Genomic DNA, 108,285 nt, shown 5'->3' with positions numbered 1-108,285 from the left:
TTGATAACTAGAGGAACACATTTAATACCAGGTATTTTTATCATTTAGGTAATCATTAATCTTATAATAAGCTTTTTTACATAAAGTAAGTTTCACATGAGCTTTGACAAATTCAAAATATTATTTGGTATTTTATTGTAAAAACGTATACATAACCCCATAAAAATTAATTTAATTTATTTAATCTTGAATTTTGAATAGCAATTTTATTTGAGCTTTAAATTAATAATCTGACAAATTCAAAATATTATCTGGTATTTTATTGTAAAAAGGTATACATAACCCCAAAAAAATGAATTTAATTTACAATCTAAAATTTTGAATAGCAATTTTATTTTTCTGATGTCCTGACAGAAAACCTGCTCCCCTTATGTTTTTGAGGTTTTTAACCGTTCTTTTTGGCACTTCAAATAATATTTAGTGGATCGCAAAAAAAAATGAAACACAACAAATTATTATGTAGTAATATTCATTAAAATTTATTAAAAACTGTAAAATAATAACGAAACGAACGCTACGTTTGTTCGTTATCTGTGGTTTGATTCTTTATCTTAAATGGCAAGGGTTATTGGTGTTACTCAGCCACAATGATGTTTGAGATAAAAAAAAATGTTTTAAAGTAAAACAATTTCATGCATTAAGGTAAATTGGTTCGATGGTATTTTTTCCGTTTTATTAGTTTTTTTTTAATTTAAAATCGAGCCATGGTTCAGTACGATCTACTATGGATCGGCGTGGGTGTATGAAACGATTGACGCATGTGGAGGAAGCAAGAGAAGTGTGTCAGGATCGAAGCAAATGGAATTGGGCCGTGTACTCGGTTCCAGATAAATTATGAAATTATGTTTACTAAATAAAGACAGATCTAAAACTAACGAAAAACATTTTCTTTTTTGTATTTAAACTTAATTATGATTTTTTTGTTACATGGAACAGATTAAAAAGGTTAACGTCGTGGCTTATAGGGAAGTCAAGGAATTAGCCTTTGATAGACTGGAATGTAAAATGCTACACCGACAAGAGCGTGGCTCTTAAATTGATGATGATGAATTTAAATCAAGAAAAACGTAATTTTAATAAGACATTTCATCACCTTTTTCAATGACGTCACAGTGTGCTTTTACAAACAAATTCCATAGTAATTTCGTGTTTTGACGTTTAGTAAAAGTAACTGATTTGACTAGTTGGAAACTAGCCTATTTCACAGTCTCTGCTTACCCCGGTAGGGAATAGGCGTGAGTTTATGTATGTATTGTATTATTCAAAGAATTCATATTAGTATAAGTACACCATTGCTAGATGGAATAAAAAAAAACATTTAGATGTAAATAATTCCGGACACATTGCAGAAATCGTCGACATTACTTATTGTAGACTACTTGGCCGGACAAATGGGGAAAGCTAAGGGGTTGTCTTAGAGGTTTATGTTTTGAGAGAATCGGCCTTGAGAGGGTCGATCGCGGAGGGAAAACGTCGACCACGCCGGCGGGGTCGGTATCGCGAACCTGAAGAGTTGTCACGAGCTGATTGGCCGCCTCTATAGCTAGAGAAATCGAGTAAAATTCGGTAATTTGTTGTTCCGTCATAAAAAAATGTATTTGCAATTACAATTTTAGAGTTACGTCTACCTCAGCCCCCTTGGACATAGTTTAACTCTTCAATCGTATGGCGTCAGACGTATGGTCACGAGCATTATATGTATACACTTTGGTACCATGTCACATTAACTTTTTTGACAAATTGAACTGTAAGTCTCACTAAATGTCAAATATGTTAGAGCGACAGAGTCTTAAAGTGGGTACATTATATTGCTCATGACTGTACACACAGATATGATATTTGAGCCACTTAGTCTATCTTTTATATTTCGGTTAATAAGCCTAGCTACCCAAGGGAAACACCAAAAAGACTTTATTCATTTAAAAACCCAAGTGAAAGCAAAAAGTTTTTAATTGTTTGTTTTTTAAATGAATAAAGTATTTTTGGTGTGTTTCCCAGTGGCTCAAACAGAGAGATTGAAAACTGAAGACAAGGCACTGGCCTTAATTAGATATTGAAAACTGAAGACAAGGCCTATTTTGATCGTGATTTCTGTATATTTAATTACTAGGCTGCATGGTCCTGAGATCTTTGCCTGCCTTATATAAGGCGAATTTAAACAACAAACAATCATCGCACGTGTACGATAACGTCAATGGCCCCGATTCCTGCAGACACCTCCTAATTTTACTTTAAGTTATACCCGTCATTTTCTTATCCGCCGAAAAGGAAAGAGACGAATGATTGACAGCCCTTAATTATAGAAAGAATTAGTAAATTAATGAATGACCCGGGCGAATCAAAAAGGTATCTCGCTGATATGCATACTGTTTGAAATGTGCTGTCAACTTAACTCTGTCGGGTTATTAGCCAATGTAATGTTTTTATAGGGTTGTTTTCGATTTGTGCTTAAAATTTACGTGTGTTCCATTTTCATGCTTGTCGATTACCCGTCCCTTTCCTTTTCGGCGGATAAGAAAATGACAGGTATAACTTCAAATAAAATTAGATGGTGTCTACAGGAGTTAGCATCATTGTCTGGTGTCTGTGTTGTTTGTGAGAGAAGTGTCCAAGGTGCCTACGTGATTACTCTATCCGCCCCAGAAAGAGAAACAGCGTGAAGCCCAAGTTGATTGACATGGTCTAACGGACTGTTCTCACCAGCTTCGAAATGTAACGAGCGAGTCATTTTACAATCACTCTCCGGGTCAATGACCTACTGCGAGCAGAAATACCATTCTTTAACTTAACTCTGTGGTATACAACTTTGGTAGTAAGCTAGATAGATAGATATCCGGAGGTCCCCGGTTCGAATCCCGGTGGGGCAAATTACAAAAATCACTTTGTGATCCCCAGTTTGGTTAGGACATTGCAGGCTGATCGCCTGATGGTCCAGAAGTAAGATGATCCGTGCTTCGGAAGGCACGTAGACCGTTGGTCCCGGTTACTACTTACTGATGTACGGTCACGAGCATTAATATGTATACACTTTGGTACCATGTCACATTAACTTTTTTGACAAATTGAACTGTAAGTCTCACTAAATGACAATATGTTAGTGCGACAGAGTCCTAAAGTGGGTACATTATATTGCTCATGACTGTAAGTACGTAGTCGTTACTTTGAGTCACGTCAGGGGCCTTTGGCGGCTCAATAATAATCCTGACACCAGAGTGGATGAGGTTGGTCATCCACCTCTGAACCCATACGATAAGAAGAAGACCCTAGCATTATACCGTTTTTCACAGGGTCCGCTTACCTAACCTGAAGATTGGACAGGTCCGGTTTTTTTACAGAAGCGACCGCCTGTCTGACCTTCCATATTGCGAAGGGAAACCAGCTCAATACTAAACGCATTTCTCGGGAATGTGGGTAACATAACATACATAAACAGCCTATATACGCCCCACTGCTGGGCACAGGCCTCCCCTCAATCAACCGGAGGGGGTATGGAGCATATTCCACTACGCTGCTCCACTGCGGGTTGGTGGAGGTGTTTTTACACCGATAATTTCTGGCCGTCGCGAGATTGATATTTCCAATCCCGCAGAATCTCGAGTCGGGATTGCGTTCCCTATTCGGGACTATGGAGTCCCGGACTTTTGGAAGGCGTGGGGCCGAAGCCAAAGTAGAGGCCCGGGACTTAGATTAGAGGCCTGTGCCTAGCAGTGGGACGTATATAGGCTGTTATGTAAAGCATGGTATAAGAAAACTAGAGGCCTGTTTAATAAAACTTACAATTGTAAATTACAATGACAATTTAATGTACATTGCCGACTGTGTGATCACGAATATTTTGCAGTTTCATATTAGCTACGTAAAGAACATCAAATTGTCGTTGTAATTTACAATTGTAAGTTTTATTAAACAGGCCCCAGGTCTGCTCAAAAGTGACAGCTAACATTTCAAGGTTACCCCAGCTGACGTCATCCGAACCTGCGTTGCCATTCGTAAAATATAAATTACCCACGTCCAATGTTTTTAATTTACTTTACAAGGTAATTTTGTACTTCTAGTAAAAGATTTACGTACAGTTGTAATGTTTTTTATATATGTGAGAAGTCATAATCATCATCACCAGCCAGCCCATAAACGTCTCCACTGCTGGGGCACGGGCCTTCCTATGGATGGTTAGGGAGATCGGGCCGTGAACCACCACGCGGGCCCAGTGCGGATTGGTAGTTATTAACGACTGCTAACGCAGCCGAGACCAACGGCTTAACGTGCCTTCCGAAGCACGGAGGAGCTCGAGATGAAAACTTTTTTGTGGCCACCCATCCTATGACCGGCCTTTGCGAAAGTTGCTTAACTTCAACAATCGCAGACCGAGCGCGTTCACCGCTGCGCCACCGAGCTTCTCATGTGACAAGTAATAGTAATTAAATACATTAGTCAGTAATTCTATTAATTTTCAATGATAAAATTTGCGTCCTTGGAATGTTGGAGATACCAATTGAATGGTAACACTTACGTCATCAATGGGCTAGCAATGGCGGCTTGTCATAGGATTGAGCATACCTGGTCTTCTTAAACCATGATATAAAGTATAAATTCAATGGCCCCGATTCCTGCAGACACCGCCTAATTTTATTTTAGTTATATCCGTCATTTTCGTATCCGTCGAAAAGGAAAGGGACGGATGATACACAGCTCTTAATTTTAGGAAGAATGAGTAAATTAATGTGTCGGGTTATTGACTGACGTAAAATTTTTAGACGGTTGGTTTAGATTTGTGCTTAAAATTGACGTGTGTTCCATAAATTTTATGCTTGTCGATTACCCGTCCCCTTTCCTTTTCGGCGGATAAGAAAAGGACAGATATAACTTAAAATAAAATTAGATGGTATTTACAGGAATTAGCACCATTGTATCTGTAACGTACTGCATTATCTGTACAATACGTTATTGTGATAAGCATTCGTCTGGTTGGAAGCGACCTTTACACTGTTATTATTTGACTGCAGTGGGGAACTAGATAGTACTAGTTAGTACGTAGTACGTATTTTTAAAACGTAATAATGTCACCCTTGCTGTGTTCATTAGGTAAGCAAAACTGTTTAAAGAAATGTGCCCAAATCTTAATCTGGAGCCTACTTCACCACGCTGCTCCACTGCGGATTGGTGGAGATGTTTTTTCCTAACCAAACTAGGGATCACGAAGTGATTTTTGTGATGTGTCCCCACCGGGATCGAACCCGGATTCTTGGGATCGTGAGCCCAACGCTCAACCACTGGACCACAGAGGTTTCAAGTCATCTTATAATTATACCGCACAGGCCTCCCCTCAATCAACCGGAGGGGTATGGAGCATACTCCACCACGCTGCTCCACTGCGGGTTGGTGGAGGTGTTTTTTGCGGCTAATAGCCGGGACCAACGGCTTAACGTGCCTTCCGAAGCACGGAATCATCTTACTTTCGCGGACAATCAGGTGATTCAAGCCTGAAAAGTCCTTACCAAACAAAGGACAGTCTCACAAAGTGATTTCGACAATGTCCCCATCGGGAATCGAACCCGGACCTCCAGATCGTGAGCCTAACGCTCTAACCACGAGACCACGAAGGCTGTTATAATAATTAAACCCATTCGTAAATATTGACAATTCGATATTCTTTCATGTTTATGTTATTAATTTCATTTGTAACATAACATAAGCTCACGCCTGCATTCCCAATTGGGGTAGTCAGTCACATCCATCACATTAATATTCAATTCAATATTCTTTATTTGCATACTATGATGGTGTGCAAGTTTGTAAGTTACATATGAGTTTCACATCATAGACCCTTTAGGGCACAACGAAATAGAAGTATAAAAGAGAGAAGGAAGCTTTTCAAATCGTAACATCAGTATCATTAGTAGAGACATGTGCGATTTTGTATAGTTAGTTCACGTTCAAGCCACTCGCCGTAGCGGGAATCTCCGTTCGGGGAGTCGTTGTCAACGTCATAATTTCTCCAGCCTGGAGCTGAAAATCAGCGTTTTGTTCGTAAGAGCAAAAACTTGCGCTGAGCTATGACCGATTTGCGCTGCTACAGCACACATACATACCTGGCGAGCTTCGTCACTGTTGATTGGTTGTCTGTATCTATTTTTTTTCTTTTTGTATGCATGTGTGTCTGTAGACCAAATAAATGTTTTTATCTATGATCTAATTCAACGAGTGCAAGTTTGTATACTTAGTCTATTTCGTCTTTCATACATACATAAAATGAACGTTTATTTTATCATTAATCCGATTACAGCCTCCGTGGTCCAGTGGTTGAGCGTTGTGCTCACGATCTAGAGGTCCCGGGTTCGATTCCCGGTGGGGACATATCACAAAAATCACTTTGTGATCCCTAATTTGGTTAGGACATTACAGGGTGATCACCTGATTGTCTGAAAGTAGAATGATCCGGAAGGCTCGTTAAACTGTTGGTCCCGGTTACTACTTACTGATGTAAGTGAGTAGTCGTTACACGAGTCATGTCAGGGGCTTTTGGCGACTCAATTGTAACCCTGACACCAGAGTTGATGGGGTTGGGGTTGTTATTCCTGTCTGTTAGACGATATAGTGACTAAGATTGAGAAGGGAATGTTAAGTTGGTTTGGACCGAGCTGATGAAGGATAATAGGATTACGAAAGCGGTATATAAAGCGAAGATTGATGGTAGGGCTGGCAGAGGAAGACCTAGAAGGATGTTTTTTTTTTCCTTTGATGGGTTTGCTCTTGGACCCACACTTGCCCGAAGGCATTGACGAGGCCTAAGATGGAGCTCAGGTGCCTGTTCACTCTGGCCTTGAAATTGACCAAATTGGAGATGTCCTTAGAAAAGGTTTAGTACGATTTACTCTGAAGCGGCGTGCGTATATAAAACGATTGATGAATGTGCTTACCCCGGTGGGAAATAGGCGTGAGTTTATGTATGTATGTTAGTCATTTTCTTATCCGCCGAAAAGTAAAGGTAATTTTAAAATGAATAAATAGCCCGGGCGATTCAAATAGGTATCTCGCTGGTTTGCAAACCGTTTGACGCGTGCTGTCAATTTAATTCTGTCGGGTTATTGGCCAATGTAACATTTTAGGAAGGCTATGCTCCCGCGGCACCTCTCTATAATAAGAACCACTTGATTGTCCGAAAACGTAAGATGGTTTTGGGCTTCGGAAGGCACGTTAAGCTGTTAGTCCCGGGCTACTAGCACGAACACCTCTACTGGGTTAGTGAAGCAGAGTGGTGGAGTTTGCGTATCCTCTGCAGTTAGTTGATTGAGGGAAGGCCTGTGCCCAGCAGTGGGACGTAGGTTATAGGCTATTTACCTATGTTATGTCATGTAATATCATCGAATAAACATTTGACATTTGCCTAGATAAAAAAAAAAAAAACATTCTAAGAACTGGTACTCATCTAATATTCATCAAATACCTACCTACCTACTAAACACTAAGATAAAAATCTCGAAGTAGGTAACAGGCATGGCTGTATGATTTAAACCTTGTGCTTGTCCGTTTCACATTAAAAATAAAACAATAACAATAAAATCTCGTCATGTTCTCTCTGTAATTTCGTATTCACAATAATTTTAGCTCTAATAATACCAATCAAACTCATACCTAGTACGATTGTAAGAAATAATTGTTTCATCGCTCGGTACGCAGGTAGGTAGGTACCTATGCGAGTGTAAAACGAGTTTTGAGGTTACCTAAACTTTATTTCAAGTTTTTTTTTACATCGGCAAGCGGAATTTAGCGATCGTGTTCTGTTTATTTTACTCTGCCGGCTCTATAGACTTATTTGAAGTCGAATTATTTGGTAATTGTAACATAATATCTTTTTATTGAAGCCTTCACTTATTGACTTTTAAGTTTTTCTTAAGTATCTTTAAGATTGAGACAGGCAATCTGCGCGTGTTTTGTTTGAAATTCATTGATCGTCCTCGTATAGGAATTTCGTTGTCACACGTAGGTACGTAAATATAGAAGAAAATTAACAAAGTAAACTGTTGTTTATATGACAATAACATGTCGCTTCGAAGGACCATTGTATTAGGCAGCGCGACTTGTTTGGAAAACACAAAGATTTACGCTCAAAAACGAAACAAATTACGGTTTTTCAAGTCAAAACATTGTGGTCCGGTACCAGGCGATCATAACCTATAAGGTATCGATTCGTGAAAGGTTCGCGCCGCAAAAAAGGGGTTAAAAGACCTGCTCGGGACAAAAAAGCTGAGTGCACGAGGGATGGACCTCCGTACCTCCGTGTAGATCAGGCGCCCCGCGCTAAAATATCCACTCGCGGAGGCCTATGCATCTCCATGCAACGAAAACTTGATAGCGCACTGCACTTACGATGTTTTGTGACTTTTTCTTCCTCATATGAACATTGCACGCCGTTTATCCATTTAACTATTATTAAAATTACACTACACTGACACAATCCTCACTCACGCTCACCGACATCGGGAGTTCAGTTTTTTTTTCGGTAGCGTCTCACGGCGTCGCCGGCCGGTACGGCTGTTTTAAATAATCCGCTAGTATTGGGCAAGATTTTATATGCCGACACTGATGTTTTCTCACATTATTTCACTGATTGTTTTGGGATATTGTTGGAATCATGATTTTCGCGTTGGATGGATCATCGTACGATCGCAGGTACGCGCGGCGGGTCGCGCTCGATCCGACTGTCGGACGCTAGGGGAGCGCGGGGCGCGGGCGCGGCGGCGGAGTGCTGTTTTACCGACGCGCTGACGCCATGATTGTTCTGTTTTACCCAAGCGCGGACAGGTGGCGTTTATGTAGGCGCGTTCAGCTGCTAACAGCGCTGCGGATATCTTGGTTACGCTTTTTACAGCGTAGCTATCTAGCTATTGCTTTGCTTTCCTTTCTTTGTACCTAGTAAAAGACTAATGAAACTGTCTTAGAGGAAGTATACCTACTTTAAGGACACTATAAATCAAAAATAAAACCGCTGCTAATTTCTGATACTAAGTACCTAGTTATTTTGTTTCACAAGTAATACAAAATAATCAATAACATACTTATTTATGTAGGTTATATAAATTTTTAAGCATTTATCAAACGAACAAAGTATTTTTGATCAGAACAAAAAGTATCAAAATAACAAACCAAACGCTATCTATCGGATAAAGTTTGAATGCAGTTGTAGATAAATTTTGGTTACTTATTTTACAGTAGCGACATCTAGTTTCAAATATGTGTATCATAATATGATAGAAAGTATCATGCATGATCCATCCACATACACTGCATCGTCAAGAAAACGCCAAAATCAAACAAGACTGGTTCACCTTTGCCGCAAACTAACTTCATCGGGTTAGATTGCGGCCAATTATTTTGTATTTTGAGGGGCTGAGAGGCGCCATTTTGAGGTCTCACACCACCTATATATTTTGCTAGGGCCTTCTGTTGATGAGGTTGGCAGACCTCACAACCCACACGACAGAAGAGATAGTTCATCGCATATAGTGCGAAAGAGACGAAAGATATGTCCTTTTTGCACTAACGGTATATATACATCTTAGTAGTTGGTACGAAAGAGACAAGAAATGTTAATATTACATCACGCTGCGCAAAATTAGGTTAATTATTATGAAAATAAAACTACGACTAATATTTCAATTGTCATTTTATTAACAAGAAATTGGCCATGATTCCTGCAGATCCGTCCCTTTCCTTTTTGGCGGATAAGAAAGTGACAGGTATAACTTAAAATAAAGTCTGTACTGGAATATAACTATTGTTTATGTACATTGTATTAAGTTAATTATTATAAATAAATGCTCAACAGTTGTTTGATATATAACTACATAGATAAAAACATACACAAATAGCCTATACAGCGACGAAACCTGAGGGGGATGCTTCAAACCTTGATTCTGAGCTAATATCAAGTGAAATTTCCGTCGCAAAGATCATTAAAATGTTACTTTTTTAAAAAATTTAAATTCCATACTTTTGCGCCGGAAACCCACACTCCCGAGGAATGCTTTTCGGAGGTATGTGACCTACCTACCTACCTGACCTACCTGTATTGGGCTGGTTTTCCCTTCGCGGGTTAGAAAGTTAGACAGACAGTCGCTTCTGTAAAAAAGCGGACCTGTCAAAACTTCAGGCTAGGTAAGCGGATCCTGTGAAAACGGGATAACGCTTGATTTAGTTATTAACGACTTTCGTGGTTCAGTGGTTGAGTGTTGGGCTCACGATCTTTAGATCCCAGGTTCGAATCCTTGTGGGCATAATCATAAATTTGGATAGGACATTCGATCACCCGATTGTCCGAAATAAGATGATCCGTGCTTCATAAGAAGCCGTTGGTCCTGGTTACTAGTTCAGGTTAGGTAAGCGGACCCTGTGAAAACATGATAACGCTATAGAGATGTTTAAATTTATTGACACTAAATACACAACCTAGAAATAGGGAATTTAACGCTAGCAACATTAGAATTATTAAGGCAACCCACCACTTAGAAGGACAATACTTGAGCGTTTTCAAAATTAAGTGTACCACGTCTGAATTTTAGCTATAATTAAAAATATGACATTGTTGGAGATATTTTGATTTAGATATTATTAAGATACGCGATAGTTTATGAAATTATGTGAAGTTGTTAACAGATTAATCTTTTTTACGAAAAATTATTAAATTATAGGGCGACGGGCGAAAAAAATGTCAGTTTTGCGACTATCTTAAAAAATAATTGGTCTGTAACTATAAGAAAGATGTAAATATGATTTTAGTTGTGTTATGAAGATTACCAAAGATATTTTATGAAAAAAATATATACATAGTCATAAAATCTATAAAACACGAAATATGCTAGTTTTTCGTTCGGTTTTGTCACAGCTGATACCAAGGCAACCATTATATTTACGATTTAATTTCGAATATTAGTTTAATAAACAAAGTAATTATTGTGATACCGAATATTAAAATCATTTTAATAAATAATAGAAATTATTAGCAACTCTCCATATTGAAAATTAGAAAAATCTAAGAATTTCTTTGTCGCAAAATGAGGGACTATCGCAAAACTGACATACGAATTTTTCTAAGGGTGGGCTCACACAGGAGAAAACCGAACCCAAAAATGTAAGTGAATAAAATAAAAGATATACTTACACAAATTTTAAGTTTTTAGCCAAATAATTATCAATTCTTAATGGGAACAGTCTTTTTGAAAATCAAGATTACTTAGTTTAACAAATAACAAACTTGTCTTCTTTTTTCAGCTTCTTCTTCATTCATTTCAGATATTTTTTTCTTCTTCGATTTTATTCTTTGTAAATTTTTTAACCTTTGGGCGTTTAATTTCTCGGGATTTTCTTTTTTAATTTTTTCTCTATATCTCCGAGACCGTTCTGCACTAGTTAGTGGCATTGTTAAGCCTAAAAAATTTAAACCTTTTCAGTATGTAGTCTCAGCTTTATAGTGTCGGTTTTGCGACTTTACTAGTCAGCCTGTAGGTCACAGGGAAAAATGTCGCTAAACTGACGTGACGCTCTGTTCCCATTTTGTATTCAAACCGATATTTAAAAGGAAAAAAAATACCTAGTCTTGTCACCAAATGTAAATAATTTTGCATTATAATATAGTTCATCTTCTGAATAAATTAATAAAATAAAACTCACCTGAATCTGATTTTATATCGTCTCAAACCCGACAGATAAAATTTTGACGGCCGTGGAATACCAGAAAACACGTCTCGCGTCACGAAATATATTTTGTCACTAGTCTTTTTTTAAATGGCGACCAGTAAATTAAGGATAATTTTGCCATTTTAAAACGAAAATAGCTACCGTAAATAATTTCAATAGGCAGTTTTAGTCGTGACAAACCCGACATGTCCGGTCGGTACACTTTTTAAGACTTTTGAAAAAATTGAACTATATTTAAATAAGCACAAGATTTAAATTATAAACTACTGGAAATGAGAGAACCTTTAGAAAACTTCAACCAATACCAAACATCAAATGATACCCTAGTACAAAAAGTTTTAAGAATCTCTTCAAACATTTATCAGTTTGAGTGGGGGACACGGCAAAATCTAGTACTTAGTGATAAAAATTTACATTTTATTTAAATAATTCCTCATAACCATGAAGATTTTGTTAGAATTTAATTAGTTTAGAATATATTTAATGTATCTCAATAATTAAAATAATTAGCTAGAAGTAAATTTTACTAGTTATTAGACTTCAAACACAAGGGACAACGTGAAAATGGGAGGTACACTTATTTTTGAAAATGCTCACTTGGTCCTTGAGAAGGACATTTTTATCAATGGATTTTTTTTTGGAATTTTCTGGCCTGGTTACATAGACCTTCGGGCCATTTTTTTCAATGAACTATTAGATAATGTCGGATTTTATAATAAAAAAAATGAGAGGCTTAAAAGGCTACGCGTAAAACCCTTTAAAAAATACATTAAAATAAACCGAATGATGGACTTTCCAGGCTTTGTTCACCAAAGAATATACATACATACATACATACATAAACTCACGCCTATTTCCCACCGGGGTAAGCAGAGACTATAGAATTCCATTTGCTTCGATCCTGACACACTTCTCTTGCTTCCTCCACATTCATCAATCGCTTCATACACGCACGCCGGTTCAGAGTAGATCGTATTGAACCTTTTCTAAGGACATCTCCAATTTGGTCATCGTAAGTCCTTCTCGGTCTTCCTCTGCCAGCCCTTCCATCAACTTTCGCTTTATATACCGCTTTTGCAATTCTATTATCCTTCATCCGCTCTACGTGTCCAAACCAACCAAAGAATATAGATGGCGTTAAATAATAATAAATTAAATTAAAACCCTCTAATGGCGAGCACTCTAACACTATATTACATTATCATACAGGGTGTTAGTGACATCGTAACGAATACTGAGGGGGATGATTCTGACCATGATTCCGAGTTGACATCAAGTGGTTTTTTTCAATTCATGATTTTTTCAAATCTAATTTTGCGACGGAAAATTCCACTTGATGTCAACTCAGAATCATGGTGTGAATCATCCGTCAAAATTTTCGTTATAATGTCACTAACACCCTGTTCATTAAGTTTTCTACTAAATATATAGACCACAGCCCATATGTGAAAAGTAAAATCTACAAAATAATTGTAATATTTACATATATTTGAACAATTGAGCTTTGTTGCGTGTAAGTATTAGTCCGCGTTTCAACATTTTGCGCAACATTTTAGCGCGGAATTTTTGTTTAACAACGCTGTCTGTCTGCGCATCTAATACACGTCTGTCGTCGACAACATGTCGCTATACTATAGATCTAGTGTTTTTGCGCGTTACATCTCCACTCAACAACAATGAAAAATGGATGAAAAAATTAAAAGTATTTGAATATTTCTCTATGTGTAGGAATAACTTTTTTCATGAACATAATAATGTTTCAGATTTTTCAGTTACGTCGAATCGTCATACAAAAATAAAATGTTTTTTCCCGTCATTAGGCCTGTTACTACGTCTGTAACTCTGTATGAAAGATGTCCATAGGCTGTCACTTAAAAAAAGGCTCATTGACAACTGACAGTGACATATTATAAACATAACTTTAGTGGCTTTTTGGTGGGAAGGGGAACGGGACAGTTGCTTGCTTTATTGAATATTTTTTAGAGGCGAAGGTGTGCTGCCGCCAAAGGATGTTTTCGGGGTACCGAACTGAGCATGGTACCCCGCTAGCCACAAGTTGGTAGTGTGACTAGGGATCGACGATCCAACGGTGTTATGTTGGAAGTTGTATATATGCGTCTGGCTGTGTAAACTTCGATATCGCGTTTCACGACTGCTTGAAGTCTGCATTATTGAATGTGGCGCCATCTGGAACTAGGTGGCCAACTAGTTGGGTCCGCTACAATTTAAATTCAAATTCAGAAATATCTATTACTATAGACCTAATGGCGGGAAAAAAACGTTTTAATTTTTTATAACAATTTGACGCAACCGATAAATCTGAAACATTTTTATGAAAAGGGTTATTCCTACTCATAGAAAAATATTCAAGTACTTTTTAATTTTTTCATCCATTCCCCATTGATGCTCAACTAACGATGTTCGCTAAACAAACAACAAGCCGCGCAACATGTTGCGCTCGAGCTGGCAACGTCGCGCTCGAGCTGGCAACGTCGCGCTCGAGCTGGCAACGTCGCGCTCTAGCTGGCAACGTCGCGCTCGAGCTGGCAACGTCGCGCTCGAGCTGGCAACGTCGCGCTCTAGCTGGCAACGTCGCGCTCGAGCTGGCAACGTCGCGCTTGAGCTGGCAACGTCGCGCTTGAGCTGGCAACGTCGCGCGCTGTTGTGCAACGTTGCCGTAAATGTTGCGAATTGTTGCCAAGTGGATACGAGGCTCCACATTATTTCTACACTTAAGGTAAATTTCGTTACTTTAATTGCTGATAAACTGTCTGTTAACCTTATCTAGATAAGTATCAGATAATTACTCATAAAAACTAGCACTACCATTTAAGATCTGGGGGGGTTAAAATAGCCACGTCGAAGCAATTCATCTTAGAATATTGCTATTTGACATTTGTGTGCATTGCGCAGTTACTTTTATATGCGCAAATGTCAAATTGCAATATCGCTTTCTTAGATGAATTGCTTCGATGTGGCCATTTTAACTTCCCAGCAATGTGCCGTACTTGGGAACGTACTCAAAGTGAGAATGTTCCTTTTTTAAAAACTCTTTTATTTTAGGACACTGAGTAAACAAGATGAGCGGATGTGGTCAAAAAGGACCTATGCATGTGCAATGTCTCCCACAACGTGTTAGTAACAATTCTATAGTAAACATTACATGACAATCTCATCGAATTTAAAGTTAATAGGAGATACAATACAATTTAGTTTGCCATCGACACGATAAGAAGAAGAAGGAGATCACAATTCTTAGAGACCGCGTGATATCAATAATAGAATTCAAGATAAGACCAGAGTACAAGAAAGAACAATTTGAAAATGAAGAGCAGTCAAGTAGCCTTACTATTAAAGAGTTTTTACAACTTTGAGAACATTCCCACTTTGGGAACATTCCCACTTTGGGACCACTCCCACTTTGGGAACACTACCACTTTGGGAACACCCACTTTGGGAACACTCCCACTTTGGGAACCCTCCCACTTTGGGAACACTCCCACTTTGGGAACACTCCCACTTTGGGAACACTCCCACTTTGGGAACACTCCCACTTTGGGAACACTCCCACTTTGGGAACACTCCCACTGTGGGAACATTCCCGGGGACGGCACGCCACTGGAAGTACCAGGCGAGCATAGCTCTATAGGAGTTCAGTACTCCTCAGCCATTATCAGCGTGACGAGCGCTGTCCACCCCGTGAAGGGCCGGCAGCCGGAACCTTTCCCGTCCTCGCCAGAGTACTGTTCCCAGAAGTACCCCGTGCGCTTGTACTCGTTGAGAATATTATCTGAAAAAAAAAAAAAAACATGAACGAATGAACAAACACACAGACAAACAGGTACACAAGGAAAAGTGATCTCTTCCAGACAACCTTCGGTAGAGGAGATATACAGGGTGTTAATGACACCGTAACGAATACTTAGGGGGATGAATCTGAGTTGATATCAAGCGGAATTTTCCATCGCAAAATTCATGTATTTTTTTATTATTATCAATTCTCTACTTTTGTTTGGTCCTGATGGGGCTTCCTTTGGCCTCAAAGGCTTAAAAGTCGTCACAGCTTCCTTAAAGAGGTGGCTCCATTGGATTCTGAACCTAGCCAAGCCCGCTTAAATCTTTGGCGGCGGAAGTGTTCTCCCACCCCTTTTATCGCGCCATCGGAAAGTCTCCCGCCTGGACAGCGAAGCAACCTAGCGTGGCCCACATGGAAGTCTTTAAACAGGCTCCGGACACAGGTTGGCCGCTGCAAGGATAATCTCTGCAGGTGGGGATACCTGGTTGATGGTTGCGATGATTGCGAGTGTGGAGTATCACCACAAACTATGGCTCACCTTTTGTGCTGTCCTAAGTGCCCTAACACCTGCACTATTAAAGACCTTTACGAAGCCACTGACAATGCCGTAAGCGTGGCCAATTATTGGTCAGCAAAAATTTAGTTTCGATCGCCATCGACTCGCAAAGAAGAAGAAGAATTATCTACTTTTACGATGGAAATTTCCACTTGATATTTACTCAGAATGATGAACTGAATTATCCCCCTCTTATTATTACATTTTTCTTTATTAAAATTCACAAATAAGCTACAAAAAAAAAAAAACGTTTTTATTAAATACTAGACTATTAGACAATTCTAATTGCCCCAATACCCAATGGTAGGCAGTTTCCTAGGTCAAAGAAATTACGAAATTCTGATTACTAAATAAAACCAGGTCTAAAGGTGACAAAAAGCGTTCTCTTTTTTCTATTTAATACGCGTTTTTTTTTGCGTTTTTTAATCTTTTTTGTATGACTTTTAATACAGAAAAAAGTAATAAGTGCGAAATTTTGTCACGTTTTTCTATGACGTCACAGTGTGCTTTTTGTAATTTCGTGTTTTAACCTTTAGTAAAAAGTAACTGATTTGAATAGTTGGAAACTACTCTATTGGATATAGTTCTAAGCTTATGTAGTTAAATAAGGTACCAGGAGGACATAAGTTAGCAAGATACTCACTGACAACATTTTCTCTCAGTCTATCGTGCAGCTGTCCCGCTCTGACAGCGTGCGGCCCCTCCTGGCCGGCGTAGTGTCTCAGTGCGGATAGAGCGAGATAGTTGATGTTTATCCAGACCTGCCCGCGCCAGTATGGCGGGTCGTCTTTCGTGTTCCGCTTCATGTAAAGTGGCGACGACTTTGATAGGGACCTGGAAATTATACCACCATCTCCCTACATAAACAGCCTATATACGTCCCACTGCTGGGCACAGGCCTCCCCTCAATCAACCGGAGGGGGTATGCTGCATACTCCACCACGCTGCTCCACTGTGGGTTGGTGGAGGTGTTTTTTTTTACGGATAATAGCCGGGACCAACGGCTTAAAGTGCCCTCCGAAGCACGGAATCATCTCCCTAGCATTATCCCGTTTTTCACAGGGTCCGCTTACCTAACCTGAAGACCTCCTACAATACATTGTACAATTAGATATATGACTGTTGTTGACCCAAATAAAAGAAAAGAAAAGAAAAGAAAAAAGAAAAAAGAAAAGAAAAGAAAAGAAAAGAAAAGAAAAGAAAAGAAAAGAAAAGAAAAGAAAAGAAAAGAAAAGAAAAGAAAAGAAAAGAAAAGAAAAGAAATAAAATATATGAATTACATACATACGTACATAAAGTCACTTGCTCATAACTGTACTTGTATTTGTAGGTAGGCTTACGGGTTTGAGTCCTTACCTAAGTCCATACGGTGACCAGAGGAGGTCGGGTTTGTCCAGCGTGGCTAATATCTTGCCGAGCTTCTCGCTACTGGGCTTGAGGACCTTCAGCAGTACCGGGAAGAGGGACACGTAGCCTGAAAACAACATGTTAAAGCGACTGAGATTTTAGTCGTGGTTGTTTTTACGGCGACCGACGAGACATTCTCGAGGCATAGCCTCTTTAATTTGGGGAAAAAGCGGGGATACACGGCGGGCGAAGGTCTTAAATGGAGGAAGGAGGACTTAAATGTCAACTTAAAATACCAAAATGCTCATCTGAGGCCGAGTCAAGTGGAGGAAGGGTCGAGTGGAGGAAGGGTCGAATGGAGGAAGAGTCGAGTGGAGGACGAGTCGAGTGGAGGACGAGTCGAGTGGAGGAAGAGTCGAGTGGAGGAATAGTCGAGTGGAGGAAGGGTCGAGTGGAGGAAGGGTCGAGTGGAGGAAGGGTCGAGTGGAGGAAGGGTCGAGTGGAGGAAGGGTCGAGTGGAGGAAGAGTCGAGTGGAGGAAGGGTCGAGTGGAGGAAGGGTCGAGTGGAGGAAGAGTCGAGTGGAGTAAGGGTAGAGTGGAGGAAGGGTCGAGTGGAGGACGAGTCGAATGGAAGAAGGGTCGAGTGGAGGAAGGGTCGAGTGGAGGAAGGGTCGAGTGGAGGAAGGGTCGAGTGGAGGAAGGGTCGAGTGGAGGAAGGGTCGAGTGGAGGAAGGGTCGAGTGGAGGAAGAGTCTAGTGGAGGAAGAGTCTAGTGGAGGAAGAGTCTAGTGGAGGAAGAGTCGAGTGGAGGAAGAGTCGAGTGGAGGAATAGTCGATCGGAGGAAGCGCCGAGTGAACATCTTAGAATAACGGGTGTAACTTACCAAAAGCAGAGGTGACGAGCCTCGGCTCTGGGGGCATGCTGACACTGCGCACCACCTTGGCTGGTTCATTTGGGTTCTTCGGCGGCTGCCTCACCAGCCTTACCGCGTCTGTATGTAGTCCTGCCAGAAGAAAGAAAGAGTTCTTGTTATAGAGAGATGCCGGAGCACATTAACAACCTCCGTGGTCCAGTGGTTAGAGCGTTAGGCTCACGATCTGGAGGTCCGGGTTCGATTCCCGATGGGGATATTGTCGAAATCACTTTGTGAGACTGTCCTTTGTTTGGTAAGGACTTTTCAGGCTTGAATCACCTGATTGTCCGAAAAAGTAAGATGGTTCCGTGCTTCGGAGGGCACGTTAAGCCGTTGGTCCCGGCTATTAGCCGTAAAAACACCTCCACCAACCCGCATTGGAGTATGCTCCATACCCCCTCCGGTTGATTGAGGGGAGGCCTGAGCCCAGCAGTGGGACGTATATAGGCTGTTTATGACAGTCCTTTCGGACAGTCGGGTGATGAGTCTGTAATGTCCTAACTAAATTTATGATTATGCCTACAAGGATTCGAACCTGGGACCTAAAGATCGTGAGCCCAACGCTCAACCACTGGACCACGAAAGTCTTTAATAACTAAATCAAGCGTTATCCTGTTTTCACAGGGTCCGTTTACCCAACCTGAAGATTTGACAGGTCCGGGTTTTTTACAGAAGCGACAGCCTGTCTGACCTTCCAACCCGAAGAGAAAACCAGCCCAATACAGGTTAGGTCACATAACTCCGAAGGCATTTCTCAGGAATGTGGGATCCATCACGATGTTTTCCTTCACCGCTGAGCACGTGATAATCATATATGATTCGAACATGAATTGCATTTCGAAGCACGGATCATCTAACTTTCGGACAATCAGGTGATCAGCCTATGCCCTAACCAAAGTAGGGATCACAAAGTGATTATGTCCCCACAAGATTCGAACCTGGGACCTTCGGATCGTGAGCCTAACACTCAACTAATAATAATAAGCCGGTTGGTGTCACACCACATTTAGATTACACATACATACATACATAAACTCACGCCCGTAATCCCAAATGGGGTGGGCAGAGCCACAAGTAATCAAAGACAACTTGCAGCCACTGTTGATACGAAGTCCTAAGATGGATATGATGAACCTTATGGTGATAAGGGATCAGCCTATCGCCCATAACATTAGTCCATCATGTTAGAGGACGCAATCCCTCTGTCGGTTTTTACGACATGCCCGGGAAGACAAGCAGCTGAACGTGTTCTATGTTTTTTATTTGCTCCCAGAACAGCATAGAAGCAAACATTTAGATTAAACTGTCTTAAGGGGCCTCTACGTGTTGGCTTCGACCCCACGCACGCCTTCCAAAAGTCCGGGACTCCATTGGCCCGAGATATGGAAACGACATACAAATAATAATAATAATAAAAAAGTTACCTAGTGGTTAGTTAGTTAGTTAAGTCAGTTAGTTAAGTTAGTTAGTTGAGTTAGTTAGTTGAGTTAGTTAGTTGAGTTAGTTAGTTGAGTTAGTTAGTTGAGTTAGTTAGTTGAGTTAGTTAGTTGAGTTAGTTAGTTGAGTTAGTTAGTTGAGTTAGTTAGTTGAGTTAGTTAGTTGAGTTAGTTAGTTGAGTTAGTTGAGTTAGTTAGTTGAGTTAGTTAGTTGAGTTAGTTAGTTGAGTTAGTTAGTTGAGTTAGTTAGTTGAGTTAGTTAGTTGAGTTAGTTAGTTGAGTTAGTTAGTTGAGTTAGTTAGTTGAGTTAGTTAGTTAGTTAAGTTAGTTAGTTAAGTTAGTAAGTTAAGTTAGTTAGTTAAGTTAGTTAGTTAGTTAAGTTAGTTAGTTAAGTTAGTTAGTTAAGTTAGTTAGTTAAGTTAGTTAGTTAAGTTAGTTAGTTAAGTTAGTTAGTTAAGTTAGTTAGTTAAGTTAGTTAGTTAAGTTAGTTAGTTAAGTTAGTTAGTTAAGTTAGTTAGTTAAGTTAGTTAGTTAAGTTAGTTAGTTAAGTTAGTTAGTTAAGTTAGTTAGTTAGTTAAGTTAGTTAGTTAAGTTAGTTAGTTAAGTTAGTTAGTTAAGTTAGTTAGTTAAGTTAGTTAGTTAAGTTAGTTAGTTAAGTTAGTTAGTTAAGTTAGTTAGTTAAGTTAGTTAGTTAAGTTAGTTAGTTAAGTTAGTTAGTTAAGTTAGTTAGTTAAGTTAGTTAGTTAAGTTAGTTAGTTAAGTTAGTTAGTTAGTTAACTACTGGACCAAGGAGGCTAGTAACTAATGTTCTCACCATAATCAGCATAAGTTTCTGTGGTGGGTGACCAGTGCAGCTCGTTGAGTAAGTCTTCGTCTGCCAACTGGTCGCGTAGCACTTCAAACCTGATACAAAAATATGACATGACTTCATCATCTCAGAGTCATCATCATCATCATCGGCCCATTAACGTCCCCACTGCTGGGGCACGGGCCTTCCCTATGGATGGATAGGGAGATCGGGCCTTAAACCATCACGCGGGCCCAGTGCGGATTGATGGCTATTAACGACTGCTAATGCAGCCGGGACCAACGGCTTAACGTGCCTTCCGAAGCACGGAGGAGCTCGAGATGAAAACTTTTTTTTTGTGGTCACCCATCCTATGACCGGCCTTTGCGAAAGTTGCTCAACTTCAACAATCGCAGACCGAGCGCGTTAACCGCAGCGACACCGAGCTCCTCAGTATCTATATAACCTAACCTATAATGTTATCGGACTTATCCCGTTAACAAACGGTTTACGTTTTTTAGTATGTAGTTAACTGTTTAGACTCATATATGTGGAAATTTTTTGTTGGCATGTAGCTTCTTAGAGTTGTGTATATTTTGTGTAATTTTGCTGTAAATTTCCCTAAAAATAAATAAATAAATAAATAAATAACCTATTTCTTCATCGGTCATCGACCCTCACTTACTTGATGGGGTCCCGCTGTAGGACATCAGCTATTGTCGCCATGGCGTCGGCCGCCGCGTACATCCAGCACCTGAGGTCGACGTGCCGCTCTATGTACGAGGGGTGCGACGCTCTGACAAAAAAAAATAGAATAGAATAGTTTCTCTCAAGTTTCAAGTTTATTTATTTCTGAACAATTTTTACATTGTGTCGAAAATTATACAAAAAAAAATTAATAATAACAATATATCCGTACTTAATAAAATAATATGAACGAGAACAGTATAAAATAATAATAATAAAAACAATCAAATAAAGTTAATAAAGTGATATTAACAGCACTGATTAAAAACTACAAGAAAATACGAAAAGTAAGCGACTAAAAGTGCCTATAATTTAAAAGTTATAACAAGAAGACGTAAATCGCATGCATCGTTTATTTATCATTCAAATATTCATCAATGGTATAATAGCGCCACAATAATAATGGTATAATAGGTATGGTATCTCTCTCTCTATTTAAGAGCTGCGCTCTTGTCGGTGGAGAGACCTTCACCTCCCGATACGACAGTACCTGCACCATCTCTTTTATTTGTTTCATAAATGTTATCCTAGGTCTACCCCTTCCTCTCTTCCCTTCAATTTTTCCTTCTATAATGAAAGAGAATAGAAGGAGAATAGTTTATTTGCCAGAAAACAGTACAATAAGACGTTGTTACAATTTTAGGACCAGTGTTTTCAGCTTACACGTAAGTATGCAAAAATCAAATTGTCGTTGGTAAAAGAAAATTGGCCCCGATTCCTGCGGACACCTCCTATTTTTACTTTAAGTTGTACCCGTCATTTTCTTATCCGCCGAAAAGGAAATGGACGGATGATTGACAGCTCTTAATTTTAGGAAGAATGAGAGTAAATGAATGAATAACCCGGACGAATCAAAAAGGTATCTCGCTGGTGTGCAAACCGTTTGACGTGTGCTGTCAACATAATTCTGTCGGGTTATTGGCCAATGTAAAAGTTTTAGACGGTTGTTTAGATTTGAGCTTAAAATTGACGTGTGTTCCATAAATTTTATGCTTGTCGATTACCCGTCCCTTTCCTTTTCGGCGGATAAGAAAATGACAGATATAACTTAAAATAAAATTAGATGGTGTTTACAGGAATTAGCGTCAATACCTGGGATAGTCATCGAGTCCAGAACTCAAGCTCTTAGGGTTCAGCTGCACGCCGTCGTCCTCGCGGCCCCGCCAGCGGTACGATGTGGGCTCCTCTCCCTTCTGCGACGACTGGAACCACTGGTACCAGGCCTGGAGGAACGGACAGGAATTAAAGATGGAAATCGTCGAGCACAGGCTATCGGGGTACTTAAGTGTTTGTTGTCGCGAGCTGATTGGCCGCCTCTATGGCTGGAGACAACCTCAATGTCTGTACTGGATTCCAACTAACACGAAGCCGCGTTTCCCATAAACAGCCTATATACGTCCCACTGCTGGGCACAGGCCTCCCCTCAATCAACCGGAGGGGGTATGGAGCATACTCCACCACGCTGCTCAACCGCGGGTTGGTGGAGGTGTTTTTACGGCTAATAGCCGGGACCAACGGCTTAACGTGCTTCCAAAGCACGGAATCATCTTACTTTTTCGGACAATCAAGTGATTCAAGCCTGAAAAGTCCTTACCGAACAAAGGACAGTCTCACAAAGTGATTTCGATAATGTCCTCATCGGGAATCGAACTCGGACCTCCAGATCGTGAGCCGGAATCATGTTACTTTTTGGACAATCAGGTGATCAGCCTGTAATGTCATAACCAAACTAGGGATTACAAAGTGATTTTTGTGACCGGGTTTCGAACCCGGGACCTCCGGATCGTGAGCACAACGCTCAACCACTGGACCACGGAGGCCGTACGTCCTAAGTACCAGGAGCACATAACCGACCTGGAGCCTGGTGAACATCCTGTCGAGGGTGGCGCGGTGCGGCGAGTACGGCTCGAACAGCTGCGGCCGCGCGCGCACCAGCCGCGCCAGCTGCACCAGCAGCATCGGCGGGTTGGCGGCCGCGTTGCTCTGCACCACGAACTCCTTGGGCACCCTCGCCAGCGCCTCCGCCCCTGGTAATTGCCAGAACAGTTGACAAACCTGCCATATTCACTTTAACCAGAAATGAGGTTCATCAAGTCCATCTTTGACCACCCCGTGACGACCAACCCGTCAGTGATCCCACCAGTCAGTGATTCCACCCGTCAGTGAACCCACACGTCAGTGAACCCACACGTCAGTGACCCCATCCGACAGTGAACCCACCCGACAGTGACCCCGCCAGTCAGTGATCCCATTCGTCAGTGACCCACTCACCGAGAATCTGCTCGCGCGGGATCCAACCCTCGACGTTGATGAGGTCCAGCCAGTGCGCCGCGATGTCCAGCTGGATGTGCGCGCTCCACCGCCCTATCAGCAGCCCGTGGAAGCCCTCGTCCCATAAGAAGCCGCGGGGGAAGAATGATCTGGAATTAAAGGGCGAATTGGCTTGGCAATTGATGTGTGGAGGACACAACTCGTTGACCACCAGCTAGTTCAGCCTAGCCAAACAAAGGACAGATTTTCAACGGTGTCCCCATCGGGAATCGAACCCGGACCTGCCCAATGCTCTGACTACTAGACCGTGGAGACTATTGTACCCGGACAACATAAGGGGTGAAGGAGACCTTCTGGGCGTTGCCTGATAGTCACCGGAATGTACCAGGGTTTCAGACATCAATAAGAGACTCTTAGAAGAGTTTCTTGTTTCTCCAAAGACTAATTAATAAAGGAACCAAGTACCAGGACATCATAAATGTTAAGGAGCTTACCTTCTAAGCATTGCTTGATAGACACCGGAAGGTACCAGAGTTTTGAGACGTCAATAGGAGACTCTTGGAAGCTTTTCTTGTTTCTCCAAAGACTAATTAATAAAGGAACCAAGTACCAGGTCATCATAAGTGTTAAGGAGGTTGTTGTTACCTTCTAGGTATTGGCACTCGCCTATCACGCCTGATAGCCATCGGAAGGTGCCAGGGATTCAGACATCTAAAAAGAAACTTTTAGAAGACTTTCTTGATTCTCCAAATAATACGGGAATCAAGTACCAGGACATCATAAATGTTAAGGAGCTTACCTTCTAAGCATTGCTTGATAGACACCGGAAGGTACCAGAGTTTTGAGACGTCAATAGGAGACTCATAGAAAAGTTTCTTGTTTCTCCAAAGATCAACTAATACCGGAAACAAGTACCAGGACATCATAAGTTTACCTTCTAGGCATTGGCACTCGCCTATCACGCCTGATAGCCATCGGAAGGTACCAGGGATTCAGACATCTAAAAAGAGACTTTTAGAAGACTTTCTTGATTCTCCAAATAATACGGGAATCAAGTACCAGGACATCATAAATGTTAAGGAGCCTACCTTCTAAGCATTGCTTGATAGACACCGGAAGGTACCGGAGGTTCAGACATTATTATATATATTATATATAGTTATATAGTTATATTATATATAGCTACAAACCCACTGACTGACTGACTGACTGACATAGTTGTTCTCCCAGAAGGAGTGTCGGGGGGTGAAAATGATGTATGGGGGGTGTGATCGGGACCTCCCGGTGAGTATGGGAAAACTTCCAGATCTTGGAAAACTGCTCCGCATCAGGGAGACACCCAACGGCCTGGCGCAACTATCGCACCTGGAACGATTCTTTTTTCACAAAACCTATTTATTTCTTGGTCAAGTCCTATCGCCGGTGAAAAAAAAACAAAATGGCGGAAAATCAAGATGGCCGCCATACAAAATTTGGTTTTTCCAGAAAATGTCTCGGGGGTAAAAATTGTTTATGGGGGTGTGATCTGGACCTCCCAGAGAGTATGGGAAAACTTCTAGATTTTGGAAAACTGCTCCGCATCAGGGAGACACCCTACGGCCTGGCAAACCTATCGCACCTGGAACTTTTTAGTTTTCACGATACCTATTTAAATCTTGGTCAAATTTAATTGCTTGTGAAAAAAAATCAAAATGGCGGAAATTCAAGATGGCCGCCATACAAATTTTTCGTTTTTCCTAAAAATGCCTCGGGGGTAAAAATGATGTATAGTATTGTGATCGGATCGTCATGTTGAGTATTTCAATACTGCTCGATCTTGAAAAACTGCTCCGCATCAGGGAGACACCCTACGGTCTGGCAAAACTATAAAACCTGGAGCAATAATTTTTTCACAAAACCTATTTAAATCTTGGTCAAATTTTATCGCCGGTGAAATAAAACCAAAATGGTGGAAAAACAAGATGGCCGCCATACAAAATTTTCGTTTTTCCCGAAAATGCCTCGGAGGTAAAAATGATGTATGAGGAATGTGATCGAAACATCGTGTTGAGTATGGATATACTTTTCGATCTTCGAAAGCTGCTCCGCATCAGGGAGACACCCTACAGCCTGGCGAAACTATCGCACCTGGAACTTTTCTGTTTTCACGATACCTATTTAAATCTTGGTCAAATCCAATCCCCGGTGAAATAAAACCAAAATGGCGGAAAAACAAGATGGCCGCCATACAAAATTTTCGTTTTTCCCGAAAATGCCTCGGGGGTAAAAATGATGTATGAGGAATGTGATCGAAACATCGTGTTGAGTATGGATATACTTTTCGATCTTCGAAAGCTGCTCCGCATCAGGGAGACACCCTACAGCCTGGCGAAACTATCGCACATGGAACTTTTTTGTTTTCACGAAGCCTATTAAAGTCTTGGTCAAATTTTATCGCCAGTGAAAAAAAAACAAAATGGCCGAAAAAACAAGATGGCCGCCGTACAAATTTTTGTTTTTCCAGAAATGTCTCAGAGGTAAAAATGATGTATTGGGGTGTGATCGGAACGTCATCTTGGAAAACTGCTCCGCATCAGGGGTCACCCTACGGCCTGGCAAAACTATAGCACCTAGAACTTTTTTGATTTCACGAGACCTATTTAAGTCTTGGTCAAATTCTATCGCGGTAAAAAAATGGCGGGAAAACAAGACACGCGAGCAGCTTGCTGCGAGCGAACCACGCGACACTGACTGACTCACTGACTCACTGACAGGGTTGTTCTCCCAGAAGGAGCGTCGGGGGGTAAAACTGATGTATGGGGGGTGTGATCAAGATCTTCCGGTGAGTATGGGAAAACTTCCAGATCTTGGAAAACTGCTCCGCATCAGGCAGACACCCTACGGCCTGGCGCAACTATCGCACCTGGAACGATTCTTTTTTCACGAAACCTATTTTATTACTGGTCAAATTCAATCACCGGTGAAAAAAAAACAAAATGGCGGAAAAACAAGATGGCCGCCATACAAAATTTTATTTTTTTAGAAAATGTCTCGGGGATAAAAACTGTGTATGAGGTTGTAATTGGAACGTCTTGTTGAGTATGGAAATACTTCTTGATCTTCAGAAACTGCTCCGCATCAGGGAGACACCCTACGGCCTGACAAAACTATCGCACCTGGAACGATTATTTTTTCACAGAACCTATTTAAATCTTGGTCAAATTTAATAGCCGTTGAAAAAAAACAAAATGGTGGAAAATCAAGATGGCCGCCATACAAATTTTTCGTTTTTCCTGAAAATGCCTCGGGGGTAAAAATGATGTATAGGGATGTGATCGGATCTTCATGTTGAGTATTTCAATAATGCTCGATCTTGAAAAACTGCTCCGCATCAGGGAGACACCCTACGGCCTGGCAAAACTATCGCACCTAGAACAATACTGTTTTCACAAAACCTATTTAAAACTTGGTCAAATTCTATCGTGAGTGAAATAAAATCAAAATGGCGGAAAAACAAGATGGCCGCCATACAAACTTTTGTTTTTTCATAAAATGTCTCGGTGGTAAAAATAATGTATGGGGATGTAATCGGAACGTCTTGTTAAGTATAGATATACTTCTCGATCTTGGAAAGCTGCTCCGCATCAGGGCGGCACCCTATGGCCTGGCATAGCTATGGTACCTAAACCAATTTTTCTTTCACAAAATCTATTTAAATCTTGGTCAAATTCCATCAACGGTGAAAAAATATTAAAATGGCGGAAAAACAAGATGGCCGCCATACAAAAAAACGTTTTTCTAGAAAATGTCTCGAGGAAAATAACTGTGTATAGGGTTATAATCGGAACGTCTTGTGGAGTATGGAAATACTTCTCGATCTTTAAAAGCTGCTCCGCATCAGGGCGGCACCCTACGGCCTGGCGAAACTATCGCATCTGAACCTTTTTTGTTTCCACAAAAACTATTTAAATCTTCGTCAAATTTTATCGCCGGTGAAAAAAAAAACAAAATGGCGGAAAAACAAGATGGCCGCCATACAAAATTTTGTTTTTCTAGAAAATTCCACGAGGTCAAAAATATGTATAGGGGTGTGATCGGAATGTCATCTTGGAAAACTGCTCCGCATCAGGGAGACACCCTACGGCCTGGCAAAACTATAGCACCTAGAACTTTTTTGGTTTCACGAGACCTATTTAAGTCTTGGTCAAATTCTATCGCGGTAAAACAATGGTGGAAAAACAAGATGGCCGCCATACATAGCTTCGAACTAATACAGGACACGCGAGCCGCTTGCTGCGAGCGAACCACGCGAAATCTAGTTATATTATATATAGCTACAAACCCACTGACTGACTCACTGACTGACTGACTCACTGACAGGGTTGTTCTCCCAGAAGGAGCGTCGGGGGGTAAAAATGGTGTATGGGGGGTGTGATCAAGATCTTCCGGTGAGTATGGGAAAACTTCCAGATCTTGGAAAACTGCTCCGCATCAGGGAGACACCCTACGGCCTGGCGCAACTATCGCACCTGGAATGATTCTTTTTTCACACAACCTATTTGAATCTTGGTCAAATTTTATTGCCGGTGAAAAAAAATCAAAATGGCGGAAAAACAAGATGGCCGCCATACAAAATTTTGTTTTTCTAGAAAATGTCTCGGAGGCAAAAACAATGTATTGGGGTGTAATCGGAATGTCATGTTGAGTATGTAAATACTTCCTGATTTTCAGAAACTGCTCCGCATCAGGGAGACACCCTACGGCCTGGCAAAACTATAAAACCTGGAGCAATTTTTCTTTCGCGAAACATATTTAAATCTTGGTCAAATCCAATCGCGGGTGATAAAAAATCAAAATGGCGGTAAAACAAGATGGCCGCCATACAAATTTTTCAATTTTCCTGAAAATGTCTCGTTGGTAAAAACTGTGTATGGGGTTGTAATCGAAACGTCTTGTTGAGTATGAAAATACTTTCCGATCTTTAAAATCTGCTCCGCATCAGGGAGACACCCTACAGCCTGGCAAAACTATCACACCTGGAACTTTTTTGTTTTCACGAGGCCTATTAAAGTCTTGGTCAAATTTTATCGCCAGTGAAAAAAAAACAAAATGGCCGAAAAACAAGATGGCCGCCATAGAAATTTTTGTTTTTCCAGAAAATGTCTCGGGTGTAAAAATGATGTATAGGGGTGTGATCGGAACGTCATTTTTGAAAACTGCTCCGCGTCAGGGAGACACCCTATGGCCTGGCAAAACTATAGCACCTAAAACTTTTTGGATTTCACGAGACCTATTCGAGTCTTGGTCAAATTCAATCGCCGGCAAAAAACAAGATGGCCGCCATACAAAATTTTGTTTTTCTAGAAAATGTCTCGGAGGCAAAAACAATGTATTGGGGTATAATCGGAATATCATGTTGAGTATGTAAATACTTCTTGATCTTCAGAAACTGCTCCGCATCAGGGAGACACCCTACGGCCTGGAAAAACTATAGCACCTAGAACTTTATTGATTTCACGAGACCTATTCAAGTCTTGGTCAAATTCTATCGCGGTAAAAAAATGGCGGGAAATCAAGACACGCGAGCAGCTTGCTGCGAGCGAACCACGCGACATCTAGTTATATTATATATAGCTACAAACCCATGTACTGACTGACTCACTGACATAATTGTTCTCCCAGAAGGAGCGTCGGGGGGTAAAAATAATGTATGAGAAAAGTGATCGGGACCTCCCGGTGAGTATGGGAAAACTTCCAGATCCTGGAAAACTGCTCCGCATCAGGGAGACACCCTACAGTCTGGCGCAACTATTATACCTGGATCAAATTTTTTTTCGCAAAACCTATTTAAATCTTGGTCAAATTCTATTGTCGGTGAAAAAAAATCAAAATGGCGGAAAAACAAGATGGCCGCCATACAAAATTTTATTTTTCCAGAAAATGTTTCGGGGGTAAAAACGATGCATGGGGACGTAATCGGAATGTCATGTTGAGTATGGAAATACTTCTCGATCTTCAAAAACTGCTCCGCATCAGGGAGACATCCTACGGCCTGGCAAAACTATCGCACCTGGATCGATTCTTTTTTCACAAAACCTATTTAATTCTTAGTCAAATCCTATGGCCGGTGAAAAAAAATCAAAATGGCGGAAAAACAAGATGGCCGCCATACAAAATTTTGTTTTTTCAGAAAATGCATCGGGAGTAAAAACTGTGTATGGAGATGTAATCGGAACGTCTTTTGGAGTATGAAAACACTTCTCTATCTTTTAAATCTGCTCCGCATCAGAGAGACACCCTACGGCCTGGCAAAACTATCGCACCTGGAACTTTTCTGTTTTCACGAAACCTATTTAAATCTTGGTCAAATCCAATCCCCGGTGAAAAAAAACCAAAATGGCGGAAAAACAAGATGGCCGCCATACAAATTTTTCGTTTTTCCAGAAAATGCCTCGGGGGTAAAAAGTGTGTATGGGGTTGTAATCGGAACGTATTGTTGAGTATGAGAAAACTTCCAGATCTTTGAAATCTGCTCCGCATCAGGGAGACACCCTACGGCCTGGCAAAACTATCGCACCAGAAACTTTTTTGTTTTCACGAAGCCTATTAAAGTCTTGGTCAAATTCAGTCACCGGTGAAAAAAAATCAAAATGGCTTAAAATCAAGATGGCCGCCATACAAAATTTTGTTTTTCCAGAAAATGTCTCAGAGGTAAAATTGATGTATAGGGGTGTGATCGGAACGTCATCTTGGAAAACTGCTCCGCATCAGGGAGACACCCTACGGCCTGGCAAAACTATAGCACCTAGAACTTTTTTGATTTCACGAAAACAAGATGGCCGCCATACAAAGCTTCGAACTAATACAGGACACGCGAGCAGCTTGCTGCGAGCGAACCACGCGAAATCTAGTTATATTATATATAGCTACAAACCCATGTACTGACTCACTGACTCACTGACAGGGTTGTTCTCCCAGAAGGAGCGTCGGGGGGTAAAAATGATGTATGGGGGGTGTGATCGGGACCTCCCGGTGAGTATGGGAAAACTTCCAGATCTTGGAAAACTGCTCCGCATCAGGGAGACACCCTACAGTCTGGCGCAACTATTATAGCTGGATCAAATTTTTTTTCGCAAAACCTATTTAAATCTTGGTCAAATTCTATTGTGGGTGAAAAAAAATCAAAATGGCGGAAAAACAAGATGGCCGCCATACAAAAATTTGTTTTTTCAGAAAATGTCTCGGAGGTAAAAACTGTGTATGGGGTTGTAATCGGAACGTCTTGTTGAGTATAAAAATACTTCTCAATCTTGAAAAACTGCTCCGCATCAGGGAGACACCCTACGGCCTGGCTAACCTATCGCACCTGGAACAATAATTTTTTCGCACAACGTATTTAAATCTTAGTCAAATCCAATCGCCGGTGAAAAAAAACCAAAATGGCGGAAAAACAAGATGGCCGCCATACAAAATTTTGTTTTTCCAGAAAATGTCTTAGAGGTAAAAACAATGTATGGGGGTCTAATCGGAATGTCATGTTGAGTATGGAAATACTTCTCGATCTTCGAAAGCTGCTCCGCATCAGGGAGACACCCTACAGCCTGGCGAAACTATCGCACCTGGAACTTTTTTGTTTTCACGAAGCCTATTAAAGTCTTGGTCAAATTTTATCGCCAGTGAAAAAAAAAAACAAAATGGCCGAAAAACAAGATGGCCGCCATACAAATTTTTGTTTTTCCAGAAAATGTCTCAGAGGTAAAAATGATGTATTGGGGTGTGATTGGAACATCATCTTGGAAAACTGCTCCGCATCAGGGGTCACCCTACGGCCTGGCAAAACTATAGCACCTAGAACTTGTTTGATTTCACGAAGACCTATTCAAGTCTTGGTCAAATTCTATCGCGGTAAAAAAATGGCGGGAAAACAAGACACGCGAGCAGCTTGCTGCGAGCGAACCACGCGACATCTAGTTATACTATATATAGCTGCAAACCCATGTACTGACTCACTGACTGACTCACTGACAGGGTTGTTCTCCCAGAAGGAGCGTCGGGGGGTAAAAATAATGTATGAGAAAAGTGTTCTAGATCTCCCGGTGAGTATGGGAAAACTTCCAGATCTTGGAAAACTGCTCCGCATCAGGGAGACACCCTACCGTCTGGCAAAACTATCGCACCTGGAACGATTTTTTTTTCACGAAACCTATTTAATTCCTGGTTAAATTTTACTGCCGGTGAAAAAAAATCAAAATGGCGGAAAAACAAGATGGCCGCCATACAAAATTTTGTTTTTTCTAAAAATGCATCTAGGGTTAAAACTGTGTATGGGAATGTAATCCGAATGTCTTGTCGAGTAAGGAAAATGTTCTCAATCTTCGAAACCTGCTCCGCATCAGGGAGACAACCTACGGCCTGGCAAAACTATCGCACCTGGAACTTTTTGGTTTTCACGAAACCTATTTAAATCTTGGTCAAATTTAATCACCGTTGAAAAAAAATCAAAATGGCGGAAAAACAAGATGTCCGCCATACAAAATTTTCGTTTTTCCCGAAAATGCCTCGAAGGTAAAAATTATGTACAGGGATGTGATCGGAACGTCATGTAGAGTACGGGTATACTTCCAGGTTTTCGAGAACTAACTGCTCCGCATCAGGGAGACACCCTACGGCCTGGCAAAACTATAAAACCTGGAGGAATATTTTTTTCACAAAACCTATTTAAATCTTGGTCAAATTTTATCGCAGGTAAAAAAAACAAAATGGCGGAAAATTAAGATGGCCGCCATACAAAATTTTCGGATTTCTCGAAAATGCCTCGGGGGTAAATATGATGTATGAGGGATGTGGTCAAAATGTCATGTTGAGTATGGAAATACCTCCCGACCTTCAAAAACTGCTCCGCATCAGGGAGACACCCTACGGCCTGGCAAAACTATAAAACCTGGAGCAATAAATTTTTCACGAAACCTATTTAAATCTTGGTCAAATCCAATCGCCGGTGAAAAAAAATCAAAATGGCGGAAAAACAAGATGGCTGCCATACAAATTTTTCGTTTTTCATGAAAATGCCTCGGGGGTAAAAATGATGTATAGGAATGTGATCGGAACGTCATGTCGAGTATGAAAATATGTCTGGGTTTTCGATAGCTGCTCCGCATCAGGGAGACACCCTACGGCCTGGCGAAACTATCGCACCTGGTACGATTCTTTTTCCACTTAACCTACTTAAATCTTAGTCAAATTCAATCGCCGGTGAAAAAAAACCAAAATGGCGGAAAAACAAGATGGCCGCCATACAAAATTTTGTTTTTTCAGAAAAATGTCTTAGAGGTAAAAACAATGTATGGGGGTGTAATCGGAATGTCATGTTGAGTATGGAAGTACTTCTCGATCTTTGAAATCTGCTCCGCATCAGGGAGACACCCTACGGCCTGGCAAAACTATCGCACCTGGAACATTTTTGTTTTCACGAAACCTATTTAAATCTTGGTCATATTTAATAACCGGTGAAAAAAAATCAAAATGGCCGAAAAACAAGATGGCCGCCATACAAATTTTTCGTTTTTCCTGAAAATGACTCGGGAGTAAAAATGATGTACAGTGGTATGATCGGAACGTCGTGTCAAGTATGAAAATACTGCTCGATCTTTGAAAACTGCTCCGCATCAGGGAGACACCCTGCGGCCTGGCGAAACTATCGCACCTGGAACTTTTTGGTTTTCACGAAACCTATTTAAATCTTGGTCAAATTTAATCACCGTTGAAAAAAAAACAAAATGGCGGAAAAACAAGATGTCCGCCATACAAAATTTTCGTTTTTCCCGAAAATGCCTCGAAGGTAAAAATTATGTACAGGGATGTGATCGGAACGTCATGTAGAGTACGGGTATACTTCCAGGTTTTCGAGAACTAACTGCTCCGCATCAGGGAGACACCCTACGGCCTGGCAAAACTATAAAACCTGGAGGAATATTTTTTTCACAAAACCTATTTAAATCTTGGTCAAATTTTATCGCAGGTAAAAAAAACAAAATGGCGGAAAATTAAGATGGCCGCCATACAAAATTTTCGGATTTCTCGAAAATGCCTCGGGGGTAAATATGATGTATGAGGGATGTGGTCAAAATGTCATGTTGAGTATGGAAATACCTCCCGACCTTCAAAAACTGCTCCGCATCAGGGAGACACCCTACGGCCTGGCAAAACTATAAAACCTGGAGCAATAAATTTTTCACGAAACCTATTTAAATCTTGGTCAAATCCAATCGCCGGTGAAAAAAAATCAAAATGGCGGAAAAACAAGATGGCTGCCATACAAATTTTTCGTTTTTCATGAAAATGCCTCGGGGGTAAAAATGATGTATAGGAATGTGATCGGAACGTCATGTCGAGTATGAAAATATGTCTGGGTTTTCGATAGCTGCTCCGCATCAGGGAGACACCCTACGGCCTGGCGAAACTATCGCACCTGGTACGATTCTTTTTCCACTTAACCTACTTAAATCTTAGTCAAATTCAATCGCCGGTGAAAAAAAACCAAAATGGCGGAAAAACAAGATGGCCGCCATACAAAATTTTGTTTTTTCAGAAAAATGTCTTAGAGGTAAAAACAATGTATGGGGGTGTAATCGGAATGTCATGTTGAGTATGGAAGTACTTCTCGATCTTTGAAATCTGCTCCGCATCAGGGAGACACCCTACGGCCTGGCAAAACTATCGCACCTGGAACATTTTTGTTTTCACGAAACCTATTTAAATCTTGGTCATATTTAATAACCGGTGAAAAAAAATCAAAATGGCCGAAAAACAAGATGGCCGCCATACAAATTTTTCGTTTTTCCTGAAAATGACTCGGGAGTAAAAATGATGTACAGTGGTATGATCGGAACGTCGTGTCAAGTATGAAAATACTGCTCGATCTTTGAAAACTGCTCCGCATCAGGGAGACACCCTGCGGCCTGGCGAAACTATCGCACCTGGAACTTTTTGGTTTTCACGAAACCTATTTAAATCTTGGTCAAATTTAATCACCGTTGAAAAAAAATCAAAATGGCGGAAAAACAAGATGTCCGCCATACAAAATTTTCGTTTTTCCCGAAAATGCCTCGAAGGTAAAAATTATGTACAGGGATGTGATCGGAACGTCATGTAGAGTACGGGTATACTTCCAGGTTTTCGAGAACTAACTGCTCCGCATCAGGGAGACACCCTGCGGCCTGGCGAAACTATCGCACCTGGAACTTTTTGGTTTTCACGAAACCTATTTAAATCTTGGTCAAATTTAATCACCGTTGAAAAAAAATCAAAATGGCGGAAAATCAAGATGGCCGCCATACAAATTTTTCGTTTTTCCTGAAAATGCCTCGGGGGTAAAAATGATGTATAGGAATGTGATCGGATCGTCATGTTGAGTATTTCAATACTGCTCGATCTTGAAAACTGCTCCGCATCAGGGAGACACCCTACGGCCTGGCAAAACTATAAAACCTGGAGGAATATTTTTTTCACAAAACCTATTTAAATCTTGGTCAAATTTTATCGCAGGTAAAAAAAACAAAATGGCGGAAAATTAAGATGGCCGCCATACAAAATTTTCGGATTTCTCGAAAATGCCTCGGGGGTAAATATGATGTATGAGGGATGTGGTCAAAATGTCATGTTGAGTATGGAAATACCTCCCGACCTTCAAAAACTGCTCCGCATCAGGGAGACACCCTACGGCCTGGCAAAACTATAAAACCTGGAGCAATAAATTTTTCACGAAACCTATTTAAATCTTGGTCAAATCCAATCGCCGTTAAAAAAAAACAAAATGGCGGAAAAACAAGATGGCCGCCATACAAATATTTGTTTTATCCGAAAATGCTTCAGGAGTAAAATGATGTCTGAGGGTTTTGATCGGAACGTCATCTTGGAAAACTGCTCCGCATCAGGGAGTCCCCCTACGGCCTGGCAAAACTATAGCACCTAGAACTTTTTTGGTTTCACGAGACCTATTTAAGTATTGGTCAAATTCTATCGCGGTAAAAAAATGCCGGGAAAACAAGACACGCGAGCAGCTTGCTGCGAGCGAACCACGCGACATCTAGTCTATCTATAAGACTCTTAGAAGTCTTTCTCGTTTCTCTAAAGACTAACTAATAAAGGAACCAAGTACCAGGACATCATAAATGTTAAGGGGCTTACCTTCTAAGCATTGCCTGCACCGGAAGGTACCAGAGTATCAGACGTCAATAAGAGACTGACTTTCTTGTTTCTCTAAAGACTAACTAATAAAGGAACCAAGTACCAGCACATCATAAGTGTTTAGGAGGTTTATTGGGCTGAAAAAGTCTGAATGCCATCGAAACGATAAGAAGAAGAAGGTTACCTTCTAGGCATTGACACTCGCCTATCACGCCTGATAGCCATCGGAAGGTACCAGGGATTCAGAGACTTTTAGAAGATTTTATTTTTCGCCAATTAATAAAGGAACCAAGTACCAGGACGTCATAAGTGTTAAGGTGCTCACCTGCTAGGCACGGCCGTGTAGAGAGGCGCGCGCCAGTAAGGCACTGGTTCCCTGGTGTACTGCGACCGCACCCTGCCCGCCCCGTAGAAGTAGCCGATGCCGCCTATCATGTTTGACATGGCCGCCTTCGCTATCGCCACGTCGTCTTGTGAGTAGCTGGTTAAACATAACATAAACATAAGCTCAGGAATCAGAATCAGGAATCCGGAATCAGAATCGGGAATCAGGAATCAGAATCGGGAATCAGGAATCAGAATCAGAATCAGGAATCAGAATCAGGAATCTACAACACCCCACGCCTCACCTGGTCAGGTTTAAAAAGGCTTTCTGACGTGACTTATTGTAGATTTGCCGCAGATGGCATTAACTACTTGGCCGGTATATTGCTATTTGAAATTTGTTTGAACTGCGCACTTACTTTTATATGCGCAAATGTCAAATTGCTTTCTTAGATGAATTGCTTCGATGTGGCCATTTTAAGCCGTCAGTCTTAATAAACTTTATTATTATTATTTGTATGTCGTTTCCATATCTCGGGCCAATGGAGTCCCGGACTTTTGGAAGGCGTGCGTGGGGTCGAAGCCAACTTATTATTATTAAATTTATCAGCAATCACCGTAGCTCACATGTGGTTTTCAGGTTTTCTCTCGTCACTAACCTACAAGAGTAAGAAAGGGACAGCGCACTTACCCCTTCGCTGCCAGCCCGAATTTATCTTCAAACTCCTGGTCGAAAGACCTCTTCTTCGCTTCCAACACCATGGTATACTCATCCCCTTTCACTGGCGGAGTAGGCAGGTCTTCCGTCGTGTATACAACGTCCAGAACGAATGGGGGTTCCACGAACAGCTGTATCGAGACGAAGTTAACTTCTTTGTCCTGGGGGAAATGGAAAATAACATGTAACCCAACAAACATTGAATCTGAGGTACCAGGATATCAGAAACTGCCAAGCCAATTGAAAATGAAAATTCTACTGAAAACGGTGAGAACATAGCCAAATTCAAATTCAAAAATATCTTTATTCAATAGGTAACATAGTTACACTTTGAATCGTCAATTTTACATAACGAACGTCTCATCCGCCTAAAACTACTGCAGCTTCTCACAACCTGTATAGCCGGATAAAGTATATCATATGTCCTGTCTTGTCATTGGCTAATAAATTTGTACATGCAATATAAGCAAACACCTATTGTAAATGCTGTTGGATATCTGAATAAATAAATAATAAAAAAAAAATACAAATTACAGACTGATCACTTGATTGTCCGAAAGTAAGATGATCCGTGCTTTGGAAGGCACGTTAAGCCGTTGGTCCCGGTTATTGCTTACTGATGTAATGTACTGATGTACGTAGTCGTTACATGAGTCATGTCATGGGCCTTTGGTGGCTCAATAACAACCCTGAGGGTTGATGAGGTTGGTAATTCACCTCACAACCCACAGGATAGAAGATTTTTTTATTTTCTTTTTATCAGTCTATTTGTTTATAGGACGTCAATATGCTATGTTACCTTTTCATTCAACTCGTCATCAGGCGCCAGTACAGGCAGACGACCATACTTGGGATGTCGCTCCGCCTTAAGCAGTGATATGAACTTCTCCTTAAGTAGGTGGAGGCCCGGCGCGTGCGCCTCCGAGAACGATCGGTGGATTATCTTGCCTGGAAACATGACGGAACCGAACATAATATTCAATATCTCCTATACTTACAGATTGCCTGGAAGAGATTGCTACTTAGCAATAAGGCCGCCTATTGTACTCATAATCTTTTCTTGTAATAACTTTATTACACAAACAGAAAAAAACAAAATACAAAACAAAAGAGAAATAAAATGAGTACAATACGGTGTTCCGAATCGAATACTGAGGGGGATGATTCAGCGAGTTAATATCAAGTGGAATTTATTTTATTTTTGGGTTTTGTTTATTTGTTTTAGTTTTAATTTTATTTTTGTTTTGTTTGATATTTTTGTTCTGTAAGTAACTGTTTTGTTTATACTGGATTTTTCCGTCACAAAATTAAAGGTAGTTTTTTATTTCTTTCTAATTCTGATTTCTGATTCCTGATTCTGATTTCTAATTCCTGATTCTGATTTCTAATTCCTGATTCTGATTTCTGATCCTGATTTACGAATAATACCAACCTGTAAGCGGCACAAGATTCAATCTGAAGTTGAGCAGCTGCGGCGTGTGTCCGAGTAGCGCTCCGCCCTCGGCCCACAGCCGAGACTGCGGCGCCGCCGGCCCCAGGGACTCGTCCAGAGCCCCGTACCACACTAGCATTAACGGCTTTTTGATGTCACCCTAGGAAAACGAAACATCAATACATACATGTAGGAAAGTGGGAATACTATGGAAGGATAATGAATGAGAATTTGATTGTTTATGGTATGAAAGGAGGATGGTTAATGAATTGGACGTAAGGCAGTTTTAAAAAGTAAGAAGGGGAGTCGATGGTGCAATGTAGGTCGGGTTAGAGGATTTTGTTAAAATATAAGGAGTAAAGATATTTAAAATATCCCGTGTTATTTAAGAATAAGAAGACTAATGATGGACTAATGTTATGGGCGATAGGCTGATCCCTATCACCATAAGGTTTATCATATCCAGCTTACGACATCGTATCGACTGTGGCTGCAAGTTGTCTTTGATAACTTGTGGCTCTGCCCACCCCATTAGGGATTACGGGCGTGAGTTTATGTATGTATGTAAGAATAAGAATAAACAGTTATTTCTATATCCCACATACATAAACTCACGCCTATTCCCCACCGGGGTAAGCAGAGACTATGGAATTCCATTTTGCTTCGATCCTGACACACTTCTCTTGCTTCCTCCACATTCATCAATCGTTTCATACACGCACGCCGGTTCAGAGTAGATCGTACTCCTTTTCTAAGGACATCTCCAATTTGGTCAACGTACAACCAAAGAGCAAAAGTGCAGACACTGACCCCAGCGAATTATTTGTAAACAGTGGTGAAATTATGAACCATTAGTTTTAAGTTTACGCGGTTATTATCATAATTAAAGCACATAATAACGGGTTCTTACCGCGTTTAAATGGGGATATGAGACTCCCGATATTTCGACTTCCATCATCAGTCATCCCGTGATCATGGCACTTGCAACAGTGTCGAAATATCGGGAGTCTCATATCCCCATTTAAACGCGGTAAGAACCCGTTATTATGTGCTTTAATTAGAACCATTAGTTGTCATAATATTATATTTTTTGGCCCATTACAGAAACGACATGTAACCAGGACACGAATTGGGGAATTAGGCTGTCTGGAGTAATCCAGCCGATTCAGGTATCACTCAAAATAGGCGCTCAGACGTCGAGTTGCGGACCCGCGAATACCAATACCAAATTCAAAAATATCTATATTCAGTAGGTAACATAGTTACACTTTGAATCGTCAATTTTTACATAACGAACGTCTCATCCGCCTAAAACTACTGCAGCGTCTCACAACCTGTATAGCCGGGGAAAAGAAGCTGCAAGATAAACCTCGACACAGGGCCCTAGACGTTCTTTAAAAAAAATAAAAATAAACATAAAATATTGTTATACAATCGAGTAATTTAGCTGCCTAATATCAGTTCACAGACAGTTAATCCCATGCATTCATATCTGCTAAATAATCACTAACTTTATTAACTACTGTATTCAAACAGTTGAAAGGCAAATTCTGAATGTCAATGGGAATCTTATTGTAAAAACGTATACATTGCCCCTTAAAAGATTTAGTGATCTTATGTAATCGACTGACCAAACCAAGACACGAAACTTTGCAAGAAACTGATTGGACTTTTGCACCTCACCGTACCTTAGCAGTGACATTGACTCTGACAGTCCAATGGCCTCCGTGGTCGCCTCCGGGGGTCTTCACAAAAGAGGTCACGATCGTATGAGGAGGGTCCTCTATCTTCTGCTCCCCGAATGTGACGCCATCATGCCGCAGCCACCCGTATGAGGGTAGGTTGTCGTTCTGATCACACCAGTGTCTGCAAGAGGATTTTCTTTTGAAGACCCTGAGTGGTCAGAGGAAGGGGTACACCTAGGAGAACATTTATGAAACAAATAAAAGAGAAGGTGCAGGTCGTGTCGTATCAGGAGGTGAAGGTTTTGGCGGGAAGAAGAGAGGAATGGCGATTACTCCACCGACAAGAGCGCAGCTCTTAAATATATATAGAGATCATGCCAGCCTCATAGGTGCATATATACCTATCCCTTAGGCAAAGGATTGGTCAACCAGATAATATAATAATACTACCAAATTAAGGTACACACCTGACTCCGTTGTTGGTGGTGAAGTCATACCACATGAGGCCGAACACGGGCGACCGTGGCTCCCGGCTCTTCATGCCCATGTAGACCCCGGGACGGTACGATCCCCAGTACCTGTCCGGGACCATCAGCCCTGATTCCTGGACTACCTAGAAATGCGGAGGATGAATTGTTTATTGTTAATGTATAAAAAATAAAGTAGATTATGTATAGATAGATATTATCTCAGGACATCCACCACCACCTTATGATTATTTCGACAAACATCTGATATTTTTAACGATACTCCTCAATGCTACAAAAGTGAAGTGCTAAATCACTTTGATTGTCGTTATAAGCGTTAAACAGTACTTACATTTATATTTTGTTAAAATTGTTCTAATTATTGTATTAGTTGTTTAGTGTTAATATAGTTTGTTTGTTTTCATTTACGGTGAATGCTGTGTACGCATGTAATTGGCAAGCATATATACCAAGTGTTTCTATTTATAATGCTGTCTGTAAAAGTTTCATATGGCCATAAGGAGTAAAGGAGAGGGCGCAGAATGCGTCTCACTCGCACTTAAGCGTAAGGCGGCGTACGGTAAGAGTATGGTTACGTGCATTAATATAACACTTTGGTACCATGTCACATTAACTTTTTTGACAAATTCAAGTCTAAGTCTCACTAAATGTCAAATATGTTAATGCGACAGAGTCCTAAAGTGGGTACATTATATTGCTCATGACTGTACAGCGGGCTTATCACCGTAAGCATGTGATTAATACCAGATAATATTTTAAATTTGTCACAAAATAAATTTAAAGTTCATGTGAAGCTTACTATATGTAAAAAAGCTTATTATAAGATTAATGACTACCTAAATGATAAAAATGTCTGGTATTGAATGTGTTCCTCTAGTTATTAAATAACTTTACAAGTTATTTGTGTGTACCCTCATTTTTTTTAAAAGATGTTGCTGTTGCAGTTTCTTGTCACTTCTTCTCCTCAGCCATAACACCTTGCGAAATGATGTAAATTCAAAAATGTTACATTGACTTTCAACAAGTTTATCCACGATAATTATGTTGAATAAATGATTCTGATTTCTTTCTCGCCATGACAGAGATCTGTCTCTTTCTGTGCAGTACTGTGAGAGAGTGACGGGCGACGTATGTCGAGGCGGGAAAGAGTCGCGCGCTTACGGTGCTACACCCGCAGATATAACTTAAAATTTTCACATGAATCTACATTCTGCATCAAAATGAATACAAGGTAGATAAAAAAAATTTAAAAATTAAGTACCTACTTCCGAAACACAATCACGAAACGGTTTTGTTAAAATCACGAATAATATAAAGGAAAGTTTAGTACTTACCGGCATTAAGTATAATAGTTATGATAGTCGAATTCACTTTCATTTTACCAGTTACACAGAAACTACAAAGATATATCATGTAATCGTGGGTCAATTTGTAATTCTAATTTGACCAAACTTTTTACGTGTTTTTTTATTCGTATCCTAGCCGCATATTGCGATAATTTTAATACAAATCAAAAACATTGAAAATATTTGACTTACCTTTTCATCGTCAAATGGGGTGTTAACTCGAGTTTCCAGGTACCCTAGGGTCCCGACATAGATGGCTACTAACAAGCAGATAACTCCTACAGCAGTCTTCCATCCAGAAAAGAACTTAAAAGACTTTTTTTTATCTGAAGCCTCACTGCTTGCCGAACTGCTACTTGTCTCATTATTATTCCCATGTTTATCGTGGATTGCCGCATGTTTCTTCAGCCTAGCCATGTTAGAAATATTCGTCAGATATTAAGCTAGCGATATTATTTGATAATTGACGCGATTTACTTTACTATCAGCGATTTTTATTATATTTTCCATAAGAGCCGCTTCGATTTATGAACGTCAATACGTGGGCGATATTGACAATTGTTTGAACGTTAGATTTTCGTTCAAAAAACTTTTTGGCTTGGTTCCAAAGGCTTTTATGTACCTAGGAATTTATACAATAATTAAGATAATCCAAAACGAGTTTTGAATCTAAAAGTTAACCTTTAGGAACTTGTGTTTATTCTTATTTCCTTTTTTATATCGCAATAGATTGAAAATCTATCCTAATTTTTAATAGAATTACCAGAATTACTATAAATTCCGGCCAAAAACGAAACAATTCGTTCATTAACTTTTATTTCTAAACGTTACCCTAAACTGTCAAATTATCATTCTTAAAATTAAATTCCGAACGAAAGAAAAACATAACCTATAAACTACATTCGTTTCGTAAGTTTTCGTAAATATTATTTAGAATTCGGACAAAATGTCCAATAGCAACTTATTTCTCAAGTCTGGATTCGTCCGGGCGCCACTACAGAACGGAATTGGCCGTTATGTTTGTCAGTTACAGAGGCTTACACTGAAGTTTTGTAAAAGCCATGGAGCTAGCAGAGGCATTAGGTGAGTTGAGTTCGTATTAAATATCGGTTTATGTTAAACGACGGCTGAGTAGATAGATATTAAACGTTAGTAAACGTTACGTATGAGACTGCACCACTTTAATTTTTTTCATACTTGATATGGTTCCTTTTTTAAAGTTTTTTTTTAATTTAAAAGAAACTTTTTGAATTAGATCGCATGTTTACCACTAACATTTGTATCTGTTTTGTTGCTCCACATCTAATGTGTTTTTAGTTTTTACGTATTTTTTTATTTAGACTGCTTCTATGCTGCTCTGGGAGCCAATAAAAAAACATAGAACGTTCAGCTGCTCGTCTTCCCGGGCATGTTGTAAAACCGACAGAGGGATTGTGTCCTCTAACATGTTAGACTAATGTTATGGGTGATAGGCTGATCACTTGTCACCATAACCATTATATCCATCTTAGGACTTCATATCAACAGTGGCTGCAAGTTGCCTTTGATTACTTGTGGATCACCCCATTAGGGATTACGGGCATGATTTCATGTATGTATGTACATTGTACGTGATTTATTTCAGAGATTTCGTAGAACAAGACCTGGTGGACTTCGCCAAGCAGAATCCTGGAGTGGTGGTGTACTTGAAGCCGCGGAGACATCGTGGACCTGTCGCAGTCGCTGAATATTGTGAGATTTTTTCTTTCCTTCCTTCCTTCCTTGTGTTTTCGGACATTGCAAGTAGACATTTTATCCTTGAAAGTGTTAATAAATTCTATTTTTAATTTATACAAAATTTACTATTTCAGTGAACGGTGACAGAGTATGGATGAGTCTTCAAAACAAGACACACTCGGAAATCACGAAATGGATCGAAGTTCTGCGCACCCAGCAAGGGGACGTCTCTGGTACACGATTAAGAAAATACCAGTATACGGACTATCCGTCTGTCCAAGGGCCGTGGACTCCGTTCACCTTCAAAGAACCTGAGTTGAACACGGCTTCGTTACCAGATCCTAAGTTTGGTGCGAACAACAGGCTTCCAATGACCGCTACTGAGAAATTGAGATTGATGTTTGAGCAGCAAAAGCTGACTGAAAGCGACCTTAAGACAGCGGAATAGTGTTTAGTTAACAGTGTTTAGTAGTTGTTACATGAGTCTTGTCAGGGGCCTTTGGCGGCTCAATAGTAACTCTGACACCAGGGTTGATGATGCTAGTACTCCTCCTCACAACCCACACGATAGAAGAGAAGAAGTATTTAATTGTAAAATTGTTACAGTAAATTATAGTTAAGTAGTTAAAAGTTGTTTTATTTAAATCAAAGGAATGTGTACGCGAAAGCACCTAGGCTTGATCATTCAAGGTGTTCAAAGCATCATTAGAAAATTAAAAAAAAAACCAATTGCATTATTTGTTATGCATTGGCTTGCCTTAAAGAGAATATAATCAATACTGAGGGGTATGATTCAGACCATGATTCCGAGTTGATATCAAGTGGATTTTCCTGTCGGGAAATTCATGAAATTTTTTGTGTCTTTAAATTATTCTCCATTCTATACTTTTGCGACGGAAAATTCTATTTGATATCAACTCAGAATCATGGCCTGAATCATCCCTCAAAGTTTTCGTTACTATGTCACTTACATTACACCCTGTATAGACATCTCGCTGTTATGCAACCTGTTACACGTGTGTTGTCAACTTAACTCTGTCGGGTTATTGGCCAGTATATAAATTTGGGAGGGCTTTTAAAATTCCTGCCTAAAATTGACGTGTGTTCCATAAATTTTATGCCTGTCGATTACCTGTCCCTTTCCTTTTCGGCGGATAAGAAAATGACAGGTATAACTTAAAATTAAATGGTGTGTACTGGAATCAGAACCACTTTGTAACTGAAAATTAAATATCGACCTCTCACGTGCAATGATATTTTTCGATAAACACATTAGGATTTATGTATATAGACTCAATATGGCAAGAAAAAAAAACAATTGAAAAGCCTCCCAGCGGGCTTAGCACCGTAAGCACGCGACTCTTTCTCGCCGCGACAGAGATCGTCTGTCTCTTTCTGTGCAGTACTGTGAGAGAGTGACGGGTGACGTATGTCGAGGCAAGAAAGAGTCGCGCGCTTACGGTGCTAAGCCTGCAGCAGTTTTTCTCAATTTCCCTAGCGCCTTACACATGGGACATGCACGAATGAGTTTCAAATTTATTATGCCTCATAGGTGGTTCATACACAGTGACCGTGTTAATGTGACATGGTTATAAAATAAAACCACAATGCATCACAAATAGGTTCTTTTTATGTACCAACATTAATAAAATCTTCATTCCTTTTACCAGTTTGGCTGTTTCTATCCAAATTCAATGGACATCGCTTAAGATGAGCTCGGTGGTACTGCTTACAATTGAATTCTTTCCCACAATATTTACAAGTTTCCTTCTTAATGCTGTGACATTTTTTAATGTGCACCTGAACTTGCTCTTGAGACTTTAACTGCTTCGAACACGTGGGGCAGCTGAATTTTTTATCATTCCGATGCTTCCTACGCTTATGTGATTGTAAATACGACTTGCTTTTCACTGTGCAGCCACAGATATCACACTGTACCGGCTCGCCGTGGCAATTCTGAATGTGATGAGTAAGGTTATCACTGTTTTTGAAAGTTTTAGGACAATGCGGGCACATAACTTTGCCGTTTTCTGGTTTGTTACGTTCAAAGCTGCGCAGGACCCCTTCGTGTTGGTACATCATGTGTCTTTTCAAATACCTCGCGCATTTGAATTCCATCTTGCAGGGTTCGCAAGCGTATGACCCTGGGCCGTGTACCTGTCTCATGTGAGCATGCCAATGTTTGTATTTAAAAGTCTTGTTACAAATTTTACATGTGTGCATTTGTTTCTTCTTCGGTTTGTTGTGCAAGATGATTAAGCCTCCGCTGTCGCTGGAGTCGTCTGGAACATCGGCTTGTGTTTGCTTGCATTTATAGCATTTATTGTCATTGTTTGTGCTTTCAATCATGAAAGCAAACATTTCTTTGCAGCCTGCACATTTGTACTTCTTTCCTATAACTTGTTTCCTGTCTTCATCAACTTGTGTGCTTGATTCTACATCATTATCTGTATATAAATTAATCATTGTAGGAGATTTCTCAAAAATGTATTGTCTCTTTGTATCTTTTACATTGGAACCGTGTATAGCGCGGATATGTTCCAAAAGGTTTTCGTCATTATCAAAAGTAATAGAACAATCTTTGCATTGATATGCCAATTCAATATTTTGACATTCAACTATTTTTCCTTCTCTATTTGGGAGTTCGTGAACTACTATCACTTCATCTTTAGAATCGGAGTCTAATAAATATTGGCATGAATTACCATCTTCTTTGGAAATTGTATTTTCTATAACGTCATTACCGTTACCATCAGCCTGGTTTCTTTCATTAGTATTTTTTTTTTTGGCATTAAGTCCAGAGTTGATGCCGTTTGAACTTTGTTCATTTGGCATATTTGTGGTACCAACTGTAGAGATATCAACTCCTGAACAGGGTTTACATACATCTAATTGTTTTTCTTCTATATCTTTTCCTTCTTGTTCACAGTGAGTTTCTTCTCCAGTTTTAATGCACCAATCTTCTTCATTGTCTTCACTTTCAATTTTAACGTCCACATTGAAGTCCGGGTGGTAATTATTGTTAATGTTGTATTCAATATCATTAATATCAATTTCTTGTTTTATGACAAAATTGAGTTCCGGTTCGATATCCATTTTTGGTTTATTATGAATTTCTGCTTGAATAATGGTTGTGTTGAGCTGAAGAAAAATGGCGAATAGATGTTAGTATAGTATAAAAAGTCGGCGACCTTTAAGTCGTAACGCCGACAGTCCCTTTAAAATCTAAACTTGTTTTACTATTGTATCTGGAAACCTCGGCGTTACAAGGTTAAAGGGTCTAACCATATTTGTCAACACCTCATCACACTTTTATCCTATTCTGTTACATAGAACCGGCATTTGCTAGAGCGAGAAAGACTGTCCGCACACATAAATACAGTCATGAGTAATATCATGTACCCACTTTAGAACCCTGTCGCACTATCATATTTTTTTTCGGTTTTGGTTGTCAAAAAAGCTAATGTGATATGGTATCACGTCTTTATATATCTTATATGTCACCAGGTCGCAGACAGCCTATCTCTGTAGAGATTTAGATAAAATTGCAGTGGCCACCTACGGCCCAACCTGTCGCCCAAGGGGGGAGGGACATGACTCCCATGAAGAGACATAAACTCACGCCTATTTACCACCAGGGTTAGCAGGATAATAAAAAGATGATGTCACAAAAACAGGCTTCATATCAAACTGTCCATGAGTAGAAGAGTACCTTGTCACCATATGATTTGTTTTATTCATCTTAATTTTTTAAACTAAATGCAGTTACCTACCTGCACCTCACGGGGCACTGCAGACTCAATAAGCACCTACACAGAATGGAGCTGACCGAGTCTCCTTTAAGCAGATTCTGCTTAAGGGAGGATGAGACTCCACTACATCTGCTGTGCAACTGTGAGGCTCTCATACATAGTAGAAGTCGTACACTTGGGGGCCACATAATGGCCCCCAGGAAGTCATGGAGCTTTCTCCGGTCGGTCTAGAGGAGGATTTTTAAATGTAGGGATTTAGGTCACAATAGATCTGACAAGGTTGCAGTGATCTCGCGGGCTGTATTCAGTTCGGCCCTCACAACTTTCAAATAATACCTACCTACAAATCTTGTGGTTCTGCCCACGCCGATAGGGATGCGGGCATGATTATGTACGGTATTATTTAAAATCTGCCATTTGTATTACAGTATACGCTTACGACATCGTATCAACAGTGGCTGCAAGTTGTCTTTGATTACTTGTGGCTCTGCCCACCCCATTAGGGATTACGGGCGTGAGTTTGTGTAGGTGTGTGTATTACAGTATGTAGAGAACTACCTCAAGTCTTACCAGTCATAACAGATCTAACTATACGAATACCGCGGGGGATGGATGATTCAGACCATGATTCAGAGTTGATATCAAGTGGAATTCACAAATCTGTCGCAAAATTCAAGATGTTTTTGTGTTTTTGTAATTATTTTCAATTAATATTCAATTCTATACTTTTGCAGTGGAAAATTCCACTTGATATTAACTCAGAATAATGAGCTGAATCATCCCCCTCAGTATTCATTACGATGTTACTTCCACCCCATATAAGTCTGTATGGGTAGCCATACAAGTATGTATGGGTGTTAGTGACACCGTAACAAATACTGAAGCCACTGAGGGGGATGATTCAGGCCATGATTCTGAGTTGATATCAAGTGGAATTTCCTGTCGGAAAATTCATGAAATTTTTAAAATTATTATCAGTTCCATACTTTTGCGACAGAAAATTCCACTTGATATCAACTGATTAATTGAAAAAAATCATGAATTTGCGAGGGAAAATATCACTTGATATCAACTCAAAATCATGGTCTGAATCATCCCCCTCAGTCACCTCAGTTTTTTTTTTACGATGTCACTAACACCCTTTATAAACTAATAATAAGAAAATAGCAAATAATAAGAATAGCAAAATCTTGTCGTTTTATCGTGGAGATCGCTAAGCGAATATAAATCTAATACTTAATTACTTTTATCACTTTTTAATTATTTATGTTATATACTTACCTTTTTGCTAAAGTAAAGGTTTATTATTAAATATTCAAAACACCGGCGGAAATGTAGGTACGATGAACAAATTATGTCCGAATAGTTCAAAATGTACAAAACTAAAATTTATGGAGACTAAAAAATGAAAATGAATAAGTAATGTACATAGTTTCCGTTACACGTTTCTGGCCAAATTACACCAATATTTCAACCAAATATTGATTTTTAATTTTTTAAATGCCAGAGGCGCAAAACAAAAAAAACCTTTTGATTTGACGTCTCCGTCTTATTAGTTTCAAAACTGATTTAGTTTACATCATAGAAAGAGAAAAAAAAAATTGTCGTATTTGTTGTTTTATGTATTGGCGAATATATGTCTCAATAAAAACGCAACGGTAAGTGCGTTTTGTTTTTGCACAAATACAAAAAATCAGGCACGTCATTCGTAATGGGGTGGACAGAGCCATAGTATTATACGATTATAGGGTTTTATTCATATTTTCTTACTTTCTTTCTATTGTTATGTAAGTATAGACACTTTCTTTCAGCCTACGCGTACACCGCTTCTTTATTCTCGATTTTGAATCTTTCATTGATGTCTCGTAATTTTCAAAATAAGGGTTATGTGTTCAAATAAAAACAGGATAATTCCTTATAATTTATTTATAAAAAAGTAATATTTACAGAGCGAACGAGTAGATACAACTTCATCTTAAATAAGTAATGAGTATTTTTTTTATTATTTTGAGATTTTTTTATATTTCGAAATAATAAGATAAACTTATAAATTCGAAAGATTGCATAGGTACCTAACATTTTGTAATATTAATAAATATTGCAATCGTTGGTGTCGATTCGGACCGACCGAACTTAATAGTTTTAAAACTACGTACGTAGGAGTGATTAGCCGTTCCCGAAAAATTCCCAAAGTGGGATTGTTCTCGTTGTATAAAAACTCTTTAATAGAAACTCTTTTTTTTTTCTTTTTTTTTTCTTTTTTTTAGAGGACACTGGCAGCTTTTCTCTTTCAAATTATTGTTTCTTTTACTCTGATCTTATCTGCCTAAAAGTTAGGTAATATATCTTTAGGGGGTTAAGAAGGCCACATCGACGCAATTATTATTATTATTATTGTATGTCTTTTTCATATCTCGGGCCTATGGAGGCCCGGACTTTTGGAAGCACAGGCAGCACTAAAAAAAGCATTATTGCAATTTGACATTTGCGCATATAAAAGTAAGTTCTTTTTTTTTGACGTGACTTATTGTAGATTTGCCACTGATGGCATTAACTACTTGGCCGGACAAATGGGGAGTGCTGAAGGCTCTCACCCGGTACAACGTTTAAGACAACAGGCCTGAGGGTGCTCAGTTGGGCGCGAACCTCGGTTCAGGGCGTCGTCTGAGAGGAAAAATATTTGAAAGAATTAATCGACCCTAGTGGGTCGATAGCGAAAAGTAAGTGCGCCGTGCACACAATATATGACAAATAGCAATATTGCTTTTTTTAGATGAATTGCTTCGATGTGGCCTTTTTAACGGCAGTTGAATGCCGGGAATATTCTCGGCAATTTTACAATTAGACAGTTCTTATTTTTTATACACAGCGTAAATGACGGACGTTAATAGTTTTAATACTGGTTTGGACGCTATAAATTTCGTTTGGACGTTTCGTAAAAAGTATCTCAATTGATTAAGTTTTAAAATAGCCTAGCCTACGTAGGTTTTGTTAGCTAAAATATTCGTAACCCAGTGGCTGTGCTTGTGAATGAAACCCGAAACCACGTCTGGGTGGTTTACAGTTTACAGGCTATGTATGTATGAACACCGGAATAGGCCAGAATCGACATCAATGTGGTGCTAATTCCTGCAGGCGCCATCTAATTTTATTTTAAGTTATACCTGTCATTTTCTTATCCGCTGAAAAAGAAAGGGACGTGTAATCGACAGGCATAAAAACGGAACACACGTCAATTTTAAGGAGAAATCCAAAACAACCGTCTAAAAATTTTACATCGACCAATAACCTGACAGAGTTAAGTAGTCAGCACGTCAAACGGATTGCATACCAGCGAGATGCCTATTTTATTCGCTCGGGTTATTCATTCGTTTTAAAATTAACTTGTTGTCAATCATCCGTCCCTTTCCTTTTCGGCGGATAAGAATATGACGGGTATAACTTAAAATAAAATTAGGAGGTGTCTGCAGGAATCGAGGCTAATAAGTGCTTATTTTCTAATCTAATTTTACTTCGAAGGTCTCGAGTACGGCAAGAGTATATCTACGACATAGTAACTTTCAAATGTAATTATTTCGTTTACAAAAAAAAAAAAACAACCTCGAAATGGCACAGACAACGAATAAATACTTGATTCGCCACGTTTACACATCATTTTTCATTGCGAATAAAAATGAAAAACCCGTTTCTATTATGAATTAAATACATTTATAATTAAAACTAAATTGCAGTAAGGCAGCCATTAGCTACCAGTCCCTTTATTTTCACCTACCAAATTAGATCTAAGAAGAGTCGCCTAAAACCCCCTCAAATATTCGAATGTGACGCCCATATTCTAAAATGTTAACTCCAACCTTCCTAGCCCTCATCCTCAGTCCATGAGCATGGGGTTCTTTAAGCGAAGCACCTGTTCGGCCAGTATGGCAGTTGCAACTGATTCGAAACTGACTCATTGCGTTGCGTTTTCAGTTGCTACTGCAATTAGGGCTTCTCTATGTTTACCATCAGGCATAGTTGAGCCAACATACTTGGCCAATATAAAAAAAGAGGCAAAATCAAGGTCTTTCTCGAACTCAGCTCAAAATCGGTATTCTCAAACAGCGCCTCAACCTTAACACGAGTTTACTCCAGTAACTCATGACGTCATTAATTTCGTATTATTATGTTGGCAGTATGACATGCTCGACTCCAGTGAGTAAAGTCCTCAAGTCGAGGGCGTAAATGTCAAATTAAAATACCAAAATGGCCGAGTCGAGTGAATGAATGAGTGAATGAAGTTTCGAGTTTCTTAGAATACGGGGGTTAATCCCCCCCATAGCGATACTTAAAATACTCTTTTCACTTCGTTGCAGTCACGTCAAAATGAATGTCAAAGAGTACAAAGTATTCCAAATTGGATACAAAATAGAGATAGCGCTTTTGTAGCAAGGCAAAATCTGCACCTATTGAGGGTTTTTAAAGAGGTATTATTAGAAAACTATTTTAAATAGTTATCAGGCGCATTGGATTCGCCTGTAAGTAAGTCTGTTTTGTTGTTGAATAAATAATACCAAAAATAACAAGACCTCATTTTTTTTTATTTTTTTTATGCTTGCGTTTGGCCACAATATAATATCATCTAATGGTAAGTGACGAAGTGGTCTAGGGTGGATCACGCTTACCTGGCAAATGCCTATTCGCTGTAGTCAATGCAAAAATTTTAATCCTATCCGATTTAAGACTTTATACATTTAATTTTCTCCTTTAAATTCATTGTGCATATGGGGTCCCCTTATAAAAAACAGACAAAGTTTTAAATTCGCTTATCTTTACTTGTATCCTTCCGTAACTCTTTCCAAATCTACTTTTATTCAAAAAGTTTTGTTGCAATCTACTTTCTATTACCTACACGACGTAAATAAATACTGGCCAGAAACTTTTTTTGTACTCATGTTTTTTAAAACTGCTTTTTCTTTTTTTATTTATTTAAGTTAAGATAATATCCGTCCTAACCTAACTTTTAAAATTTTTCTTTTCATCGTGCAAATTATCCCTGGATTTACTGATCTCTTCTAACTGCTTCACTCTGACAGGCACTGGGACTGCTGGTAGATCGACACTTTTCGATCTTTGGCGGCCATATTGGGGTTCTATTTTCAGCGCAGACGGGGGCGGGTATTCAGCCACTATCGGGCGTTTACGGGCGGGCACAGAAGAACGGTGTCCTGTTACATAAAAAAAAATGATAAAAATGATGTTTGAATTTGATAATGAAACAATCTTTTTACAATCAATTTGAACTACTCGCTACAGACCGCCGGAAAAACGGGATATAGTATGAAAAAAAAAAGTAAAATCGAACGCCCATTTTGTTCCCCTTTCCCGGCTCTAATGCCGGCAAGCATAAAATTAAAAAAACAAGATTGCTTCATTAAATTACAGTAGAGCCTAGTTAGAAATAACAAAAGCTGAAGAAATCAATTTAAGTCTCAATTCATAGCATAGATTTAAGCTAACACAATAATTTACAGCGAGAATTCACAATTTTGTATCTGTTTTAGGTTGTAGATTATTTTAGAATGTAATTTTGTATTTACATTATCATATTTAGGTACCTATTAGATTCATGTACTCGTTAATTAATTTCGCATTTATAAATATTAATAAAACACAACAAAATAGAAAAAAAAAAAAACTACTTATCTGAGTACCTACTTTTAGTATGTCTTATCAATTAGTTTTCTAATAATAAAAAAAAAACTCAGAGAAATTATAGACGGGACCAAGTGCACGCGAAAGTACATAAACCATGGTTCATGTTGTGTGACGGTTTTGTTTTGAGATGCGTTTAAGAGTCGTTGATGTTTTAAATGTATATGTGTGTCGTACATATACATTTAAAACATCAACGTAACAGCCTCCGTGGTCTAGTGGTTAGAGCGTTAGGCTCACGATCTGGAGGTCCGGGTTCGATTCCCGATGGGGACATTGTCGAAATCACTTTGTGAGACTGTCCTTTGTTTGGTAAGGACTTTTCAGGCTTGAATCACCTGATTGTCCGAAAAAGTAAGATGATTCCGTGCTTCGGAGGGCACGTTAAGCCGTTGGTCCCGGCTATTAGCCGTAAAAACACCTCCACCAACCCGCAGTGGAGCAGCGTGGTGGAGTATGCTCTATACCCCCCTCCGGTTGATTGAGGGGAGGCCTGTGCCCAGCAGTGGGACGTTATAGGCTGTTTATGTATGTATGTATGTGTGTCGTAGATTTTACCTAAATAAACTTTTTTATTATTTTTTATTTTTTTGTTGATTTTCTCTTACGAGTGTGCGGCAGTGAGTAGATATGTGCTGTATGTGTATATTACATGTCCCACTTAAAGTGAATATGGAATAATACTACGTATAGAGAGAGGAGCTCGGTGGCGCCGCGATAAACGCGCTTGGTCTGCGATTGTTGAAGTTAAGCAACTTTCGCAAAGGCCGGTCATAGGATGGGTGACCACAAAAAAAAACGTTTTCATCTCGAGCTCCTCCGTGCTTCGGAAGGCACGTTAAGCCGTTGGTCCCGGCTGCATTAGCAGTCGTTAATAACCATCAATCCGCACTGGGCCCGCGTGATGGTTTAAGGCCCGATCTCCCTATCCATTCATAGGGAAGGCCTGTGCCCCAGCAGTGGGGACGTTAATGGGCTGATGATGATGACTACGTATAGAACGGCAACTCTCCGCTCCAGACCAGCGTCTGAGCTAGGTTTACCTCACCCCCCGTCGGACATAGTTTAGTCTTCAATCGTATGGTGTCAGACGTCATACACACAGATGCGCGTGTACGACAACGTCAATGTGTGGTGTCTGTGTAAAACGAGGTTGTTTGTATGAAGTGTCTGGGGTGTGCTCAAAGGTAACCCATCTATAACTTCTTCGAGTAAAAAAGAAATTGGTTATGGTATGACAGTTAAGTTTTCCCTTTGCCTTACCCTTCGGGGAAAACCAAAACAAAAAAAAAGTTTTAGTACAAGAAAGAGATGGCTCTAGTTTTGAAACTGACATACAAAAGTTCGGACCGTCAGAAATAGTCCGAACCGACACTAATGTGGCGGCAAAAATTTCAACACAAAATTACACTATTCAAACACAAACCAAAGCCAACGTCACATTTTAAAACATCAAAGGAAACAAACAAATCTAACAAGCTGGATAGTGTGGTTTCTTAATATTTATTATCACGTTTCCTCTGGCCAGATAGCAAGATTGAAAAATTATTTCATGACAAAGCTCATAAAAAGCACCACTGAAATTGTCAAGTTTTATTATTTTTATTTTTGGGTACTATGCAGTTTAAAGTAAACAATATGGGACTGAAAATACTTATAAAAAAAAACACAAAAGTTTTTCACTTTAAATTCCACTTGATATTAACTCAGAATCATTGTCTGAATCATCCCCTCAGTATTCATTTCGATGTCACTAACACCTGAGGGGTTAAATAGGCCACATCGAAGCAATTCATCTAATAAATCAATATTGCAAATTTGACATTTGCGCGTACAAGTAAGTGCGCAATGCAAACAAATGTCAAATAGCAATATTGCTGTTTTCGATGAATTGCTTTGATGTGGACTGTTTAACTCCATCATCAGTAGTTAATGCCATCTGCGGCAAATCTACAATAAGTCACGTCAAAACAAAAAAAGGTTTTTTTATCCCAGTACTTATATGAATTGAGTACTTAGAATAGAATAGAATAGAAATTGTTTATTATAAAAGGACGCCACACACAAAGACAAGACAATAACATCACTTAAAATTTTTCACAAAACAATTACAAAAAGCATGTGATGTTCATTAGAATGATCATAAGGTGGTGGTGGACGTCCTGAGATAAAAGGGCCTCACTCAGCACAAGTCGCGGCGTGAACCACGACGCTGGTATTATGTGGATCTTACGACTTCATGTTGTGTCGTGGCGTGGGCACGGAGCTTTTTAGTGACTTGCTATCCGGCCAGGCCAAACCCTTACTGTACGGGGTACAAACCGTAGTCAGTCACAAGTGCAAGCGATGTATAATGTGCAGCTTACCATATGTACAGATGTAATCCTCACATACCCTTGCGTTCGTCAGCCGATAGCGCGGTCTCGCAGCCGTCGGCACGCGTGCGGGCCCCTAGCTTTGGCGAGCTGGGATTGTTAAATGAATTATTGTAACACAACTGTGTAAAAGTTCGTGGGGCACGCCAATAGATGGCGTTAGTAGTCTATTAGAACGCGGTATCGATATTGTTGTTAGATTCTAATAAGAAGATTACACACATAATATGTTGTGTCGTAGTCATCGCTCGGTCCGTTCTGTTCATACATCTGTTATCCATTGTAGTTATGTATACTTATTATTATTTATACAAGGAACAAAAGCTGTGGTAGCCCAGTTGGTACAACGCTTGCCTTTTGAGGTCGCAGGTTCAAATCCAGCACCAACCAATTATTCTCGAATTTGTTTTCTAATTCATGTTTGGATCATAAATTATTATCACGTGCTCAGCGATAAAGGAAAACATCGTGAGAAAACCTTAATTCTCGAGAAATGCATTTTCGGAGGTATGTGACCTAACCTGTATTGGGGTGGTTTTCCCTTCGCGGGTTGCAAGGTCAGACAGGCAGTCGCTTGTGTAAAAAACCGGACCTGTCAAATCTTCAGGTTAGGTAAGCGGACCCTGTGAAAAACGGGATAATGCTAGGGAGATGATGATTTATACGGGCCACTAAGAGCGATGGCGTTAAGCGCTGAATGAGGGTAGTTTTATTTTATTAAATGTACGTATTAATTTGGTCCATGAACGTCCTTCTAGGTCTTCTGTCAGCCCTGCCCACAACCTTCGGCTTATATATACCGCTTTCGTAATCGTATCCTTCATCCGCTCTACGTGTCCAAAGTCACCCTGTCTGGCTGGAGTACGCACAGGACCGCGATAATTTGAAAGAGGAAGGTCCTTTGCCCAGCAGTGGGATCTTGTGGGCTAGAGTAGATTCAGTAACCCTCTCACCTCTCCTCAACCAGCAGCTTAGTAAGTCGAGCGACCTCAGCCCGCAGCTGGTGGATCTCCTTCTCCTTGGCTCGCGAGTCCTGCTCCGCGGCGCGCTCGCGGGCTGATAGGCGCGCGCGCATGTCGTCGAAACTGTCGGTTAAACGGTTGCGTCATAAATTTAATATGGACTTCACGTGATCACAATAAAAATAATTATCGATTACATAATTGATGGAGTGAATATTTTTTTTTGTTATTTAAATTGAATGAACTTCGTTAAATTTCGGTTACTTACAGTTTTCTCAAACAAGCGCACTTTCTTGTCAAATGCTCGACTTGGTCCTTCGATGCTCGTTCCGCTTGCCTGAGCTTCGTGGCGTCTTCTGATCTCTTCTCTCGTAACTCCTTCTCTCTCGCTAGAGCCTCTCTGTTGTTAATAGGATAGGGGAACAAAAAGTTTTGTTATTCGTGTCATGTGGCTGTTCGAGCGAGTGTACCTTTGTCTTGTACTTGTAATTTAAAAGGTTTGACTATGACAGTGACAGTGAAATTATGGCGGGAATAGTTTTTTTTTAAATAAAGAAAATAGATAAAACCTTTTTCAAAACTCGATTAAATATATTTTTTTGAAACTGTTCGTACAAAATCGTTATAAAACATTTACATAACTTAGTTTCTAAAATGTAGCGAATAATTTGAGCTAAATTCAGAAAAGCAAAGCGAATATTGAATAAGTGACAGATACTTACAAAAAGTGTGAATAATTTGATAATATACAAAAGTATGAAAATATAAAATGAATGTAAATAATATAATGAATAGAAATTCTACTCTAATGACTAGAAACACTTACAAATTGTGCGATTGATTCTTCAAATATTCATTGTCGGATGTTTAGTTGATAATTGTCAGTCCAATTTGGCAGTATTTTGGTAACAAAATAATACACATTTTAAAACGTAAGTAGAATTGGGCTCACGAGATTTTTTGTTCTTCATAGTGACACCCTTGTGAAAAATAAAGATTGGCGCGTAGAGTAAAGAGATTTCTTTTTGTGTTTTATTTTTTTACGTTAACACCCGTATTCTAAGACGTTCAACCGACAGTTCTTCCATTCGACTCGGCCTCAGCTGAGCATTTACGCCCTCGACTTGAGGACTTTACTCACTGGAGTCGAGCATCATTCTACCTTCTTCCCTCCCTCGCCCTATTAACATGGCTAATTTATTAACCCACCTTCACTTCTCTATAATATTTATTATTTTTAAGTATACTTATTGAAATGTACAAAATTAGATTATAATTATTTACATGTGTACAGTCATGAGCAATATAATGTACCCACTATAGGACTCTGTCGCACTAACATATTTGACATTTAGTGAGACTTACAGTACAATTTGTCAAAAAAGTTAATGTGACATGGTACCAAAGTGGATACATATTAATGCTCGTGAACGGTCACGAGCATTACGGCCGTACGTCCTATGCTTTTAGTATTTAAATAATGGAAGTATGTTTATAATAACGAAAACTAACAATTTTCTTTTTTTTAGACTTTGATTCTACAACAACACCGATAATTTGATTCACTTCGGATCCACGTGTATTCTCCAACCTCGACACTGCCAGAATTGTCAAAAATGACAGAAGCCATACTTCAAAAATTGAATTGGAGTCGAGCATGTCATTCTGCCAACATAATAATACGAAATTAATGACGTCATAAGTTACTGGAGTAAACTCGAGTTAAGGTTGAGGCACCGTCTAAGAATACCGATTTTGAGCTGAGTTCCAGGTCTTCCTTGAGGTTGCCTCAACCGAGGACGGAGACGAGAAAGGTTCGAGATAACATCTTAGAATACGGGTATCAGTGTATGAATTCAAAAGGACAATTGATTTTTCGACGTCAGATAGCCTAAAAAAGCATTCCGTACAAAATTAGATAAGTAGGTACTGTAGGCAAATGATTTTTTGTTTTGCATTGTGAGAGTTACTAGGGTCGAGCCGAACGTTCACGAACGTTGTCGAGCTCTCCCGAGTAGTGCTGCAAAGGACTTTAGGCTTTTAGCCCTAAATTTCAGCCTACCGAGTCCTTTTTGGGACTAGACCAGTAAAATAGGGCTTTAAAAGCTTCGTCATTTTAAAAAACTTTTAGCCATTTTTAAAGTAGTAGGCTTTAAAAAAGCCTATAGCCTTTTTAATGTAGTAGGCTTTTAAAAAGCCTATAGCTTTTTTTAAAGTAGTAGGCTTTTTGGGACTGGAGTCTTTATTATCATTTTTTAGTAAAAGCCTTTTTACCGATTTCAAAAAAGGGAGTTATCAATTCGATACGTATGTATATAATATTATTGGAGCTACATAAAATTCACACATGATATTGGCCTTAAAAATCGGTTGTTTTCGCCACGTTTTACAAATATTGAGGGACTGTCTGAAATTGTGTATCACTGGTAGTAGTCCCTTAGTAAAAAATATTAAATAAAAAGTGAAGCACGATGCGCGGGGTGGGGAAGACGGCACAGAAGGAAACCGCGTTTCTAGGGCGTGAAGGCTAGGCGTATTACTATAATTATTAGACTATTTCCATACTAATTGATAGTAAGAAGTTATTTTCAATATTCATAGTTAGTTAGCTAGTTGTGCATCTAACAATAAATCAATTTTTCACAGTGTTTGTGTAGGTATATATGTTTTTAAAGTTTGTTGTACCCACCCACACTTTTACTTTTTTTTACTTGAGAAAGGGACTGTATGTATAGCCTAAATAACCTTAAGGTCTAAGAGCTTCATAGGCTTTTTGAGCGTCTTATTTTATTAAATTAGTCTTAAACAAGGTTAGGCCTTTTTAAGGCCTTTAGGCTTATAACCAATAGGCTTGAATAGGCTTAACCCTAGCCTAGCCGCAAGTACTAAATGGCTTTATAGGTTTTTAGCCTACTAAGCTTTTTATTTAACAGTCTAGTCTTAAAATAAGGGCTAAAAGCCTAAAGTTCTTTGCAGCACTACTCCCGAGGGGTAGGCGGGGCGCGGTGATCGCCGCCCGCGCTCGCGAGCCGCGAGCGCGCGGCGCGCTCGACAGTTGTCCGCGAGACGTTAGAACTAGCACACGCGCGCACGTTTGTAGAGAGAGACTCGACTCGACCCTCGTAAACTCTGAATTACCTAACATTTCTGTGCTTTCTGCTGTTCATACGTCTGAATTCATCTTAAATAAGACAATATTTGTGTTTTACTGTTGTGTGTGTAATTGTGTAACGTTTTGTACCTTAATAACCTTATTAGACTATATTATTATTGAACAGTGATATTTTATTTCGTGAACACTAATGAACCCCGCACCTTACTAATTACATGGTCCTTCGAGCCGGATCGTTCACGAATAATTACTATGGAAAAGAAAATAGGCTGTTTGACAAGAAGCCAGGCGCGAATGGAGACAGAAAGGGCTAGTGAGTTGACATCGACGTCATCGGCCACTATGCGCGCGGTGCCTCGCCATAGTGGAGGAGTTCCTGCGTCGTCGAGCTCACGACAATCCAGCCGCGAAGCCGCGCGCCTGCGAGCGGAGTACGAGGCAGAAAAGGAGATAGTACAAATTAACACACAACTCATTAAGAAAAAGTTAGCAGCGGATATCGCAGAAATAGAAGAAGAAAGAGAGTGGGGCAAGTCACAGTTCGGTAATGGCCATGGGAGAGTGGAAGAGTGGCTGAATTCAGAAGAGAACGCACTCCACCCTTATGATAACTTGTTAGAGCCCGAAGCGCGGGCGGCGCCGCCGTACGCCGCCGACGCGCGCCCCGCCAACCCCCCGCGCCCCGCGAAGTACATCACGCAAGGCAGCGGTGGCGGCGCGGCGGCCGCGCGCGAGCCGAGCCGTTTTGCCGCGCGCCCTGCACCCGCACCCGCACACCCCTCTTCACCCGTCGCAGTTATTAACAACGATATATTACAACTTGCCGAAGCTATTACGAGTATGGCGAGACAGAGGCCGAAACAGTATGACTTACCTTTGTTCGATGGGAACCCCGTAGACTGGATAGCCTATAGAAGGGCTTACGATTTTACCGCATCTGCCTATAACACACATGAGAATATAGTTCGATTACAAACCTCGTTACGCGGTGCGGCGAAATACGCTGTGGAAGACCTGCTACGGACGGGATCGCAACCGGAGGTGGTTATTGACGCTCTGGAAGAGGAGTTCGGTCATCCGAACTTACTGCTTGAGACAGCCTTGAATAAAATTAGAAAACTACCTAAAGTATCGGAGAGTGGTATTGAGCTACGGCATTTAACTTCGGTAGTACGAAATTGTGTATTTGTACTAACCAATATTAAGGCAGAAGGCTACATAAACAATCCACAGTTGACAAATGAGATATTAAGCAAGTTAACTCCAGTACAGAGATCGCAGTACGGTGAATATGCTATGAAAATCAATAGACGTGACGGAGTGGACTTACGTATTTCGCCGAACTTGAACGTGGTGCTCGATTTCCTAAGTCATCTGTCGAGAGCGTCAGCATATTACTTACCTGTGTGTACTAGTAGGGTGAATACCGAATCTACTTACCGCAACCGGAGTAATGTCGCAGCTGGACCTGGGAACGCCGCTGCCGGCGCCGGCACTGCACACAACGACAAGTATCGTGATCGTCGTTCGTCAACACACCGCGTGTGCGCCAGCGTGGAACTACCACCGGCGGACATTAATGCGTCGGGCGTGAGTTCTGACGTCGTGATGATATGTGCGTGTGAAAAAGAACATTTGATAACGGAATGTGAAGTATTCGCGACGTTGACGGTGGATGAACGGTGGGACTTTGCACGAAACAATAAACTGTGCTTTAAGTGTTTAATTAAACGACACTCTCGTTATCACTGTAACGCGAAACGATGTAACAAGTGTCGGTCGTCACATCACATACTCTTACACTCGTTCACTGCGGGTCATGACCGTCATGACAACGACCGGCGTGAGCGTGACGGAGGTGCGCGCCGGCGGCCTGGCGTGAGCGACGCTGCTGCGGGGCCCGCGCACGGCGGCGCTTCTTCCGGGGCGAGCAGAGCGGAGTCCGCGCACGGCGGTACTACTTCCGGAGTGAGCAGAGCAGAGACGGTAACGATGACGAGCCTCAAGGGTGAGCGTAATACACATACGTTATTAAAAGTTATGCCAGTTACTGTTTCGGTGAATAATAGTGATGTGAAGTGTTACGCGCTGTTAGACGATGGCGCCACAGTGTCCTTGATAGACAGTAGCATTTATCCTACTTCGAGTGAATCATCATTTCCTTTAAAAATAATTACTGCTAGTGGAGAAATTGTTACTGACGAGACATCTTGTAGGGTAACTGCACTGATAAAGGGCCCGAACGGAATGTCACATCCTATTAATTTACGTACTATGAAAAATATTAACTTACCGCCTCAGAATGTGCCTGCTAGAGTTTTTACGAATAACGCACATTTGCGTGGTTTAGAATTTGGTGACCTTGACTGTATGAAGCCGTTGTTACTTGTTGGACAGGACAATTGGGAGTTGATAGTAAATCAGGAGATTCGGCGAGGTAAATCCGGTCAACCGGTCGCGTCCCTGACAAAGTTGGGATGGGTTATACATGGGCCGCTGGGCGTCAATACCATGTCCGAAAAGGAGTCCGTTTATTTCGTTTCAGGAAACACAGACAATCTTTATGATCTTGTGAAGGAACAATTCGAGCTTGAATCTATAGGTATAGCTGAAGTGTCACGGAAGAATATAGAAACGGAACGCGCATGTAAAATCCTGGATGATACCAGCCGCCGCATCGAGGGTGGTTGGGAGGTGGGACTACTGTGGGCGCGAGACGAGGTATATTTACCCGATAATTATGACTATGCCCGGAAACGATTGGCTGGGATAGAAAGAAAAATGGGTAGAGACCCTTCTTATGCGGAAGCTTACAGAACACAAATCCAGCGTCTGCTAGATGAAGGGTACGCGAAACCAGTTGATGGCCCGATGGGTGTGAACCCGGTATGGTGGCTGCCCCATTTTGGCGTTGCCAATATTAATAAGCCTGGCAAATTAAGATTGGTATATGATGCGGCAGCCACATACCAAGGTACTTGCCTGAACGACAACCTGTTATCAGGCCCAGATATGTTAAATTCGTTATTAGGAATTTTATTCAAATTTAGATGCGGCCCTGTGGCCTTCACAGCGGACATTGCCGACATGTTTCTGAGAATAAAAATACGTCGGGAGGATCAGGGCGCGCAACTTTTCTTGTGGACAGGGGGTGAAGAGAAGCAGCGCGACCCTGACACGTACGTCATGAATTCAATGATTTTCGGAGCCAAATCGTCACCTACTACAGCTATATATATCCTAAACAAAAATGCTGATGAATTTCAGGATGAGTACCCAGAGGCCGTGAGAGCTGTCCACGAACGTCACTACATGGACGACTACTTAGATAGCGTCGACACTGTTGACAAGGCACGACAGTTAATCCAGGAAGTTTCCATGATTCACGCAGCTGGTGGTTTTACGATTAGGGGTTGGATAACCAATTCACCTGAGCTGCGACGGGAATTGCCTGAGGTTGTACCTGGCAAGGTCAGTTTGGATAAGTCTCCTAACAACAGTGAACGCACGTTAGGCATGATTTGGATACCAGAAACTGATCAGTTGGCGTTTGATCTGTCCTTTAAAAAGCTGTCACCGGAAATCGTTGAGGGTCGAGCAGTGCCGACTAAAAGGGAATTTTTGAGGTTTATTATGAGTATTTTCGATCCTCTAGGTTTGTTATGTCCGTTTACTATTCAATCGAAGATACTATTACAGAAGGTATGGAGGTCCGGCATAGGATGGGATGAAGGGTTGAAAGAAGATCAGTATAAAGATTGGCAAAGATGGCTTGAAAGTATTGGCGAGTTAGTGAGTATGCGTGTGCCTCGGTGGTATGGTTTCAATTCCACACGCGTAAAACTACACGTATTTGGTGATGCGAGTGAGGTCGCATATGCTGCAGTAGCGTATTTGATCGTTCGTGGCGGTTTGGAAGGGACAGTGGTCACAATGGTGGCAGGCAAGGCCAGAGTCGCCCCATTGAAAATTGTTTCCATCCCTCGATTGGAACTCCAGGCAGCGGTGCTTGCATGTAGATTGGCTTTTACAGTACAGAAGGAGCATGGCTTGTCGATAATTAGTAGATATCTGTGGACGGACTCGAAAACTGTTTTAAAATGGATAAATTCAGATCCTCGTGATTTTCAGAAATTTGTATCACATCGGCTGGCAGAAATTGACTCGAAGTCTGATGTAAGTGAGTGGCGATGGGTGCCGTCTGCTGATAATCCCGCGGATGTGGCTACTAAGGATAATCGACCCTGTGATTATAATTTGTGGTATTCGGGCCCAGATTTTTTGTTGTTGCCTCCAGAGAATTGGCCGGTAGAGAACTCAGAAGCAGAAGTCGATACTGACCTGGAACGTGTGCAGAAGGTCCACGCAGTTCAGCAGTATGATCCCGTGGTTGATGTGAGCAGATTTTCGTCTTGGACGAGGGCTGTGCGAGTCGTGGCTAGAGTGGTCGCCTTTATAGGATTGTGTCGTAGAAAACAAACTCTACTTTTGACTGCTCAAAACGTGCGTGAGGCTGAACTGATTTTATATCGACAGGCGCAACGAGAATCCTTTAGTGAGGAGTTAGGTCTGCTACGTTCAGGAACTGCCTTATCGGCTAAGAGCACAATACGTACTTTGGATCCATTTCTATTTGAGGATGATGGTATGATCAGGGTGAGAGGACGTTTGAGCTCAGCCTTTAGCTTGTCGTTCGATGAGAAGCATCCCATCATACTAGATGGTCGGAACCCGATTACTCGATTGCTAATAGACGATTATCATAAACGTTTACATCACGCGAATCATGAGACTGTGTTGAACTTGGTCAGGGAAAAATTTTGGGTTACACAGCTCAGACGAACGGTGAAAACGGTCATTGCTAGATGTCAAGTGTGTCGTATACGGCGTGCAGAACCAGTCGCCCCCAAGATGGCTGATTTACCAGCTGCTAGGCTCGAAGATACCAGAAGAGCGTTTGTACATTGTGGTATTGACTATTTTGGTCCTATGGAGATAGCGATTGGTAGGCGTCGTGAGAAAAGATGGGGAGTCATTTTCACGTGCATGGTAACTCGTGCCGTACATTTAGAGTTGGCCTCGTCGTTGTCAGCCGACTCCGCCATTATGGCTATTCGTCGCTTTATAGCCCGAAGAGGACAACCGGCTGTAATGTTTAGCGACAGAGGGACAAATTTTGTTGGAGCGGATGCCGAACTGAGGGCGGTACTACGGACATTGGATACTGATAAGCTGAGTGAATTTGTGGTAACTAAGGGCATTGAATGGCGCATGAATCCCCCCGCCTCTCCCCACATGGGTGGTTGTTGGGAACGGCTGATAAGGACGATTAAAACGGCTATGAAAGTGACTTTAAAAGAACGTGTCCTTCGTGAGGAGACCCTTGCTACTTTTCTGACGGAGGTTGAAATGACGATCAACAGCAGACCGTTGACGTATGTGGGAACTGATGCCGAAGGTCCAGTAGCGTTGACTCCTAATCACCTACTGTTGGGAAACGCGTCAGGTGCTTCCACTCTGGGATATTTTGACGCGTCTGATTTGTTAGGTAGAAAAGCGTGGAGAAAGGCTCAAGCTCTCGCAGACATGTTCTGGTCACGGTGGTTAAAAGAATATGTGCCCACCTTGCAGCGTAGACAGAAATGGGTTCAAACTTCCCCTCCTGTAAAGGTTGGTGATGTTGTATTAATTTTAGATGAGGCTCAACCTCGCAACGCTTGGCCCAAAGGAATTATCAGTGCGGTTCACCCAGGCCCTGATGGACATGTTAGGGTTGTCACTGTTAAAACTAGTAAAGGTGTAATGAAAAGGCCTGTAGTTAAGTTAGCTGTTTTGCCTACTGACAAAAGTGTTTAAGAAACAAGGGGGTGAGAATGTAGGCAAATGATTTTTTGTTTTGCATTGTGAGAGTTACTAGGGTCGAGCCGAACGTTCACGAACGTTGTCGAGCTCTCCCGAGGGGTAGGCGGGGCGCGGTGATCGCCGCCCGCGCTCGCGAGCCGCGAGCGCGCGGCGCGCTCGACAGTTGTCCGCGAGACGTTAGAACTAGCACACGCGCGCACGTTTGTAGAGAGAGACTCGACTCGACCCTCGTAAACTCTGAATTACCTAACATTTCTGTGCTTTCTGCTGTTCATACGTCTGAATTCATCTTAAATAAGACAATATTTGTGTTTTACTGTTGTGTGTGTAATTGTGTAACGTTTTGTACCTTAATAACCTTATTAGACTATATTATTATTGAACAGTGATATTTTATTTCGTGAACACTAATGAACCCCGCACCTTACTAATTACAGGTACCTTCAGAAGACTGCTTCATACACTTATTTTACCCGCGTTTTTTTGTTGAAAATTCTAATTTACTCTTTAGGCGCGCCTAGCTTCAATAGTTTGGGCTCAGTACAAGTACTTTTCTACTTTTAGTTTTTTAAAGACCAAATAAATTGAATGGCTAAGTACCTCGTGAGCCCAAATCTTAACAAATTCATTTTGTCGCTTTTGCCCTCTTATCCTTGAGTATCTGCAGATAGAAGACGAGTGCGAGTGAGAGGAGGAACGTGGCTAGAGCGAGACGGAGCGAGCCCGTCAGCAAGTATACCGCGGCCGCCGCCACCACCGCACCCAGCTTGCTGCAACTGTGTGAAACACTCCTGTTGAGTTATGTTACCCTGGTACTCTGGTTTCATACTAACTTAGCACGGTATGATAAACCAATACTGTTAAATATAACAGCATCGATCGGCTTTTTTCGACTGGTTAATCGCTATGCTAATGAACGTCACATCTTTAAGATTTAAGATGTTAACTCGAAAGTTCCTTTACACGTATTTTTACTTGACATTTTCGCCCTCGACTTGAGGACTAGTCTCACTGGAGTCGAGCATATCATACTGCCAACATAATAATACGAAATTAATAACGTCATGCTTCCACTCAGCCTCACTGGAGTATACTCGCGAGGTTTTCCTTAAGGTCGCCTTAACCAAGGACGGAGTCGAGGAAGCTTCGAGATAACATCTTACAATTAGGGTAACTCTTACCGAGCGTCGAAGCTATTGTAAGTACTTTAAACTTTATCTATATTCAAATGTAATCACTAATCGTACTGAACTCTCTGTTTAAAATACTACCTAGGAGGTGTCTACAGGAATCGGGGCCTGTATTCCATTATTCCCGACCACATCATTCAGCACTCAATATCCATGCCTAAACCATAGTCAAATATTTTTTTATTTCTTTTTGGTCGTTGCACGTTCTGTATAATACATACCTACATTTTCTTGTCAGTTCGTCTTAAAGTTTAAGCCTAAAAAACATAACCCCTCCTTTTTGGTTCACCGCAGTCGGGTAAATGGGTAACGATTTATTGCAACATTATTTAATCCATCACAAATTAAGGTAAGGTGTTTACTTGGACAAAATAAGCGAAGGTTATTATAATACTTAATTTATTACAAAAATATTATAAATACTGCCTTTTGGACTAAACAATTTTGACGATACAAATATGTATGAGAATGATTTTTCTTGTAAGTGACAAATGAATGTATGATGTAAGTTATTTGACAGTTAAATCCGTGACGCATTCGTTGATTTTCAAATTAATGCTTCTGCTATAGGCTAGTCTCCAACTAGTCAAATCAGTTACTTTTTATTAAACGTTAATGAAAAAACGTGATAAAATGTTAGACTTATTATTACGTTTTTCTTGATTAAAATCCATAAATAACTAAAATGGAAAAAGAAAATGTTTTTCGTTAGTCTTAGATCTGTCTTTATTTAGAAATCAGAATTTCATAATTTATCTTGAACCTAGTCGACCCAATTGTTTTAACTGTCAAATTTTCAACCGCCCGGAACCTTTTCTGAATATTTTTCAACGAATACGTCACAAATATGAAAGAAAAGGAGAAGAATATTAAAAAAAAGAAACAAATGGTAAATTTCGACATGCGTGGTAGCCAAATTTATCCAAAAGACAATATTGTCAAGTTGAAATATTAACTGTTATTAAAAAAAAAACGTGAAGTTTAAAAGGGAATTATTTAAAGGATCAAATTTTGCTACCAATGTCCAATTTTATTTGGAATTTGTTATAACATGCAACAATTATGTGTGAAGAAGCGTTTTCTTGAGGCTAAAGGTTAAATACACCCATATTCTAAGATGTTCACTTGACTCTTCCACTCGACTCGGCCTCAGCTGAGCATTTTGGTATTTTAAGTTGACATTTACGCCCTCGACTCGAGGACTTTACTCACTGGAGTCGAGCATGTCATACTGCCAACATAATAATACGAAAGTAATGACGTTATGCCTTTACTTAACTCGAGTTAAGGTTGAGGCGCCGTCTACGGCGTCTAAGGTTGGTTACTCTCATACTACCTCTGGGTTGGCTGGAAGAGATCTCTCTTAGAGATAAGTCCACCCTTGTAAACGTCCATTTCTTGTTTGTAATGTAACTAGTTGTTAAGTGCAATAAAGTATATTACTTAATTAAGTATACCGATTTTGAGTTGAGTTCGATATCTTCGTTCGCCTCAACTGAGGATGGAGTCGAGGAAGGTTCAAGTTAATATTTTCGAATATATTTTAGGATGTCCCCCCCCTCCTACCGTGTACGGAAAAAACCCTTCAATATATCTCTCCAGGTTACGGCTCAAATACCCGCACAACACACACAGTCCACACTCCAAACGATGCTTCACTAACCTGAGTTCCTGCTCTGTGACAGCGAGGGTGCGACCACAGGCGGCCGCCTTCACAGCCAGATGGTCGAAGTCCACCGTGCTGGACTTCAACTGGGCTTTCAGGTCTAAAAGGGTTGGTGAATTCACAAAGACTATTAATATAACATTACGGAATTGTTTTAAGTTTACGCGGTTATTGTCATAATTAAAGCACATAATAACGGGTTCTTACCGCGTTTAAATGGGGATATGAGACTCCCGATATTTCGACACTGTTGCAAGTGCCATGATCACGGGATGACTGTCATCCCGTGTCATCCCGCGGTAAGAACCCGTTATTATGTGCTTTAATTAACATACGGAAAACTCACAAAGAAGATCTGTCTATAAATTCTGAGTCAGATTTAAAGTTTTTTTTTTAGTAAGTACTCTTCTCTCTTTAGAGTCACTGTGGTCCTGAGGTACTTACACTGATTTCTGAAACGGGGGTCGTCGGTTCGGACTCCGGTACCGGACTTGCACCTTTTTTTTTGACGTGACTTATTGTAGATTTGCCGCAGATGGCATTAACTACTTGGCCGGACAAATGGGGAGCGCTGAAGGCTCTCACCCGGTACAACGTTTAAGACAACAGGCCTGAGGGTGCGTCGTCTGAGAGGAAAAATATTTGAAAGAATTAATCGACCCCAGTGGGTCGATAGCGATAAGCGCTGAATGAGGGAAATCGTCGACCACGCCGGCGGGGTCGGTATCGGGGGCCTGAAGTGTTTGGTGTCGCGAGCTGATTGGCTGCCTCTATGGCTAGAGTAATCGGGTCGTCGGGATTGTATATTACGTCCTTCGGACGCCGATACTTTTCAGTACCGCCCCTAAGCGGAATGTATTCGGAAGCCGCAACTACCAGGGGATTTGGGTGGTGCGGAGGACTTGCACCAATGAGTTATAGTAATATTAGTTTATCTTTAGTGCAGTTTTCACTAACACAGTTGGCCCGACCATTATATCCTCTCTCCTATCACGTTGGTCTAACAGAATGCTCGGTGAGGCGTGGGTACTTAGTTCATCTTGCGTTGGATGCACCTCTGACTACCCCAATTGGGATACAGTCGTGAGCTTTTGTTGTTCAAAAACAAGGCTGAGAAGAACAAGCGGCATCAGAGCGTCTAGAAAATGACATACCTTCAATTTCCTCTAATAATTCCTTTTCCCTCTTGACTCGTTCCTCCTCGCCCTCCTGTCGGCACTCCGCCTTCATCCTCTGCAAACAGGTCTCCTTGTCCGACATGAACCTCTCCCATTGCTCGTCTGAAAAAAACATACATAAATGAAATAAAGAAAGAAATAAAGCAAGTAAAAAAGAAGAATGGAAAGAAGGAAAGCATGAAACAAAGATTTATTGAACATCCTACGTAAAACCACACTCCGAACACTTCATACAAACAACCTCGTTTTACACAGACACTACACATTGACGATATTGTAGATCACCGATACTGACCCCGGCGGCATGGTCGACGATTTCCCTCCATCGGCGCTTATCGCTATCGCCCCCTAGGGTAGAATAATTCATTGCATTCAAATATTTTTTCTCTCAGACGACGCCCTGAGCCGAGGTTCGCGACCAACTGGGCACCCTAAGGCCTGTTGTCTAAAACGTTGTACCGGGTGAGAGCCTTCAGCGCTCCCCATTTGTCCGGCCAAGTAGTTAATGCCATCTGTGGCAAATCTAATATAAGTCACGTTAAAAAAAAATGTAGACGCACATCTGTGTGTGTGACCTCTGACGCCATACGATTCAAGACTAAACTATGTCCGAGGGGGGATGAGGAAACTAGAGATGGAATTGTCTTGGAGAAAATGTGACCAAAGAGGTTACCCCGTGGCACGTGGATCGAACAGTGGTGACTCGGCGATACTTGGGCAGCAGGAATCTTCATGAAAAACAACGTGGTTCACATTGCCAATAATCTTTATTGTACATAAACAAAGATTAAGCAATATCATTCAAAGTTCAATAAGTAAAATATGAATAAACTATTAAATACGAAAACCGAATATGACAACGTGGCATGTAGTTGACGGACCAGACGGAAGGGACTAGAAACAATATTTTTACTTTTTAAAAAAAAGTTGAAACGTCATATTGACATATACGTCATACGTTCAAAAACTATTGTTATTAACAAAATATTATATTTATAACAACTAGACACTGGTGGGGAGCGGACAGTTGCCGTTATATATGTATAGTCATCATCTCCGTAGCATTATCCTCATTTTCCGTTGACCTAACCTGAAGTTTTGACAGGTCCGGTTTTTTACAAAACCGACTGCCTGTCTGACCTTCCAACCGGCGAAGGAAAAACCAGCCCAGTACAGGTTAGGTCACATAGCGTTCTATATGTAGTATTATTCTTGTTATGTTAGAAAGTAAGAGGTGTGAGCTCTCACCCATCTCCTGTCGGTGCTGTTCCTTCAGTTTATTGACCTGCTCGACCCTCTCAGCCATCAGCTTTTGTCGCGTGCCCTCCAGGGTCCTCCGAGCGTCCTCCGCCGCGGTCGCCGCTTGCTCCTCTACCGCTCGTATCTTCTCCTCCCATTCTTGGTTCAGGCGCTCTGGGGACAGAAAATGTAGTTTTAAATTCAAATTCAAAAAATCTTCACACGACGGATTCTAACATGTTAACTCGAACCTTCCTTGATCCTGTCCTCAGTTGAGGTGAAGATCTTCCTCGAACTCAGCTCAAAATAGGTATTTTTAAACGGCGCCTCAACCTTAACTCGAGTCTCGAGTGTACTCCAGTAAGGCATCACGTCATTATTTTCGTATTATTATGTTGGTAGTATGATATGCTCGACTCCAGTGAGTAAAGTTCTCAAGTCGAGGAAAATGTCAACTTAGATAGATAGATGTAGCCTTTATTATGAACTTAATCGAAACAGTATATACAGGGTGTTAGTGACATCGTAACGAATACTCAGGGAGATGACTCAGACCATGATTCTGAGTTAATATCAAGTGAAAATTTCCGTCGCAAATTTTATTTTATTTTTTAGTTTTTTTTAAATTATTTTTATATCTATACTTTTATACGACGGAAAATTCCACTTGATATTAACTCAGAATAATGAGCTGAATCGTCCCTCAAAGTTTTCGTTACGACATCACTAACACCCTGTATAACCAAAATATAAAAACTTAATATTTAAAAATATTATTTGTGTTCCTCGTCCTTTGGCAAAGGCCTTTTTTTTAGTTAGTTTGTGTGTAGTTGTTGCAGATGTTGATTTTATTGGATGCTTATTAGTAGTTACTTTTTCGTATTTATAGTTGTTGTTGTGGTTGAGTTTACCTAGACCTCTAGATACCCTCAAACGTCAACTTAAAATACCAAATTGCTCATCAGAGGCAGAGTCCAGTGGAGGAAGAGTCGAGTGGAGGAAGATTCGAGCGGAAGAAGAGTCGAGTGGAGGAAGAATCGAGGGGAGGAAGAGTTGAATAGAGGATTAGTCGAGTGGAGGAAAAATCGATTTGAGGAAGAGTCGAGTGGAGGAAGAGTCGAGTGGAGGAAGAGTCGAGCGGAGGAATAGCCGAGTGGAGAGAGAGTCGTGTGGAGGAAGAGTTGAGTGGAGGAAGAGTCGAGTGGAGGAATAGCCGAGTGGAGGAAGAATCGAGTGGAGAAAGAGTTGAGTGTTTGAATACCTCTCTCTTGCTCGTAGTTCTCGGTAAGCCGCTCGACAGTGTTCGCGTTGTTGATGTCAGCCTTGTCCAGCATGTGCCGCAGCTGCATGATGTCCCAGTCAGCCTTGCTGTGCGCCTCCGCCAGCGACAACTCAAACTGACGCTCCTTGGTCGCCAACAGCTCTTTAAGATTCTCGAACTGGAAATGGAGAATTATTATTAAAGACATATTATGTCTATACTTCCCATCGGGCCATAGAATAAGGAATAATACTACTCTGAGCTCCATCCCAGTCGTGTCAGACAGAGTACTGCGGGGCGGAAGGCAAGAGGCGAACCACTGCCCTATTTTGCCCTAAAAAGTAGCATGGAAAATGTTACACCGTCAAAAGCGTGATTATTATGTATTAAGTCGACAGCTCGCTCAGTCGACGCAGCGGTAAAACACGCTCGGTCTGCGATTGTTGAAGTTAAGCAACTTTCGCAAAGGTCATAGGATGGGTGACCACAAAAAAAAAGTTTTCATTTCGAGCTCCTCCGTGCTTCGGAAGGCACGTTAAGCCGTTGGTCCCGGCAGCATTAGCAGTCGTTAATAACCATCAATCCGCACTGGGCCCGCGTGATGGTTTAAGGCCCGATCTCCCTATCCATCCTTGGGGAAGGCCCGTGCCCCAGCAGTGGGGACGTTAACGGGCTGATGATGATGATGAAGTCGACAGCACACGTCAAACGGATGGCATATTATATTATCATAGAGCGAGATGCATATTTTATTCGCCCGGGTTATTCTTTCATATTAAAATTAACAGTGGTCAATCATCCGTCCCTTTCTTTTTCGGCGGATAAGAAAATGACAAGTATAACCACGGATTAGAAGAAAGCGGTTGGAAGAGCCAAGTGAACCCGAAACGTGCGCTATACAAGTATGAGCAAATAGTTCTATTATAACCTGAAGAGCAAAAAATCTAATATCGACTAAACCTTAGTATGATCGGCTATTTATAAAAAAAAAACTTTTGTATGCAGTATCTTACAAAAAGTAATGATGAAATTGCAGCCTATCACTTAAAATATACTTAGCCAGTAAACTGGCTATGGAATTTGAGAAGCATAGAGCTGTCTTATTTATTTGTTTGCAGGAGTAGTAAATCTTTTATCGTGTGGATTGTGAGGAGGATTACCAACCCCATTAACCCTGGTGTCAGGGTTATTACTAAGAGGCTATAGGCCCCTGACATGACTCATGTAACGACTACGTACTTACATCAGTAAGAGTAACCGGGACCAATGGATCATCTTACTTTTGGACAATCAGGTGATCAGCCTGTAGTGATTTTTGTGATATATCCCCACCAGGATTCGAACCCGGGACCTCCGGATCATGAGCACAACGCTCAACCACTGGACCACGGAGGTCGTTCAGTAGTAAATAAAGTGAGCGGTGTAGAACCGGCGACAGTGGTTCTCAGACAAAGGGCCTTTCCATCGTCTTTCTTCTTTTCCGTGGGTATAACTTGAAGTAAAATTAGGAGGTGTCTGCAGGAATCGGAAGCGTTATGTTATCGGAGGGGAAAGATGGCCGCCTCACCTTGGTCGTGACCTCCCGCAGCCGCCGGTCGGCGTTCCTGGCGTCCTGCTCGGCCTCGGCCCGCAGCTGCGCCAGCGCCGCCCGCGTGCGCTCGGCGTGCGCGCGCTCCAGCGTGGCGCGCGAGGCCGCGGCCGCCGCCGTGTGCTCCGCCCTTAGCGCTTCCACGGTCTTCGATTGCTGCTGTTCTAGACGCTCCACTGTCTGGAAGAGGAATGAGCGACTTTCCAGGGTACGTTTCTCAAAATCAATATAGATGGCGCTGTACAGATTTACCTTCGTTTAATTTTCTAATTTCTATTTAATAACAGATAGATAGATAAAATACTTTATTGAGCACAATGGATACAAAATACAGAGATAAGGACAGTATATACAGAAAAGCACAACAGGCGGCCTTATTGCTCATGCAGCAATTTCTTCCAGGCAACCTTTGGGTACAGGAAAATTTTGTACAAGTATAATAATAGCGGGTCAGTGCATTCTAACAAAACAGGTATTACCTAAACTTTAAAATTGTCTATACAATGGTGCTAATTCCTGCAAACGCCATCTAATTTTATTTTAAGTTATACCTGTCATTTTCTTATCCGTTGAAAAAGAAAGGGACGGGTAATAGACAGGCATAAAATTTATGTAACACACGTCAATTTTAAGCAGAAATCTAAAATAACCGTCTAAAAATTTTACATCGGCCAATAACCCGACAGAATTGAGTATACAGCACGTCAAACGGATTCCATACCAGCGAGATGCCTATTTTATTCGCACGGGTTCATTCATTCATTTTAAAATTAACTTGTTGACAATCATCTGTCCCTTTCCTTTTCGGCGGATAAGAAAATGACGGTTATAACTTAAAATAAAATTTGGAGGTGTTTGCAGGAATTAGCACCATTGTTTTAAGTTTACGCGGTTATTATCATAATTAAAACACATAATAACGGGTGCATGGCACTTGCAACGTGTCGAAATATCGGGAGTCTAATAGCGCCATTTTAAACGCGATAAGAACCCGTTATTACTCCACCGACAAGAGCGCAGCTCTTAAATAGAGAGAGAGAAGAACCCGTTCTTAGTGTTTTAATTTTAAAATTGTCTACAAACATAAACCATTCTTAAATAATAACTTGGGGAGAACGGGCCACCTAGCACAAGCAATGTATTGTATTGTATTGTATGTATTTATTGTATTGTAATTTCAATTAAGTTTCGCGGCGCATTAAAAAAAATAAAAATAATAATAATAAAAATAAAATAATTTTATTTCAGACAGATGCATTGGCGCTTCTGCACTGTAAAGTCGCGAAATGTAAATAAAGAAATAAATTGCTTAAATGGTGTGCCGCCACAATTTGTGAAAAAGGTTTTTGGAAGACAAATAAATACCTATTTTTGTATTTTGTATTGTAATTTCATTGAAGAAAACTTAGTCCATAAATAACCCGCCCCAGACCGTTCCCGGTGCAAAGGTGCCCATAACGCTCGCCGCATTGCCGCGCTGAATAGCAATGGCCAACCTTTGCACCAAGAACGAACCGGAGCGAGAGTCACCCGTTTTTACTTCATTGATAAATATATGCATCTTTTGGGTGTCTATATGGACCCTTTTTAAGGAAGAATATTTGCATATTGTTACCTTCAAATGCCGTTCCTCTTTCTCCTTGCCAATCCTGATCTCCTTGTCCAGAAGGTCTTTCAGTCTGTGAACTTCCAATTTGAGAGCTTCTTCCCTGGTCTCCACCTGGAAACAGCAGATTTTCAATGTTAAATAGGCTATTTGACAACCTAGTGATACTTTTAACGAAACGTACAGAACGAAAGTTTTCTTTGGAGATTGTTAAATGGACTGTATTAAATTAAAAAGTAGAAAATATTTACATAAGTAGCGAGATATAAGAAAATATAAGATATAAGATTGTATGGAAATACTGTCCTGTGACGTCATCAATACAAGCGGTCAAACGTCGTACAAATTGTTACTTCACTCATCATCATCATCATCAGCCCATTAACGTCCCCACTGCTGGGGCACGGGCCTGCCCTATGGATGGATAGGGAGATCGGGCCTTAAACCATCACGCGGGCCCAGTGCGAATTGATGGTTATTAACGACTGCTAATGCAGCCGGGACCAACGGCTTAACGTGTCTTCCGAAGCACGGAGGAGCTCGAGATGAAAACTTTTTTGTGGTCACCCATCCTATGACCGGCCTTTGCGAAAGTTGCTTAACTTCAACAATCGCAGACCGAGCGCGTTTACCGCTGCGCCACCGAGCTCCTCATACTCCTACGCTTAAATCTTTAAAACATTACTGCCAACTGACCTTTTGTAGCTGCAGACTGAGCGCATGCACAGAGCGCTGTTGCTCGGTGACGACGCCGCGCAGCTGCTGCAGCTCGGCGACGTGCGCCGGCGCAGGCTGCGGTGCCGCTTTCAGTTGCTCGATCGTTGTTGTCAGCTGGTGAAGACAATGAGACGGTTTAGCCATTTTGACTTTTTTTGTGACTTATTGTACATTTGAACAGCCTCCGTGGTCTAGTGGTTAGAGTGTCAGACTCACAATCTGGAGGTCCGGGTTCGATTCTCGATGGGGACATTGTCGAAATCACTTTGTGAGATTGTTCTTTGTTTGGTAAGGATTTTCAGGCTTGAATCAACTGATTGTCCGAAAAAGTAAGATGATTCCGTGCTTCGAAGGGCACGTTAAACCGTTGGTCCCGGCTATTAGTCGTAAAAACACCTTCACCAACCCGTATTCGAGCAGGACATATATAGGCTGTTTATGTATATATGTATGTATGTCTGTGTAACGAGATGTTTGAAGTGTCCGGGGTGTGGTAATACGTATGTGCCTACCCCTTTGGGGATACAGGCGCGATGTTACCTCTTTCTTCTGCTTATCAGCATCCCGAGCCTTCTGCTCCAGTTCCCTCATCTTCCATTCGCAGTCTGCCAACATGCGCTCGGCCCGTGCCGCCGCCTGCGACCGCGCAGACTCGTGCGCAGCTCGCCATTTCGCTGTGTTCGCTTCTGCTGCTGCCAAAGCCTGGGGTAGAGAAGTTTGTTTTTTGATGTTTTAACGGCCGGACGATCACAATCCGGAGGTCCCGATTGAATCCCGGTGGGGATATAACACAAAAATCTCTTTGTGGTCCCTAATTTGGTTAGGAAATTACAGGCTGATCACCGGAGTCCGAAAGTAAAATGATCCGTGCTTCTTACTTCCATGCTCAGCATCCGTGCTCAGCAATAACCCTGACACCAGGGATGTTGAGGTTGGTATTCTATCTGATAAGCTGTGGATAGAAGAAGAAGAATGTTTTATCGCGATCAGAAGCCCGAAATGACGAGGGAATAGGGTTGGAGACAGTACCTGGACCTTTTGCTAATATTGGTTGACCAGCACGAATTCAAATTTATTTGGATTTGACAGAATTACTTGACCCAAGTGGATAGCGAGCGATAAGCGCTGAAGAGAAATCGTCGTCGCCGCGGGGTCGATATCGGGGTCCTGAAGTGTTTGGTGTCGCGAGCTGATTGGCGGCCTCTATGGGTAGAGTAATCGGGTCGTCAGGATCGTAACACGAGTTGAGGCGTGTTTGGGCTGTGGAATATCCTCACCTCTTGAGCGCGTTGTTCCTGCAGAGACTTCTCCCGCTGCAGTCTCTCGCAGTCCCTCTCCAGGGCCTGGACCCGTGACTCCAGCTCCGCGCGGTGAGACAAGACGTCCTCCAGCTCGGCTCTGAGTTGTCTGAGGGCGTCATCTGAAATGTCAACTTCATATTATTCACCAAAAAGACGTTAATATTATACTTTTTAGCCAATTTTTTTAAGTACCCTTGCCCAGGGATACGGGTGAAGACCTCAACGGTTGCAGAAGCGGAGAAGCCATCGGTACGGCAATGCAAGACGGAAAGGGATCGTCATAGGGACTGTAACCTGGATCCTGACAGAGGGCAGCAGTAACTGTCAGTACTATTCAGAGGAGGACAGGAGTCCTAGTACGGCTTTGAAATAGACTACATTGGGCGCCATCCCACTTGCGTCAGACAGAGTATCCGCACTGGGCCCGCGTGATGGTTTAAGGCCCGATCTCCCTATCCATCCATAGGGAAGGCGCGTGCCCCAGCAGTGGGGACGTTAATGGGCTGATGATGATGATGACATAACACACATACATAAACTCGCGACTTTTTCTTTTTTTTTATTCGACATACTTACTTATTGTTTTCACATATTAAAACAAAATAATACAATTAGGAATGTATGCCGAAACGGTTCTACCTCAGCATAATGCCATAGCCTAGACTATGACGCTGATTTTCAGTTGGAACGGGTAAGGTAGGTAATCAGGTAACACATTAAACAAAAAATGGACACGAAGTATTTCCCACCGGAGTCTTCTTCTATCGTGTGGGTTGTGAGGTGGATTACCGACCTCATCAACCCTGGTGTCAGGGTTACTATTGAGCCGCCAAACGCCCCTGACATGACTCACGTAACGACTACTTACTTACATCAGTAAGTGGTAACCGGTACCAAAGGACAGAGTACTGCGGGGCGGAAGGCAAGAGGGAAACCACTGCCCTATTTTTCCCTAAAAAAGTAGCATGGAAATGCTGCACCGACAAGAGCGTGGCTCGTAAATTGATGATGATTGTAGATTTGCTGCAGATGACATTAACTACTTGGGCGGACAAATGGGAAGCGCTGAAGGCTCTCACCCGGTACAAAGTTTAAGACAACAGGCCGGAGGGTGCCCAGTTGGGCGCGAACCTCGGCTCAGGGAGTCGACTGAGAGGAAAAATATTTGAAAGAATTCGATAGCGATAAGCGCTGATTGAGGGAAATCGTTAACCTCGCCGGCGGGGTCGATATCGGTGTCCTGAAGTGGTTGGTGTCGCGAGCTGATTGGTCGCCTCTATGGCTAGAGACTACGGAGACCGAATTTTCAAGAATAAAGGAACTTGCCATTTCTCTTCTTCAGCTGGTCAGCGAGGTCAGCGGAACATGCGCGCGCGGCTCCTAGCTCCTCTTCCAATGAGCGGCTGCGCTGGCGCACCAGTTCCGACTCCTTGTATGCCTTCGCTAGCTCGCATTTTAGCTCTGAAATTAGAAGAGATAATCAATCGATCGATCGGTTTAATAATTGAAGGGAAGAGAGGAAGGGGTAGACCTAGGAGAACATTTATGAAACAAATAAAAGAAAAGGTGCAGGTCGTGTCGTATCAGGAGGTGAAGGATTTGGCGGGAAGAAGAGAGGAATGGCGATTACTCCACCGACAAGAGCGCAGCTCTTAAATAAAGAGAGAGAGAGAGAGAGAACCAATCGATGTACGAAATAATTTACACTTTTATGACAGTCACTAACACTGTTGGCGCGACCATTATAGACGGCGATACGGCTCACCTATCACGTTGGTCTAACAGAAAGCTCGGTGAGGTGTGGGCACTTAGTACATCTTGCGATGAATGTTCCTCTGGCTACCGCTATTGGGAGTTCTTATGTTATGTTATTTGTTATATCAAGTGGACAACTAATAATTAAGTATGTTGTCCTCTCTACCAGTTGCAGTGCCCTTACCGGGTCCATGTTCTTCTTCTTCTATCGTGTGGGTTGTGAGGTGGAGTGCCAACCTCATCAACCCTAGTGTCAGGGTTACTATTGAGTCGCCAAAGGCCTCTGACATGGCTCATGTAACGACTACTTACTTACATCAGTAAGTAGTAACCGGGACCAACGGCTTAACGTGCCTTCCGAAGCACGGATCATCTTACTTTTTGGACAATCAGGTGATCAGCCTGTAATGTCCTAACCAAACTAGGGATCACAAAGTGATTTTTGTGATATGTCCCCACCGGGATTCGAACCCGGGACCTCCGGATCGTGAGCCCAACGCTCAACCACTGGACCACGGAGGTCCATGTTGATACTATAATACTTACTTCTGTATTTTTAGAACACCACAATTTTTACGAACACATGGTCGCAATAAAATATTTCTATTCTATTCTATTTTGTTATTCTGCTCACCCCAATTGGGTCGTGTACTTGGTTCAAAATAAATTATGATATTCTAATTACTTACTTACTAAATAAAGACAGATCTACACACATATTATACATACATAACATAAACTTTTCCCACCGGGGTAAGCAGAGACTAGAATTCCATTTGCTTCGATCCTGACACACTTCTCTTGCTTCCTCCACATTCATCAATCGTTTCATACACAAATACAAAAAGAAAGACAGATCTAAAACTAACGAAAAACATTTTCTTTTTTCTGTTCAACTTATTTAATGATTTTTAATCAAGAAAAACGTAATTTTAAGTCCGACATTTTGTCACGTTTTTCTATGACGTCACAGTGTGCTTTTTCATACAAATTCCATAGTAATTTCGTGTTTTGACGTTTATTAAAAAGTAAGTAACTAATTTGACTACTTAGTTGGAAATTAGCCTATTGGGATTACCGACATTAATTAGAAAGCTATAAACACATGTGTCGAGCACATGCGCACACGCATTGGCCTTGACTTGAACAGACAAAGAAATGACCTCTAAATCGAGCTTCACAGAGTCATTGGGTTATTTTAAGAAATTCTCGTGAACGCTTTCACTGTGGGTTGGACGTTGAGCGCTGGGCTCACAATCCAGAGGGAATGGGTTCGAATCCCGGTGGGACATATCACAAAAATCACTATGTACGGTCACGAGCATTAATAATAATATGTACTTATACACTTTGGTACCATGTCACATTAACTTTTTTGACAAATTGAACTGTAAGTCTCAATATAATATATAACATAATATTTTATTAGTTCCGGGCAGTATGCTTCATACCGTACCCCCTCCGGTTGATTGAGGGGAGGCCTGTGCCCAGCAGTGGGACGTATATAGGATGTTTGCGTATGTGTACTCATCTAATAACGTCAGCGAATCATCGAATCGTAGCCATTAGTTTTTGTACTCGAGACAAGACAAAAGTCGGATCTTGGCTGGTGTCCAGCTCAGGGCATTATCCCTATGAAACTACGTACAATAAGCATCTCTCGATGTCATATTCCTTTGTAAGTTTCAGTTTAGTTTATTATTTGAATGAGGGATCCAGGCCACACATAACATAAAAACACAAATGCCGTGGTAGCCCAGTTGGTAGAACGCTTGCCTCTCATTTGCCTCATCAACCCTGGTTATTGAGCCGCCAAAGGCCCCTGACATGGCTCATGTAACGACTACATACTTAGATCAGTAAGTAGTAACCGGGACCAACGGCTTAACGTGCCTTCCGAAGGACGGATCATCTTACTAAGGTCGCAGATTCCAATCCAGGACAGGCGTAAACCAATGATTGTCGAATTTGATTTCGAATTCATGTTTGGATTACGGATGATTTTTTATATCGGATATCCGATAGTTTCGGTTACGGTTACGGAGCTCCCTAACATCCCTGAGATTTACTAAGTGTTATAGTATCACCATGGACCCGGTTAGGTTAGAAGACAGGTAAATGCTGTCTCTTTTACTCACGTTCAATTTCCTGGTTCTTCTCTTCTATCTCTTTCCTGTACGCAGTTATAAGATCTCGGACCCTCTCTGTCTCCTCACACCTGGAGTCAGCGAGCTCTGTTAGTGCTGACACCTGGTGCTGGAATTTGCTCTCCTGGGACACTAGGGACTTCCTGGAAAAGAGAGGTTTTGGGTCAAAACAAGGTCTCAAGACGGGTCAGCGTGGTCGACGATTTCCCCGATCGATTTAATTTTTCAAATAGTATCCTCCCAGACGACTGTCTGTACTGTGAAATTAACGGCCTCCGTGGTCCAGTGGTTGAGCGTTGGGCTCACGAGGGTTTGAATCCCGGTGGGGACATATCACAAAAATCACTTTGTGATCCCTAGTTTGGTTAGGACATTACAGGCTGATCACCTGATTGTCCAAAAAGTAAGATGATCCATTCTTCGGAAGGCATGTTAAGCCGTTGATCCCGGTTTCTACTTACTGATGTAAGTACGTAGTCGTTATATGAGCCATGTCAGCGGCCTTTGGCGGCTCAATAGTAACCCTTCATGAGTGGCTCGTCATTAAATGTTATTATAGAGTAAAATAATATTTTGCTGACAAAAATACAAAATTAATTTTATGACGTAAACATAATGTAAGAACTTAAGTAGTTTATTTATTTTACTGTTTTGGACATTTACCTGATGACTTGTTTGTGGCATTATATAATGCCAATAATTGTATTACTTCCTATGATAACCGTCTGACATTTAATTTAAGTACTTAATTATAATATACTTTTTACATTGGATTGGGGAGTCATATCATATAACGAAACATTTTTTTGCATGCTACTTTAACCCAGTTACTCCTGAAACTATTTATGGTCTCCGGATTTCGTAATTTTTCAATATGTGTTTTATTGTGGTGCCAAAGTCTTCGGAAAAATAGTGAATAAAATCTATCTCTTCTGGGAAAGCGGGAAAATCATGGCCGTTTAAACGCCCAGTAGGAATATCCACTACTAACATACACAAGGAAATATAGCTGTATTAAAATACAATTTAAGTTTTCTTGGGCACTTTTATTTGCAACATAAACATTTTAACTGTAATATGATAATATTTCTACTATTCGGCAGTGTGATATGTAAGAAAACATGCTTTGGGGTGCAGAGAAACAGTACATTTTTTACAAAAATAATTAGTTTTTTTCTTGCATACAGCACACCTCAGCTGATTTTCTTTATATTCCACCAGATGCTCCATTCTGTCATAACGGGACGTTTCACGATAGTTTCTTGACGTTGGACGTGGACCACGCTTTTCCGTTTTTTGATACGTCTCCAGAGTTCTCCAGTAAGCTTCTTGCTACCGCCCTGCGATAAGTCAGATGATAATATTCGCCACTATCAGCCTTGTACAACTGCCAAGCATTGTGAACAGCCATGTCGAGGCAATGACACATCAATGGAAAATACCATTTTCCCCCCTGATGCTGGTCCTATATTTTGGTCAGCTCAATCTCGATTTTTTGCCCCTCTGGGAATCTATGTGCATTGTGACGGTTCCTTCACTGATATTTTTGATTACGTGGCACTGTCACGGCTATAAGAGGTGTATCACATTCGGTAGGTGCAGTGACATCTGATATAATCTGTTCTGGGGGATCCGCAGCTTCATCAATAGATATAATGCCTGTACATCTTCTTTAGGCTATCGTAGACAAAGGCAATTCATGTTCAATGTCAAAAAATTCGTCGTCTGAATAGATCAGGTCTGCTTGAGCTTTCAGCTGAGATCCTGAAAAACCCAACAATTTGAATCAATATATAAAGCTAATAAATAACTGTGTAATGGTAATAAATGTATTATGAACAAATGTATAACTATTTCGCTTACTAGCTTACCTAGAAGATTATGCCAAGTTACAACTTCTTCGCCTCCAGAATCCTCATCAGTTATATCAACGTTCGAATTTTCAGGTGGTAAAATAGCTACGCCACTTGGCAATTGATCGTTATCGTCAATACACTCCAGATCTTCGATAATTTCAATCAATCTCAACGGTTTCATATAGCGCGGCCTGGAAAACATAACAGACGTTGATTCTCCTACTGGGCGTTTAAACGACCATAAACTTTCAAGATCAAAATTGATATAAAAAACTCTTGTAAGATACTTTATTTTCCATTTCTTGACTAATATGTACTTACGTCTCAATAAAGCTATAAGTAATAAACAATAATATCTCGAAAAACTAATAAAAACTTACCTCTTAGAAGCCATATTTCGAAATATTTTATTAACTGTCACTTAAAACCGCAAAATTAATTGAAAATAGGCACACAAATAGCATAAACAAGTTACTGTCATGAAGTTTAATTAACACTAAGGAGAATAACGCAGAGATAACTAGTGTAGAAAACATTAATTCTACAAATAATCGAGGGTAGATTTGATAAGTATTGGCGGGCGTTTAAAAGGCCAGTAGGGGAATCTGGGTTAAGCGAAATGTGTGTGAAACTGACAATAGGGTTGATGAGGTTGGTAATTCACCTCACAACCCACACGATAGAAGAACTGTGTTTAGAAAAACTATGAGTGTTCTAAATAGTTCTAATAACACGGTTTTAACAATAATTAATGTTAGTTTATATTATCAATGGCTGAACCACTTACAATGGAAGAGTTATTTCCAGAAAGCGACAACACTGACTTCCTGTGGGCTCAGGGTTGCCAACAGTGTGCCCGGGAATTTTTCCAAACTGGGAATGTTCCCGTTGTAAAAACTCTTTAATAGTAAGGACATTGGCTGCTTTTCTTTTTCAAATTATTATTACTCTGATCCTAACAGCGTAACTAATGTCATAGAATAAGGAATATTACTACGTGTAGAACGGCAACTCTCCGCTCCCCACCAGCGGCTGAGCTAGGTTTACCTCACCCCCTCGGTCTTACTTTAGTCTTCAATCGTATGGCGTCAGACGTCATACATACAGATGCGCGTGTACGATAACGTCAATGTGTAGTGTCTGTGTTTTTTTTGTGACGTGACTTATTGTAGATTTGCCGCAGATGGCATTAACTACTTGGCCGGACACATGGGGAGCGCTGAAGGCTCTCACCCGGTAAGTGTCTGTGTAAAACGAGGTGTTTTATATGAAGAGGGTGTGCTCAAAGGCTAGGTAATAAAGCTCTTTTTTTAAAATAATATAGGCTCGCGTTTGAACACAATCTCACCTGATGGTAAGTGATGATTTGATCTAGGGTGGTAACGCTTACCTAGCCTCTTCACTCAAGCCTTGAAGGCTTTCAGATTATAACGAGTCGGAAATACAGACGACGGTAGACGGTTTCAGTTCTTTGAACATATTATTATTATTTGAAAATTGTGAGGGCCGGACTGAAAAACAGCCCGAGAGATCACTGCGACCTTGTCAGATCTATTGTGACCTTAATCCCTACATTTAAAAATCCTCTAGACCGATCCGTTCGAAGAGATCCAACGTCTTTTTGGGAGAAAGCTCCGTGACTTCCTGGGGGTCCATTATGTGGCCCCCAAGTGTACGGCTTCTGCTATGTATGAGAGCCTCACAGCTGCACAGCAGATGTAGTGGCTTCATCTTTGAACATAACTTTTGCGTTTTTTTATTGCCCGGACTATTCCCGGGAAAGGTGCATCTCATCACTGATCATGGCCATATACCGCATAGGTACCTTCCCTATGTAAAATAAAGCTTCAGGTATAAAACTTACTTTACACGAAAAGAAAGTATATAGGCTAGTTTCCAACTAGTCAAATCAGTTACTTTTCAGTCAAAACACGAAATTACTATGGAATTTGTATGAAAAAGCAACCTGTGACGTTTTAGAAAAACGTGACAAAATGTAGCATTTATTATTATTTTTTTTATTAAAATTCATAAATAAGTTAAATAGAAAAAGTTTCTGTCACCTTTAGACCTGTCTTTATTTAGTAATCAATATTTCATAATTTATCTTAGACCTAGGAAACTACCCAATTATTTAAAAAGCAAGAAATATTTACAAAACAATCACCCCAATCACCGCAGCCCTATTTCCCGCGCATTTTTGACACTTCAAGGACGCCATCTTGTTTGACGCACGACCGCACGACTCGTTAACACTTTGAGTCATGTTTCAAATTTATAACCTCAAACATTTCACTAGAATTTCAATACGTAACGTTATTGTATTTAAATATTTTAGTTTTCTTTGTCTGACCATGATTTTCGTTTCCTCATTATGTTCTAAGAATGTTTTGTTTGTAAATAGATTTGTTGTTTGAAAATTCACATTCCCGAGAATGCGGTTCGGCGGTATGTGACCTAACCTGTATTGGGATGGTTTTCCCTTCGGGTTTGAAGGTCAGACAGGCAGTCGCTTCTGTAAAAACTGACCTATCAGTTCTTCAGGTTAGGTAAGCGGATCCTGTGCAAAAACGGGATGATGCTATGGGGATGTTGAAGGCAAGCTCTCTCGAAGTAATCTACGAAACACTTGTGAAAATCTACTTACATGTATAAAAATAAACTAAAAAACAGTTTGGATTATCTAGACTTAGGTATCTGGACAGAACACTAACCAGATTATATTGGACGCCAGCAGAACATAAAGATATGTTTGGAAGCACTTCAGGATGTTTGTTCATGTATTTTTGTACATTTTAATGCACACTCACTCGATTTGAATGGATTGCTTTTACTTTTAAACGTTTATAGAAAGCTGTAAAGAAATCTCCCTAGTGTTATCCCGTTTTCACTGGATCCGCTTACTTAACCTGAAGATTATGTTTTTTTTATAGAAGCGACTGCCTGTCTGATTTTCCAGCCAAGCAGAATCAGCAGTACAGGTTAGGTTACATTTTGAAATTCACTTTCGCAATTCTATTATCCTTCATCCGCTCTACGTGTCCAAACGAACCTAATATTCTTGTAAGTACCTATATTCCCTTCTCAATAATAGTCATTTTTTTTTGGATTTTTTTGGCCTGGTTACATAGACCTTTAGGCCATCAATATTAGTCACTGTATCGTCTATAGCATAGTGATGTACCAGTCGATCGATTCTTTTCTATCTAACACATAGAAATCATCATCTATTTTTATTTTGTACTTATTAATAGTTTTAGTTTTCGTTTTCTTTTTTTCATACCATTTAAACGTTGTTTAAAGAAAGTTTACACGATCCGTTTTTTCATTTTTAAATTTATTTCAATTATTGTTCTTTTTAATTTGTTAACTTTAGTTTATACTTTTTATTATCAGTGTTGTGTGCGTCTATAATTGGCAGGCATACCGGAACTTTTCCTATGTGTATTTTATTTTGTGTTTGTGTATGTAAGTACTGCTCTGTTGATGCACCATAATAAATAAATAAACACATGTGAATTAAATGTGTAGTTTTGATAAATACATTCTTGTAATATTGAAAATATTTACAAGAAAATTTCTTGTAGTATAGGGGTTCTAAGTTTTGATGAACATGGCAAACCACGGGTCGGATTAACAGCGGTCGGAACCAGATATTGTATAATATTTTGACCGACATATCCCTCTATATACTTATATTTTATAAAGGACACCACCACCATCGTTGACCAGTCCATATACTCAATTATTTGTATTTCTCGTGTAAGTTGTTTTTATTATGTGTTTTGATTGTGAGTTATGTGTTTTATAATATATATTTGTTATCTGTATTACTTATATTTGTTACTGTGGTGTCCCTTTATAATAAACGTTTCTTTTATACGTTTCTTTCTTTCTTTCTATATAATACCAGTAGGCTCTGCACGTTAACCGCGTCGCGCGCGGCGCGAATTATATCGAGGTCTTCGAGCAATAGCCGTTTGACGTCCATCTACGTAGATAGCATTCGTATCGTTTATTGGTCGAAGCGCTCAATATAATTATTTTTATTTATTTATTAAATCTTAATACTTAAAATACAATTTGTCAATGCCCTGCAAAACTGTAAACAGTTTGTCTGCAGGAAAGAGTCTCTAATAATATGAACTTATATCTAATAGTCAATTGTAAGTAGGAGCACAGTGAATTTAACAATTAAATAACATAAAATTAGCTAGGACACGAGTCTAAAAGGTGTTGTTTAAGTATTTTTTTATATTTAAGTACTTTTATTTGGTTCTAGACGGATGTTCTCAGGCAAACTGTTCAGTAAGTAGGGAAGTCTTTTTTAGAGTTCTATCGCCATAATATCGCGGCACGGTTGTCACGCAGATCCGACAGAACACGATGACCCGGCCAGCTGACCGCAATTTTACGGAATGTAAACAGAGATTGTCCTTCATAACAGCTGTGAAATTCCATCTTGAACATTTCAGCTTTAGTTCAATTGTCTAGCGTTGCCAAAATGTCTGACGTAAACATAAACTCACGACTATATCTCAATTGCAGTAGTTAGAGGTACATCCATCGCAAGATGAACTAAGTACCCACACCTTACTGAGCTTTCTGTCATTCTTCTTACGGTGTGGGTTGTGTGGTGGAATACCGGCCTCATCAACCTTATCATTGAGGTTATCATTGAGCCGCCAAAGGCCCCTGACATGGCTCATGTAACGACTATATACATCAGTAAGTAGGACCGGGACCAACGGCTTAACGTGCCTTCCGAAGCGGATCATCTTACTTTCGGACAATCAGGTGATCAGTCTGTAATGTCCTAACCAAACTTGGGGTCACAAAGTGATTTTTGTGATATGTCCCCACTGGAATTCCCTGACACCAGAGTTAATGAGGTTTGGTATTCCACCTCACAACCCACACGAAAGAAGAAAACGTTATTTTAACCGGCATATTGTAGTAAAATATTGGTAATATATTATATGAGTATATAAAATATATTTACAGCTTGTAAAAACAAATTTGTAGAGCATTTTATTTGGCATGTAATCGCGTCATGTTCGCATATTTCACAGTTGGGACGTAAATTAACAGTAAGCATTTAAAACTCAAATTGGCCATTAATATAATTATATCGAGCGCTTGGACTAATAAACGATACGAATGCTATCTACGTAGATGAACGTCAAACGGCTATTGGTCGAAGGCCTCGATATAATTCGCGCACGCGGTTACCGTGCAGAGCCTACTGGTATTATACATACTTCAGGTGTCAACCGAAGACGATTACATATTTACTTGACGGTGTAATCGTCTTCGGTTGACACCCTCGCATAATTGGAATCAAACATCACTTAACAAGTAAGTTCGTTTAAGTCCTAATTATATATATGTCGGTCAAAATATTATATATTATTTTGAAAATACTTATATACTTAGTCCATTTTAAGGAACCAATTTTGATATTTTTGTGTTTTATCAATCCTATCTATTTTTTAGAAACACCTATACTTGTTTTTCCCTTGCTGACGTCACGGAAGCAATAATAAAAAAATCCTTACCCTAAAAAAAGCGCCAATGTCAAGGCTTTGGCCTAATAAGAATATTAAATGAGAGAGATTGAAAACTGAAGACAAGGCACTGGCCTAAATTGGATATTGAAAACTGAAGACAAGGTTTAGGCCTATTTAGATCGTGATTTTCAAATATTAAATTACTAAAGTCAATTGTTTTAAGTTTACGCGGTTATTATCATAATTAAAACAGATAATAACGGGTTCTTACCCGTTAAGAACCCGTTCTTATGTGTTTTAATTATACTAAAGTCAAGGCTGAATGGTCCTCAGATCTTTGCCTGCCTTATATAAGGCGAATTAAACAACAACAATACTGTCAGTACTGCCATAACTTAAAGATCATAACTTCCGTTTTATATCTTTATAACATAGACAAAGAATTCGGACTGAATTTGATTTGCAAACCAGCTGCAAATCCGACTTTAAGAGTTTGGATTCATGTTTGAATCATAGATATAATCGAAACCACGTGGGTTTCCAGGATTTGTGTCCGGTTAATGGCAATAGGCTCCCTATTACATGGGACTGAAACATAGCTGGCGATGAGTGCGTGTATATGTTATACCTTTCGGAGATACACCCGTGTTGCTGTGTTATGTTTTAATATGCGTGTTAGTCTAGTACGTTTTCTAAATACATCCAAGCGGGAATTGAGCCAAAGGTTTGATTGGCTTGGTTGTAAGTACAATAGAAGAATCAACTCTACTTACTGGTTGTCCACATGCTTCGGATTATTCGGGTCGATGACCTCCGCGACGTTGACTTCGACCACTTCTTCTATTATCTCTTCTTCCGTCTCACTCTCACTTTCACTGACCTCACTTTCACTCTCACTTTCGCTTTCCTCTAAAGTCTTCACTTCACTCAACTCATCTTGTCTTTCATCTATGAATCCACTGTCACTGTTGTCACTGGATATTCTTCTAAGTCCGTCGTTTTCTTCATTTTCACTAACATTTATTACAGTCCTATTTTCTTCTGCCACAAAACCTCCGAAGTCATCGTTGTCCGGTAAACTATCTTCTAAGTATTCTTCTTCTTCACCAGAGGTGAGGGATTCGAAAGAAGAGTCTACTTCCTCGTCTGTCTGTTCGTCTCCATCATCAAAAACAATGTGTTTTTGAAACGTGACCTTTTTCTTGCCACAATCGGATCTGTCGTCATCGGAACACCCTTCCGTGTCCGATTTCGGTGGTTTCAAATTCGATTTCTTAACTATACTCGGCGATTCAATACTCTGTGCGTCTACTTTATTGTCTTCTATTTCTCTTTCTTTGTTCTCTTCAAGTAGCTTATCCAGTTCACCTTTCAGACTTGACTTGTAGTTATCTATCGGGTTAGGCGTTCTTCTTTCATCGATAGTTTCGTAGAGAGGTTCCTTTTTATCGTTTTTACTGTCAGCTCCCCCCATTGGTTTGCTTTCATTAATCTTGTCGATCGTGCAGTCTATAGTGCGGGCAATCTCGCGCAGCAATGCCTCGGCATGTTGTTTCTCAGGATCGACATTCAGATCGTCATTAGACACGTACACTAAAGACACGTGCGGCTTGGAGTATTTTTGCAGGACTAGAGACTTGACGAAGTCAGCTGGATCGGCGGTATTTTTGGCGGGCGTGGGCGCGTCGCTACACTTCACCTCGCGCTCGGATTTGCTGCGTTGCAACGAAACGGTCGTCTCTTTCGGCGGACTGACGCGAACGGACTCGGCCCGAGCTGTTTTTCTTTTGTTTTTATTCTTCCGTTTCCCCGCCATTATTTGTAACAATGCTCCGACTCCACTTTTTTCAGTTTTCTGGCCGTATTGAGTCTCAGGTATGAGTAAATTCACTACATCCTTGCTAGTGTAGGGCTCGTTCGTTACATCATCGTTTCGAGCGCGCGTTTCGACTGATTCCGCGGTTCTAGTGTTCTCAATCGGCTGCGTTCGGTTATTCTCGGGCGCGGTCGTGGGGGCGTCCTTCCCGCCTTTTTTCTTAAAGAAATTAAACATGGCGGAGGTTTTTTTTTCAACTTTCGTTCAGGAATCCATGTGTGCGCGCTGCGGCGATGAAGAGTAGACTGTTTTATAAATAATTTCTCCAGTTTATGCTATTATTTGTTGTTTTAGCGCGCGATAATTATTGCTGATGTGCGAAGTACTGAAGTGACGTTATAAATAACTACTTTGGGTTGTTGAGAGGTTTACCTACTGTAATGTTACTCTAGTTTTTTCCGTTCAGGTCAAGTAATTAGCAACGGCCTCTGTGGTCCAGTGGTTGCGCGTTGAGCTCACAATCTGGAGGTCCCGGGTTCGAATCCCGGTGGGGACATATCACAAAAATCATCTTTGTGATCCCCAGTTTATTTAGGACATCACAGGCTGATCACCTGATTGTCTGAAAGTAAGATGATCCGTGCTTCGGAAGGTACGTTAAGCCGTTGATCCCGGTGACTACTTACTGATGTATAGTCGTTAAATAAGCCATGTTAGGGGCCTTTGGCTGCTCAATAATAACCCTGACACCAGGGTTGATGAGGTTAGTATTCCACCTCACCATCAACACGATGAAGTAGATCCATATTTAAAGGATTTAATCGACCCTGGCGGGTAGATAGCGGTACGCGCTGAATGAGGGAAATCGTCGACCACGTCGGCGGGGTCGGTATTTTTTTTTAAATTTATTTATAAACAAAATTACATACATGTACATTTTAATACTATCTCGCTTGACAACAAACCCTGAGAACCCCGATACCGACGCTGGCGTGATAGATAAATTCTACCTACACCCCGTAGGCTAAAAATAATAATGATTAATGAAAACACCAGCATGCTATAAACCATTAATGTATCATGGATATTAATTATATTATTTACCTAACTAATACCTACGCTCGCGTGCGTTTACGTCAAAATTCAAAGTACTTATTCATGCGCGCACTAAAATTACGTTCATTATGGTACATTACCCACACCATCACATCCATTATCGTACTATCCCGCTATATTATACAGGGTGTTATTGACACCGTAATGAATACTGAGGGGGATGACTCAGACCATGATTCTGAGTTGATATTAAGTGGAATTTCCTGTCGGAAAATTCATGACATTATTTGTCTATTTTTAAATTATTTTCCATTTCATACTTTTGCGACGGAAAATTCCACTTGATATTAACTCACAATCATGGTCTGAATCATCCTTCAAAGTTTTCGTTACGATGTCACTAACACCCTGTATAATGTTAAATATCTCCTATACTCAAATGTTGCCTGGAAGAGATTGCTACTTAGAAATAAGGCCTATTGTACTCATTCTATTTCCCTATTGTTATGTATTTTGTATGTTTCGTGTATGCAGCTCTATTGCCTTTGTATAACTTCGTGCCCGTTGCCGTGGAGACCTTTGGTAGCTGGGGGGCGGGGCGGTCTTCATGTCGGAATTGGGTCGCGCAGGCTCAGGGAGGAATCAGGTAACTCCAGCTCCGGCTTGTTCCTGGGGCAAAGGCTGGCCATTGCCATTCAGCGCAGTAATGCTGCTAGTGATATGGGCACCTTTACTCCGGCATTCAAATATAATAGGGCATGCATAATTAGTACAGAATTCTAATGTTTAATTCGTTTATAATATTAATGTTTAATTAATTTATATTTGTACGCCGACTGGCAGATCACAGCGCTCTAACCTATATATATGTATAACAACCTACTCTACCTGTGTTTCACAAATAAATCAATTTGTAATTTGTAATTTGCATTACTATTTTTTTGACGTGACTTATTGTAGATTTGCCGCAGATAGCATTAACTAATTGGCCGGACTAATGGGGAGCGCTTAAGACTCTCACCCGGTACAACGTTTAAGACAACAGACCCGAGGGTGCCTAGATGGGCGCGAACCTCGGCTCAGGGCATCGTCTGAAAGGAAGAATATTTGAAAGAATTAATCGACCCTAGAGAGTCGATAGCGATAAGCGCTGAATGAGGGAAGTCGTCGACCACGCCGTAGGGGTCGGTATCGGGGTTCTGAAGTGTTTGGTGTCGCGAGCTGATTGGCCGCCTCTATGGCTAGAGTAATCGGGTCGTCGGAATCGTATTTTACGTGCTTCGGACGCCGATACTTTTCAGTACCGTCCCTGAGCGGGATGCATTCGGAAGGCGTAACTACCAGGGGATTTGGGACTTACATCAGTAAGTAGTAACCGGAAAACTATAGAAGTAATCTATGCTAACACAAACCTATAAAAGAAAGAATTTTATACCTATATTATGTGTGTATTTTTTTCTACGCATACAATTTGTTTACTGCGTGCGAAGCGCGTGAGTTTGAACCGTAGCCAATGCTAATTATAATGAAATGACTGACTTTCTGTTGAGCAATACGTTGTTTCATCTGTCTAGCTCACCTGAGCTCAAATGATAGATTGGTGTGTGTCCACGGTATAGAAGAAAGAAGTTGGAAGGGCCAAGTGAGCGCGAAACGCGCGCCATAAAAGTCTTCTTCTATCGTGTGGGTTTTGAGGTGGATTACCAACCCGCCAAAGGCCCCTGACACGGCTCATGTAACGACTACTTACTTACATAATCATCAATTTAAGAGCCACGCTCTTGTCGGTGCAGCATTTTCCATGCTACTTTTTTAGGGAAAAATAGGGCAGTGGTTACACTCTTGCCTTCCGCCCCGCAGTACTCTGTCTGACGCAAGTGGGATGGCGCCCAGAGTAGTCTATTACAAGCATTACTTTCTTACATCAGTAAGAAATAATCCGTCATCCTTTTAGACGACGCGAGTCGAGGTTCGCCCAACTGGGCACCCTCAGGCCTGTACCGGGCGAGAGCCCTCAGCCTGACTCCAGTGGGTCGATAGCGATAAGCTCTGAATGAGAGAAATCGTCGACCACGCCGGCGCATAAAATAAGGAATAATCTATCTATTTGTGAATAATAAATAAGGAATAATCTATCTATTTGTGAATAATCTATCTGTCTGTAATCTATCTATTTGTGAATGTTATTTTTCCTGTATTGTAAATAATGTTTGTATATGTCTGCAAAGATAGAGTTTGGTGGGACCTAGCCATAAGTATAATTTTAAGACCAAATTATGTACCCAAATTCATACAATAAATTATTTGATTTGATTTGATTTGAAAAAAATAGATAATACACAGCATAAGGTAGGTATACCTACGCAATATTTTTTTATTTGCTTTTATTTTTAGACAAATAGCTATTTATTTTGTCGTGAGTCACTCGTGACGTTATAGGGCTTCAAAGTCTGCGATGTGGGTGGAATGGTTGGTAATGTATATACAGGGTGATAGTGACATCGTAACGATCCGTAAACCGCAAAATTCATGTTGTTTTTAAATTATTTTCAATTCTATACTTGCGGTGGGAAATTCCACTTGATATTATCTCAGAGTAATCCCCCTCAGTATTCGTTACAATGTCACTTACCTTATGTACGTATGGGTGTTAGTGCCACCGTAACAAATACTGACATCGTAACGAATTTGAGGGGTTGTGAGGTGGAGTACCAACCTCATCAACCCTGATGTCAGGGATGTTACTGATCCGCCGAAGCCTGACATGGCTCAGCCCACCCCATCAAGGATTACCAGCGTGAATGTAAAAGCAGTAAAATGCGCATAAAACATTATAAATCAATGAATAAGTATGTTTGGACTTTTAAGGTCAATGACATAGACAGAAATAACGCGGAAAGTATAGGGAATAGGGATGCGCAAGCGCACGATGTTGGAGCTTATCGATATCGATGGATTTTTACGTTTATTTCAGGATTGTTTTTAGAATGATTAGGCGGTTGATCAGCTCGCGACAAAAAATACTTCAGGACCCCGATACCGACCCCGCCGGCGTGGTCGACGATTTCCCTCAATCAACGCTTATTGCTATCGACCCACTAGGGTCGATTTTATTTCCAATAATAGGTAATCCTCTCAGCGACGCCCTGTGCCGAGGTTCGCGCCCTATGGGCACCCGCGGGCCTGTTGTCTGTTTTCGTACCGGGTGACCCCAAGCGCCCCCCATTTGTCCGGCCAAGTAGTCATCAGAAATTAGAATCATTTATTACATACATACATAAACTCACGCATATTTCTCACCGGGGTAAGCAGAGACTATAGAATTCCATTTGCTTCGATCCTGACACACTTCTCTCGCTTCCTCCGCATTCATCAATCGCTTCATACACGCACGCCGGAATCATTCATACAACGTAGTTATCATGGAAAACTTGTTGAAGGTAGGTTGAAGGTTTTAACATATTTGAATCTACGTCATTTCGCAAGGTGTTATGCTGAGGAGAAGAAATGACAAGTAACTGCAACAGCAACACATCTTTTAAATTGAAACATTGTACAACTATTGGATAAGAACAGGGGGGTTAAAATGGCCACATCGAAGCAATTCATCTAAGAAAACAATATTGCTATTTGACATTTGTTTGCATTGCGCACTTACTTTTATATGCGCAATATGCGCAATTGCAATATTGCTTTCTTAGATGAATTGCTTCGATGTGACCATTTTATGCCACCAGAACGTGTTGTTTATTTAGGCGTAGAACCATCCACGTGTTTCTAGAATTTACAATCGTAGTAAGTTGTACTAGAATTGCGTGAGACATTGACAAATATATTGGCAGACGATATATTGATTTGACGCGTAATTTGATCGAATGAACGAGGGAGGGAGGTAGGGAGAGTTTCCAATCGGCGTTCCCCAAACACACGATAGATGGCGTTGTTCATTTTTTATCGTGATAATTGCTGGGGTACATAATTACTTATTCAAAAATGTGTAAAATAATTGTTGCTTGATATTTGGATCAGATATGTATTAGAATTATGTTGCTATCTATATTGCTTCACTTTATTTTGATCAGAATAATAATGGGTGGACGATGTAGTTGTATTGTGAATTACCAACCCCACCAACCCTGGTGTCAGGGTTAATATTGAGCCGCCAAAGGCCCCGGACATGGCTCATGTAACGACTACATACTTACAACAGTAAGTAGTAACCGGGACCAACGGCTTAACGTGCCTTCCGAAGCACGGATCATCTTACTTTTTGGACAATCAGGTGATCAGCCTGTAATGTCCTAACCAAACTAGGGATCACAAAGTGATTTTTATGATATGTCCCCACCGGAATTCGAACCCTCCGGATCGTGAGCCCAACGTTCAACCACTGGACCACAGAGCCCTGGGTGTAATAACAAGGGTCATTTATACCCCAAAAACAAAGATAAAAATTGCTTATGTCTGTTATCCATGAAATTAGTACGTTAAACGAAGGCAAATCTGTACAGCGCCATCTATATTATTTTTAGGGAATATAGCCTGGAACCATATTGAAGACTATAGAGAACCGGAGAGGAAATATGATTGACCACCTGATACGACACGATTCATTTATAACAAACATTATAGAAGGAAAAATTGAAGGGAAGAGAGGAAGGGGTAGACCTAGGATAACATTTATGAAACAAATAAAAGAGAAGGTGCAGGTCGTGTCGTATCGGGAGGTGAAGGTTTTGGCGGGAAGAAGAGAGGAATGGCGGTTACTCCACCGACAAGAGCGCAGCTCTTAAATAGAGAGAGAGAGAGAGAGTCTGGAAGGTCGCTCATTATCGTCACGATAAATGTTTATTATGTCGAGAAACAGATGTAGCTATATTGTAAAAAAAAAAAACAAAACATATTGTATTTGGCAACATACATACTTTTCTTGTTGATTCCTTCTCATTTTTCCTCATTTAAAGATTAAAAGAGACAGTGTAACCGTGTTATATTATGTAGATGTGAAAAAAGTCCACAGAATCTGATAAAAATGTGGTGTGTGTTGGCAACTCCGTGGTCTAGTGGTTAGAGCGTTAGGCTCACGATCTGGAGGTCCGGGTTCGATTCCCGATAGGGACATTGTCGAAATAACTTTTTTACGGCTAATAGCCGGGACCAACGGCTTAACGAGCCCTCCGAAGCACGGAATCATCTTACTTTTCGGACAATCAGGTGATTCAAGCCTGAAAAGTCCTTACCTTTGTTTGGTAAGGACTTTTCAGGCTTGAATCACCTGATAGTTCGAAAGAAGGATGATCCGTGCTTCGGAAGGCACGTTAAGCCGTTGGTCCCGGTAACTACTTACTAATGTAAGTATGTAGTCGTTACATGAGCCATGTCGGGGGCCTTTGGCGGCTCAGTAATAACCCTGATACCGGGGTTGATGAGGTTGATAATCCACCTCACAACCCGCACGATAAGAAGAAGCATAATCAAAACAAAAAGTATAACTCAAGGAGATGCTGCGTCAGTCCCATTTCCCTGGGCAGTGTTAGCTACTAGTCACAAATTGTTAAACTTAATTTATGTAAATGCTTTTGTAATCTTCACTGTTTTGGGAATAAAGTTATTCTATTCATTCTATTCTAAGATTCGCCCAATTCCGTCATTCTCGAATGGGATCTCGTCATATTGATGCTTCGGGATTGATCCCGAAGAAATAGACCAGATCTCACTGCATTCCTTAGCTGGAGGTAAGGTTAAGGCGCTGTTTAAGAATACCTTAAGCTCGCGTCATCATTAATGTAGATTTGATAGAGAGAGAGAGAGAAAGAATGCCGTATATGGCTTTAAATCATCATCATCATCCCATTAACGTCCCCACTGCTGGGGCACGGGCCTTCCCTATGGATGGATCGGGCCTTAAACCACCACGCGGGCCCAGTGCGGATTGATGGTTGTTAACGACTGCTAATGCAGCCGGGACCAACGGCTTAACGTGCCTTCCGTAGCACGGAGGAGCTCGAGATGAAAACTTTTTTTTGTGGTCACCCATCATATGACCGGCCTTTGCGAAAGTTGCTTAACTTCAACAATCGCAGACCGAGCGCGTTTACCGCTGCGCCACCGAGCACCTCCGGCTTTAAATACTTGGCCGCTATCTCTAACACGTGCAATATGCTATAAGATTAATGAAAACCGGATTTTTAACTAACCTACTTTAATAGTTTTAACTTTTTCTTCTCCACATGCAAATGTTCAACAACATGGCTGATGTCAACATAGAAACTGGTTTCCAAAACCGATAATCGAAGCATCATTTTGTATTTAATTTGCCTTATTTATGGCATTTAAATACATCTACGGTCACGAGTACTAATATGTATACACTTTGATACCATGTCACATTAAGTTTTTTGACAAATTGAACTGTAAGTCTCATTACCGGATACTTTCAAAGACTGCAAACTCAATAAGTTTCGCGTAGCAGTTAAACTCTGGCTTGCAGATAGATGCTTTTACAGCGTAAAAGAATATTTAGATTACAAATAACAGGTTTTATGTATATAATTTAAAGCATGTATTAAGTGTGTAGATTATTTGTAAAATTGATATTATTATTTGTTATTGTTTTTAAATAATCTGTGTGTATGCCTGAAAAGGCAGTATTTGGTGATACTCAAGGAAAAATAACAGCTGTTTGTAACCTGAATACCATGCACAGAATAAATTTCATTTCATTTAAATGTCAAATACGATAGTGCGACAGGGTTCTAAAGTGGGTACATGATATTACTCATGACTGTATGTAGTCGTTGCTTGAGCCACGTCAGGGGCCTTTGGCGGCTCAATAGTAACCCTGACACTAGGGTTGATGAGGTTGGTAATCCACCTCACAACCCACACGATAGAAGAAGAATACATAACCATAAACATTTTTTTTTTTGTTTTAGTTTTCCCCGAACGAACTATGCCCATACAGCCATATCTGACGTATTTTTTTCTTGATGATTAATTAAATGATGAAAGGTGATGATGATGAAACCTAATCCCCCACCCTCGGAGTAGACTCCTACTCCGAACCCCAAACGAATTAACTCAAAAGTCCGCATAAACTTTTGAGTTATGAAGCGGCTTCCCGGCACGAAGCGAAAATAGGCAGATACACTTTGTTCATTGAATACTCCAATATAATAACACTCGCGAATGTCTTCCGACTAACTTAATGCGATCATTAACCACAAAACACCACTTCGTATTAATTATTTAGATTACTCAACGACGAAAGCAACTGTCCAGTCCCGTTTCCCGCCGAAAAGCCCATAACCATAAACAACTTAATTCTGTTTTTTTTTTAAAGTTACATTTTGACTTAATTAACTTATGTTTATAGAGCACTCCCATGCTTAGGAAAACTAACAAAGAGAAAATTGGGTCGTGTTCTAGGTTTAAGATAAATTATGAAATTCTGATTACTTACTAAATAAACACAGATCTGAAACTAACGAAAAGCATTTTCTTTTTTCTATTTAACTTATTTATGAATTTTAATCAAGAAAAACATAATAATAAGTTCGACATTTTATTAAATTTTTCTATGACGTCACAAGGCTCTCACCCGGTACAACGTTTAGAATAGAATAGAAAAAGTTTATTATAAAAGGACGCCACACACAAAAAAAAGACAACAACATCATATCAAATTTCCACTAAAACAATTACAAAAAAGCAAGACGGATGTTTGTCGAAATGATCATAAGGCCCTGCGCAGACGACAGACTATCCGTGACGCACTTTTTAGTCTGTAGTAACGCGCCGGACTTTTTGCGCGTCGTGTGCGTTACTGCATATAATTCCATAGGTTATATTTTCACAGACTAAAAAGTGCGTCACGGATAGTCTGTCGTCTGCGCAGGGCCTTAGGTGGTGATAGACGTCCTGAGATAAAAGGGCCTCACTCAGCACAAGACAACAGGCCTGAGGGTGGCCAGTTGGGCGCGAACCTCGGCTCAGGGCGTCGTCTGAGAGGAAAAATATTTGAAAGAATTAATCGACACTAGTGGGTCGATAGCGATAAGCGCTGAATGAGGGAAATCGTCGACCACGCCGGCGGGGTCGGTATCGGGGTCCTGAAGGCGTTTAGCGCTCACTTCAAAAAACCGGACCTATGAAAAAACTCAGCGGCAGGGAAATGTTGACGCGTAAGTTTTCTATGAATGAATTTCTATAAAAAAAGAACATAAATACTAGAATTGTAAAAAACAAGTCATAAATCCTCTTTATTTTGAAATGTCGGATTTGTAGACGAAAAAAAATGGTATAAAACAAAAATAATTTAAAAACAACGATGTAGCCTCGGTAATAAGGATCAAAGTTGATTAGTTTTGTTTGAATTATATTTTGCGATACGGCTCACCTATCGCGTTGGTCTAACAGAAAGCTCTATGAGGAGTGGGGTACTTAGTTCATCTTAGTTCATCTTGTGAACTTATGTTATCCGTGCCTGAATAAAGCACGGTGTTTCCATCGTAACTTCCGGCCAATAAAACTTATTTATAAGCGAGAAAAACAGCGAAGAACATTAATTTTCAATGTTAGTGCGTCAACTCGTCGAAATTGTTTACATTTTCACGATTTTACGTATAAGCTCTGTGGTGTGGCTAGACACCCGTTAAACGTTGTACCGGGTGAGAGCCTTCAGCGCTCCCCATTTGTCCGGCCAAGTAGTTAATGCCATTTGTGGCAAATCTACAATAAGTCACGTCAAAAAAAAAAAGCTAGACACCCGAAAAATCATATTCCCTGGTAGTTGTGGCTTCCGAATACATCCCGCTCAGGGACGGTACTGAAAAGTATCGGCGTCCGAAAGACGTAATATACGATCCCGACGACCCGATTACTCTAGCCATAGAGGCAGCCAATCAGCTCGCGACACCAAACACTTTTTGACCCCGATACCGACCTGCTCGACGATTTCCCTCATTCAGCGCTTATCGCTATCGACCCACGGAGTCGATTAATTCTTTCAAATATTCTTCCTCTCAGACGCCCTGAGCCGAGGTTCGAGCCGAACTGAGCACCCTCAGGCCTGTTGTCTTAAACGTTGTACCGGGTGAGAGCCTTCAGCGCTCCTCATTTGTCCGGCCACGTAGTTAATGCCATCTGCGGCTAATCTACAAGAGGCTGTTTTTCAGTTTCGTTTCAATTTATATTCAATGAAATGAAACATTAAACGGAGTTCTGTTGAAAATCAGAAGCAATATCCAAATCGATTGGTTACTGTATCTAATATTATCGTTCAATTGAACGTAATGCATTCGCGATCATAAATCATCGCGTTGTATCCGTTGGAGGGCGGCCAGGGCGTAAATATTATTTTATTATGCCTGCCTTATCTGCAATGAACATAGATTAACTCTCTCTCTCTCTATTTATGAGCTGCACTCTTGTCGGTGGAGTAACCGCCATTCCTCTCTTCTTCCCGCCAAAACCTTCACCTCCCGATACGACACGACCTGCACCTTCTCTTTTATTTGTTTCATAAATGTTATCCTAGGTCTACCCCTTCCTCTCTTCCCTTCAATTTTTCCTTCTATAATGTTTGTTATAAATGAATCCTGTCGTATCAGGTGGCCAATCATATTTCCTCTCCAGTTCTCTATAGTCTTCAATAGATAACTACTACCGTGGTCAGCAAAAATTTAGCTTCGATCGCCATCGACTCGCAAAGAAGAAGACCGTAGATTGAACATCAGCGCTCAAAAAGTGGGACGCAAAGTTACTGTTAATGTAGCGAAGTTGACAGTACTTTACCTCAGTGCGCGATTAGGCGCCGAACTGGCAACACGGGGAAGTGCGTGGTAAAAACTTTCAAAAATAGAAGCTCAAAGCGAAAAAAGAAGGATACGACATCATATTTCTAATAAGTAATGACATTGTGCATGTTATCATGATATAAACATTTTAATATTCGCAGTAAAGCGCCGATTGAGAGAAATTGTCGACCACGCCGGCGGGGTCGGTGTCATTTGGAACATGGAACATTTTACCACGATTGGGAGACCATATCATCAGCGGACATCCACATCAAAGGAATGAAAGGATGCACAAACACGGACAAAATTAACTTTTCTCTGAACGACACTGTTCGTTTGAATTGCTTCCTTTTCAGTTTTAAGAAACGGATGTCCCTTTTTAGAAAGGAAATTTGAATCAACTAGTTAAAGATGTAGATTTGGATTTACGAAAGCGGCCCCGATTCCTGTAGACTGTATGGGCTTGTAGGCAGTTGTGTATGTTGTGTGCAATAAAGTATATTTAGTATTTGTATTTTCATAATTAAGCATAACCTCAAATTATGATGAGTTTTTTTAGTTCACATGATAATTTAATCATGCCTGTGGAAACTTTAAAAATAATGGTTTGTGATTAAAAATAAAAGATTGATTCGCATCACCGTATAGGCAATTACTTTACCGAACTAACCTCTAAAGAACCGTATTCGTTTTCTCTATGATAACCTCATCAAAACTAGTCAAGCGACCCGACTTGACCCGTCTTACGGTATACCTGTTAAATTAAATATTACTATATGGTCAGACGTGACTTGCAGCGAATTCATACAGTACGTAAAATAACCGTTAACTTAGCACAAAGACCTACATGTTACTATATAAAGCGACAGAATAATAAAGGTACTAATTCCGTAGTTTCATACATAAACAGCCTATATACGTCCCACTGCTGGGCACAGGCCTCCCCTCAAACAACCGGAGGGGATACGGAGCATACTCCACCACGCTGCTCCACTGCGGGTTGGTGAAGGTGTTTTTGGGGCTAATAGCCGGGACCAACAGCTTAACGTGCCCTCCGAAGCACGGAATCATCTTACTTTTTCAATCAGGTGATTCAAGCCTGAAAAGTCCTTACCAAACAAAGGACAGTCTCACAAAGTGATTTCGACCATGTCCCAATCGGGAATCGAACCCGGACCTCCAGATCGTGAGCCTGACGCTCTAACCACTAGACCACGGAGGCTGTTAAAAGTCATAGTAGTTTCATGATCATAGTCATTTGGGTGAATATCATTTGGTGGCGAACTTTCATATTATTTTTTCGTGAAAAATTGGGTTCCGACATGAAAAAGGATAAGTATTTCTACTAAAACCCTATAACTTGTTCCTCGTAGCTAGAACTATCCTTTTTCATGTCGGAACCCAATTTTTCACCTAAGATTTCCAGATATATTTTTTTTCCAGATTCTATCTATACATACATACATACATAAACTCACGCCCGTAATCCCTAATGGGGTGGGCAGAGCCACAAGTAATCAAAGACAACTTGCAGCCACTGTTGATACGATGTCGTAAGCTGGATATGATGAACCTTATGGTGACCTTCTATCTATCTATCAAAAAATAATATGAAAGTTCGCCACAAAACTTGTCAATTTGATAATCACCCTTTTATTGAATAATTACACGTCACAGACATTACAATATTATTACGAAATTCAATTACTCTATTAAAAATTTAATTTTCAATCGAATTTTTAAATTTTCCTAGGTCAAAGATAAATTATGAAATTCTGATTAAGTACTAAACACAGATTTAAAGGTGACATAGGTAAACGTTTTCTGTTTTCTATTTAACTTATGAATTTTGAAAAAGAAAAATGTAATAATAAGTGCGATATGTTGTCACATTTTTCTATGAGTAAGTTATTGTCACGTTTTTGGCAAAAATACGCAAGTCACCATGACGCTAGAGAAAAAAAAGTAGCCTATTATTCATTAAGTCGCCACAAGTTTACGAAACAGAAAGTGGATCTGCGAAATTATGCAAATAAGAGACATTTTTAGAATCTACATAACATATTAAAAATTAATTTAACATAATAAGCAGTTTTCTCAATGACCTTTCTACTAGACTAGCTTTTGCCCGCGACTTCGTCCGCGTGGCGTATTATAAAAGAGAGATCTTTGTGTGTAACTAAACTTTATATTTACTAAGGTATGCATGCATGCTAGATTGAAAACATCTATCTTACGCGGTTTCGATTTTTTCATACAAATGTTTTTTCCCGCTAACTCCCGTTTCCGTGGGAATTTTGCAATATCCTGTTGCAACTAAGCTTTAAGTTAACTAAGGTACCTGAATGCCAAATTTCAAGCGTCTAACTTAAGCGGTTTAGATTTTTCATACAAAAGGATTTTTCCGCTAATTCCCGTTCCCGTGGGAATTCCGGGAATTCCTTTCTTAGTGCACCTCTACGGGACCTAAGCTACGTCCCTTCCAAATTTCAAGTGCCTACGTTTAGCCGTTTAGGCTGTGCGTTGATATGTCAGTCAGTCAGTGTCTCCTTTTATATATTTAGATTTCTCGGGGACAGAGAGTCTGTAGCGACTACTTTCCCGGTCAAGTAACTCACGCCTGTAGTCCCTAACGGGGTAGGCAGAACCGTAAGTAATCAGAAGACACCTTGCAGCTACTTATTCGCGATTAGGAAGGCACGTTAAGCCGTTGGCCCCGGTTACTATTCACTGATATAAGTACGTAGTCGTTACATGAGTCATATCACGGGTCTTTGGCGGGTCAATAGTAACCCTGACACCAGTGTTGATGGGGTTGGTAATTCACCTCACTACCCACACGATAGAAGATGTTGGAGAGGGCATAGCCCCGGGAAGACAGACAGCTGAACATTTGTTAGGTTTTTTATTCGCTCCAGCATTATAATTAAATAGTTTTTTGTATGTTTTGGTCGTTAAGACTCACCACCTATCACGTTGTCTGTCAGAAAGCTCGGTGAAGTGTGGGTACTTAGTTCATCTACGTAGTGATGAACTTACCTCTGACTACCCCAATTGGAATATAGTCGCGAGCTTATGTTATGTTTTCACGTTTCTAAGGAAACTAGTAGAAGTCTGCAACATGCAAACACTGCAGCAAAACATATCGATCAATGTGTTAGGCATTATGTTAAAATATCGTTGCCAAAGAATAGGTAACAGAAAAAGATACCAATAAAAATAAGTCAATAACAGAACTTCGCACATCGTTTAAAACAAAAACGTAATAATTTAAGTAAAATCACGCGGATCCAAGTAAATCACAAATAATAGTAAACTTTCAATGTAAACAATAACATTAACGATAACAAAGTCACTTTGTTTACCAACTTCCCACGCGGGAACTTTTGACAGCTACGCCGCCATTTTTCTTTCACTTTCCCGGTATATTCACGTCACTCTTTAATCTACTTCCGGTATTTACTTTGTTTTGTTTTTAAATTGGGTATTTTTAAAGTCGAATTCGATAATTCTGTCAATTTTCACAACACTTCACTTTCAAATTTGACAGATTCACTTTTTTATTTTTATTTTTTTTAGCCTTTAAGGGCGTTTGTATTATAAATGGCTGTTTTATGTCGCGGCGGCGCGTCCGTGTGCGGTGGTTTGACTGGTAAGTTTCACATTACTCTCACGACTGGCTCCAAATAGATTTGCGTTTAGACGGCACGGTTTTGTTACTCGTTTTGCGTTTTCGGGTTCAAAATGGGGACGGATCTGACTCATGTGTTGGGGATAAATACATTCGATGCACGCACTAATGGAGATTGATTCATTTCACAGACATTTGCTGCATGAAATTCTGTTTAATATCACTCTCTTCGTTCAGCTGGAAGAAATCTCTTTGTTTAGAGATAAGTTTACCTGTACTGTCTGTTTTATTTGTGTATCCCTTATGTCTGTTTTATAGAATAGAAATCATTTATTTTAGACAATAATATAAGTAATAGGTACTTATAAGGTACTTGCACCGATTAAGGACCACCTTTATTAAAATTGTTATAAATATAAATTTTAAAGATTTTTCTACTATCTTTAAAATAATAAATATAATTTTATGAAGAATCTAACCATGCCAAATATTTGCACAACAGTGATTTTTGTGATATTTCCCCAACGGGATTCGAACCCCGGACCTCCAGATCGTGAGCCTAACACTCAACCACTGGACCACAGAGGCCGTTTGCTTCGATAATGACACACTTTTCCATAGTTTAGTTATCTACCAGGAAACGCATAATCAAAGTATTATCTTATAGATAAAGATATAGAAAACATACAATCATCAGTATTATCGTTCTAACAGTCGATAAAATACATGTACCTATAGTTAAACTAAAATATAATATTATAACTATAGTTTTATTTAGTTTAATAATTATTAATTAATAATGTCCGGTGTTATGGTGGTTGATGGTGACGATAATCGGGTGCAGGTAATTAAAACAATTATTATTATAAATGAGGAGCTCGGTGGCGCAGCGGTAAACGCGCTCGGTCTGCGATTGTTGAAGTTAAGCAACTTTCGCAAAGGCCGGTCATAGAATGGGTGACCACAAAAAAGAAGTTTTCAAGTCGAGCTCCTCCGTGCTTCGGAAGGCACGTTAAGCCGTTGGTCCCGGCTGCATTAGCAGTCGTTAATAACCATCAATCCGCACTGGGCCCGCGTGATGGTTTAAGGCCCGATCTCCCTATCCATCCATAGGGAAGGCCCGTGCCCCAGCAGTGGGGACGTTAATGGGCTGGTGATGATGATGATTATTGTAAATAATTAATCCTCAACTCGACCTCCGTGGTCCAGTGGTTGAGCGTTGGGCTCACGATCCGGAGGTCCCGGGTTCGAATCCCGGTGAGGACATGCCACAAAAATTACTTTGTGATCCCTAGTTAGGTTAGATTAGATACATAGTTACATTACAGGGTGATCACCTGATTGTCTGAAAGCGAAAGGCATGTTAAGCCGTTGGTCCCGGTTACTACTTACTAACGTAAGTACGTAGTCGTTGCATGAGCCATGTCAGGGGTCTTTGGCGGATCAGTAATAACCCTGACACCAGCGTTGTTGAGGTTGGTAATTCACCTCACACTTACAACCCACACGAAGAAGAAGAATCCTCATCCTCTGAGGTCTAGTGGTTAGAGCGTTAGGCTCACGATCTGGAGATCCGGGTTCAACTCCCGATGGGGACATTGTCGATATCACTCGAATCACATCTCATCTCTGTCTTTTGTTTGGCACCTGACTGTCCGGAATCGTAAGACGATTCCGTGCTTCGGATGGCACGTTAAGCCGTTGGTCCCGGCTATGCGCTGGAAAAAAATACCTCCGCCAACTCGCAGTGGAGCAGCGTGGTGGAGTATGCTCCATACACACTCCGGTTGATTGAGGGGAGGCCTATGCCCAGCAGTGGGACGTATATAGGCTGTTTATATATGATTATTTGCGTGTCTAAAAGTAACAGAAAATAATAATTATCAATAATTTGTGAAAGGCTCAAATAATAAATTAGATGAAGAAATACGTTATAGATTTTGTATATTTGGTTTGACTTTGTTGAATATAATAATTACTACGGAGCGGGAAAATAAAATGCGTCATTCGTCGTTACTCCATTTCTGTCTCTCTCTTTATTTGGCGTTGGTTATCAGCGCCATCTGTTGGTTCTTTTGGTTACTACTTTACAATTTTCCTATCATAAAATATGGACGTAGATTATACTTACCACAACAAACTATAGTTTCTCTAAACGAAAGTTAATGACATAAATAATAATACAAGTAAGCAGGTAATACTTATATTTACTGAGAAATGAGACAAACCGCAGAAACGTACTTTTACATAGCTGGTATTAAGTAAAACATAATAATTTCGTAGGGAGAGTGCGAAACCGATATATGCATGTGGGATAATGAAATAGCTCGGATATTTTTTTTAATGTCTTTACTCCTTTTTATACACACACACCTTATATTAAAACCGAAATCATTCCTCCCGTCCGACATCGCACCAAAGACCCTCCTTTCTTACTTTTTAAAAACTCACTACGTCCCATTCATTAACCATCCTCCATTCATAAGTACCATAAACAATCAAATTCCCATTCATTATCCTTACATAGCATTCTTACTTTCCTACATGCATTTCATCATCCCCCTCGCATTATCCCGTTTTCACAGGGTCCGCTTACCTAACCTGAAGATTTGTCAGGTCCGGTTTTTTACAGACGCGACTGCCTTTCTGATCTTCCAACCCGCGAAGGGAAAACCAGACCAATGAAAGTCACATACCTCCGAAAATGCATGTCTCGGAAATGTGGGTTTCCGTCACCGCTGAGCACGTGATAATCATTTATAATCCAAACATGAATTCGATAACAAATTCGACAATCATTGGTTTAGACTGCCAGTAGTTTTAGAAGCTGCAGTAGTTTTAGGCGGATGAGACGTTCGTTATGTAAAAATTGACGATTCAAAGTGTAACTATGTTACCTACTGAGTAAAGATATTTTTGAATTTGAATTGAATTTGACTTGTGCTGGATTCGAATCTGCGACCTTAAAGTGAGAGGCAAGCGTTCTACCAACTGGGCTACCACGGCTGTAGATTTAAGCATTTAATATTTTTTTTAACTTTGTTCCAATTTAGCAACTATAAAACACCTTTTATTTTTTTCAGGTCGTTGACGGAGATAATGGGGTGCAAGTAGTTGACGGCGACTACGGCGGCGGTGTGAGTGTAGTCGACGGCGACTACGGCGGCGGTGTGAGTGTAGTCGATGGCGACTACGGCGGCGGTGTGAGTGTAGTCGACGGCGACTACGGCGGCGGTGTTAGTGTAGTCGACGGCGACTACGGCGGCGGTGTGCATGTAGTCGACGGCGACTACGGTGGCGGTGTGAGTGTAGTCGATGGCGATGCCAATAACGGCTGCATTGTAGTCGACGGCGACTACGGTGGTGGCGTTAGTGTAGTCGATGGTGACGGCGGGGGTGTTAGTGTAGTTGATGGCAATGGCGGCGCACGCGTCGCGGAATGAATAAGGAGTCTTAAAAAAGTATTTTTAAGTGTTTTTATTTTTTACGTAAATAAATAAAAAAAATATTTTTTTAAATTAAGTTTTCTTTGTACTTATGATAAAAATAAATATTACTAGTCTTTTTATTTAGAAGGAATCACTTTTGTAGTCGGCTGCGATGCCTACCCCGTTGGGATTACGAGTCTCGTATATTATTAAAGAAAGCGTTTAGAAACGTGGCGAGCATTGCCAACAATATTTAGGTTTCACAAATAAACGCCTACACTTTTCTTCACAGCAAAGATATTTAGCGCAAAGTTATCTTTGCTATTGTAATATAGGCAGGCGTTTAATAAAAAAAATGCAGTAGCGAA

The 108,285-nt window shown here is 40.6% G+C and overlaps 5 protein-coding genes across 9 annotated transcripts; 2 read left to right on the top strand and 3 right to left on the bottom strand.

The window, feature by feature from the left end:
- Positions 1-9,646: 9,646 nt before the first annotated feature.
- On the bottom strand, positions 9,647-42,247 carry LOC126378833 (mannosyl-oligosaccharide glucosidase). 2 transcript variants are annotated; one of them, XR_007568147.1, is made up of 17 exons: positions 41,898-42,247; positions 40,339-40,484; positions 39,875-40,052; positions 38,187-38,346; positions 37,554-37,702; positions 36,728-36,915; positions 36,038-36,193; positions 23,548-23,696; positions 23,131-23,303; positions 22,369-22,499; positions 21,215-21,325; positions 20,557-20,645; positions 18,277-18,396; positions 17,403-17,520; positions 16,690-16,880; positions 11,668-15,484; positions 9,647-11,424 (listed from the first exon to the last, which is right to left on the bottom strand). XR_007568147.1 is itself a non-coding variant. In XM_050027264.1 (16 exons), exons 1-16 carry the CDS (start codon positions 42,120-42,122, stop codon positions 15,348-15,350), a joined length of 2,421 nt encoding a protein of 806 aa, XP_049883221.1. In that variant the 5' UTR covers positions 42,123-42,247; the 3' UTR covers positions 9,647-15,347. The 2 variants fall into 2 exon arrangements, 1 of the variants encoding a protein (XP_049883221.1); XM_050027264.1 differs by having other exon boundaries at positions 9,647-15,484.
- A 317-nt stretch (positions 42,248-42,564) lies between these two features.
- LOC126378990 (39S ribosomal protein L43, mitochondrial) lies at positions 42,565-44,051 on the top strand. The gene is made up of 3 exons (XM_050027566.1): positions 42,565-42,788; positions 43,330-43,436; positions 43,556-44,051. The coding sequence occupies exons 1-3, from the start codon at positions 42,652-42,654 to the stop codon at positions 43,867-43,869; spliced, it is 558 nt and encodes a 185-aa protein (XP_049883523.1). The 5' UTR covers positions 42,565-42,651; the 3' UTR covers positions 43,870-44,051.
- A 982-nt stretch (positions 44,052-45,033) lies between these two features.
- On the bottom strand, positions 45,034-48,707 carry LOC126378899 (zinc finger protein 267-like). 2 transcript variants are annotated; one of them, XM_050027399.1, is made up of 2 exons: positions 48,455-48,707; positions 45,034-46,562 (listed from the first exon to the last, which is right to left on the bottom strand). In XM_050027399.1, the coding sequence occupies exon 2, from the start codon at positions 46,515-46,517 to the stop codon at positions 45,051-45,053; it is 1,467 nt and encodes a 488-aa protein (XP_049883356.1). In that variant the 5' UTR covers positions 46,518-46,562; positions 48,455-48,707; the 3' UTR covers positions 45,034-45,050. The 2 variants fall into 2 exon arrangements, with proteins under 2 accessions (XP_049883356.1, XP_049883357.1); XM_050027400.1 differs by lacking the exon at positions 48,455-48,707 and adding an exon at positions 47,195-48,424.
- A 656-nt stretch (positions 48,708-49,363) lies between these two features.
- LOC126378817 (myosin-2 heavy chain) lies at positions 49,364-90,293 on the bottom strand. Of its 3 annotated transcripts, none has more exons than XM_050027235.1 (16): positions 88,963-90,293; positions 80,815-80,966; positions 78,248-78,382; positions 76,898-77,040; positions 76,161-76,322; positions 75,600-75,734; positions 74,913-75,017; positions 73,277-73,477; positions 71,710-71,887; positions 70,458-70,622; positions 69,186-69,311; positions 68,029-68,131; positions 56,470-56,601; positions 56,193-56,324; positions 55,259-55,329; positions 49,364-52,377 (listed from the first exon to the last, which is right to left on the bottom strand). In XM_050027235.1, exons 1-16 carry the CDS (start codon positions 90,240-90,242, stop codon positions 52,166-52,168), a joined length of 3,432 nt encoding a protein of 1,143 aa, XP_049883192.1. In that variant the 5' UTR covers positions 90,243-90,293; the 3' UTR covers positions 49,364-52,165. The 3 variants fall into 3 exon arrangements, with proteins under 3 accessions (XP_049883192.1, XP_049883193.1, XP_049883194.1); XM_050027236.1 differs by having other exon boundaries at positions 52,241-52,377; positions 55,231-55,329; XM_050027237.1 differs by lacking the exons at positions 49,364-52,377; positions 55,259-55,329; positions 56,193-56,324; positions 56,470-56,601 and adding an exon at positions 65,801-65,951.
- Positions 90,294-105,179: 14,886 nt separating this feature from the next.
- On the top strand, positions 105,180-108,007 carry LOC126379014 (ctenidin-1-like). Its single transcript, XM_050027593.1, has 2 exons — positions 105,180-105,333; positions 107,573-108,007. Exons 1-2 carry the CDS (start codon positions 105,289-105,291, stop codon positions 107,930-107,932), a joined length of 405 nt encoding a protein of 134 aa, XP_049883550.1. The 5' UTR covers positions 105,180-105,288; the 3' UTR covers positions 107,933-108,007.
- The last annotated feature ends 278 nt before the right edge of the window (positions 108,008-108,285 follow it).

Source organism: Pectinophora gossypiella, chromosome 27 (assembly GCF_024362695.1).
Source record: "Pectinophora gossypiella chromosome 27, ilPecGoss1.1, whole genome shotgun sequence".
Taxonomy (NCBI): Eukaryota; Metazoa; Arthropoda; class Insecta; order Lepidoptera; family Gelechiidae; genus Pectinophora; species Pectinophora gossypiella.
Note: the sequence above shows the minus strand (reverse complement) of the source record. Positions and strands in the feature narration are given on the sequence as shown.

Excerpts from the sequence above, each read along its gene's own strand:
- LOC126378833 (XM_050027264.1), bottom strand. The coding sequence starts at position 42,122 with ATGGCTAGGCTGAAGAAACATGCGGCAATCCACGATAAACATGGGAAT. Across the intron at positions 23,697-36,037 it reads TACACGGCCGTGCCTAGCAG|ATCATTCTTCCCCCGCGGCT; the intron begins GTGAGCACCTTA and ends CTTTAATTCCAG. Across the intron at positions 22,500-23,130 it reads GGATGTTCACCAGGCTCCAG|GCCTGGTACCAGTGGTTCCA; the intron begins GTCGGTTATGTG and ends CCGTTCCTCCAG.
- LOC126378990 (XM_050027566.1), top strand. The coding sequence starts at position 42,652 with ATGTCCAATAGCAACTTATTTCTCAAGTCTGGATTCGTCCGGGCGCCA. Across the intron at positions 42,789-43,329 it reads GGAGCTAGCAGAGGCATTAG|AGATTTCGTAGAACAAGACC; the intron begins GTGAGTTGAGTT and ends GATTTATTTCAG. Across the intron at positions 43,437-43,555 it reads TGTCGCAGTCGCTGAATATT|TGAACGGTGACAGAGTATGG; the intron begins GTGAGATTTTTT and ends TTACTATTTCAG.
- LOC126378899 (XM_050027399.1), bottom strand. The coding sequence starts at position 46,517 with ATGGATATCGAACCGGAACTCAATTTTGTCATAAAACAAGAAATTGAT.
- LOC126378817 (XM_050027235.1), bottom strand. The coding sequence starts at position 90,242 with ATGTTTAATTTCTTTAAGAAAAAAGGCGGGAAGGACGCCCCCACGACC. Across the intron at positions 75,735-76,160 it reads CTGATAAGCAGAAGAAAGAG|CTGACAACAACGATCGAGCA; the intron begins GTAACATCGCGC and ends TGTCTTCACCAG. Across the intron at positions 56,602-68,028 it reads GTCACAGAGCAGGAACTCAG|AGAGGCTCTAGCGAGAGAGA; the intron begins GTTAGTGAAGCA and ends TATTAACAACAG.
- LOC126379014 (XM_050027593.1), top strand. The coding sequence starts at position 105,289 with ATGTCCGGTGTTATGGTGGTTGATGGTGACGATAATCGGGTGCAG. Across the intron at positions 105,334-107,572 it reads GTGACGATAATCGGGTGCAG|GTCGTTGACGGAGATAATGG; the intron begins GTAATTAAAACA and ends TATTTTTTTCAG.